Source organism: Pleurodeles waltl, chromosome 6 (genome assembly GCF_031143425.1).
Source record: "Pleurodeles waltl isolate 20211129_DDA chromosome 6, aPleWal1.hap1.20221129, whole genome shotgun sequence".
Classification (NCBI taxonomy): domain Eukaryota; kingdom Metazoa; phylum Chordata; class Amphibia; order Caudata; family Salamandridae; genus Pleurodeles; species Pleurodeles waltl.
The window spans coordinates 1,601,524,822-1,601,669,000 of record NC_090445.1 but is presented as its reverse complement, the minus strand read 5'-3'; the positions used below and the strand labels follow the sequence as shown (position 1 = coordinate 1,601,669,000).

At 44.6% G+C, this 144,179-nt stretch overlaps 1 protein-coding gene across 1 annotated transcript; it reads left to right on the top strand.

The window, feature by feature from the left end:
- Positions 1-26,448: 26,448 nt before the first annotated feature.
- Positions 26,449-96,537, top strand: SAPCD2 (suppressor APC domain containing 2). Its single transcript, XM_069241457.1, has 6 exons — positions 26,449-27,177; positions 45,258-45,391; positions 61,257-61,403; positions 67,362-67,463; positions 76,107-76,226; positions 92,063-96,537. The coding sequence occupies exons 1-6, from the start codon at positions 26,583-26,585 to the stop codon at positions 92,189-92,191; spliced, it is 1,227 nt and encodes a 408-aa protein (XP_069097558.1). The 5' UTR covers positions 26,449-26,582; the 3' UTR covers positions 92,192-96,537.
- Positions 96,538-144,179: the final 47,642 nt, after the last annotated feature.

Genomic DNA, 144,179 nt, shown 5'->3' with positions numbered 1-144,179 from the left:
CCTTCTGAGCTCTGTTTCCGCCATGCTTTTGATGTCATTGGTACCGCACAGGAAAAGGTGGCGGTTTCCTGTGTCTTAATACGGTGGGCGGAACATTGACTTCCTGCCTGACTGTAGGCGCTACCGCCGTGGTGGCTCTTGTTTCCACCCTGGCGGTCAGTGTGGTACATTGGCTGTCTATCAGAGATCTTTCCGCAATGGTCATAATTTGGTGCTAATTACCGCCGGCATGTTGGCGGGATTACCGCCACTTTAACACCAACCGCCAGGGTTGTAATGAGGCCCTCTGTGTCTTGGGCAGCTGCCTGTGGGGTAATGAAGGATGTTGAATTCCACCCTCAAAAGAATTACATGCAGACCCTAGGCGACTGCACCGCACAACTTGCTGAGATTAAGGCTCTAATCTTGGCACTGGAACACACGGATCCTGAATTTTCTACTTTGAATGTGTGTGGTTCGAATTATTGTTTCCAGTCCTTCAATGAACACTTAGACTATTGGTGCCTTAACGGGTTCAGAGATTCCAAGGGTAACACCATTAAACACTCATTCTTGTGGGGGAAGGTAGTTGATCTAAAAGAGAAGCTGCTATGGGACATGTGCTCCACACATTAGGTCACCAACGTGTAGGAATACAGGTTGTACAAAACACTTTGGCTGATGAAGCTGCCAAATCTGCAGTAACTACGGCCTCTGTTGGTGTGATTACCCGTTCTCAAACGAGAATGAATGATGAAACATAGGCTGCTGTGAAAGCTTCGGCTGACAGCAAGCCCATAACAAAAGCATCCCCTGCAAAATATTCCTACCACTTAAGTGCCCAAAACATTGCTTTCGCAAAAATACTGGAGGGGATTGGGGGGCTGGTGATTGTGTGATCCCCAACCAAGGCCAGAGACTAGATCTCATTAAAGCAGTGCATGAGGGTGTTGCTTCTGCCCATGTCAGTGTGGCGGCTACTATCTCACTGCTACAGAAACACTTTTGGTGGCCTGGTCTTTAAAAACAAACCAAGCAGTTTATCCTTAGTTGTGACATTTGCCAACAAATAAGAGGGTCCCCCATCAAACACCCACTGCAGACACCCCTCTTAATTTCCAACAAACCACTACAGTGTGTGTAACCGGACCACTGCAGACCCCTACAACTAGATGATGATGAAAATATATATTAGTTGCTGTTGATTCAGGCTCCAGATTTCTGTGGGTGTGGACACAACGATTGGCTGACGCTCTAACTTTTATTAAAGATATGCAAACCTTCATCAGGACATATGCAGCCATAGCATTCCACTGGACCAGGGCCCTACCTTTGTCTCCAGGGCATTCAGGGACACCATAGCAACGATGGGTGTTGTGGTGCATTACAGTTCAATATCATCCCAAGGGAAATCCGATTGTGGAGGGGAAAAAACAAAACTTAAAGCAATCCTTAACAGAGAGAGTATTAGATTCAGGTTGTAGTTGGCTTCATCACCAGTATTGGCTTCATCTCCAGAGAGCACGAAATAATCTGCCTAGAAGGTCTTTGGGAACATGTACTCTTTATGAAGTCCTGTTCACTATATCTATGTATGTCTCTGATCTTATTGGCCCTAGTGTGGTGGTGACTGAAACACCTTTTGACATAATTGAATGTGTCACTGTTTTACAGGAATCACAACAGCCATCCAATGAAAACTCATCTGCATATGCCACTACCTTGAGAATGAGGGATTTGCCATCATCCACAGACTGGATTCCTAAAGTTGGAGATCTGGTTTGTGAAAAGATCTCTGTGAAGAAGGAGTCTGGCCCCTCATATAGAGCACCAGATACAGTCCTGGGAATACACAGTACCAGAACTGTCATCTTACCACTGTTGCCTGGTTCTAAAGAAAACCTCGTTGTTTCAATTGACAATGTCAAATTGCACCATGTGGCCGATCCTACACAGTAGACCAAGAGGACGCCTGGATAGTTCCCATACCTCTCTCACTACCCCATTGGATATACCTCTTCAAACACCAAACAATGCTGTAATAATTTCCCCGAGCCTGGGGAGGCTGTCACCACTTCTGCAACAAGAAATGTCCAGAATGTAGATCTCTACTATTCGAAGGCAACACACATGGATGGAATTGTTTACTGTGAACCACCATTGGATACATCTACCAGTTCTGCACCAGCTCCAGTGGTGGTAGAGACTGCTTCTGCTTATTTTCCCAATATTGACAACTTTTCTTTAAACTCTTCAGCATCAGCTACTTCACCTGTATCATGAGCACGTAAACTTTTCAGCTGTCTCAAACAAAATTATTTAGTTCATCCATGGTACTATCTGTAGATAATATTAACACTACTTGCCTTTCTGCTTTTAATTGGCTTCATCATTGTTTTCCTTCTGCTGAAATATGGTCATTTTCTTCCTGAATGCTCTGCTGTTAAAATAGTGGATGAGGTTTTTAAGCCTTATTTGTCCTCACCTAAGGTCTGAAGAGACTTGCACCTTCTGAACATTTCAGCTGTTCAAGTTCCTGATGGGATTGTTTGGGATAAAGTACGGTTTGATATCTTTGGACCTACAGAAATGATTCTAATTCCATATGTTTTCAAAGTATCTATGCAAGATATTATTACACCATGGTTGTTTCTGATGACTGGGATGTAAAAACAGTTGATTCTATGCTTTCTGAGCTTGAATATTACACTGTATTTGAGGGTGAAGATGTGTACAAGTACACTGCAAATTATTGGGAAATGTTCTGTTGTCACCATTACGGATACCATTTTCTACACAGAGCTGGTATCCCAACAATAGTTTACAATTACACACAATGAGAACATTGTCCAACTCCTCCAGTAAGGAATTGTAAAATATATATACAGACAAATGTGCATATTTTACTGGGCATGATGCTAAAAATGCTGTTCATATTATTTCAAAGTACCTCCCGCGAAAGTGGAAAAATATTGCTAACCGATATCAAATTGATTTATTCAGATTCCTTTGTTTCCCAGCTGGCTATAGAAGGCTATGAGTCTTGGAAAACGTTGATTGACTTAAAGAGTATGTGGGGAACTAAAGTTTGGCAAATACAGGGCACCAAAGCTAGGTAAACCAGAGACATCTGGCCCTATCATTATAAATATCCTAACTTATTTTGGCAAAGCCTCTGGCTTGTGGTCAACTTGAGCAAGACAAATTAATCTCGCTGGGACAAATGGGACAGCCGTTGGCCTAGGCAAGTCGAGCAGGCTTAACTGTTATGTACTCTGGTTTCTGCGGTACAAATCACTTATAGTGAGACAGCTGCTAGATCAGTAAATGCTGTGCCCCTACCTGCAGCTATCCGACAAGTCACGTAGTGATGGTCCTCCCTGCCCCTGTCCTTATTGAGTTGTGTGGCAATGCTTAAGATGGTTACTTTTCCTAAATTTCTATCCCTACTCCAGTGTTACCCCTTTTATCTCCAGAGGAATGCCCTCAGCACCTTCAACAGACTACTTACCACATTTATTTAGGAGGCGGGCCCATAGGGTGGCTTTTGCAAAATGCTGTAAGTCAACTTACAATGGTGGGCTGGCATTGGAAAATGTGACCTCTTATTATGAGACTTCCCATCTTCTGGTTATTAGTGATTGTCTTTATGGCCCCACAGATAGTCCTGCTTATAGGCTGGAGCATATGCTACTAGGAGAGAAATCTCACCTACATTACTGATATGCAGGCAAACCGCCCCTAATGGTACCTCCAGCTGCCCTAACTGTTTTAAGAATCTGGCAGACTTCACTCCGGTGCATAGGAAGGGAGGGAGAGCTTACAGTAGAAACCTGTTTGAGGCACGGCACCTACCTTGGAGGGGTTCAATGGGTGGGAATCCATTGGCATCTCCTCACTCAGCCACATAGTTAACCCTACAAGGATGAAATTCTTTCTGTGCCTCGAGGCAGAGTTCGGGCTTGAGAACTCCCATTTTTTCCAGTAGCTGCAGCTTAGGCATGCACTGGGCCCCCACCTTCCAGAAATAACAGCACTTCCTGATCATAACCCACTATAGGCCAAGATCACGTCTTTTCTTCCTAGGCTGCACTAGGTATCCATTATATACAAGGCACCGATCATACACACTTCAGACTCCTTGGACCTCAAGCACAAGTGGAAGCAAGATTTAGACCCATTCAATGTCTTTGAATGGACACTGGCATGCGTGGCTCCCTCAGAAGCCACCATCTCAGAGTGCTACAGATGGATCGACTTTAAATATTTGCATCATATCTTCTTGACCCTGCACCAGCTTTGGCACATGGACAGAAGCACTACGCATGACTTCCTCAATTGGGTGGCAGCAGAAGGTGACCTCTTTAATGTGATTTGGAGTTGCAGTGCATTCCATTCATTCTAGGATTCTGTACAATGAGCGCTAAGCGCCGCACAGGGTAGACCCCTCAATCTTACTCCCATAATGGCTTTACTGAACATTCTGGATGATAAAGGGTTTATGTATGCAAAAAAAGGTTAATCAGACTGGGCCTGATAGAAAGGAAGAGAGACGTTACCCAAGAGCTGTGGCAATCTGTCTCACCTACAGGCTCTAGTTAGAGGATATGTATAGATGTATGTTGTATTTGAGAAATAAACAACTTACAAAGCCCAAGAATGCCCAGAGAAGCACACAATTATACATGGAGTACAGGGGTAGGATGTAAGATATGGTGGACTCTATCACTTTTACAATGTAAGTGCATCCAACATGTTTCTTAAGCACACTTGTTAGAAATTGGGTCTCTAGTTGGCCGGGGTATACACCACGTCCAAGTAGGGACCTCAGTATTAGTCAGGATAAGTCAAATACATGACTTAAATTAACCTGTGCTCACCCTCTGGTAGCTTTCCACAGAGCACCAGTCTTAACTTAGAAGGCAATATGTAAAGTATTTGTGCAACATATCTACAGTAATCAAAATGAAACACCACATAAAGGACTCCACGCAAGTATATTAAAATATAGAGATTATTTATCTGAATAGGTCAAGACCAAAATGACAAAAATCCAATGAGTATTCACTTATAAAAGGTATCACATTAAGCGCACTTATATGAGCGCACTCTGTAAAGATTTGTTTTAGAGTCTTTACCTAGATGTGTGAGAATACAGGTGTCCTTCTGCAAGGAGCGCAGTGCAGATTGATCGGGGCCTTTCGGGAGCTGTCTGGATAAAGGATACAAAGTATTTCATCCTCAGAAGGCAGAGAGCGCAGCGCAAGCTTTGAGGCAGCTCGGACCTATGTGGTCCGGGAATGCACTGTCACAGCCGCAGGTTGAGGGTGAAGTGATGTGAATGAGGCCAGCGCAAGGAGCAGGGTTACGCCCAAGCACGACTCACTGCTTGGGTGAGGCCAGCGCGTATCGCACTTCTCCGTCACTTGGTAGCATGGGCGGAGGACAACACTGAAGCTGCTCCGAAATCCTGATGAGACGGGTGGCAAGTTGACGCTATGCCGCTCTGAAGTCTTGATGAAAGGAGCAGCGGGCAGCAACCAAGCTGCGCTGAAGTCTTGGTGCAAGGAACGGCAGGTTGCAAAGATGATACCCTGAGGTCTTGTTGAAATGAGTAGCAGGCTGCAAGGAAGCCGCACTGAAATCTTGCTGAAATGAGCGGCATGCTGCCACAAAGCCACACTGAAGTTTTGTTGAGGGGAGCCGACAGCCCTTGGAGTCACTCTGGGGGTGATTGTTGATTCTTGGGTTGCAGGGCAGAGATCAGCAGGCATCAGGGCAGCTCAGCAAGACAGGGGCACCAGCTCCTTGAAACTGTCAGGCACAGCAACGTGGCGATCCTCCAACACAGCAGTCTTTACTCCAGCAAAGTTTCCTTGAGTCCAGAAGTCTTCTGATTTTAGTGGGTTGGAGGCTCAGTACTTATACTAAAAAGTGCCTTTGATATGGGGGATGACTTCAAAAGGTTTCTGTGAAGTGCAATGGTCTCCCTTTCAGCTCAGCCCCGGCTCCAGATTGGTAGTGGGGGGGGGGGGGAGGTGATCAGCCCCTTTATGAGGGCTCTGGCCACTACCCTTTGAGATGTAAGTGGGAGCCCTTCCCAACCTCCTCCCCAGGAAGACCCATCAGTCTGCAGATAAATGCTGATGCAGCTGAGAATCCTGTACTGTAGGTGTCTGAAGGGAATGCACAAGTGTAGCTGTCACCTAGTCCAGGCCAGACCTGTAATGGAGAGAGGCTGTAGGCACACAGGACAGTGAGGGCAGAGAAATACCCACTTTCTTAAAGTGGCATTTCTAAAATAGTAATAATAAATCTGACTTTACAAGTAAAAAGGATGTATTCTTACCATTCTAATTCCAATGAAACTAACTGTGATGCAGATACTCTACTCTGATCACAATTACAACTTAAAAGTATTATAAGGAATTCTCAATGCTGGCCTATGAGCAAAGTAATGAAAAACAACTTTGGGAGCTTTGCATTACCAGGACACGAAAGACTTAAAAGTACATGTTCTACCTTTTACCTGCATAGCACCCTGCCCTATGGGCTCCCTAGGGCCTACCGTAGGAATGACTTATATGCAAGAAAAGGGGAGTTTAAGGATTGGCAAAAGGTTTTGGATTCCAAGTTGGGGTGGGGGATAAGGGGTGATATCCCGAAATTAGTCCCAGGATGCTTGTTTCTGGTCCAGGGAGGACCTGGCCTGGCAGTTCATGTTGGACTGTTCCCAAAGGGAGCAGAGTCAAGATTGATTTGCATATGGCTGGCTCCAAACTGGAATGGTGAGCAAAAAACCCAGAAGTGTGACTGGGGTGAATGTTTGATTACTTCCGCATTTCGTCCACCAGCTGTTGTTTTTAGGGTCGAGCCTGCGTCGCATGCGCTAGCGCATGCGTATCGCTAGCGAGACACTTGAGGTATTAGAAAAGGGCTCGGAGCCTCGTCGACGTGACGTCAGTGTCTCTCATTGGCAAGTTGGCTTGCCTGTTAGAATCTTCTTCTTTTTATTAGTGGGAGGCACGTACACGCCATGCCTTTTCCGTGGTTAGCCCTCCTCGAGCACAGTAACCAAGTATGGAAAACATGCGAGGCTCGCTGGGGTTGTGGACTACTTTTTCTCTGTTTTCGGAGTGCGATCTTGCTGGGCAGAAGTCGAGCGCTTCGTTAATTGCACTTTTGCCGGTAAACTGTACAGCTCGATCGCGCTGTTTTTTTCTTTTAATGCAGGGAAAATCCAGTTGGGAGTTTACAACTGTGAACAGTTGTTACTCCGACAAATACGAGACCCTAGTGCATTGCAAATGCTTGTTTTATTTGTCGCCCTAAGTGGGAAGGGCATGCCCAGACATGGTTCCCGTGTTTGCTCTGCCACCAGATTCAAACGTTGCCTGGCTGATTAGGGGTGATACCCTGAAACCTGTCCCATAATGCTTGTTTTTGGTCCCGGGAGGACCCGGCCTGGCAGTTCAGGCGGGACTGTTCCACTGGGGAGCAGGTTCAAGACTGATTTACAAACACCTGGGTCCAAACTGTAATGGCATGGCAAGCAAGGAGACTGATTGATTAAACCCAGATCTGTGACTGGGGTAAATGTTTGATTTGTTCCTCATTCCGTCCATCATATATTGTTTTTACATTTTACTTATATGGCACCCTCCCTATGGGCTACCTAGGGCCTACCTTAGAGGCGACTTAAATGCAAGAAAGAGGGAGTTTAAGGCTTGGCAAAAGGTTTTGAATGTCAAGTCGGGGGTCAGTAAGACTGCACACAAAGGTGCTGCAGGGGCAGGTGTGACATATGTTTACAGAGCTACCCAAGTGGGTGGCACAATCAGGGCTGCAGGTCCACTAGTAGCATTTAATTTACAGGCCCTGGATATATGGGATACCTCTCTACATGTAACTTGTATGTAAATTAAATATGCCAGTTGTGGATACCCAAATGTTGCCATGTTTTAGGGGAGAAGCATGTGCACTTTAGCATTGATTTACAGTTTCAAAGTGGCCTAAGACCAACAAAAGATACAGAAATGAAACAGGGGATAAAAGGCAAAGAAATCAGGGAGAAGGCCACCCAAAGGCTGCCAGGTCTAACAACACTGTTCTTGGAATGAACGACCAGGATGGAGATAAATAGTATTATACACTTTGTCTGTACTGGTTATGTTTCTTTGGCACCTGTTGGGCGAATGCTGTTGTTTCTATCTGTACAATCTAATAAACAGATTTTCCTTAAAAAACAAAAATGGGTGGGAGTGACAGGTGTAATAAAGATACACTTTAGAAAGCCTGCTAAGAGAAGTGAGGAGATGAACAATTGAGAAAGTAACAACAGAAAGAAGGGAGAAATTTGAAAAAGTGCTCATAAAGTGACAGAGCTTAATGAGAGCCAGGACGGTCACAAGGTTTAGCAAGAGGTACAGAGACAGATTGCAAAAAAACAGCTGTGGAAGAGATGATGAGGAGGAAAGGCGAGTTACATGGAGGCGATATTGACACAGAGACAGGTGAGAAAGCGACAGAGAATGGTGTAAGAGAGGTGAGAGACAGGTAGGGTTGCCATGCTGGACCACATTATCCTGCAATGACCAGTATTTTAATATTGTATGTAGTACAACATTTTGGAAAATCACCATAAGCCAATATTTTTCTCCTTTTCATTACAAACGGTAAAACAGTAATTATCAGGAGAAAGTACTCTAAATGTGTTCTAGAACTGCCTTAATGATTCCTGACTGATAATTAAAGAAATAGCAATGAACACAGATAGTTATATTTGGATATTATGTCTGGGTCTTTCCAGAAACTTAAAACATGAACAAATTGCTGTTTTTTTCCTCTGGGAAAGGTGGCAGCCCTAGAGACAGGTGAAAGAATGACGAACAAGAGACAAAACAGGAGAGAAACTCAGACAGAAGGGGTCAGAAAAGGGCAACAAAATGTGAGAAAGACAGGTGAGCGAGAGGTAAATAGAAAAGGCCCTTGAGGAACACATAGCTCAGGAGAGGGTGACAGCTGGTTGAAGGTCGTATGACATCCCTTCCCGTGAAGTCTTTGGGATAAAGGACATGCGATGTTACCCCTGGCATTATGGTGAATCGGCGTCCATGCAAATGTCATCTCTGGTACTGACTGTTTCTGCTTCTCTCTGTAATCAGCACGGGTGGGTGCCTGTTAACCAGTGCTTTAAATGGGCCGGTACTCACAGGTACTGAGTACCGGCACTTCTTATTTCTCTCACTCTGAGTACCGGCACTTCTCTGTTGCCAAGGAGAGTACCGGTACTCATGAAAGATAGGCTCATTAGCTGCTAGTGCTGGTGAGCACTAGCCTCTCAGAGTTTAACCTGCCTCAGACAGCTCAAGTGCTTCTGTAGCCCTAAACTAACCCCCGCTGAGCTATTCAGCAGGGATCATGTTCCTAATGTCTGGGTATTCACCATCACGCTGTGTTTGACAGAACAGGGTCCATGTGCTGTCAATCACATTTACACTATCGTGTGCATTTGTGTAAACACAGGAATAGAGGCAGCCCTGCTGACAGTGGCAACTAAGAAAGCCATGGGAGGAAAGTTTAAAATGGCTTTGATCCCACCCGAGTCTTCTAAACGAGGGTCAGCTATGTATGCGTGTTTGCCTGCTTGTGCGTGTGTTTTTGTGTGAGAGAAAAGCGAATGAAAGGGGGAGAGAATTCGAACTTTTTAAGGAGGACTGTGTGGAATGCTTTGGGTGTGCGTGTCTGCTTGTTTCTTTCTGTGTGTGCACGTTAAAGAATATATAGTATCGTACAAAACGACAGTAAATAACAGTATGGCATTAAGACAAATATCATTGTGTTTCACTTTCATTTTATGTAACAAGTTAACGTGCTTTGTTTATTTAAACACATTTCTCATGGGCCTTGGTATGTGCTGCAACTGGTTTAAAAGTCAAACTATCCTCATGTCTTGCCCTTAGCTCCGCCCCTAGCCCCACCCACCACACTACTAGCTCGTGTTAATGAGTACCTGCACTTATGTTTTCCCATTTAAAGCCCGGCTGTTAACAAAAAAACAGGGAACTTGGGGAACACAACAGTGGACGGGTTCAGCAGTTTTTTTCGGGTTTCCAAACCACCAACTAACGTAATGATGGCGGGGAGATGAGATCCCTTGATCTTTAGCCCAATTATATCACAGGGCACACATCACATCACCTGGAACCAGTGCTTGAAATGGAAAAATAGAAGTGCAGGTACTCTGTGCCAGAGTACCTGCTTGTTTCTGAGAAGTGCCGGTACACTCAGGTTAAAAGTATTACGTTTTTCTTGAGAAGTGCAGGTACTCTCCCTCTCAAAATAAAAAAGTGCCGGTACTCAGTACCGGCCCATTTAAAGCACTGCCTGGAAACCAGATCTTAGAAAAATGTCAGTGACGTCTGCTTTAGATGACAAGAAATGAAATCTAGTACGTATCATAAGTTGATTACATTTGGGCACTTAACATCGGTGCCAAATCCCTTCACCAGCTGGCACACCCTGCAGTGCGGGATTGTTATTTGGTGACATCAGCGCAACCTCAAGGCACGCATTCAGAAAGGCTGCACCACTTTCAGAGGGGTGCCGGCACTTCGCTTCCTGCTAGGAAGACGACTTTGACCTCTCAAGAAGTTCCTAAAAAACACTTCGGATGACTGCGTAGACTGTACTAACGACACGTGCCTAATTCAGCATGATTTGAACTGTGCCAGTACTGCTTGCAGGCCGATCGTGCAGTCTAGTGTACGTGTCACGTGATCCACATCGTAAGGCCGCAACTAAGGTCAATTCAGTGCACTTAGCAGCAGCGTCGGCCGCGATACGTCTTAATTTGTATTTACCTTATGTACTCAACCCGCTGCAGTGTAGAATAACAGAGGAGCTGCAGGCGCGTGCGCCCACCCTCCACTGCACCAGGGTGAGATGCCATGTGTTTAGTGGCGAACTGCACAGCAGCACCAGCAGCACCTTGTTTCGAGCCATAGCCAGTTTACCAGTTTTGTTTTTTCAAACAAGGACCTAACTTCCTCGTTGACACTTCCTTCTCTGATGGCGCCGGCGCCACAAACCACCCTCCTGTGAACTGGTTTGCTCACCTCCCCCCTCTAAAACCCTGGGGTAGGCTCTGTTTGAACAGATGGGTCTGGATTTTACTATCTGGGCTTATAGATGCTGCACCAGAAGCGTCCTCCTCTTCCTCACTTGTCATTCCCACGATTCCCCCAAAAGCAGTGACTTTAACTGCCTCCTGTGGTACTCAAGGGGCGGAACTGTTACTTCACCGCAGCACAGTGGGGGCAATTCTAGTTGGCCTGTTACAGATGGTTTTGACTGGATCCAGTTATGGCTTTTGGACACATAGCTCCGTTGTCCGATTCTCAGACTGTTTTGGGTCTGGTGCCTCAGCGGGCTGATGCGGCCACCCGAGAGGTCATGTAATAACAATTGCCTGAACAACGAATGCTAAGGTAAGTTTTTCTCTTTTTTATGGTTTATTAGTTATATACATATATATATATATATATATATATATATATATATATATATATATATATATATATATAAATTCTAAACAACTTATATATATATATTATAATAATATAATATATATATATATATATATATATATATATATATATATATATATATATCAATTGTAAGTAACTAATAAACCATAAAAAAGAAACACTTACCTATAAGTTGTTTAGAATTTATATATATATATTATAAATTCTAAACAACTAATAAACCTTTAGAATTGATATACTAAACAACTAATAAACCATTAAAAGAAAAACTTACCTTCAAATTCATTGTTCAGGCAATTGTTATTCAGGCAAAATTGTTGTTTAGACAGTAGTTGTTCAGTACTTCGTTGTAGAGACTTTTTAGTTGTTTAGTAGTTGTGGTTTAGGCAAGTAGTTTTTCTTTAGGACCTAGTTGTTCAGGATGTTTCCCTGACCTGAGGCTTAAACTGCTGTCTTTGGGAGGTTCAGGCAGGACCTCAGCCAGAGGTAATGGCATAACAGGTGCCCTGCACCCCAATTAATGCTCCCTTCCACTACTCAGCCAAGTAGTGGGGGACCCATTTCCATTGCCTTGCCTCGTTTACGTCACTAATTGGCACACGGCCCGGAAAATAAATGGAAAATCAACGGCAGGGAAGAATTTACTTTGCCTTTTGATATACGGCTTTCCTGTCCTACAAAAGCAGATTAATTCAGAATCTGAAACAATCCATAAGCTACACAGTATTTAGCTGTTAATAGGTTTATATTTACACAGAGTCCCGTTTCATAGAACTTTGGTCCATAACCTTTATTCTAATTTTTTGCTTTCTTCGTTAAGAGTTACAAATCTGACATTTGAACAAGCTACGAGATATTGTCAAACCCTATGTGAAATGGCTGAACGGAGAAAAATGTGGGAACAAGCAGCAGCCGAGCTGTTTGACAACTCGAAAACCAGCAGTGGACCCATGGGGGTTCAGATACAAACTACCTCCAATATTATACATCAACTTGAAAAAACACGTATTTCTGAACTTAAAAAATGGTGGGAAATGACCTCATTAACTAAATACATTGAAAGTGGTAGAGTACCTAGAGGTCTACGTATTTTAATTTTACCCACCTTAGGAGACATGGACTCTGATTTACTGGAGGAATGGAGAATGCAAACAGCAGACTGCTCAACCAAACTTATGGGAACTTTAATCACTCAAGCCAAGAGACGCATGGAGGAACAAATTATTAAAATTGAACAACTTACAAAAGAATTAGAAAAGATGCCTAACCAACAAGAAATTTCTATTCAGTTAGCAAAAATGGAAGAACGGATTAAATACAAGGAAGAGGAAATTAAATCACGTAAAGCACATAAATTCAACAGAGATAAGATGGATTACGAGCATGGAAGAATCTACACATTTGCTCGAAAATATGACATTGTAAGAACCAAAGATATGTCCAAGAGTGGGGCTGATTGTGCTGTACAACAGATATCTGCAGATGACAGTTCAGAAATAGAGTCCTCTGCTGACGAGATACCGCGCAACAAGCTGGATTTTCAGGGAGAAATGCGCCTTATGCAAATGATCACGCCACCTCCTGGGCAAAATCGCAGGCGTGGCCGAGGAAGCGGAAGACGAGGAGGGGCAAGAAGAAGAAGCAACCAACTATCAAATTAGAACCAAATCCCGGATCAACTAATAAATTGAATGACTTGAGTACGGTGGTGAATATTTCCCATAGTACCTTGACAGACAATCAGCTTTGCATACTTGATTTAGGATTAAGCTTTTGCCCTAATACACAATGGGATTATGTTAACACCCGTATTGAACTGTACAAATTTGTTCGTAAACTACGTCTCATCAAGCATTTTTCAAACAAAGACATAAACCGAATGACCGACAACGTCAACCAGAGGGCTGGACTCTCGGGATTCAACATTGCTGATAGCTCAGAATTGATAGCCATCAATGAGCTGGATCATGACAGCGATGAAGCTAGATGTTCCATATATGATGATACAAACAAGAGCACAGATATGCTTAATCAGATGGGATTTACAACTAACCTTTATGATAAAAGCAATCTAAAACTGTTGAGTAGATTTAATCCCCGACTACCTAGTGGCAATTTGATAGATATATTTCATGAGTTAGTGATCAATGACATTGACAAATTTCGTAATAAGAGCTCTTTGAAGACATCGAGAAAGATGAGACCTAATTTTACGCAACAAGATTGGCAGGATCTAAACACACTGAGGTCGAATTCTTCTATCATCATTAAGCCCTCAGACAAGGGTGGCAACATTGTTGTCATGGATACAATTGATTACACTAAGGAAGCATATCGGCAATTGATGAACAGAGAGCATTATGAGAAATTGAAGATCAGCCCCTTATCCCAATACCAAGGGACATATCATGATATGTTAAATGAATGGTATACAAAGCAATTGATGGATTATGATGAGTTTATGTATTTGAAAATTGACCATCCTAAAATTCCTTGTATTTACTTCCTACCTAAAATTCATAAGAACAAAACCCATCCTCCAGGTAGACCAATAGTTAGTATGAATCAATCATTACTTGAGAACACTTCACGATATCTGGACCTGTTTTTATGCACCTTTGTCACAGAACTACCTTCATATCTGCGTGACACCAATGATTTTCTGGCCAAGATACATGACATCCCATGGCATAAAGACTACTTATTGGTTACCATGGATGTAGCATCACTATATACATCTATTAAACATTAATATGGATTACAGGCCTGTAGGTACTTTTTACAAACACGATCCATTGAATTTTTGGAGCATACTAATATGCTCTTATCGATGCTACAATTTTGCCTGACACATAATCTGTTCCTCTTTGATAATGTAAGTTTTTTACAAAAACAAGGGACAGCTATGGGGTCATCCTTTGCTCCCACCTATGCCAATCTATATATGGGCTGGTGGGAGAAGGAGGTGGCATGGTCAGAAAGCAATAACATCTATATGGATAGAGTGATACTGTGGGTGCGATATATCGATGATTTGTTTATTATCTGGGATGGCACAGAACAACTGTTGTTGGAATACATAAATATATTGAATAATAATCAATGTAACATTTATCTAGATGCTATCTATAGTAGAGATACTATCTCATTTTTGGATGTCCAACTAAAAGTAGAAAACAATCATCTAAAGACATCTATATATCGAAAGCCCACGGCCTGTAATTCCATATTACATGCCAATAGTGGGCATCCTCATGCACTTAAATGGAGCATACCATATAGCCAGCTACTGCGGGCTCGCAGAATATGCTCTGATGAGAACCAATATGATTTGGAATCTAAGACAATGGTGGACAGGTTTCTAAGTAGAGGTTATCCTCCAAAAATCTTAAATGATGCATTACACAGAGTACGGAATAAAAGCAGAGAAGAGTTACTTTTTAATAACATAGTGACCAGCAATGATTTCCAACATTCAGCACCTAGAATATTCCTGCAGTATAATCAACAACATGATTCACTAAGAACTATACTCCAAAAAAATTGGCATGTTTTACAGAACGATCCCATTATTAATGATCATATAGAAACCCATCCGTCCATAACATTTCGTAAAGCACGTTCTTTGGGAGACTATCTAACCAGAAGCTATTTTTCAGTAAAAACTAATACATCTTGGTTGAGCCAAAAAAGTTTGGGATTTTGGAAATGTGGCCATTGCAAGGCCTGTAAGTATGCTCGAAATACACATAAATACCAAACTTTTGATGGTCGTCAGTGCGAGATCAAAGACCGGATCACATGTGACACTGAATTTGTGATTTATGTCATCGAATGTGGATGTCAAAAAATATATATTGGAAGTACCATTCATAAGTTAAAAGTCAGGTTCTTACAACACTTTAGAGCCATAAAAAATCAAGGCAAAACCTATCCTCTGGCCAAACATTTTTGGGAAGCACACAAAGGAGAATGTGGTACTCTATCTTTTTATGGTATCAAACATATTAAAAACAATCCCAGAGGTGGCAATAGAACGCTTGAGCTCAGACAAATGGAATCCAAGATGATTTTACTATTGGGCTCTGAGTCCCCATTGGGGCACAATCTTGATGCTGAGCTCCATGTTCATCTTAGATGAAAATACATCGTTTATTGCTTTTAGTTATACCTTAGAAAGAGACTCCCTATGCTTTCTAACTTTAAAAACAGTAGTGCTAATTTAGCAGTATGTTACTTACATTCCCTTTTTGGGAAGATGGGTGAGAAGATCATAATTAACTTAGATGAACATGCCATGATGGAATCTGTAAAGTGGATATGACTGAATAACTTTCCTTATTTTGAGTTCATATTACAGTCTGATGAAATTTAGATGGAACAAGTTCGTATATAGATCTGTACTGTGCTATTGATAATGGCTGTTTGATTTTATTTCCCTGTAATTTGGCGAATGTAGAATACTAAATATCATACATAGAGATATATAAATATATATAGATTATAATATGGACCAAGAGATTAATAGAACTGGTTGTTTTAATTGGAGTTTTTGTAACACTTTGATGCACTTTATATGCTCTTTTGCACTTATTATTAGTTTAGATTTTCAGCACTTTGCACTTTTTGCTAAGGCCCTATTTGAATACAACTTATCTACATGAGTGTCTATGGAATCACCTATTATACAGATAAGGATAGTGAGGAATCAGATTTGATTACATAGGCATTAGATGTATACTATAGCACTACAATACAATCATTGTCATTGTCAAACATAATTTGAATACAGGATATTAATTAGTTATTAATAACTATATGTACATATAACGGATGATAATTTAAATATTTAAAAATTGAAAAATATGATATTATAGTTCCTTCGTTTATATTTATACTGCCATTTTTCCTGTTATTTGATTAATGTTTTTATATGATCAAACATTATGAATTATTGGAAGCTATTGTCTTTTTGCCTATTATATTTATTATTCAATATTTATTACTTAGGACTTTCTAATCTTAATTCTGATCTTATCTGTGAATATTGGCATTAATGTAGGTTTATCCTTTTATTAAGCGTTGTATCTAAATAATCATTATTACATACTTCAAAATGGCCGCCGCATTTTTAGTACACTATAGTGTTATGGAAACAAATGAAGGACCTAAAAGTTGTATGAAAATGATGTCGGCTGAGTAGCCAAACTGTCCAGTAGAAGGCGTTTTGCCGAAACGCGTTGACAGACATCTTACTCGGGACTCTGGATTACCTGTATAAGAAAATAAACTCATGAACTAAATACGAGCGCTCTGGAATTAATTGATTTCGAGATTTGGGAGATACGTGATGGGATCGGTGCAGCCGTCAGATGGCTATCAGTCCATCTGTTGAAGAAATAATATATATATATATATATATATATATATATATATAAATTCTAAACAACTTATATATATATATTATAATTATATATATATATATATATATATACATATATATATATATATATATATATATATATATATATATCAATTGTAAGTAACTAATAAACCATAAAAAAGAAACACTTACCTATAAGTTGTTTAGAATTTATATATATATATTATAAATTCTAAACAACTAATAAACCTTTAGAATTGATATACTAAACAACTAATAAACCATTAAAAGAAAAACTTGCCTTCAAATTCATTGTTCAGGCAATTGTTATTCAGGCAAAATTGTTGTTTAGACAGTAGTTGTTCAGTACTTTGTTGTAGAGACTTTTTAGTTGTTTAGTAGTTGTGGTTTAGGCAAGTAGTTTGTTTAGGACCTAGTTGTTCAGGATGTTTACCTGACCTGAGGCTTAAACTGCTGTCTTTGGGAGGTTCAGGCAGGACCTCAGCCAGAGGTAATGGCATAACAGGTGCCCTGCACCCCAATTAATGCTCCCTTCCACTACTCAGCCAAGTAGTGGGGGACCCATTTCCATTGCCTTGCTCCTTGTAGGACCCATGACACATATGCTATCACACTAGCTACCACACTAGCTAAGTGTATAATTACTTTAATTAAAGATTGCAAGCGGCATTCCACCCTACTTCCTCGCTAATTGCTACATTCAGGCAGCTGTTCGTTTTATGGGTGGGTGAGGATGGTTTCTGGGTGGGATCCAACTGGGGAGTTAGGCATTAAGCGCCAGAAATAGGGTAAGTACTATGTGTGCTCACTAGGTTTACTGAATGTTGCACACTGTAATAAAGGATTCAGGCGGTGCCAAGGCCATGCTTGCCCACATGGTTGAGAACAGTGGGCAGGCACTTGCTCTTCTGGTTCACATCCTGCTCTGGCACTGATTGCACGCACTGTTCTGCCTGGTAGCAGGATTAGAAAGCAACAAAACAAAGGACCCATTCACAGAATAGTAAATCTGTGCTCGTGAATTTACATCTCCAACAGAATGTAGGTTTAATACTTTCTGGAACTCACAAACATTTCCAGGAACATGAACACAAAACAATGCCAGCAGGATTCTTCCCACTCTGCGGAGTTCTCAACGATGGAGAACTCTGCGCAGTGGGGAACAGAATTCTATGTACAAATACACTCTTTTGGCCCCCTGTGGAGAAACCTCTTTTCATACATCCCCAACAAATTTGAGGGTGACCCATTCAACTACAAACCCTAGAAAGCGATTTACAAAGCCCTTGTCTGGAGTCAAAATCTAACCCTTTCCAGACTGAAGAGGGGAAGGACAGGAGCTGGGGAATGCTGACAAACAGCTCCTGTGCTTTTGCAAACTAGCAAGGCGACCCATGCCTTTGAAACCCTGCGTTCCTAGTTCCAGGGGTGGCTCCTCCGTTAGGGCAGAGGAGCGTCGCCCCCCGCCAGCAGCAGGAGCTGCAAAACCTTTGAAAATAAAACAATAATAAACCACGTTTATTATCGTTTTATTTTCAAAGAGTGCGAGGCCATCAGGGTGACGAGCGTAAGGGGAGTGCACAGGGCACTCCCCTCAGTGCGCATGTATGTTTGGCCGCCCGTCTCGGCCGGCCAAACACACATGCGCACAAAGGCTCTCTCCAGCTCGGCATTGTGTTGCCGAGTTGAAAAATGCCAGCCCAGGATCCCAGTCTGAGTTGGAGTGCTCAGCCAGGGCGCTCCAGCCAATCATAACGCTGCTTTGAGCAGCGTCGTGATTGGCCTCAGAGCAGGCTGGGAGCCTGCAGTGCAGTGGAAAGTGTCTGCGACGTCCGGGTAAGTTTTTCTTTTCTTAATTTATATTTTCTTTTTATTTTATCCTCCCCAGCCCCCGCACCCCCCACTTTTCAAAGTCGCTAGCCGCGACTGCCTAGTTCTAGATCACAGATTCACAGGTTCGGAGAACTACGCACTCATGAAGGAGATCTTTGCACGGGTAAAAGAGTGTACACCTGGCAGCAATCATTATATGAATCGCTGGCAGGCCTAAAAAACGTAAATTTACGTTTATGACTAAATTTACTTTGGTGAGTAGGGCCTTAATTGTTTCTGAACGAAAGATCCCCTTGCTGAACTTCTTCTGTGTGCGTGAGAAAGAAAGTGAGTTAGCTCTTTCCAGACAACTGTCCCAGACGGATGATCTTTATGGCAAACCAAAACTAGGAAATCCTAGTTCAATTAATGTATATAGGCCAGGACAGATTCCTGGGCCAATGGGATTCAGGAGCAAATGAGCAATATTTGCTACCAGTATTGTCTGTTGTCCAAAGAACCACAGAAATCAGGCTCTACGGCAAGCTTACCTTATTGCTGTGGTTCTTCTTTTTAGGTCTGGCTTGGATACAGTTTTAGCTGTTTACAAATCTTTTCAAACATACTACACTATTTCAAAAACTGCTATGAATAATACTTATGGAACAAAGTAGCTTCGGGCTAGCCTCCTTTAGCCATTGGTTTTCTGGAGTGTCATTTCTATTGTTGGTCAGCCCACAGAATATCTAACAAAGGCCCTCATTCTTCAAGGGACCCTAAGATGGAATGCTACTACCTGGCCGGCAGCACTGATTCTGGCTGGTATCACCAACACTTTTACCGCCCATCACAAATGTTTGATTCCGGAGGGGGGAATAACTTGCCAGGCCTGGAATTACCAGGCCCGTTACTACATGTAGTTTGCAAATTACAGGCCATTTTTCCATATACATTTTCCACCTGCTATTAGGTTTTGAAAGGTGTGTTTTCAACACCTGTTAAAATTCATATTTGTGCTGGGTAATAATTCAGTTAAAAAAAACCCATACAAAGTTACCAATCCGCATAGCTCAGTTTGAGGGAAAGTGGGTCGTAGAGTTTGGGAATCAGTCAGCCCCTTCCAGGCACTGGCTTTGATAGGAGTGTCAGCTTTTAGACCAGCCATTGGATATGTGACATGCCGCTAATGTTAAATTTCAGCAATTTGCCTGTGCATGGAAGCCTGTGTTTGAATAACAAGGACAACCCTATCTGCCCACATGGACCAAGGAGGGTATATATCAATATAACATCAGTCCGTGGGACTCATTCAAAAGAGGTATCTTATTAGAATTGCTAGGACGTATTCATCGGACTAAAATGAATCACAAAGAAGAACACAGGACTGGTGTAGTTTGCATCTTGTGATGTTTTGACTCTGTGTTCCATCTCAGACACATAAGAAGGTATCACTCTTGAATGATCCCATGGTACAGTTGTTATTAATACATGTACATGGCAGCCTGGCATTGGATTTGGCATGAATTGTGTGTGCTTGCCTTGGCAGTGCCAGACTATTTTGATCATTCTTTGTTTTACAGACTCACAAAGGAAGGTATTCTTAGAGCAGCTGGTTGCGTGTCAGGAGCGCTTTCCAGTTGCATGCACCGTGCTCCATTGACACTGTTGTCAAGGTTGGCTGTGTTGCTTCGTGTTACTGACCTGGTTTGCATGAATGTCAATTCGCCAAAATGCCAGATGTGGCTGAGGTGACCTCGCATGTCATTTAACCTTTATTTTCACTATCACACGCAAACTTACACATACACACACATTTACACATAAACACACTCGTCCTCACATAAAGACACTTTCATTCACAAGCGAGCATACAACATACATTTTAAATCATGTTTTACTTACCTCAGCTGCCAGAGAGGGTCCGATCCCAGCAAATTGTAATTCATTCTGTATCACACTTATTGTGAATAATAAAATATATATCACTCTCAGTGGGATAAAGAATTGTTAAAAAAAAAAAAAAAACAAGGAAAGTTTGGCTGTCCTTGGGTGCCTGGCACTGATTTTGCTACCTCTCAGGCCAGGGGTCGCCAAGGCGGTGCCAGGGGTCGCAGGGAGCAAGCCAGGGGACGCATTTGCGACTCCTGGGGACCCCTAAATGACATCCTTGCTGGTATGCCTTTAGTTTCCAGATCCGAAATGTTCATGTTTCTCATTTTATTCTTAGCTCTGTGTGAAAGAATTTTAACAGCGGTTCATCATAGATAGCAAAACACGCAGGACTGCAGGAATTTACGTTTTACAAGGATGCCTTTTGTCATGTTCACGCTTCTGAAGTCAAGGTCGAGGCCTTTTGTTTCCATCTGTAGGCATCTAAGTTTGCACAGAGCGTACTCATTAGGAAGGCTGCCTTCTTTGGCCCAGCAGTAAACAAGCATTGCATTCCAAGTTGTCATGCACTGGGGAGGAGGCAGTGCTGTGTTTACTCGTCTCCATGGCTTCTGGAATTGTGCTTCCACTAAGACATGTTTGCATGTTTAAGGTGAATGCCTTCTTTGGATCTTTCCACTGTCTCTGCTTCTTTTTAGTTCTCTTATCTATCTTTAGTTATCTTTCTCTAAGGTCTCAGTATCTCTAGTCCTCTGTCTCTCTAGCTCTAAATCTTTCTCTCTAGTTCCCTTTTTCTCTAGTTCTCTCATCCAGTTCATTGTTTCTCTGTAGCACTCTCTCTCTAGTTCTCTCTTCAGCTCTCTCTCTCTCTCTCGAAAATCAGCAGCCTGGACAGACACTGCAGTGCAACTATTTTATATTGATGTTATGTTTGCACCAACCTGACAAATCCGGATCGAACAGGAACAGTGCAGATTTCACTTTCCTGAACTGACTGACAACCACAGAAAGGATACTATGATAGTCAGCCACAGATGAGGGGAAAGAGGAATGGCACAAGGGAGAAAAAACGCATGGAAAAAAATGGTCTCTGCATGCAAATGTCAGGTGGTAGGATTTCTTTAGGACTACATTTCTCCTATAGCATTATATAGTGGCACCTGTCTCAACAGTAAATGGACGTTAAGCATTTGATTTTGCAAAATAGAGGCATAAGAATTAGGAAGTTAAGACTGCGTCAACTTCATTGGACTAGATAAAAGGTACTTCCTTTATGAAGTGGTTTGACTATCTCAGAAAACTGATGAATGGTCCTTCAGTCAAAAATGGCAGTCTGTAAGCCCGTGGATCATGGCAACTAAACACAGCACTGTTTAGCCATTTAAACCAAAATCGTGTGTGAAACACACCACTTGCGGATGTGGTTAAGAGAGTCATAATGCAATGCAGGTATCCCGCAAGTGCCCTCCCTATGTGCACCACTGTATTGCTGAAGGAATGTAAAAATGCGAAACTTCAGTGGATCACTGTACTGGCTACATAGATCTATGTGTAATCAGCATGACACAAGTTCCAATTCTAGTGAGATGGAGAGATTTCAATGTAGCCAGCAAGTCATAGGTTCTAACCCCGGAGAATGATCAGCGGGCCAATGCACGTCCTGGACCAGTCTCTGTGTAAACTGCAGGTCAGAGGTTCTAACTCCAGAAGAAATGCTAAGTGGTTTACGAGATCTACTGCAGGGATCTGCGTGTGAGCAATTGGTCAGAGGTTTCATTCCTGGTGAGGCAGTCTCTGGTAGGGTTGCCAAAACAGCTTGAATTCTATTGGCAAGACCACGATGTAAAAAATAAGAGAATGTAAAAAACAAACAGATTTACTTAACACTACTGCCAACCCATCGCTCTAAATCCAGTTAACCCCTAAAGTTGCCCCATTTTATGACATGTTTCCCTGCAACTGTGGCCCTTTCTAATTCTTGCCTAGGTACCTTTAGCTGGGGCACTGGAATTAAGCTATTTTGCAACTGTAGCTTTTTATGCATGATTGTTGATGTACAACACATAACCAAGTAACTTCACTTCTGATGCACAATTTGCATCCTTCAACTAAAACATTTTTTTTTAGTTCAAAGAATCACAAAGGACTAAAACAAACAAACATTGGCAAAGCCAGTAGGTCTTGTCTGTGTATATTATTGGCTTTGACAACGTTTTTCCCCCAAATGGCTACAGCAAAGGCATGCACATCCCCGCAGCCATATTTTACGACATTTTTATTAAAGTGTAAGAAAATGCATTTGAAGAGTATCACCGCAGATGTCCTGCCATAGAAGTATGAGTCTCTCCAGTGGTCATATTTTAATGTCTTTTCTTATGATTGAAGGAAATACATTTAGAGATGGCCACTGTGGTCGCATGCATCTAAGGCAGCCATCTAGGAATTTCTTTTCTTTAAGTATAAGAAAATGTCTTAGAAGACACCCTGTGTGTGTGTGCCCGTGCATGCACATGCATAAGTGGCCATCTTGGAATATGTTGAAAACCAATTTAAGATGGACACCCATGGATGCAGGCAGGGCAGCAGTCATAGCGAGATAGTTACCGGGTGGGCAAGCCGGTGCTGGGGCAAAGTAATTTTAACAAATAATGTGGAATGGGGTAGATTAGGATGGAGTAGGAAGAGATGTTGATGGATCGAAGATAGTCACTGTGACGCACTGCAGTGCAAGGTCTGACAGTAGGGTTAGGACGCATGACTTCCAATTAAAACACTGCAAATGCAAAGCACCTGGTGAGACAAATACTGGTGTTGGGAGGAAAGCCATTGAATTAGGAGCAGGTATGTGAGATAGACAAGAAAACCTTTCAGTCATGAGTAATGTAGGGACCTGCATCCCACCCAGTTCGGGGGGAGGGGCAGGCTTCCTCATCCAAGGGGGGCCCATCGGCACTTGTGATGGCTTGAAAAGCAACAGCTCAGGGAAGCTGTTTTTTCACAGAGCTAAAATAAAGAATATGAGCAACATTTTTGCTTTAATGTTGCTGATTGTTCTGCATCCCATGGGCATCACATACCCTCAACCAAGGGCTCGAAAGGGGTCACTGGCCCCTTTGACCATGTATCAGAGGCATAACACAGACCCCTGCAGCCCTTGCAGCGTGGGGAGATATCCATTCTTGGGGGCCCCCGTTCACCTAAAGGCCAGTGAATATTATTGTGATATTGGAGATTAATGTGCCCTTCATCATATACTGCAGGGAAACCCCATCATTTTGCGTTATGCAAGGTAAGGGGCTCACCCAGAGCCCCCTCTATGTATTGTATTATTAACAATAGTTCCTTGACAGGAGTTGGTTAATCCTTCTGTTTACTAGATCTATAAACGTGGCACACATGATGCCGTGTCCAGGCCACCTTTTGCAGATTCCATTCTCACCTTTTAGTTGCTGTATTTGAGGGTGGAACTGGTACTAACTAGTGAGATGAAAGTTCTGCACAGAATATGCTTCATACTTTGCCATTTCTTGCCTTGTAATTAAGTCAGCCTAGTAGCATAATTTGGTCCTCTATTCCGGCATAATAGCAGTTGCTGTACATTTTCCTTAAATCTGCCACTGCCTTGCTGGGTCACCTGCCTTTGTTTTTGTGCCTGTGAGTTAGAATGGAGAGCAGCCAGCCTCTTTTGTGCAGTCCTAGCATGGGCGCAGAGAGTGGTATGGGGGACTCACTAATACAGCGGTTGTTAACCCTTAGACTTCAGTGATCCACCACTGAATCACTACAGGAAGCCAGGAACCTCCACAATACCAATATTACCACTCTGAACCTGAAAATAAGATACATAAATACAGCACCAAGTATGCATCAAATAAAGACACAAATTCTGAAATCTTTTATTTAATTCAAAAACAAAAAAATTCAAAAATCAAACTTTTACATTTATTGTGGAGGCTCGAGCTTTTCAAAAAATGTTGTTTTAATTCTAAAATATGAAGCAATATGCTAGACTCTTCTGTCACTTTGTGCCTGATCATGAGTTGGGCAGTTAATTCCGAACCGTGTCTAAAACCCGGTTTACACACAGGTGGGAAGTACGAGTTGTTAGGTATTTAATGCATCTGATAATTATTGGATGCATTGAATAATTCAATCTTCTTTAAAATGTCGGCAGATGAAAACCTGCGGGAATTTATTGGGGGACCACCACACAATATTTACTGTATTATGCAGACTTTGGTGTTTTAAACACCAAAATCTGCATATTATTCTCCAACAACTCGTAGTAAGTGCTATTTATTGCACTTGTGGTATTGTTATTTGTAGGGTGACCGGGCATCACGGATTTTCTGAGAAAGTCCTCGTTTTTCACCAGCTGTCCCTGCAGATTTTGACAAATTTGGCTCATGCCCTGTTTTTAGAAAGGACCAACTTAAAACAGGAGGAGGCAAGTTTTTATGTGCTCAAAGGCAGGATGAGTTTGCAGGTCTTAATCAGAACACAGTTTAATTAATACCTATGATGCTGGGTTAAAAAAGTTGTTTTTAATTTAGTTCCTTAGTGCCTCTGCTATCTCGATTCTGCCTATCATTTCAGTCATTTTGTGCCTCTCAGCTGAGTCTCAAGTGCACTCTTTTTTTATGTTTGGCTAAATGCCCCTATTTTTAGGTCGAGCGCGCAAGCATTCTGACGTGTTGTAATCTATCTGTGGGCTTTCAACCACACCCACTGCACACCCAACATATCACTCGTTCGTGGGCTTGCCTTTAAAAAATCCTTTGTTATCATTGGTAAATGCCATACATTTGTCCCTCCTTAGGGCAGTTTTGTTACTGCCTTGTCCATCGACCCTGATACATGGATAATTGCACTTTTGTCGATATGTTTGACTGCAAGCAAACTTTTTCCTTTTGCGTCTCTCCTTCGCGATAATGGCGGCCGTGGCCCTTTGAATTGGCTTGCTTATTTCAACTGTTTTACTTTTAATTTTCAATTTATTTGGCAAGAAAAGTTCAGTTAGGAATTTACAGAGCTAATAGCTTTAACTCAAACAAACGTGAGACCCATTGCATTGCAAATACTTGTAAGTTTTCAAAGTCTGGTCACCCTAGTTAAACCACATAAACTCATTATCAGGGCCCCAATGTCTTTTTGTCCCAATGCATGCTCTTTTTGTCAGCACATATCAGTTCTTCAATTGACGCCACCAATTATGTACATATATAATTTACGAATCTGCTTCTACTATTTAGTTTGCTAACAGTCGCAAAATCTAGGTTAAGAACCACTGCCTAATGCACTCACAGGGAAGTGGTCTTAGCGCTCTTTATGAAGCGCTGCAGAGGTGAGTAATATTTTAGGCACACTTCATCCTATTGCTGACCTTTACTTACTGGCACCTTTTTATAGACATTTGTTTTGGGGCCTTTCTTAGGTTGAAAATATTCTAAAAATGGAATCAGAGACAAACGGATGGGAGGAGTAATATGAAAGCAAAAGTAAGGTAGGGGCTTGCGGTGCTAATGGGTAGAAAGTTAGATGACCACGTCTGGTGAAATCGCGTGTCTTTACTGTAAGTGTACCAAATTTTTGTAAACAGCGTATTTCCAACACAATATTAGTGAATATGCTGCCCTAACTTCTTTTTTGAGATGCAGGTATATTCTCGCTTCAGCATAGAAAATCAAATTTGTGAATGCAAGAGTTTAAGCCAATCACGGCTAACTGAGCTGGTGATTCGAACCAATCAGTGGGAGGGATGGGTCTAACCAGTGACGCAAAAATCTTGTAGGCTAATTCAAGAGTTTTGATGTGAAAGAAAGTTGCCCCGGTTGGAACGTTGTGTATCTTTGTCGGAACCTCGGGTACCTGCGCTCCTCTCTCGCTCTCCGAAGGCGTCGCCAGGGCTGGGAGGTCGGAAGGCGGCCGGTCCCCAGGCCCGGGGCTCCATGGCTGCCGCTCTGAGCACGGATCCTCGCTGGCCGGTGGCTCTGGAGCAGGCGGAGGGCACGGAGGGGCTTCCCCGCGCCTTCCTGCAGAGCCTGCGGACGCTCTTTGATATCCTGGATGACGGGCGGCGGGGCGCGGTGCACATCCAGGAGATCGAGTCCCGCTGGCAGGGGGCGGACACGCTGGAGCTGCCCCGTGGGGTCTTGGATTGCCTGCGCCGGGCGGCGCCCCCCAGCGGTCTGCTCACCTTCGAGCGCTTCGTGCGTGGACTTCGAAGCTCGCTTTCTAAGGCTGAACTGGGTCAAGTCCGCGCAACTAACCCCGGGGGCGGCGACGAGAATAACGGGAGGCCGGGCCCGGTGCGTGTTAAGCCGGGCAAGGAGAAGCACTGGGGGGTCATCCAGCAGCTGTCAGAGGAGCCCAAGGGGGGCGTGAGGAAACCCCCTCCCCTGGGGGTTCGCTATATGAACGGCGCCTCCGAGGTCGTGCACCGGGCAGCAGACAAGCCTCCTAGCCCTCAGGAGGGGGCGGCCCTGCAGCACCGACCAGTCCCTGACCGAAGGGGTCCGCTGTGGACCCAGAACGGAGCCACAGGTAATCACAGGGGCCCTTTATTGAGCCCATTGCGGTGTGGCTCTCCTCACCACCGTGCTTAAATTTATTACCCATGCAAGTAAGTGCCCATCGCTACCCTGCACACACATTCACACAGCTATATTGTTACTTTCTTGTTTTAGAAGGATGTTGCGATTTTGATATGTGAGACCGTCTTCACTTAAACACCCCGAGTGCTTATGGAAGACAAGTGCATGTTTCCTCATGAAATGAGTGGTTCTTCTGTGCAGTGCTTGCATGTGAAAGACCACCCATGCGGGGGGCTCTTGACTGCCCCTCTGGTTCTAGTGGACAGTGCCCTGCTCAAAGCAAGGAATTCGCCATACTGCTTGGAGGCCAAGCATCAAACACTATTAGGTTTACGAATGCATTTACTCTAGATCTTGTAACACATACATGATTGTAAAGGGACCGCAGCGCTTCATAGATAGAAAAACTAAAATCCAGCTTACCAGTACCAGAGTGGGGCACAACCTAGTCGAACACACAAGGACCAAGGAGTATCGGACTAGACATCCTAAGCGGTCTGAGGGTAATTTTATTAAGATATTTTCCTGTGGTTAGAGTCTGGCATGGAAACAGGCGAGTGACCGGTTTAGTGTTTATTCCTTTGCGTGCGTGGGATCACTGCCACTTGTGCACCTTGGATTTGTTGATGACGTACTCCCCTGCTGGTTCTGGTATTGTGATGAGAGATGGCAAGAGTGTGTGGCCACTAAACAATGCTAACCTGGGCTACCAGTAATTTAAATGGGCATATCATACATACCATTTGGATTCGGTATTAGGAAGGGACGCCCTTGACACCCCCCTTCGTAAAACCAAATTGCGAAACCCAAAGTTACTGAATCGCAGTTTGGGCTTTGTACATCCCCAAAAACATTTACCAAGTTGCAAACGGGCCGATTCTGCGAATCGGCCCGTTTGCGACTTGAAAAATGCTTCATACATCTGGCCCTTGACTCATATGCAGCCAGGCTGAGTGGAACAGAAGACGCAGTTCTGAGTTGGGGGGGAGGGGGGGAAATCCCACTGGCTCTTTATACTGGTCCTTGCTGGAAGTAAGGTCACCCTTCCAGCTCTGAGGCATCACCACTTTGTAGTTTTAATGCATCTGTTTACTATGATTTTTGTGCACTGAATTCAGGAAAGGGCAAAAAACTTGGCTTTTTCGAATGAGACCCATTTTAAGCGACTGGATACTTCCGCAGGTGACACGCCACACTCTACAGATGATTGATTGATTATCTGTGATTTGAGCTTTGGAAGAGTCTACGTCGGGGACCAGAGAGGATGTGGAAAATTGATCTGCGCACCCCTGACAAGCTTTCCCCTTAGTTTCTCTGAGGAGCTCCATCTTAGTTAGGCTGTGAAGGGTGCTTAAGGTCTTACTTGGCCTGTGTTTGTTCAAGATCTAAATGCTGCAAGCAGCTTTCCCAGCCTGCAACAGATTTACCTTTTATAGAGTCATTGAACATAATGTTTGTCCCTCTCTGAAGAGGGAAGAAGGCCTCTGCCTTTTCAGTAGTAGTCTGAGGGTGTGCTCAGTATGGGTTACATATGGAGTTGGGTTCCGTGGGTTTATAAAGCTGAAAGTTGCTGGAGAACTGAGAAGTTCCACCTGAAAGGGCTGGCAAGGCCAGGAGGCTTGTAGCAGGTGCTGTAATGGGTGTGGAGAGCCACCTCTGTGCGGGGGCCTGTGTTTTGGATTCCTGGCAAGGGTGTGTGCGGGTTGTAGGAGGGCTCTTTACCTTGCTATCCTCACCTATTCACTTTCGGTCAACACTTTTTAGTCCGTATTTATGGGATACTGTGTTTGTTGAACACAGGTCCGAGGCTTACAGCTCCTTGCTGTTGCTGTGCTTTTCATGGTCCCCTCGAGCTGTTCTCACCATCTGCCAAAGGAAGCTCTCTTGCTATGGTGACCTGTTTTGCATTGTTTGACCGGTGACGGGTGCTGTTCTGCAGGGGGCCTGGTCTTTATTCAACATTCTACGCAGCAGTTCTTAACCTTTTGACGTCTGAGGACCCTTGCTTATTCATTGCAGGAACCCGGGGACCCCCACTGAATCATTATTGGACCCCACTGCATCATTACTGGAAGTCAGGGAACAAGGCCTAACTGTTTTTGAAGATTTGAACCACATAACAAATTACAATACATAAACAAGCATTCATCCTACAAATGATGAAATAGATTGTTGTCACAAACAAATATAACAAAAGTCAATTTTATTAGGAGGGGTGGAGCATTTCTAAATTTAATTGAGGCCACTTATTGTTCATCTTCTAATCTGATGATGGACTTGCTCTGCCCGACGAATCAATCTAAGGACATTTTTAGCCTGAAATTCCTTCACCTTTACAGAACATTTTAAGATTTTCAAGTGTGCATTTAGCTTCTGTATTCATATATACTTTATGAATCTATTTAATATTATTTAAGCTGTCTCGAACCTCCTGGGTAGGGTTCGCGGACCACCAGGTGTTCCTGGACCACAGGTTAAGGACCACTGTTGTTGTTGTTGACACCTCATTTTTTTTTTCTTTTTTAGGATTTCAAAAAGATGTACTGAAGATGCCTCCTTTGTATTAGGCATATTAAAAAATATGTTCTCTCAGGAGTGAACCTATTGTTTGATGTGTTTATACTACCTGGTTCTAAGGGTTATAGGGTTAACCCTGTTTATTGTTACTCCTCTGCATGATGAGCATTGTATGTTGACACGTAATGCCAACATGCGCGTGTACTTGTAATTGTGTAGGGTGATTCGTTCTAGCTTCATTTCTTCTTTCTGTTGTTCAGTCCTCGTACCTTTCTGTTTCTTCTCCCATTTCATGCAGTCTAGTCTCTGATTGCTGACCTTTTTAAAAATTGTAAAAAAAAATCTTACCAGAAATGCAGGTCTAGTAACTTGAATAATCTTCTCTACCTAACTGTAACGCGCTTGGCACATAAACCGGTCTCAAATTGTCATCCTAGGCAAATAATTTATTTCACCAAGTATTCTTTTTCTTCATCATCATCACATGTGAGAGCACCTTCAAACATGTGAGTTTAGCATGTCTGCTGCACTGAAGCTCTTTTGTTTGATTCAATAGTCTCAACTTATGCTCCATGTGTAATACTAGATTTTCTGGTTAATGTCTTCCATTGCTGCTCTTCAGAAACATCTAATTCTATTAATCTTCCATTCCTGTCTTACTTTTCCCAGTGTGATCCCTCTCTTTAATAGGTTTATCCAGGTCTGGGCATCTGACTTTGGAGGTGATGGGATCCACCTGGTTGCAGCTCTTGTCGGGGACCCCAGTGTGAAGCTGGGTGTTTTGGTTTGTAAAAGTGTAAACTGGTTCTCACGGCTTTTGGGATGACGCTCTGGAGGATTGTGTAAGTGTGCAGAAGTGCCAATTCCATCCCACATAATGAGACCAAAGGCACCGCTATGGCATCCTGACAACATGGTATTTATCTTTCAAGCAAGTAGGATTTAAACGGACTGATTCAACAGATTACCGTGGCACTGATTACAGGTGGTGGAGTAGGATCAGTGGGGCTTAACACAGTAGGTGAATGGGAAAAGTTTGGGTTGTAATAGATTGATTTTGCCAGTATTCCGTTATATGTAGCAGATAATTTAGGAATCAAATGCACCAGGTTCTGCAGCCGACAATGGGCACGAGGTGCGAATGGGACCAATTTGGTTTATCTTGAGGATTATGCCATTCCTTACACCTGTGAGGGCTTTTTTGGCTCGGTTGATATTCTGTGTCTGTTTTGAAGGTCTTCTTAAAAAAGATTCCAGGTGTCCGAGGTTCCTCATTGTCCTTCTTGAGTGGGACAGTTGTGTCGGGTCTCGGGCGAGAAGTGTGCAATTCTAAACACTTTGGATTATGTCATAAAGGGGTGTTTCTATTTCAAATGCAGGCAAGAGTTTACTTTGAGGTGCACCAGTTTGGAAAGAGTCTAAGAACTTAGGCTGGGGCAGCTAACTGAGGTGACATAATCACGTCATGAAGGTGGCGAGCAAAGGTAAGGTTGAATAAAATGGTTTGCGGGGCGTGGGCCTCTCCGCCTCTCTGAAAACCCTGATGGAGTTGTGCAATAGATGGAGGCAGTAAAGTTGGCTTCCTTCATGTTGAAATTGGTAATGGTAATTTTCTAGCATTATCGTAAAATATAAAAATGTCGAGGAAATTGGGATTCCTACCAAGAGGATGGCAATCATGAAAAGGAGAGGTTTTAGAAAGCTAGCAGTTTTGGTGAAGGAGACACCAATGGAAAGGCTGGGAGAGTAAATTCTTTGTGATGGTGAAGTGATCACTGCTATAATATGATTTATTTTTTCATTAGTCTTATCAAAGTCAGTGTCTGACCATTCTAATTTAGGTATTTGAAATGTCCATGCTTAACAGACAGGTTCAGCTCAATCTTTGTTTTAATATTTTGTGTTTGGAAATGGTTTTGAAAGGAATGGTTTCTTGGGTCTGATTTTTTTTTTTTTTTTTAGAATGGCAGATAATTTGCGGGGTATTTACCAGCATTATCTTCTCAATATGTTTTTGAGACAGTCGATTCTCTTACCTTATGGCCTTTATGCTGAACATTGTGGCCCATTGGTGCGAAAAGGCAGATGTCGTAAGAATTTTTGCAGCATGGGGACAGACTGGCTCAAGCTGCTCTATGCTTATGATTTTTGGCAAGGCGGTGCCTCACACCCCCTGAAATACTATACCGTCTTGAATCAATGCCTTCTTCCGTAAAAATAAATAATAATACCAAGGATCTTTTAGGAGGATCAAACTTGTTCTATTCGTACCACAGACTCTGGTGTTAATTTAGAGCAGCGTTTGAGAGCGGGGGCTGTTTTTGGTCAGACAGATACCTGGGGCCTGTTTTGCAATTTCTGTGCAGACCGGTATCCATTTAGCCTCTTGAGTGTCCCATAGCCTGCCGTGGATCCCACCCAAGTGTGAGATCGTCCACCATCTCCTTCCTGATGTTTTCAGAATGTTTAAAAGCATTTGTGGCTTTGGGATAGCACAAGAGCCCAGGGCGGGGTCCTCTATAGTGTAAACTGGTTCTACTAGAGTGGAATGCACTTCTGTGGTATCCGCATAGTCTCGTGTACTCTGAAAATATAGTACTATGCCTACGCCTTGAAATGCTTGACCATGCTGTGCTTGAACACCTTTTACAAATAAATAAATATCAGTTACTGGGTTCTGTGATGGCTACTTTCCCCTTCATTGTGGATGTCAGTATGTCTCAGAAGGAACTGGCACCCAGGGGATGCTTCATGCACTCTAGAGATGCGCTCTTTATTTTATAGAGCTCTACACATTGCCTTGCTGCTGCTACAGAGCACTACACTTTGTGAAAGGAGATGTGAGTCCAGAGGGCAAGTGCCTTTCTAACATTCTTCATCACAGCTCCCTTAGGGGTCTAGTTCAAACATGGATAAGTGCGAACATTTGTTTTTTCAGATTCCTCTTGATGCACATCTATTTTGGTCCTCACCTCCACTTTGGATTAAGGGCTTTCCACAGCCTTGGACCCTGGAGTATTGTCTTCCTGTTACAGCATTTGAAGACTCTTTGAGTGACTGGGTGGACTTTACTGTGGTGGAAGAAGACCAATCTCAGCTGCGGTTTGGGGTAGGTGAAAGGTAATTGGCACAAATATAACTCTCCTGATTCCGTGACCTCGTTCTTTGGGCCCTTCTTGTTTAGAAGGCTTTCATACAGAGAAGTACACAGTTCAGGGCTATTGTAATGGATTCTTGGTTGCTGGGCAGTTTTCCAGTATGAAGTGGAATTTTGCATTGTGAAGGCTCACCTTATGTTGCACTAGGAGCTGAGCCTCAAGTCGCACGTAAACATTGAATGGTAGACAGGCAAGTTTAGATGCAGGTGACTCTGCATGGTCTGATTGACTTGTAGGCTGTGGGTGAAGAGGAAGGATCTGACCTCTTTCACGGTCACTGTACAGGTTCATCAAACATTTTCAATAGTATATTGTGATTCCCAGTATTATAGGGAATTTATAGTCCCAGGCTGCCTGTAGATTTTTTTTCTTGAAGAAAGATGCAGTGATGACAATCTTGGAACAGTTCCCACTAAAGGAGATGCTGAACATGATGCTTAGTCCGTTTCGTGTATAGGGAATAATTGCTTCTGAAATGTGGCTGGAAAGAACTCCACAGGACGGTTGCAAATGTTGATCTCATGGGCTAGGGTTGACAAACTCCTTTTTAATTGAGATATATAGATAAACTAATTAACAGAAACTGCTCACACAATGGCTCACAGCAGCCCTCAAGGGGTGGTGCGTCGAAACCGGCAGAGCACTCCGGTTAATTTCCATACAAAGTTCAAAACTTTCACAATAACGCACACTCGGTTAATGAAAAGACGGTAATATTTATTACTACACACAACGCGTTTCGGCTGTCAAGCAGCCTTGATCACGTGTATAATTCAACCAATACACATAACTTAAATATCCTCCAAACATAAACATAGAAACAGGACAGAGTATTTTTTCTCTTTCTCTAGTAAGTATACATAGGTAAAGAATACATTGTCTAATTAAATAGGAATAAATATATTTATATATATATATATATCTTTCTCTCTGCATAAACTGTTCTAATAAATTACAAAATTGTTAATAATCATGACAATATCAATATAAATATAATTATAAAATGAATGAATAAGAATACGGCTTGTATATACATATACCTAAAGTTTTTAAAATACAATATCAAAATTACATTCCCTCCCATTTATGCTAATAGACTTCACCTAGTAAATATATTATTTATATATAACACCTAATTTGCTAGATAATGTAAATATTATTATTTTACAGGAAAGCACATTCTCCATATAAAACTATTGCAAAACTACAGAAAAAGAGAAAGAAAAAACTTATCACTATTTCTAAATAATCAATACCCATAACACCTCGTGAAGAAAAAAGCAATAGTAATAATGTGTGTGTGTGTGTGTGTGTGTGTATATGTATATATGTATGTAGAGGAACAATTGGCAGAAAAGAAGAGCTCTTTTTTTAACACAAGCTTTTGGAGATTATCAGAGGGTGCTTGCAGTACTGTGGAACATGCCCTTTTTTGTCGTCTCTGTACTGATGAGCTCCTGTTAAATGTGGAAGTTCTTCTTGTGTTTAGTATGTGGCTTCTCCAATGTGTGTGTTGAGGTCTAGGCTGGCCAAATTGCACTGTCAGGCCTCCTGTCTTCATGGAATCCGGTCCAAAGAAGATTCTGTTCCATATTTGTGGGCTGTGCGGTTTCAGGGTACCTTGAGCCTGAAGCAAGGTGGACTTAGACACACACCTAAATCTTGACACAACTGAGTTCCAGTTTACTTATTCTGCACTAGCATAGGCCTGCTCCTCTTGAGTCATTGTGACAAGCCAAAAGTAATGTTGGCCTGCAGGGATGCTGGCCGTTCGTCCGCTTGTACCAGTAGTAGCAGCCTGAGGTTCTCTAGACACTAGCCTCATTATAGTTTAACCCCTTCGGTGCTGAGGATGGAATGGTTCGGTCCTCATCACACAACCACCAAATCCTTCTGGTGCTTACAGCAGAGGGATTTATTTGTTCTAAAAACAGCCTCAGGAGCTGAGAAAGAGCTTTCCCAGTTCCAAAGGTTGTTTTTTAGTTTTCACTGAATTGATGAGAAGTGCATATGGCGCACTGACATAATTTCAGTGAAAACGAAAGTGAAATGGGCTGATCGGCTCACTTTTACTTTTATTGCCTCCGTGCTCTGGGGCCTATATCAGGCAGATGGGAGAGGTATCATTGGAAAGGGGAGATTCTCCCCCCTTTCCAATGTTTCCCCTCCCTAGTAGATCCCTGTTTGGAGATAGCAGCAGGAGGGTCCTCTCCAAGCAGGGATCCACTCCACTAGGCACCAGGGAGATGGGAGATGCCCCTTGGGGAATGGCTTTTGCTCCCCATAATATTTTGGACAGTTCAGACTTTCTGCCCCCCGGGGGTGGGGTGGGTGTGTAATTGCACGCACAAAGCCCATTAGGCACCAGGGATTTTTTTATTAATTACAACCTAGGGGTGGGTGCTGCCCAAAATGGCCATGCCAATGCCCCTACACGCCAAAAACAAAAAAGTATTTCTCCCCCCGGGGGCAGAAAGCTCACTAGGCACCAGGGATTCATTTTTTTTTTTTGTAACTAGGGGTGCCCAAAATGTGCATGCTAATGCCCTCCCCTCCCCAGACATAAAGAACAGTGGTCTTTCTGCCCCGCTTGGGGACAAATGTGAGTCATAACCCCGATCTGTCCCCTGCTGAGGCAGAAAGCCCATTAGACACCAGGTTTTTTTTTAATTTTAAAGAGGGGTGGGGTCTGCCCACTTTATGCATGGCCATGCCCCCACCCTACATAAATAGGGACCAAAGTCTTTCTGCCCCCAAGCTACCCCCCTGGTGGATAGTAAGTGCTTTAAATAGAGGGGTGGGGCTGTCCACCATCGACATGGTTATGCCCCCACCCTAACTGGGCAATAGTCTTCCTGCCCTTCAACCGCCCCCCCACACTCATGGACTAAGGCATCTCATCCCAATGGCAAGCAAAAGGACATTTGACTCTTGGGTTTTTGATTTTACGTATGGGCCAAGAGTTAGCTTGGCCAATTTCCAGTATCATCCCACTTGCAATGGTAAGTGTCTGTACTGTTTGGACTTTGGTACAATGCCACCTGGAAAAATGTACCAGACCCAAACAAATCTGAAAGCTAAACATCTAGGAGAGTCCATGGTGGTGTGCTTCACGTGCAACCCACACCACTTTCTTACTCATAATCCCCTGCAAACCTCCAACTTTGCCAGAACTCACCCATTTCCCCTAGGTTTCTGTGATGGGGCCTTCTGGAATCTGCAGAAATCCTCAACATTCTTACCTCCCAGCATTTCCCTATCTGTGCTGATAAAAACCCTGCCCCACTTGTTTAGGTTCCCAAACCAGAGTCTGCCTAAAAACGTACGGGACATAACTGTCATTTTGGACCCGTGTTGGTTCCCCCTCAAATTCCATATGTTTTTGGCCCTTCCCTGTCGCAGACGCTTGGACCACCTTCTCAGGTGAGGTATCATTTTTATCAGGAGACCATCGGGAATGCTGAGTGGTAGGAAATTTGTGCCGGCACGATGATACCACCCAGAAATGTGAGGAAAATGTGTTTGATAAGAAAACGTTGGGAGATCCACCCAAGCCCCACCTCCCTGAGTGTCTAATTTTCAGAAATGTCTGGGTTTTGCAGGTTTCCCTAGATGGGACCAACAGTTAGTTTCTACAGGAAAACCTTGAAGGATCTACACAAATGACCCCTTGCTGAATTCTGAATTTTGTCTACTTTTTAGAAATGTTTAGCTTTCCAGGATCCACAGTGGTTTCACACCCATTTCCACCACTAACTGGAAGGCGACTGAAGGCACAAAAAATTGGAAAAATGGGCTATGTCTCTCAATAAAATGCCAAAACTGTGTTGGAAAAAAATAGTTTTGTGATTCAAGTTTGATGTTCCTGAAAGCTGTAAAGATGGTGGTTCTAGCACTGCAAACCCTTTGTTTGTGCCATTTGCAGGGGGAAAAAAGCAGACTTTTTTTCCCCCAAAAAACTCAAAATGTAGCTCTGCCTTGCCTATTTTCTCAGTTTCCGCCATTGGAATCTTTAAATCCTTGGTACTTTTAGAATCCACAGGATGTTGGGGAAAAAGGAGACTAATTTGGCGTGGATAGTGTATGTGCACAAAAAGTTATGGGGGCCCAAGAGTGAACCTCTGCAAAAGGAGCCGGAGGGCGTGGTAAAGACATGTTAGTGAGAGGGAGGCAGTGGTCTGTCTACCAGGATGTGCTTGGCAACTCAGAGTTGCAGTGGTAACCTCATGCTATTGATTACAATACTATGTGGTATCTGGCCCAGTGATTCTTTCTTTTTTTTCTTTGCATACTATAGTTTTACTTTTAGATTTAGAAATGTTTAAAGTGCTTCAAAATAATACTGAAAATAATGTGGTACAGTATTTGCTGCAAGATATTTGAGGTGATTATATCTTGCAACTGTCTAATTCCCCAAAAATGTAAAATGTAAGGCCCGGCTATAGTTCTTTATAGGAAAAGAGCAGTTCTTTAAACATTTATCTGTCTTCGTTTGCAAATCCTAGGTCCATGTTACAGGAGTTGGTCTTCACAATGGGTCAGAGTCTGCTTTCAGCACCAGAGCTAACAAGATGGTGAAACCATCATTGGAAACATAATTGATCTCACCACTGACAAGGGATAGAGGAGATGGTTCACTTGAAGAGATTTTTCCAGACTGGGGAAGAGGGCTTTGGTTCTATACAAAAATAGGATCCTGTCTCCAATATACTGACTATAATTCTATCCATGTGGCAGGAATCTTGGTACACTACCTAATGGAATTGCAGAAAAGGGTTAGGCATGGGTAAATGATATAAAATTCCATCACAAAATAAAGTCACTGACCAATTTCCCAAGAGAGCTAAGAAATTGTAAAATAAGCACAAAATATTTTAATTCCTGAAGCCTGTAGAAAGATAACTAAATCAGTTAAAAATTGGTGCTCTTTGTGTGCAAATGTTAGACATGAAATTTTATGCCAAATGCTCCATTTATAGAACCCATTATTTGTTTTAGATACACCACAGTCTGAAGCAAATTGGCTGCATTTAGTCTAGCTTCGTCTGAACTTTATTACATTTTGGGAAAAATGTTCTCAAATAGAATCCAAATTATGGGCTTTTAATTCCACATGATCCGATGTTACAACTTCATAGTTATTTTTATCACATGAGAAATATCCCCAGTGCATCAAGTGCCAAGTCTGTTTCAGTGCTACCGGCAATATCATAGATTACATTTCACTGCAAATAACCACACACCTCTTAGTTGTCAGAATAGCTTACTAAAATAACAAAAGTATGTAACATAGAAACAATTTTTGCAGCTAGAAGAGGTGCGAGTCAGAGCTTTGAATCATTATGAAGTGAATTAATAGATGAATTGATCTCTTCATGCCTAATTAATTTCTTTTTACTGTATTTATGATATGTATTTATAACATGAAGAATTTATATGTTGGTCGGATGAGAAATGTGGGTGTGACCCGGGCGCGGTGCAACTTTTATGATTCTTTGTTGCTGCAAGACCTTGGATCTGTTGTATACCATTACCTCCCGTCCCTCCCTCGCCTTCCTTTTAACCAATGAGGCCTCCCGCCTCCCCCCTAGACCCTCCCTTCCCCTTTCAAAACACCCCCCCCCCCCACCCTTATCCCCTCCTGTTCTTTTGTCTAGCCCACGCTAGACGAATCTCTTTCCCTTTTCTTACCTGCACGGCGGGGCCTGGAGGTCGTCGTAGGAGGCTCTCCTCGGAACGCGGAGCTCCGCGAGGAGTGCTACGGCTGGGTCGCGTCTTGAACGAGCAGCATGGCTGCTCGAGAGGCGTGTACTGGGGGCCGGCTGACGGGGTCAGCCGGCCCTCTGTGACTGGGGCATTGGTTTCCGGGTTTCCGCGCCGCGGACCCGTGAGGAACCGAGGAACTTCAATTTTGTGATGCTTTTCAGGTAGGACGGGCGTTCTGCCCGTGGTTTTTATGAAAATTTACAAGGATGTTGACCTTTTTAGGGATTGGTGGAGCCCTGTTGGGGGAGGACCAGGGACCTATATATAGGGTAGTTTTTTGGTATGTAAGTCAGTGTTATTTGGTGTTTTACCATGCCTAAAGCTCCAGCAAAGAGACGTAGGATTGTCTCTTCTTCCTCCTCGGAGGAGGGAGGTGAGGATAGCATTGCTCTTCCTGAGAACCCACAGGTACCTGACAGGGGTACTCCCCTCATGTCTAGAGAGGAAGTACAGGATATGATTGAGGTTGCTGTTACCAGGGCACTGCAAGCAGGCGTGGCCAGGTCTGGTCAGTCTAAGCGTGCGCACTCCTCGGTAGCGGCAAGGAAATCCTCATCAGAGAGTGAGGATGAGGCCCCATCAACGTCATCTGGGGGGAAATATGTTTCCAGAGAAGAAATGTGGGAAGTGATGGCACATGTTCGGGACAATTTGGGTTTCCCAGTGTTTCAACCTACAAACTCGGATTCTCATTTGTTTCCTCAATATCAGACACCTTCGAAGTTTGCCATGCCTTTCCAGGGTCCTGTGAAGGATATGGTGTTTCGTGAGTGGAAGGATGTGGAGAAGGCTCAGGTTCCACGATTCCTTCAGAAACTTTACTTACTTGAGGGTGAGGAGGTTTTGCCTCCTTCAATACGCCTGGACTCTATTTTGGCTACTCTAATTGGCAAAACGGCAGTCAATCCGGAGGATTGTGTGCCTACGGATGCCACAGACCGTAAAGTGGATTCGGGTCTTAAGAGGGCTTTTGCTGCGGAGAATCTGGCGCTGAAGGCAGGGATTTATTCTGCTTATGCGTCACAGTCATTGGTTCAAGACTTTGATAAACTGGCGGTAGCGGTACAGGAAGGGGCGGAATGTTCAGAGCTCCTGGCTGGTATGGAGCAGCAGGCCAGATTGTTGGCTGATGTGTCTTCAGATGTGGTCCGTACTTCGGCTCTGGCTTCCGGGTCTTTGATTGGGGCTCGTAGGTCCCTCTGGTTGCGTTCCTGGAAGGCTGATCCAGGGGAAAAGGCTGCCTTGTTGAGACTGCCGTTTGAAGGCCGTAACCTGTTTGGAGAACAATTGCCGTCCATGCTTTCCAAGGCATTTAAGGAGAGGAAGCATGCCTTACCTTATAAAGGGGGTTCTTCTTCGGGTAAAGGGTGGAAGAAGCATTCCAGATCTTCTCCTACTAGGGATGCTAAAACCTTTTCATTTAGGAAACTGCGTTTTCAGCTGCGTTTTTCGCCTAAGAAGTCTGCTCCTGCGACCCGGGGTGGTTTCAAGAAGGGGTCCTGACAATCACTGTGGGCCTGGCAGTGGGCCGGTTGGGGGAAGACTGAGTCACTTTCTTTCAGCTTGGGAGGACAGTGTAAACGATCATTGGGTACTAGACATTGTGACCAATGGTTATGTCATAGATTTTGTTGTGGTTCCTCCAGATTCAGGGGTGCGTCCCACACCTCTGCCTTCAGAGGGGTCACGGAGAAGAGCATTATTGGACGGAGTGCAAGACTTACTGGTCAAAGGGGCCATTTCCCGCGTTCCGCTAGACGAACGGGGTCAGGGCACTTATTCGGTCTTGTTTCTTGTACAGAAAGTTTCAGGGGGATTTCGACCTGTGCTCAATCTAAAGGAGGTGAATACCTGGATCAGGACAGTGCATTTCCGCATGCTGTCCATTCAGACTATTTTTCCATTGGTCAGGCAAGGGGACTTTCTGGTGTCACTGGATCTGCAGGATGCTTACCTACACGTGCCTGTGGCAAGATCCTCTCAAAAGTTCCTGAGGTTTGCTGTGGGTCAGGACCATTTTCAGTTTTGCGTTCTGCCTTTCGGTCTAAAATCTTCTCCTCGAATTTTCACAAAGGTGCTGGCTCCTCTAGTGGCTTTGCTTCATTCAGAAGGGGTGTTTCTGCATCCTTATCTAGACGACATTTTGATTCATGCCCAATCACGAGACCTTTTGCAGAGGCAGGTGGCCCAAGTTCTGGGGGTCCTGCAAAACCACAGGTTTTTAATCAATTGGGAGAAGTCAGACTTAGTGCCGTCCCAGGATCTGGTTTTTCTAGGGGCTCGGTTTCAGACTCTTCTAGGGTTGGTGACTGTGTCAGAAAAAAGGTTGGGTGTACTCCAGGCTTTGGTAAAGAAGGTATTGTTACTGTCTGCTCCCCGAGCTCTTCTATGGTTGCGTCTGCAGGGTCATTTGGCGTCGGTGATATTTCTGGTTCCTTGGGCACGTTTCCATCTCCTGTGCTTGATGACATGGTTCTTGAGAAGGTGGGCTCCAGGGTCCGGTTCTCTGAAGGACAGGGTTCGGATTGATTCGCAGAGAGTTGCAATGGTGGTTGGATGCAGACCACCTGAGGGTAGGGGTTTCTTTATCGCCTCTGAGACCCGTGGTGGTGACGACGGATGCCAGCCTCTCCGGTTGGGGGGCATGGATGGGGTCAGCTCAGATTCAGGGGTTTTGGTCCCCTCGAGAGGCGAGTCGGTCATCAAATTGGCGCGAATTGCGGGCAGTATTCCTGGCTCTGGTCCATTTCCAGGATTCCCTGAGGGGGTCGGCGGTTCTGGTTCGCACAGACAACTTGGTGGCCAAGGCTTATGTCAATCGACAAGGGGGGACCAGGTCGAGGGCTCTGTTCAATCTAGTCAGGGAGATTTTTGTGTGGGCTCAGGAGTGGGTTCCCTCTCTCAGGGCTACGTACATTCGGGGGGTGGTAAATGTTCGGGCGGATCTACTGAGCAGAGTGATTCCTTCCTCTCAACTTTTCTCTCTCCGGAAGTCTCTGTTTCAGCATCTGGTTCGGCTTTGGGGTCTTCCAGTGCTGGATGTGTTTGCGTCAGTAGGGAATGCGAAAGTGGAGCGCTTCTGCTCCCGGTTTCGGTGTCCCCAAGCATGGGAGGTGGACGGGATGTCATGTCCTTGGCCGCAGGGCCTTTTGTATGCGTTCCCTCCTTTTCAACTACTCAGGGCGTTTCTGTTACGAGTGAGGGATCTGGGGTCCAGGGTTATCCTAATTGCGCCACTTTGGCCGAGGGCGAATTGGTTCCCATTGTTGATGCTGATGGCGGAGGGGAGGATGTGGCCTCTGCCTCTTTGTCCGTCTCCCCTGGAGTTTCCCTGCCTCCCATTGGGGTCGTTGAGGAGGTTACACTTGACGGCTTGGAAGTTGAACGAAGGGGGTTGTCAGATCTAGGGGTGCCGGTGGCTTTGAGTTCTACCTTGCTGGCTTCAAGGAGACGTTCAACTTTGCTTTCTTATGGTAGACAGTGGAAGGTGTTTTCGTCTTGGTGCTTAAGTCGTGAGTTGGATCCTACCTGCGCTTCTATCTTTGCGGTGATGCAGTTCCTGCAGGACGGTGCTCATTTAGGGTTGTCAGTGGCATCTCTTCGGGTACAGTGGGCGGCTATTCAGGCATTCAGAGGACCATGGCGTAATCTTCAGGATGAAGGGCGATTGATGCCTAGATTTTTTCAAGGGCTTATTAATTTATTTCCTCGCCCGGTGCGGTCTTTTCCTTCATGGGATCTGTCCTTGGTTTTGGATGTGTTGACGAAGACCCCTTTTGAACCATTGGGGGACTGTGATTTGCGACATCTATCTTTGAAGACGTTCTTTTTGGTAGCCATTACTTCGGCTCGTCGGTTGGGGGAATTGGGGGCATTGGCGTGTTCCTTTCCTTTTTGTAAGATTTTTCCCGATAGGATGGTTCTGGTTCCGGTGCCTTCTTTTATTCCAAAAGTCAATTCTTTGTTCCATTCCAGGCAGGAGGTCATCCTTCCTTCATTTTGTCCGACTCCCTCATCAAGGGAGGAGGTCCGTTTGCATTCGTTGGATGTACGTAGGGTTTTGTTGGAGTATCTGCGGGTGGTGGCTCCTTTTCGTAAAGGGGATTCACTGTTTGTTAATTTTGGTCCGCCTCGCAAAGGTGAGAAACCTTCCACGGCTTCCTTGAGTCGGTGGGTTTGATCTTTAATTCTGTTGGCCTATTCCTTGAAAGAGGTGGTTCCTCCTCTAGGGATTCAGGGGAGATCTACCAGAGGCATGGCGGCTACGGTGGCAGAGCTTCAGGGGACTTCGGTGGTGGAAATTTGCAGGGCCGCCACTTGGGCTTCTCCTTCGACGTTTGTGTGTCATAGGCTGTCGGACTTGGGTAGTTTGGAGTCGGTGTTAGGTCACCGGGTCTTATCCTCTATGAGATAATGTTTGGGGATGTTCTTGGTGCAGGATATTAAATAAAGGTCTTGCAACTCGATGTCCGTCTCCTGTGTGTTTTCTTGCTATGTCTCATTGGTTAAAAGGAAGGCGAGGGAGGGACGGGAGGTAATGCTTCCATTTTCTTACGATAATGGCATTACTCCTAGTCCTACTCCCTCTCCTTCCTTTTCCGTTCCCTCCCACCCTCCCGGTACGGACTGTCCGAGTTGCAGCTTGGGCTTGGTTTTTGTACAGGAGGGGATAAGGGTGGGGGGGGTTTTGAAAGGGGAAGGGAGGGTCTAGGGGGGAGGCGGGAGGCCTCATTGGTTAAAAGGAAGGCGAGGGAGTAGGACTAGGAGTAATGCCATTATCGTAAGAAAATGGAAGCATTAGTATAGGTGGAGCAGCCATGATACAGAGCTGTTTCCTGGAAACCGATTTGTCTTGAGCTGATGATGCCCTTCAGTGTTGCGAGTATACATTGTTGTATTGTTGAAAGTAAAAACAAAAAAGAACCGGGCAAAAATGAAGAATTTCTAAGTATATCAATACCACGATGGGTAAAGATTAAGATGAACTTTGATTATTAATTGCCAATTTGACCCTCAAAATATAAACAGTACCTGTGACATAGTAAGCCTTCCTCCTGCCGTCATATAGTAAAAATACAAATGAGAGTGTCTGTGTACATTTTGAAATATAGAAAGTCATCACCTCTCTACTGTGGCTTGGTTATATAAAGGTAGGGATGGGAAGATGTGGAAGTCCTGAGCTTGACTTTCCCAAAACGCCTCCTTTTTGCAACATGCACCACAAAAAGAGCGCCTAAGGTGCTTTTAGTAGTCGGACTTTTTTAAAAATGTTATTTATTTTTATTTTTTATTTTTTTAGAACATTTAAATGCAACAGGCCAGAACGTATTTCATGAAGACCCTTTGTTGGGTGGATAATATTTATATATAATTTCATATAGTCTGCTGTGCTGGCCATATATCTCGTTTGCAGGGAGTTATTAAAGATCTTAAATACAAACTCTGGTGGCAAATACCCTTATAGGGACAGAGGTGATCATCGTTGCTTCCTTACGAAAAGTACATAGCCCCTACTGGAAGTCTCCCTTCATGTGGGAGTGGAGGAGAAACTAATCAGGTGAACCACCAACGTGGCTTAAAATCAGATGTTTTTGGGAAGGTTGGCCATGTATGCATGCGGTGTTCACTTGAGCTTCGTAGCTCTATCCCAAACTATCACTGGCCGGTTTGTCCATTTTTGTGCCGAGATCTGTAATGCATTGAAAGTATTTCTGGATTGCAGGAGCTCACCACTTCTGTGGAGGTTGGATTTGAAACTAGCACACCAGCATTTCTGAGATCACCCCTCTGGTGTTTATGTGAAATCCCAGAAATACGCGCTTCATATTCTTGAACCTGTTCAAATCTCACAGGATGACGTGTTGGAATCGCAACCTTTTTCTACAACATTTTAAGCACTGCTTCTGGTTTTGTGACTTTATAACCTGCTGGAGTGGCAGAGAGTTTGACTGTAAGGATTCTCAGCTAATTAATAGGTAACATCTAGCATTATTTTCTATTTTCAGCTATAGCATTCTGTGTTTCTTTCTGTTAAGCACCTTGTCTAGCAAGTAAATATTAGGGTCAACATGGACAAATTAGGCTTTGCGTTCTCCTTGTTGAACCTGGCTTACACCCTTGTGTAATTTGTTCAAGCATATAAACCGAATCGGCACGGGCACCCCAATATCCCAGTGCTTCAGCATCACTTATAAGAGCCATTTACAAAAATATTCTTTGCAATCTCGAGCTTTGCAAGATGGGGGGATGACCACAAATCTTCTAGATATGAGAAAGGAAATCCCGGTTCAGCTTGGAAACAATCCAAGAATACAGTGGGGAAAAAATAAGTTGAGTCTGGATATAGTGCCATCAAAAATTGATAGTGAAATCACAAATCAGTGGTCACATGGGTTGAAAGTTTTCTTAAAGAGCTCTTTGAAGATTTAAACGGAATATAACTAAGACCACATTTTTGACAATGTCATTTTACTGGGTTGCCTCTCAGTTTTTGTAGCTAATGTAGCATAGCTGCTTGCATACACCCCTTGTATTGGTTTTCCGATTCTTTGTCTGCCTGCTGTTAACTTTTTCTTTGCTCCTCCTGCAGTTGTGGATGGTAATGTCATGGTGCGGTCTCAGAGTGATAGCACAGCGGCGGGGGTGAGGGAATCTCAACGGCATCCGAGGGATCGTACAGATCACCGGCGTCACACAATCACCAATGGGGTGGACTATGGCATGGTAAGCAGACCCTTTTAACGGGAGTGGTTGCGACCTGAAATAGCGAATTTGTACTGTTAAGTGCCAGTCATCAGGTCTGCAGCTCGGGATGCTCATCCACGTGCCTGTACGTGGGTGTCATTTGATTTGCTGTCTAGTATGTTGTACTTTGTCTCTCAACCGTGTCTGCTTTTCACTTTGTTTTAAGGTGCCCTTAAGCTGTCCTCACCACTACATATGTCTTCCATGTTCCATTCTTGGCAGAGGATGTCATGTGATCCCCCATCCTGTTTAGTTCCGCTCTCTCACAGCTGCTAATGTTACCACATAAATAAATTTACAACAGATGTGCTTAATTCAACCAAATATGTAATTGGGATTAATCTTTGAATTAAAAATAATTGCTCAATTCTTTCAAGATCCCTGGCTTGATTTTGTCTTTTAAAACTGTTTCTTTTGGGACCACAACTTGTAGAAGGTATGGGTCGATCTTTCCATTTCTGCTCAGTTCTTTAAAGGCCAATCTGTGTTTGAGCTGTCCATCTATTCCCTGGACAGCCTGGAGGTAGTTATGCTGTGAAGCAGGTGGCAGGGAACAAAAAAAGTTGCATTTTATTAAAATATTTATTTGTAACTGCTTTGGTGTACAATGACCACTGCAAATGTAGAGCGAGGTTTTAAAGCAGGGGGTTTAAGCGTAGGTCTAGGCCAGCCAGATCATACCAGTTTTCCAGGAAATTTGGATAAGAAACTTGCATACATTGAATCTCATTGGAACCAATTTATGTTGTCCGTGATTATCCTGAAACCAGGAATGCATGAAGCAACCTTTCCATTCCCACGTGACCTCCACATCTGGTTAAATGTAAAGGGAGATCTTTATGGTTTTGTGGATGGCCAGGTGTTTACTTTTAACATCAGCCAGTTCCAGAAAGCCAGGAGAGCAGTATGGCTCCATTGCGCCCCGTCTTGGGAGAACATCCAGCAGTCTGCAGCTTCCTCTCCTAACTCGGTTTTCAAGCCGACTCATTTGTTCCAGGTAGATGGAAAGCTACCCAGTAGCTTGGCCATGTTGGGGGCGTTGAGCGAGTAAACGTTTCGGGCCTTTAACTAAGGTAGAGAGCACACACAGCTGCTTCTGGCCAGGCGGAGTATGTTTCAAGTTCTAGGACTGATAATGAGCAATTGAGATGCAGTGCAGAGGTTTCTATGTGAAGTAATTTAGGTCACATGAACAGGTTCGTGCTAAGGAAAGGCTTTATCGTGAAGTTTTACTGGCTGGAGGCGTGCTGACAAACCTAACACATGTTAAACCACCGTTCTGTACTCACTGGGTCTGCGTGTCTGTTGTATATTCTTTTCCTTATATGTGTGTGTGTCTTTTCAGTTAAGTGAAAATGTGTTTTATAATGAGTTGATGCTACTTTTTCGGCGGTGAAATAAATCTTCTACAGGGGCTTTACTTTCTCGACGTTTGTTTTCTCTGTGAAATGCCATGAGATTTTGCAGAGTTAACTGCACTTGATATGCCTCTGCCTAAAGATGAAGGGAACTGGGTTCAAGGTATATAATGTCAGGCTTAGGCTATCGCATCCATGTTAAAATCGGAATGAGAGTGAAGGAGACAGACCGTGTCCAATTGGGGGGTTCAGCTGTCCATTCAGCCAGTTTGTAGTGTCATAGGAAGGCTGATGTTCACGCATGGCACATATTGTGGGGGATCACTTCTACACTGCCTGGAACACAATATTGCCAAAGTCTCTTTTCCTGACTTCTCCTGCAGGCAGGCTTGAGATCGTGGCCGGCACGGTGGGTGTCCTAGCTGGCCTGATGGAGACGCTGGCTCTGCATGCACTGACAAAAGGGTCAGACCAACCTTGTTCTTTCTACCCAACATACCCTTCGTTGTGTTTTCTCTTTGTTCGTCAAAAGTTGCCTCCTAGCTTTTGGCGGCCTTAAGTGTTGGGGGAAGGGGTTGTCTACCTGCATCAGGACCAGCACTGCAGTGAGAAAAAAATAATACGCTTTTTTTGCCCTCTTAGCATTCATCCTTACTGTTTGGGACACCTCTGTGTGGTGACTTCTCCTGCAGTGATAAGTGCCTTTGTGTTTAACGTTGAGTCTCGAATGGTGATGGGAGATACCTGTTTGCAGGGAGTGAAGTGGCAGCCTGATTGCTTCAGTAGGACAGGAAAGCAAGAATCTGTATTTTAACCATTCAAGTGTGATTTGCAAGGTAGGGAGTGGGAATCGAGGAGGAGGGGGATGGGTTGAGGGGGCAGGGGGTTAGGGTTTCACATGGATTCTTGCTAATTTCCAGTGGCTCTTGGTTGAGAAATTGGTAGGGTGTTTTCTGAAAGTGAACTTAGTTTGACTTTGAAGCTCGGTGGTCAGCTTGCTTGTTTTGCTCAGATTGTCACTGCACCAGTGGAAACGTTTTTTTTTTTTTTTGTGGAGCAGTCTTCCTATGACGCAACTGTGCTGCAGAGATTGTGCTCCTTCAGAAATTCAATTAAAACCTGGCTGTAACAAGCCCTAATATCTGGTGACTGTCAACCTGTGGGCTCTGCCACTGAACTGAACCTCTCTAGTGTAACGTAAATTGATTCAATGAAGTAGCTTGCACTAATCCAGGCTTGTCCATAGAGTAGCTCGTGAGCTACTGGTAGCTCTCCAGGTAACCTATAAGAAGCTCTCCTGGGTGCAGCCCAGAATTTTGCTTGCTTAAATTAATATAAGTATTCTAAAATTGGGAGTTTGCATTCAAGACGAATATATGTGTTTTTTCACAACTTTTATATCTGGATCAAAATTGCTGAATTTCCAAAATATATTTAAAGCTGATATTTGAGTAAACATGTGGCGTTGGGGAGACTTGTTATTAACTTGCTTTCAGGGGCATTTTAGGTATGGCTGTTATGTATTAACCATATAGGCGCTTTCAAAATCAAACCAACAAATATTTTGTTAGCTTGCTGTGGCAACCCTGCCTGATGCATTAAGTTGACTACTGCTGCTAAGCTTTCACAGGGTGTCCAGTAATGCAATCTTTTCTGAGGTGGTCATGATTACAATACTAATAAAATTGGTGGCTCGAGATAATTTTCATTGGTTATAAGTAGCTCTTATTGCAGTAAGTATTGGAGACGGACCCCTGCACTAAACCAGTATCTTTATTGTGAAATATCAGAGTTTTAGGAATTTTGGCTTCAACTTCCCAGGTCTTCTGAAGAGATGCCACAGTAGTGGCCCAAAGGCCTTTGTTCTTAGCATGTGCTATCCTTACATTATGATGAAAACATTCCCATATTTCCAAGGTTTAGTACTTGTTTGCTCCATATTTCTTTTGCTTATGTCTAAAACTGTTGGAATTCCTCCTGCCTTGTTGTGTCTGGGCACACTGGCATAATCAGTACAGCTCAGCTTACTTACACCAACTAACTTTAGATTGTATGTCATTTAGCTGGGAAGCACTAAATATGCTGTAGGGAGGTAAGTCTGCCTACTTCAATAGTTTAGGTCGAAGCTGAAATGCAGACTGGCCCTTGCTCTCATGTTTGAGAAAGTCCACTGTGTCTACCCAAGGCATGTTTATGTATGTTTGTTTAAAAATGGTCTTTTGTAGAGAAGAGATTCAGTAGAATAAGGAGTTGGAAATACTTGGATGATGACTTACAGTGACCCTTTGCATCCTCTGTTTGTCTCCATTGAACCAGCAAACCATTCAAGTTGTCAGCCCCTGTAATTCAAGTGGCCAACCCCTGTAATTTGAAGCATTTGCTGGCAAAGAACATCATTACCTTTCTTCCTCTGATTATGGCAATAATGCTTTGAAGATTTAATTAGTTTAATTTCTTGTATATTGGGTGCCTATCATAGGTTATGTTAACGCCAGATAAGTGCAGCCAGGGTGAATTTTAAGATTTATTTTGCACTGGCCGTTTGACAATTAACGGAGAAGGAACCAGTTAATCTCGAAGACCTCCTGCCCAGTGATCAGTCCCGGTGGTGCCTTTGTTCTGAAGGAGTGCCCGCTAGTATGATACCCGGGTTCAGGAAATGCATATCTGTGGTAGATGCCTTGGGGCGCCCCTGAAGCAAGGCCTATGCATACACTGTTGCTCATCTTGTCCAACACAAGACCATGCAGATGCTTCAGAAGACTCTAAAGATGCAGTTTATTTTAAATTCAAAGACTGGCACTTGTAATAGTGGTGTTTCCTGATTGTGCCTGGTTTTTGTCTTATGAATTTTTGGTAGTTCAATGGGTCCATCACCCACTTGCTTTTAATACACCCGTGTGTAAGACGGTAGGAAGAAGTCCATGGAAAAAAGGATTTAAATAAAGGTTTGTGTTCACACTGTTATCTTCAGGGACATCGAAGATGTCCTCCCTTGCATCCCAGAGCCATGCCCCGGGTCTCTGGTGATTTTCCGTCCGTGGTTCCTGAGGCCACTAGTATGACTATCTGTTTTCAGTGCCTTTCCTGGTCCCTTTATTCCCACTGTTGGACCTGGAACATTCTTACAATCCAACCTGAGATCTTGTTTCAGAGGAATCTCAATTCTGCTTATCTGAAATCGTCTAAATGTGTCATTTTCTGTGCCAGTAGATATTGAGGAGCAGATTACTTTTTTATGAGAATTCCTCTTGAATTGTGCATATGATCGGATGTATGGTCCCAGGTTCTAATCAGTTTGCTGCCGTCAGTGATGAATCCAGATCCATGGAACCACTGTTCTTAGCCTCTTCTTTCTATTTTTAGGGCAAATTCAAGGGTATATTGTGGCCGCGCTCTGCTCTTTCAGTGCAGGACCTTGATCTACCGTCATCTGTTACATGTGAAGCTCACCCCCCACCCCATCTTTTCTTGACGGCCACCGCAAATCTCTTTTTTCTTTTCCACATTGTTATTAATAAAGCACAGTGTTATCTAAACTGTATTACCTTTTTCCCCACTTTCTCAGATGATGCACACTTTGTCTAATGTTGATCACCTGCTGGTCCAGGAGTGCACCCAATGTACAGCCACACTCTGTGTCCTGGTGCGTGCCCATTTTCCCAGCTCGGGACACACCTGAAACGTCCTTGGCTTGAATTGTAAATCTTCTGTTTAGAATGAGGTCAGAAGCTTTCATCAATCTAAGTGACTCCCCATCTCTCTTCCTAGATTGCAAGCCATTCATGTAGAAACTCAGTTGGGTTTAACTTCGCGTGACCTTGACTTCGGTAAAGCTGTCCTTTGGGGGAAGTGATGCTCTATACAAACCAGGCTAATATCCCTTTGAGGTGCAGGGGTTTTGTGCGGCCTCTGCATAGGCTGCCACTTGGCTGTGGTAGTGTTGAGACAGTGTAATCAGTCTGTTGGCTGACTTGTTCGCCTATCTATAATCCTCACACGCGCCCCCACACACTGTTTCTCCTTCCCTTTTAAATTCCCTGCTTCTTCTTACCCTTTATCTCTGTTTCCTTCCTCACTCGTCCCATTCACTCGTTCTGTTCCTCTCAAGACTCCTTAATCCAATGGGAATACAACAGTGAAATAACTAAAGTAAGTCCTTGTACTCAATAAGGTTTGCAGTTCTTATGGAACATGTTGTGAGATTGTATTGCACTCTCTGATACTCGCTGTCTTCTACTTTGACATAAATGAACTTATGAAGCGAAAAATACATTTTGCTTAGTGTGTAGGTCTTTATGATTTTGAAAAAACATTTTTCAAATGGCTTGAAACTCGTGCAGAGGTGAGACTTAGGGGTAGTGTGTTTGAGGCAATCCTGTGAATTCAGCCTCTTGATTCTGTGGTTTGTGAAGAATTGGATCAGATCTCCAATGATTTCCACATTATCATGCACCCGTATTTGGTGCTTCAAGTAGGACCACCCCACTAATGGTGCTGCCATCGTATGACGGACAAGTTCTTAAACATGAAGTCTGACTGATGTTATATCGTCGCAGAGACGGGGACGGGCTCCAGTCAGGAAAGGAATGTAGGCCATTGTAAGTGTGATAGGAGGTTTCCATTGTTGAATGTCTGCTTGGGTCCAAACAATGTAGTTCCCCCTCTCCACATTCCCCCCCCTCCCCCTTTTTACAACCCATTGCCCTGACATTGAATGACATTGTATCCCTTCGGCCGCCCCGTCTCTTCATAGGAGTACGGTTGAGAAGGACCAGCGCATTCATTGGGCGGCGGGGCTTGTCCATTCATGGCATATATTGAGGGTTTCCACGGTAACCATCAGAGCCCGGCTGGTAGGGTTGAGGCCAGCCTCTGCTTGTAATTCAACAGCCTCCATGGGTGTGCGTGCGGTCTATAGCATCCTCTTCGTGCCCCTGCATGCTGACGGGTACAGTCTTTCGGCCCTGCACTTCTTCGGATGGGTAGGTTGCCTGGCTTCAGTCCTTGGGTAGGTAGGGCAAGCAGGTGTTTTAATGGGAATGACGTAAGTGGATAATTAAGCAGGATTCTTTAAATCCGTAGTTGGCTACAGGGTATGAAACTACTGTTGGACCATCAATCAAAATACTAACGTAAGAAAGTAATGCACCAAAACACCATAACCCCGATTTTAGACTTCCAGACAAGTTTTTAAATTTCTCCACTTTTTTTGGTTGACTTGTTACTTTTACTGCGGGGGTCAATTAGTTCTTTTGTCACTGGTGTTTACAGTGCTCACCTGTCACTGGCATGGACTCCTAGAATTATTTCATTTGTTTGGTTTGTTATGTGAAAATCAAATATTTGCTCATTGGACCGATTAGTCGGGGGAAGAGTGTAACGTGTCCTGCAGTGATCAGACCTTCACAGTGTCCCTGTCTATTTGTTATTTCTGCAAGGTTTTTATGTTCAGCTGCATAAAAGCTATAATTGTTGCTGCTTTCAATAGCTCCAAAGTAAAAAAATGATAATGACCTTTTAATGTTTCCCGCAAAAAGCTATTATTTTGGAAAACTCGATGCTAAATTTGGCAGCGAGCTCGTGTTTTATAGTCTCACGTCCGAAGAAATACATCGACCATTTTTATATAGCCTACGTCCGAAACGGATTCGTTTGACGGGTAAATTTAGGTTTTCATCTCCAATTCAGTCGCAATGAAGCTCTGAGCCTGCATTGTATGTTTACCAGAGAAACTGGCACATTTTTGCCAAGTCTCTTCAGTCAGCGAAAAAGGGGGGGGAAGGGTAAAAGATGGACTAGTCCACTTTCCTTCTGTCCCTTTTTCAGAGGGTGGGAAATGGCCTTCCGTGGTCTTCACCCTACTTTAGACAAGGTACCATCGTAATCTGTATTCAGGTCCTGCCAGCGAGAGATGGAACACGCTTAGGGACTGTCCGTTCCTTTAAATGTACTTCACAAACAAGTTTGCTTATTTTTGTATGTTTTAACTTTAGAGACTCCTTTTTGAGTTGCATAATTATTTCTGCACCGGTTGTCGCTGTTGGGGCCAGTTGCCTTTTAGGGAAGATTACATTTGCTAGTTTTATCAATAGTTTGGTGATTTTATGTCTGAATGGACCAGGTGATTTCTGCTACTCTTGCTTTCTTATTTTCCAAGTGATTGGGAAGTTTGCTTTAGACGCCACAGCTGAGTAGTTTGTAAAACTTGTGCTATGTGAATGTCACTTACAGAGAGGCATTTTTTTTAGGTCTGGCTTGACAAAGTTGTAGTCTGGTGCCTATTGTTATCAATTCTTTAAAATGTACATAGTGGGATTTGGCTCCACCTAGAGGAGTATTTCTCTCACTTCATGCTGTTGGCTGTTTGGTGTATCATTCCTCCTTCTAGGAAGTGCTTTAGTTTATTTGCAGGATGGATATTTTGCTTTATCTGAAAAGTACAATCGGCCATCACACTGTTTGACACACTCAATCTGTCCCCTTGTATGCATCCTATACTGCAACCTGTCTTTTTTGCTGCCTTTTGTCTCAGCTTTAGCAAAGCCAAAAAATGGCACTTTTAATCTGCTAATTGCTATTCATGCATGCAAGCAGCCTTTGTGAATGCCTGTGTATAGGCATTAGCACAAATTAAAGCCAGATCTATTTGGCTGTGTTTGTTTAGTGTTTGTGTCTACTCAGTTTTCTTGCAGCAAGGTCTTCTTTTACCTCACAAGCAGATCTCCATGTTTGCACCTTTCGTGGACATGGACTTTGTTGATCCTTGCAAGACTGATTGACAACCCTTGTTGCTGGCTCCTAGTGACAGGCAAGCCTATGTCAGATTACATGAGGAGAGTGAACAGGGCATGTCCAAGATGGTGTTCTTGCACAATGCTATCCCTTTGCTCATTGGTTTTCATAGACACCACCCATATGTTGGCACCACCAATAGCCCTCTCTATGACCTTGATATTGCATTTAGCAGTCTTTGCTCCCCTACTTGGCGAGTTATACAGCCCTCAGTAGGTGAGGCAGCCGTGGCTAAACATACCTCTAGAACCACTGTGCATCCCAGAGCACTAACCACCAGGGACCTCTCGATGTCTTAACCGGTAGTGTTAGACTTGTCATCGGAAAGCGCGCTCACTCTAACAACCCCCTGAGATCCTATAGTTGATAACCGCTGGAGGCCATCTTCCATCCAGGACAGAATCTGCACTACGCACAGGATAGCACTACCTTCCTGCTAGCTTGTGGTATTTTGCTAGACCTATGCCAGCGATGAACAACACTTTAAGTTAGTTTGCTAGAGTTTCTGGAAGAAGCCGATATCTCATGGAAGTGATGTCTCACTGTCTTTTCCATCACAGTTGGCAATGGCCTGGGCTTCCAAGCTAAACTGGGAAAATACTGTCTGGACCATGATATAGCGAGGATCTCTCTTTCTGTCTCTTTTTCTCTCTCTCTTTCTCTGTCTCTCTTTTTCACACACTCTCTCTCTCTCTTCTGTCTCTTTCTCTCTCTCTTTCTCTCGCTCTTTCTTTCTCTCTCCTAGGTCCTTCTGGCAAGTGTCTCAAAGATTTAAATTCTCGTTGAGCAACGGCACGTGTCCTGATTCAAAGCGCTTGCGCAACACTTATCCACCTTTATTGAAAGCCTAGCGAAGACCATAGGGAGTTACTGGATGGTGAGACCAGGTGTTCTGCACTGGGACAAATGTCTTGTGACATTAACAGCTGCCAGAGGTTTGTTGCCTGCTGTCACCATGATCAGGCAGACATTGTTGTAGACTGAGGGACAGGAAGCAGAATACCAGCAAGTCAGCACCAGTTCTCCCATTGCCTTATGGTAGATGCAGCTCCTGGGGTTTTTGAATTACTCACAAGTAGAAAATGTTTGCCCAGGTGTGGGCACAGCCGGTGTTTGCATTTATGGACAGTGTTCTGGGTTTTTGCACATCTGTAGCAGGAAGGTTTGGGAGTGGTTTAACTTTGTGAGTGCAGACTTTATAAAAAAAAATAAGATACATATTGGTGATAAGACAAAGATAAACTGCTTCACATGACTCTGCCCTGACTGCACTCCCATTCTGCCCAACCAATCTTTGTCACAGTTGCGGGCGGTTCTATCTGGACTCTGGTTGGGGCACCCCTTGAGGTCACAGAATATCTCCCTATGGAGGTAGTGCACCAAAGCAGAAGAGCAGCTAAAAGCATACTCCCAGGATGAATGGTTACAGCAAGGCACAGACTAGTGAAGGCAGAGCAACCTTGGTGTGAACAAACTGGGAACGGATCAGTAATGGACAAACACACTGGGTTACCACTAAGGTTGTACACAGGGTAAGGCTCAGAACTTGCAACAAGGAACGTCAAGGCCTCTGTGCAGATTACTCTTACAGATAGTCTTCCAGCAAGCCCCATAGAAAGGATGCAGCAGAAGTGATTCTGTCTCTGGACCCTTAGAGCACAAACAAGGATTGTACTTGCATACATGAGACAAGCCCTTGTGGGTCCATCTGGAAACACAGTGGCAATTCCTAGAAAACAGCAATAGCACACTGTCACTGTTGGGCACTTAAGACTACATAAACACTAGACAAAGGATGGGGCAGGAATTGCCTCCTGGAAACCAATACCCCAAGAAGAAACAGAAACAGAAGCAACAAACAAGGAGGCAAAAGTAGGAACAGGGAACACAATCAGGCTGACGCAAAGCAGGAACAGTACTGGAAAACAGAGAGTAGGCTCTGACTGAAGCATGCAAAAACAGGACTGGAACACAGGGAGCTGGAACAAGCAGAAACAGGGCTGGGAATCGGAGTGCAGGTTCAGGCTGAAGCAAGGCCTAAAGAGGACTGGTACACAAAGGAAATGAACTCCAATGCATGATGAGGAGCTTCAGGAAATGGCAGCTTATAAGCAGTTCCAGGCAGCAGCAAGGCCAGGGCGGAGTCACATAGCTGGGCTGCACAAGAGTGATCACAGGTGTGTGCAGTCCCAGTCTCTCACAAGTCCTGGAGAAGAGAATCCAGTATAAAGGAACAACCAGACTTTTCCCATTGGAAACAATGGATAGCAGAATCCAGGTTTTCCTGACTACCAGGCAGTGCATTCTAGGATCTGAAGTCAATGGAAGCAAATGTAGTTTTACAATATCATACCATATCGACATGGGAAGCAAACAGGGATCCGAAAGGGACTCTGGACGAGTATTAATGGTGAATCCCAGGCTGTAGATAGTCTGTTTACAGTACCCCCTAGAGATGGGACGACCGAGTCGTAACACTTTAATTTTGGGGTAATGGATTGAATGTTTTCAGTTTACATTCCTTATGCAAATACCAACTGCTGTTGTTAACAAAAGTACTGAAAGGAGGCAGCGGGTCTCCTGCGGAGCCTTACTTCTTCCTTGGTGAACTCTTTCAGAAGTGTGATTGAAGAGAACTGTGGACTGTCGGGACAGGTAATAGCCGGTGTGGCTTTGGGTGTGCTGTGGTCTGTAGAGCACAAGATGAGCAGTGGATGCATGCTGACTGGTTGCTTCAATCACCGACCGCTCATGCGCACATCTCTGCTCTGACTTTACTTATGTCTTGGCTCTAGCACTGCCCAGACTGAACAATGAGTGCCCTCCAGTGCTGCTGGCTCTGTTCCTTCCCACTTGTTTTTGGCAGACTGAGGTGAGTATGTAAGACCTTAGTGTAGTGTTGGAAGTGGAGGCAGCGCCCGTCAACTGGAGTGTAAAGTAGAAGGGACAGGGTCTTGGGACTACTTCTCCAGGGGTAAGACGATCAGCCAGAGGATGGGTGGGCGCTGGAGGCACTAAAGGAGTGATGTAGGTTGCAGTGGCGGCACTGGCTCTTTCACTTATGTTCAGCCTTGCAGCATCATCCCCTTGAATGTGGAGAGAGTGAGTGGTGCATCCGCAAGCCTCCTACACCGCCTCTAATCTTGCAGTCCCTCGTGGAACTCCTGGTGCATGTTTGGCCATACCTGTGAGCTTAGTGTTCACAGCCAAAAAATGGTTGGTCTGTCAGTAACATGCCTGGTGTTTACCTGGAGGTGTGGGGGGGCGGAGCGGATAAATCGGCTGCATTAAGCTTCTCTTTGCTTAGATGGAGCAACCCTGGTCATTACTGGGAAAATATATATTTAAAAAAAAAAAAATTGTGGTCTGGCTTTAGCTAACTAGTAATCTCATGTCTTCAATTAATGCACAGTAAGAAATAGGACATAGAGAGACAGCTTCAGGTTGTTCCCTTCAGCCACTGGCATGCATGTTTTTGGGGTTGAGCCTGCGAGTGCATGCATCTCGCTTGCAAGACTCTGGTTTGTACTTTAAATGGCTTGGAGCCCGCCTGTTCCTTACCATTTGTTGGCTTGCCTGACACTTTTCTTTACAGCCTCATAATTTGTCACTGCAGGCCAAGCATAATTTCTGTTCCTATTTGTGGAGCAGGGACCAAGCACTGATTCATCCAACTTAATCAGTGCCTGTCCACTGCTCTCAATGTGATTGAGGTACTATTTTGTTCTTTTTAACTTCTAGTACCCTGGAAACAGTAGGCTTGTGACTGGCAAAAATATATCAAGCAGGACAAACAAAATTGCTAAGTTTTTTTTATTTTTGTATAGCTTACTTTCTCTTATTTTGCCAAGTAGTCTTTTCTCAGTATGCACTCATGTTGTCTTTTGTTTTTGCTCGTGTGACTGTTCTCAAAAGATGACTATTATCTTGTTCTAAATATTGCAAAGTGATATTTTCTTCATTATGTGTAATTTGTGAAACTAAGCTTTAACACTTAATCGTGCAGTACACCAAAATCCACCCCACTCCAATCCGTCCCACTCCAATCTACTCCACTCCAAACCGCTCACCCCAATCCATTCTAATCCACTCCAATCCTCCCAACCCACCCCAATATAATTTGCCCGCTCTAGTCTGCCCCACTCCAGTCCAAAACAATCTGCCCCACTCCAGTCTGCCCCACCCCAATCGAAAACAATCCGCCCCACATCAATACGCACCACTCCAATCCAATCTAATCCACTTTACCCCAAACCACTACATCCCAATCTACCTCCCTGCAGTCCACCTCACTCCATCCCCCAATCCATGCCACTCCCATCCAATCCACCCCACACCCATCCAGTCCACCACACCCCACTCCAATCCACCTCACTCCTGTCCATCCCAATACAATCTGCCCATGCCAAACTGCTCCAATCCAATCCAAAACAATCTGTCCCAATCCAATCCAAAATAATCTGTCCCACTGCAATCTACAGCAGTCTGACTCACTGCAATCTGCCCCACTTTAATCCAAAACAATCCACCCCACTTCAACCTGCCTCACTCCAATCCCAAATAACCCACTCCAATCCAAAACAATCTGTCCACCTCCAAATCGTCCCAGTCCAATCCACCTCACAACAAACCAATGCAGCCCGGTCCAGTCTAAACCAACTCCTATCCAGTACACCTCACGCCAATCAAATCCACTCAAGTCCAATCCACTCTACCTCAACCCTCAGCACCCGAGTCCGGTCCACCCCACCCCACTTTGATCCACCCACCAAACTCCAACTCAACCCATTCTAGTCCAGCCCACTTTAATCCAACCCACCGCACTGCAGTCCAGTGCAACCCAATCCACCCACTACAATCAATTACACCCTGCTTCAGTCCAATCCACCCCACTCCACTGCATCCCAGTCTGATCCACCCTACTCCAGTCTGATCCACTCCACTCCAACTCACTGCTGTCCAGCCCACTCCAATCCAATCCAGCCTAAACCACCCACTCAAATCAGTTCCATCCCACCCCTCTCCAGTCCAAACCACCTCATTCCAATCAAGTCCATTACCAAACAATCCACCTCACTCCAATCTACCCACATGATCCCACTCCAATACAATGTACTTTCATCTACCCCACTCCAGTCCACATTAATCGACCCTGCCCAGTCCAATCCCCCACCCAACTCTACTCCACAAACTCCAATCCACCACACTGTACTCCAATCTTCTCCACTCTATCCCGATCCAGTCCATCCCAGTTCAGTCCACCCCACTCCAATCCAGTGAATCCAATTTACCTCACTCCAGTCCAATCTAATCCACTCACTCCACCCCAATCCAGCCCAGCCTTATCACCTCATTTCAGTCCACCTCACCCCATTTCAGTCCACCTCACCCCAGTTCAGTCCACCCCACTCTACCCCAATCCGATCCACCCCACTCTGCACCAGTCCACCACACTCTACTCTAATCCAGTCCACACCACTACCTCCATCCACTCACACACTCCACCCTAATCCACCCCATGACACTCTGCCACTGAACCACTCAACTCTACTCACCTCTACGACACTCCAACAAATGCACTCTACAACACTGTACTCCCCCACTCCACTCTGACAGTCCATGCCACTAAATTTTAACCATGCTGAACATCAGCTACACCTGTGTACAACATGGCAGAAACACATTGCCAAAGTCAATAGCTCCTTTTCCAGTGCTTGTTAAAGCTTGAATCAGCTGTTCGTCAAGACTGGCATTTTGCCCATGGTTCCACTGAAGCCTTTATATTTCCATTAAGTTTAGGTGATGGCACGTGAGGTGCCCCTTTTGTTAGACTACAAATGGGATATGATCTCACTTTAAATTGAGAATCACTGCGCTGTACTGATCACGTATCGCCCCTGTGTTTTGATTCGATAGAAGCACACAGTGCTGCTACCTATGCCTTACAGAGATGTTACACAAACAGTGCTGTTAATTCATTTTTAGTAGGCTAACATGTATGGTAGCCAAAGCTTATATCTTCCACTAGTGTTCTGAAACACTGTAGAAAGGTAATTGAAAATCTGCTTAAATATTATAAATGTTGGAGCGGAAACATTTTTAGCAATGATTTTTTAAAATTAGATATACCATGTTTTAGTATGATACATGCACCAACCATGTCTTTTAAAATTGACCAAAAACTGGCATTTTGTTGAAGTTTTAACCATCATGTTGTACGTATGTGAAGCATATTAAATTAAGACGACAATGAAGTCTTCTGTTGTTAATTATTAGCGTTTCTGTTTGGGTCTCGTGTCAAAAGACATATTGCAGATAATACCAAAACTTGGAGTGCGCTGTAGGTGGGCCCGTTGTTTACCATTTGTTGGCTTTCCTGTCAATCTTGTTTGCTTCTTCATTGGTTTTCCTGCCTTTTCTTGTGTTTGTCCATACCCTGAAGCATAGTTCTGCATTCTGTTGATTTGACTTGTATCCTTCCCCTGCTTACATTCAGAAAATTATTTTTCTTTTTCTTCAGCGCTCCACGTGAGTGCATGTACCTTCTTGCTCTTGCCCTTGTGTTGTGGTTCCTGACTGAAATTCGACCTGTGCCCTTTGTGTTGCAAACCCTTCCCCTCCAGTCTTGATTGAGTTTTTTCTTTTTTTTTTTTACCTGTGTGGTGACGCATGTGTTAACATTACGTTCATTTAGTGTCACAACGCATATGTGTGCAGGCACCATTTTTTAATACTGTTTTTACCAATGTTGTTCTGAATGAGCAATAACGTTTTCAAGAGGTATTCGCAAAGCCATGAGGATCTTATGTTTGGCTTTGCCAGTGCTTGTTTGGTTATGGTAGAGCTTAGCCCTTTCAATTTACCTCTCTCTTTCTGTACCTTTCCCTACCTGTAACTTTTCCCTACATGTAGGTTTCCTTGCATGTACCTCTCTCTGCCTACATCTGTCAGCCTGCACCTATCTCACCTCTTCTTCACAACCTTCTCTGGCCGCAGCTCTCTGTGCGCGCACCTCACCATGAGCGCACCTCTCCCCGCACCTCTCCCCGCACCTCTCCCCGCACCTCTCTCCGCACCTCTCTGCACCCTTCTGCACCCTGCCCCTATTTCTCCCCACCGCCTCCTTAGTTTTATACCACAAAACCAGTCTTGCTCCCAGGCTTCACCCTTCTCAGCCTGCCAATAAAGTACGACTTCCGTTATTCTTACTGGTGCCTAGTATGAAATCCACAAACCTACTTTACTTTAGGGTTCGGATTGCTGGAAAATCACCATGTCTATCCATTCACTCAAGTTATAAAACAAATATTTGTTTACGCCATAACTTGAAGGTGTACCCAGTATGCCATCCGAAACGTGGATCTCCAAATTCACACTTGTGAATTCTTACAGCTTTGAGAGACTTTACTCTTGCCAGTGTCTGATTTCTGTCAATCTTGTTAGTCGTTTACTGTTGTTTCCGCTTAGTTATGTTTAAAAGGTTCAGCAAAAGTCCAGAATATTTATATATTCTCAAGGCTAACATTATAGGTTTATATACTTTGTTGATCATATGCAAGTGGTCCCTGCTCAGTCAAACACAAACCTTTGAGGGACTTTTATGAGCTACCTATCAACGTTAATGATCACCTATCAGCTCTAATGATCACATCTCTTGTTTTTTGTGCTGGTTTCTTTCGCTGTTTGTTTAGCTGAAGCGCATGAAAGAGCTGGAGCAAGAAAAGGACTTCTTGATCCAAGGACTCGAGGCACTGGAGCGCGCCCGGGAGTGGTACCACCAACAGATCCAGCTTGTGCAGGAGCGCCAAAAACAGCTGGGAAAGACCAAACCTCCAACCGTGAGTCTGGCAGTCCCCTGATACTCCCCGCTCTTCCTTGGAATGGTCCCTTCTCAGCCTCTCCCCTCCCTCTTTGTGAAGCCGCCTTCCAAGCACCGCCTTCATTCAATTCAGTTGACTTATTGAGCAATTACAAATGTAACAATCATAACAGCAGTAGTTCAACTGCACGTCCTACCATTTTATAGAAAACCATACAATATGATAAAACTGCAGATATTCCTTAAAGATATAAGTGCATGCAAGTTGACTTATGCTTGGAGCAAAAATGTAACTATTACATATATAGTAAAAGTCTTGAAGCTGGATGAATGCTGGCCTGTGTTGCCATGGACTACAGCTCTTCCGTAGCAGCCTGCTTTATTTAGGACACCGTACACAATAGTATTTGCACAAGAATACAGTGTTCTGCTGTCTTGAACCTCATGTTGTCGGATATGTGTAGCCATGAGGTAACCAAAGCGCTATTTCCTGTTGGACGGCATCCTGCGATGGCAAATGAAGGTGTCGGTGAGCTATTTATGCACGTTATCTACGATTAGCAGTTGGTTCTCTCAAATGATATTTGGAATGGCAAATAGAAGTGCATGGTATGATTTATTAATAAACAGTTGGTTAAATAACAATAACAACCTTCTAAGCAACCTGTTTTCCTCAAGCTGAATGGTGTTATGGGTAAACAACAGCATTACTCTCCTTGGGTAGCCGGAGGTATGGCCTTTCAGAGATTCAAAATAAAAAATACCCATTTTTTTGCTCAGTTGGGGCTTGCTTCCGGAAGTGAGGTATAGTGGTACCTGAAATCCCCAGGGCAAGGTCTTTGGGTAACTGCTTCCCAGGTTTCTGAGTCTAGGAAATACATTTTTCATGCAATCAATGTAGTTTAAACAGACTGCATCCCATTAACATTAAATTACATTTGTTGATAATTTGTGGTGAGTAATTGTTCAGCCATTTAGGTGGTAAGTGCTGTGGCAGCCTGTGGGCATTTGCCCCTTGAGAGGTGATAACGTCCTCTCCGGAGTGGCGTAGTAGTATATGTCTGGTACAAGCCCTGGATGCACAATGGATAGATTTTTGAACTCCCTCCAAATAATTTAGATGAATATTAAACAAGAAATGATGCCTTGACACATCCTTGTCTCTACCCTCTAAATACAATACAGCAATTTAGCATTCAATCGACAACACCCCTTTATTGAAGAGTTTGAGTGCAGTGCCAAGGCAATGTTGAGAATTCCCAGCTCAATGCCCACAGCTCTGGTCATGTGGCAGTTGAAGGCCAAGCTCAGATCCATGCATGCCAAAGGAGCCCCTCGCTGCCATTACATATTTGACCAAGCACAAATTTAAGATAAGGCTCTGCAGATCACCGCATTGCGTTTATAGTGAGGCTCATCCCTTTAGGCTAATCGCAAACGGTGCCAGAGAAGTTGCATGTTGAATTTTGAGTCCAAGAGGAACATGAGGCAATAACCTGAATCTGCCTTGTCTGCCAGTTCATATATCCGCATGCGTGCTGCCCTAGACCAGGTGGTGCTGGAACATGACACATTAAAAAAAAAAAAACACTAACAAGGTTTGGTAACAGTGGCATCTATAAGTAAGAAAGATATTTGAAGAAGTCCACATAGATGCCATCTGGGGCTGGTGGCCCTGACTGCATTGCTACTGATGCTCAGAGTAGACTTCCTTACAAGGGTTTGATTGTTGGGGACCCAAGTAGGAAAAGGAGATACATTGAGCTTGGACCTTGTATAAATTGCTGACATGGTTTTACAGTCCCTCAGATGATACATTGGCTACCAAGGGATTTGGAATTTTGCCGAGGTTATCCTTAATAGTGACAATTTGTTCAGAGTAGGTAAAGTCTCATATTTCACAGTAGCTGTCTAACTGTTCGATCAGGTGCCATTGAAATAGTCTGGTTCCGATAGAAACATTTACTAAAGTGCTCACGTTTAATACTGTAACAAGAGGATTTTGGCCACACTCTAGGCTACCGTAAAGACTTCAGGATTGTGGGAGCTTCTTTATGTGGAAAGGGAAATGTGTCACGAGGAAAACGGAGCAAAATATGAACTGAAAACTTTAGCGTGCAAAGGACCATATGGCAATTGGACCAGGGGTACATTATCAAGAAGGAACATGAACAGTTCGAGTCTGGGACATGTATGATGCATAGTACTCGATGAGCTGATGTGTGCGGCCGTCAGTCATAGAAGGCGATCCCTGGCTGCAGAAGGCAATCACTGGCCGTGGAAGGCAGTCCGTGGCCGCGTAAGGCAATCACTGGCCAAATATTACACTGGCAGCCTTTTTTGGACTACAGGCTCAGACGTGGATGGATTGCTGCACAGGCTTTGAAGCGAGTGGGTGGGCGCACAGGCATGAACGTGTGACTCAGAAGTTGTGCGCAGCTTCAGGAATTGGGTGGTCGGCATAGTGGCTCAAAAAGTTGGCATCTTATATGCAGGCTCAGGAAGGGTCAGTATTTGGTTATCAGGCTCTGCCATGGTCAGGCTAGCTCAGCCTCTCCAAGATCCTGGTGTTCTGTTCCAAGACCACAATTCCACCCTTCGATCAATTTCATTTGACTAATTCAAATGAAGCATTCATGGAAAATTGCCTCCATGCTAAATCTCCCAGAATGTATTATGCAAAGAATATGCAAATATGCTGTTCATTTCGCCCCTGAGAACTAACGCTGTCGAAACCATAAATACAAAATGATTCCATTTGTAGCAAAGTCCATCCCTGTATTTCTCCACTTCAATATCTTGGTGTTCATTCACACAACATGAAATTAATGGAGCAACCCTGTATTTGTATTTAAATTTTGATTGTTGTTTTTTTTTTCTCCCCTCCCCTCTTATGTACACTTTCACACGTGGGTATTTGAACAAACTGATTACTTGTTCGCTATGTTTATCTGTTATTACGTCTGTTATTGAATCCCTCCTTCATCATAGTGCTACACTGACTTTCATTTAAGACTAGGAATGTGTGTCTCTCTTTTTTTATTTTTTTATTTTTTAGCTCTTATAAGTATTTATTTCCAGATTTATAAAGCGAATGGCTACTCGAAACGGCTTCCCAGTGCTAAGAAAGCCAGTAAGAAATAAGCAGAGTCACTTGTGTGAGGGGGGGGGGAGATGTTTTTGATTGCTTACGAAAATACAAATAATTCTTTTCACTTCTCAAATACATCGGAAGAAAGTGTCCGAACTTGGGGTCAAATAGGTGAAAGACCGCCCTCCACCTCTGGATCTTTTTATCCTAGGTACGGCAAGGAGCTCCAAAGAACTTGATCTCAATGCCCTACTAGGGATGTATGCAGCAATCAAATCATGGAGAATTTCAGGGCCCTGTTTATATTTGGCACGATGGGCCAGACAGAGCCCTTTAAACTGGATTCTACAACGTATGGGTAGCCAGTCCAGAGATCTAAGGGCATCCCTAGCCGATTGACATTATGAAATTTGTAAGAGAATACCAGCTGCCACATTTTGAAGTATTTGCAACTTCCGGAGAACCATTTTAGGACAGCCCAGGTAAACTGCATTCCCATAGTCTAGTCAAGGTAATATCAGACCTTAGACCACAGTTCTTCTTGCTTCGGACAGAAGCCATTTCAAAATTGTACGGAGGGATCTTGTGTGGCCATAGAATAGTATCCAGACGTTTCACTTCATTTTTTGATGCAGGGCGCACCCCCAGTGCCAACGGCCAGTTTATTTGTTGCCAGAGGGATGGCTTATGGCCTACCTACTATCATTACCTCAGTTTTATTCTCCATTCAACTTGAGGCAGCTATCTTCTATCCATTTTGGGACTTTAGACAAGCAACTATTAAGTATAATAGAGGTAGCCACAGTATCCTGGGATAAAGTAAAAAAAAGCTGCGTGCCATCACCATAAGATACCATTGAAAGCCCACACGCTTCCATGATATCTGCCAGTGGCCGTACATAAATATTAAACAACGTGGGCCTCAACGAGGAGCCTTGTGGAACTGAGTAGTAGCAGGATTCCTCACAGGCTTGAAAGCTCCTCCCACTTAGGAAAGAAGCTAACTAGCTTAGGGCCACGTCTGCGATTTTCTTTGCCCCCCCCCCTGCTCCATATGCTGCAAAAGTACCTCATGTGAAACTGTGTCCAAGGCTGCACTCAAATCAAGAAGAATGAGAGTTGCTGAGCCCCCTGCATCCAGGGTTAGTTTCACATCCTCTGTTGCCCTCAAGAGTGTGGTTTCTGTAATGTGATTTGAGCGAAAACCTGTCTGGGTCGAGTTAAAGCACTGATTGGATTCCAAAAAGTCTGTCAGTTTACTGTTAATAATCTTTTCCAAGTCCTAACTTGGACCTCGGAGAAGAGATATTGGTCTGTAGCTCTCAATCGCCAGAGGGTCTAACAAAGGTTTCTTTAGTAAAGGGCAAACAATGGCATGTTTCCAGTCATTCTGAACACAGCCGCTCGCGAATGATAGATTGAATAAATCTGTCAGAGCTGTCACCATAGCATCACCACCCTTGATTTAAAAAAAGAGAAGAAAAAAAAAGAATCTACTGGAGCTGGATTTAAAGGGGACCCTGATTTAAAATATTTAGCTATAATGGCTACTTCCGCTTTCTTTATTAGAGGGACTCTGTTGAGGGTTGCTCCAGGGGGATTCAAATGTAATCCCTCAGCATGGTGCACCTCCGTCCCTACTGCCAGTAAATATATTGTTCACTTTCTCCAAAAAGTACTTTGCTGATGACTGTCAACATTTATCTGAAGATCGCACCAATCCCCAGACGCACTGCCTTTAAAAAAATGTTGTACGATGCAAAAGATTTCTGTAGTGGCATTGGGAGCAGTGCTAACCCTATGCGCAAGGTCGTTTATGCGACGTTCAGAATAACATTTTTATTCTAATTATTTTTCTTACTTTGACGTGGTATACTTCTGAAGCACCATTCTGCGTGATCCTCTCCCAACATCAATATGGCTAACTAGTTGTTTAAGCTTCAGGGTGCTAACCATGGTCCGAGAGCTAGTCCCTTATCAAGCTTCTCCCTTTGCTATAATAAACTAACATAAGTGGGACTCTCTCCGGATGACCATGGGTAAGAGTCGAATTGAGCTTTGAGTATCTAATTGTACGAAGAAGTTCTGCATAATGAGGAATATCAGCAGACGTATGAATTCCTAGTTCTTCACTTCTGAAAATAATGTTGAGGCAGATAATTATCACCTGCTCCTTTTGTAATATGCAAATAACAAAGTTCCTTTGTATGAAACAAAATGTGTCCTATTCCAAATTGGGTAATCCTCGTTGCTCTTGTGCATGCCTGAAATACCAAAACACGTGCACTGCAAAAGAAACTTGCATGAGCTGCGCTGAAAGTGTGCCACCAAGGAGATGGCACTCCATCAGTGCTCCCTCCCGAGGTGCCCTTTTAGAGGAACAGTGCATCCCCCAGGATTCCACTGAAGTACAAACTTTCCCTTGAGTGGACGGCAGGGAGCGTATTTGTCCTCTTTGAATATATATAGTGGTCTACCTTTATGCAGATATTGATGATACTATAGTGCCTTCGCTGTCAGACCACCTCGATTTCTGTGTGGGCTGATGCAATTTGGGTCTGAGGTGACCCTCGTTGGTGCCTCTTGGACCACCACCACCACCTGCCCTTAGTGTAGGTTTACTAGCTTTGTCGTCTCTATCAAAAATTGACTTAAGAAGTCATTTGATCCTTTTCTGTGCAAACAGGGACCCTGAGCATCTTTACTAATACATTTCTGTGTATCTAGTACTAGAACTTAAATGCTCTTTCAGGCGCATTGTAGGAACACAATCACAAAGTTGTACTCTTATCTTTGCTTGTCTTCCCCTCTTCTACCCTCTCTGATCCAGAAGCAAGCTTTCTTTTCGTCCAATACAAATGTTTTTTTCATTCTTTTCTTTTGCAGGATTCTTTAGATGAAAATCAGGGTTATCTGAGTAATCTCCTACTCCCCAAGTTACAGGAAGTGAATCGCTGCCTGCGTGATCTGATTTCCAGTCCTGGCAAGGTGAGTGTGGCTTTGATCTAGAAAGTTCTTGTTTGACATTTCTATATTTGAAAAGGCACATTTTCATCAGTGAATTGAAGATAAACTTCAGCTAGTGTGCTCTGGTGATCTAGTAAATAACTGTGGTCTTCAGCCTTGATTGCCTCCTATACTTCTAGTTTCCTCTTGACCTGAGGTGCCAGCCTCTCCTTCTGCTTCTACGTCACCTTCTGGAGTATGGCCTCAGTTTGGATCCTAAGGCAAAAGATTGGCATCAGTATTTCTCCACCTCTTTGTGATGCAGTTAACACACATTGTTCTGAGCAAAGCTGAACTTTTTTTTAAATTACATTTTTCAGAACTATTTCTTTCTCAGATTTTAGCATCTTAGGCAATTTGTCGCTTTAGTGGGCATTTACCAATGCTGAGCCCCTTCCTCTTCCAAAACAAAGGGTTTTCCACACAGACATTCAAACTTTTCCATAATTCGTAACAAAGTCTTCAATCTTTTGCAGCTTCCAGCATATTGGCTACCCAATGGTTTGGTTGTATGACGTTACAGTGCATGCAATTACCACCCATTATTGTATTGTAAGGGTGTTTTAGGGTTTAGGAGTGAGTAGTGGGATAGGGTGGTATGGGTAATTAATAAAGGGAGGTTTGGGGTGGTTATCCCAATAAATTAATGTATTTAATTTATTTTTATTGGGGGAATCACCCCAAACCTCCCTTTATTAATTACCCTTACCACCCTATGCCCCTACTCACTCATAAACCCTAAAACACCCTTACCACCCAATACCCTCACCACTTCTAAACCATAAAAATACCCTTACCACCAAATAATCTCACCCAACTCTAAAAACACCCTTACCACTCTATACCCTTATCCACCCCTAAACCCTATAATACCCTTACCACCAATATCCTCGCCCACCCCAAAATCCCAAAAATATCCTTACCACCCAATACCCTTACCTACCCCTAAACCTTAAAAAAAACCTTACCACCCAATACCCTTACTTATCTCTAAACTGTAAAAATACTCATACCCTATTCCCCCTGCCCACCCCTAAACCCTAAAAATAATCTTCCTCCATTACCCCTACCCACCCTAAACCCTACAAATACCCTTAAGACCCCATACCCCTACCCACCTCTCTAAACTCTAAAATATCCGTTTCTACCCTATGCCCTTACCTACCCCTTAACACTAAAATACCTTTACCTCCATGTACCCCTACCAATACCTTAACCCTAAAAACACCCTTACAAACCAATACCTTTACCCACTGCTAAACCCTAAAACAACCCTTATCACCCTATACTCAGACCAACTCCTGGACCCATATATATGTGCATATATCTATGTATGTATATCTGTATGTCTATATTTACTGAAAAAACAAAAGTTATGGTTGGGTGAATTTGTCAGTGACAACATTAATGTTTTCAACTAAAAAACACAGAAATTCACAAGTTCTAGTTAGCAGCACTAATTGTAGCTTGCTTACCGCCATGCACTGCTTGTGATCTCACATATGCAAAAACAAGAAGGTGATGGATGGAATGCTTGAATTAATCTCAGCCACTGGCAATCCCTTATGGTAGCGCCCCAACCCATTGTTCTTTTGCTCTTCATGCCATCCCAGTTTGAACCCAGCCATATGCAAATCATTCTTGACTGTGCTCCCCATGGGAACAGTCCAACCCAAACTGCCTGGCCAGGTCCTCCTTGGACCAGAGACAAGCATCCTGGGGCTGGTTTCGAGGTACCGCCCCTCATCAGTCAAGCTAGTTTGAATCCAGTGGCACAGTGGGCCCGGGACCCACATCTAAGCATATCCTGTGCACTTAGGGCAGCAAATGTGAAAACAACAAGGTGATGGATGGAATGCTTGAATTAATATCGGCCACTGGTAATCACTCAGGCCTGCAACGCAATCCATTGTTTTTTTTTGCCCACCATGCCACTTCAGTTTGGACCCAGCCATAGACAAATCAGTCTTGACCCTGCTCCCCATGCGAACTGACCAGCCTGTACTGTCAGGCCAGTGGATTAGCAGTTGGATTTAGGTCCAGATCTGTGAATGGGATGAGTGTTTGATTTGTTCAGGATTCCGTCCATCATCTCTTTTTGCATTTGTGACCTCGCAATTGACATCACTCATGACATGTTTTATGAAATCATTTATGACATCACTGATATCTCAAATTATATCATCGTGGCCATGCTCTGCGGCGAATATCACCTCCCCCTGAACCCCGCCTCCCCCCAATACAGTCAACCCCAAGCTACACATGGCCTTTGGCTGTGTTCTGTGGGGGGCTTGACCACAAGGCCTAACCCTGGGGACCCTGCCCCACATAGGTCTTTTTTTTATTTTTTATTATTAAATAATTAAAGAGGAGGGGGACTGTGTAGCATCTCTGCTCAAGACTTGGTAGGTCCTGCGGACCCCATCCCCCAGGACCATTCTTTCATCCCCATCCTCAGGGATCAGGCGTGCTTGTTTGGGGAAGGGGGGCATGCTGCCCACCTCCCCAGACCCATTTTAACTCCAGGGACCACATCCTCTGGGGCCTAGAGCAGTTTTGAAGAGGGCATGTGGCCCCCTCCCCAAGCCGGTTTTCACCCTGGGGACCCCATCTTCTGGGGCATGGAGCAATTTTGAAGGGTGAAGGTAGCACACAGCCTCCATCCTGGCGTGATTTTGGCCCCAGGCACCCCATCTCATGGGGCCTAGAACAATACTGTTGTGGGGGCAGGTGACACCCTGCACTGGGCTGGGTTCGACCACTGGGACCCCACCCCCGGGTCCTGGCTTAACAAAAGGTGGGTGCCCACCCAGGACACCCACCACACTGTCATTGGGGCCATAGAGCGAGCCCCAAGGTCCTTTTGACCCCAGGTGGATCCCCACATCCAGCTGCAGCCAGCATTGCTCCTGCTCACAGGGAGTAGCTATTAATGCTGCTCCCTGCAGGTGGAAGCGATATTTAGATCTGTTTCCATGACCGCATCACTGCGGGCAGGGAAACAGATCTAAAGTCTGTGCCCAATGAGTAGGAGCATTTTTGAAGCTCCCGCCAGCTGGTAGGTTTAAAAATGCTCCTGATAACTGAGAGCCAACACAAGTTGGTGCAGCGGGCAGGAAAACAGCTTTGTTCTGGGGTGGGCACCACAGGACATAGCTGCTGAGCCGGGCCCTGGGGGGTGTGCTCCCTGAGACCATTATTGGCTCAGGAAAGGGGACCTTGCGGTCCCGCTTCCTTAAAGGAATAAGCTCTGGGGTGGGCTCCCCAGAGCCTTTTTTTTTTTAGGCATGTGGCGGGGGCGCATGGCTCCCTCTTCCCATTTTCTGCATTTTTGGCCTCAGGGGTGGGCTCCCCAGGGCCTCTAATGGCTTGGGGTGGGGAGCCATTTGTGTTTCCCCCTTCCCACATAAAAACTGTTTTCGGCTCCGGGGTTAGTCTCCCCATGGCTTATAATGAATAAATGATGCTCCGCTGTCTTTTTTCTTTTTTTTTTTCGGCCTACGAGAGTCTTACAGAATCGCACCATTTTTTGGTGTCTTTTTGTTTTTTGGCCCCAGTGTGGTTTCTCTCCCCCTGCAATGGGGCCCAGGAGGGTCACAGCATCTCTACCCTGCCCCAGTATTTCTTTTTTTTAACAACTTCAGGACAGGGGACTAAGTCCCAGAGTCCTGTACTGGCTTCAGCAACATTTTTCTCATGTTGCTGGCATCCAATTGGTGTGTTCGGTCTCGCAGGAGTGTCTAACTCCTGTGGGAGCAAGATGACCAAAGGGAAATAAACTTCTCTGGGACAATAAGAGCGATCTATTTTTTAAACTGGTGCCCAGAGAGAGTCTCCGAGACTCTTCCAGCCCAACTGCCAAAATATCCAATTATTTTTTTACCCTTAATTTTTTTTAAACTGCTGAATGGATTTACACCAAATCACAAAAAGCACAATCTGTGGACCAAAATCTCGTTTCCTGCCGAATTTGGTGTAATTCCATTCAGCAGTTTTTGCTGTAACCTGGCTAAAAGGAGTCTAAGGAAAATGTATGGGGGGATTGCATTTTGGGGCCTCTCTCCATATTTTCTTTTTATGTATAAAAAGATACACATGCGTAGTAATGCCTATGTTGTAAAGGCTGTTTCCCCACTCAATACACAAATTAACTGCTTTCATGTAAGGTGGTTTACAACTACCTCTAATAGAGAAGAAGGCACTTTGAAACCCTGGATTCTTTCCTCCATGGTTTAATCTTTTCCCTCAGTGCCTAGGATGACTCTTGGTGAAAAAACATGTCTTGCCCTCTGTCTCCTCCTGAGTGAAAGGACTTCCCTCCTGCGCATCGAGTATCCAAGGATACAAGGTCATTGACATGGGATACCAAAAGCGTCAATTTCTAATTATTCCTTTCCATTGGCCTCTGAGGCTCATAGTTCTTAAACTTTTTCTTCTTCCCTCAAATCCTGGTGACTTCAATCTTACCAGCCAGCAGCATGGGTTTCATGGACCCCTGATCTGACCGCTCCCTTCTAATTAGGATAACCACCTTCTTCCAGGTCATTACAGACACAGTTGCCAGTCCTATGCTTAAGTGCAATAGCCTAATGTCTTCTTTGTGTTGTGTTTTTGTTTTGTTTCCACTGAACTAACTAGACTACCACAGCTGAAATCGGTGATATGTAGGTGAAGAGTTCAAGGCTGAAGGCTGTGTCCATAATGACCTGGAGCATCCTGGGTCTTTTCTTCCCAGGTGCAGAGTGTGACTTGAAAATTGTGGTGACTCTTAGAGTCCTTATTTGCTGGCACCTGACAAAGAGACAAAAACTAGTATCAAAAGGTCAGTCCATAACAAAGTCGGAGCCAAGACTTCAATCGACATCAGAAGATGTTCTGCTTCAAATAACGAGAGCTGTTCACCTCATTGTTGTGTGATTATAACTGCATATTAACCTGAAGGAGGGGCCTTATCAAGGCCTGTGATTACCAAAGAGCACACATCTTTACAAGAGGAGTTGTCACCGCCCTTTAAATTATTACATTCTCTGGCTCACCTCGTGGAGACCTGGCTAGCCATCTGGTCTTGAATTACTCTAGAACTGAAACAGCCTCTACAGGAGGCTCCTCCTGGTTTCTGTCAGAATCTAGATTTTAGCTTCTTGGCAGGATATAACTAATGCTTCTCCTAATTGTTTATATTTTGTCAAAGACCACCACGCCCCACAATTTATGAACACTGCCAATTGCAGACCACCCAGTCCTTCACTTCAGTGATCTCTACTTGACCTTAACAGTTTTTGGATAGTTAATACATGAAGATCTATTCTTCTAGATCAGTAGTGCCAAAAACTGTAACTGCTCCTAGGCATGTTGCCACTTAGAGCACAGTGCTAGGATACAAGACTGCTGGGCTATTTGAGGTTGTGCCTGACGTCCAGCAACAGAAATCTTTCGTTTATTTAAATGTAAGTAAACTAGTGTCTTATCCGATTTAGAGAAGCAGTGTAAGAAAGCTGATCCAGCTCTAGAGAAAATGACTACAGACGTGCATTCATAGAGCAATTTCCCACTCTGATCTCATGATTCAGTCTTGAAGCACAGGGGAGTGTACTTAGGACTTTCATCAGTTCCATAGTTTTTAGCAGCATGGTTAATTCTACCACGAGTGCATCATTAAAACGTTTTGTATAGCATGCATGCTAAGGCCCTTCATCCGGAAGCAGCTTTCATGCAACCAACCAGTTATGATTAGTTGGTTTGCTAATCAAACAAGCATTTCCCCTCCTTAAATCACTTATCCAATTAGTGGAATAACTAAGAAAAAAGCTGAGAGGTTTTGTCGGGAGCAGCTGAGGTTTTTTTTTTTTTTTTTTTTTTTAATGGGATCTGGGAAGTTCTCTCCTATCCAGCTCTTATTAGCCACGCCCACTGCATCGCTAGTTATACACTTTATACTAAAGCAGATCATCACTCCCATGGAAAATAGATACTTGGGGAATAAAATCCAATCACACTTTACAGTGTAGTAGGGGAAACTGCCATCAGTTGCTCCACAAGAGCTTGAACATCAGGGAACCACACTTTAAACATATTCCAATAGGAAGTGGAAAAACATGTTTGTCAATGGAATAAAAAGGTCCGTTCCCCTCACATCCCTTTTTAGGAGGTTTAGTGCTACTTTCTTGTACGAAAGCTCACATCCAGTCTTGATCTGCTTGGAATCAACAATAAACGGGTAGTTGATAATGCAGAACAGTGACCCCGGCTTGGAGAGAAAAAATCTTGCCATGATGCTTCCTTTCATTTTTTTAGAGTCCTCTTAGGAGGACAGCATTATTTCTTTCAAGTGTCTCCATCCATCTTCATGTTAACTTCTCAAATATTAACCAAATGCATTAAGGTAGCTCAGATCTTAAGTCAAAGACGAATGTTTATCTTTACGTCCTCGGCTGGCTAACTTGGCTTCTATAAAAGCATTAGCTTTGAGGAGTTTCATCAGAGTATGTAGGTCTACACTTGTAGTACACTTCTTACGAACTATCCTTTTCTATCACATTAAGCTTCCTTCCATCATGGCCTTTAGAACATGTGTGACTGAGACGATTGAAGACCCCGAAGGGGCTCTGCCCCTTTCATGGTTCTAGGTATATTTACAAACCCAGCAGTGGTCTCCCCAGGTCTTGAAGATGTCAAGACTCTCTTCAGCATATGTTGTTGTTTTATTATTATTATTATTATTACTATCTCAGTTTTTGAAGCCACTCAATTTTGATTATTTGAAGTCGGTACAATTGGAATTGTTATTGTTATTCAGTATTTAGTTATTGAAAACACTAAACCTACTTTTTTAGGGCAAATGTCTAGATTCACAGAATTTTTTTTATATTAATAGTATTAATAATAATTATAATTATATTAGTAATTATAATAAAACTGGGTCTAAAACCACCTGGTGCTGCACTATGCATTTGAGTTCCAGGTTCAATCACTGCCTCGAGCTGGAGTATGGAGGTTCTTTGTGGATGCACACTGGAGCCAAGCTAGAAGTTACTTGGAGGATTTACTCGCTTCCTCCTCAAGATACTTCTTTCCACATGTGGTTCCTTTCAGAGATTTCTTTGAAGGAGCTAGCGAGCAGGGTCTAACCCATCTTGCACAAAAAATCAACTTTTACATATGCCATTCAAGAAGTAAATATTATTTTTGCAAAAGTCTTTGCAGTTCCCAGTGCATCTTTTTTCAAATCCTATTTTAAGGTGACTTGTTCTGGTGCACGTGCCTATAAACTGCATTACTACACTGATACAAAGTATTACATAGTGTTTGAGAAAGCAGTACTTTACAAATTCATGATAATGTAACTCCCATCTCCATCCCCAATCCTTATTAGAGAAAAGGTGCGTCTTTGAGGTTTGTCCAGAGTATGTGAATCTGTAACTGACCCTATTTGTCAAGAAAGAAGTTACTATTTAACTGAGAGGTGGGAGAACATAAAAACGTATACCAGCGTTGAGTCATAAGTGAGTTACTTTCACACATACATGCTTTAAAAATCCAGTTATTGATTAGGTGGACATAACATTGACCCCAAGATTGTGGTGAAGGAGAACTGCTGTCAACGTTTAGTCCGTTTCATCACAGGCTCTGCTGTCCGACGCCGTCACGGTCAGTGGCCACTATGTAAAACTTTGTGTGGAACTCGTGTTTCCAGATCCCACCACTAGATTGGAAGATATTGCAAAAAGTCTGCTGCACTTAGAAAAGTTTTCTTTAATTGCGCTCTTATTAAATCTTTCATGTAGCTTTTGTGCTTGTTCTCTGTAACACTTTACTGTCCTTTAGTCTTGTTCAAGATATTTGTAAATAATAGTTCTACAAGTGCTGGGATAGTTTAGGGCTTGTTTCACAAACTGCACAGCCGCATCTTCTATTGCTAAAATGTACAATATAGCAAGATTTGATCTATTTTTTTTGTGATAAGGAAGAGTTTTTTTCTGCTTTGCTTAGGAAAGCAGTGCAAATGTGGCAAAGAAGTATTAAAGCATTAGCAGTATTTGACTATGTACTCATTGTTATAACTGGCCTAGGGACAGCTTCAGCTCATCATTCCCAAAAAATCATAATTAAAATACATATGTATATACATGCAAGAGCTTTCAGTCTGCACTCTTCATCCATTGGTCTGTACAAGTGTCATTCACGTTTTGCTTCCACTCACATTATAACATTTTGCTATTGAAAGTGTGGACATCCACCTAAAGAACTTCAGCAACCTTTAGAAGGCATCGTTTCGTCTCATTACTTTTAATGCTTGTTAAACGTTTCCGTTTTTTAAAACATTGTAAGTTCCCAATGCCAGTCCTACTGGTTTTGCCATTGCTTCTTTGTTTGGTGTTCGTTGTCTCATAGATGACATCATATATTTGAAGCGCTATACCAGAGCTTAGATGAAAGATCTTAATTATTGCTTAATATGACCATTTTGATAAAACTAAAGTAAAAAGAGAGATTAATCATGTTCAGAGGTTGCTGCAATTATTTCATTAAGTTGAGCTGATCTACGTGCTAGACCTCGTTTTTTGTTTTTTTTTACAAAATTCAATATTTTTATCTTTTAACGGTCTCCTCTTCTGCCGTTATCAGCACCAAAGTGTGTCATCCTCTGCCATCAATGGAATTGCAGCCGCATCGCCAACTTTCACCGCTGGAGGACAGCAACAGTCCATCAACATGCTGAAGGAACAGAACCGACTCCTGACGAAGGTGATGTCATAGGCTGAATGGCATGTAGGGTAGACTTTACTGAGAGGCCAGGTGTCTGGATGATCCTAGAAGTAAATGTTTAAAAGTAGTGTGTGCTTTCTGATGGTGGGGAGGGTGTGCTGAGCGCATAGATCATACAACCTCAAGGCATGAACCTATGTGAGACAGAATAAAGCATTGTGATGCTGAGACCCATCCTTAGATTCTTCTGAGTACCCATTCTTTGGGAAATAAACCAGTCAGCAAAATATTCCCCACCACCGACTTACTTACGTGTAATGTCACAGAAAAAAAGGCAATAACAGGTTATCAAAGATCATTCTTCAGTGATCTAGAGCATCTCATAACTTTTCTTTAATAAGAGCTACTTCTGCTCAGTGAAAATCATCATTAGCTACTAATATTATTAGAGTTTTAATAGTGACCACATCGTACAAGTGACAGTGACCATATGCAAGATTGCCAAATATGATCACCTCTATGCATCACGCAGAGTTGCTAACAGTAATGTAAAAAAAATATGTTTTGTCAGTTGGAAATGACTCTACATGGGTAATGTGTAACATCCATAGCTGCAATGCCTCTGGCGCCAAATTAATAGTATTTAATAATACATCTTCTAAACCCTGCATTGTTGCCACTAAAATATCAGCTTCAAATATATTTTGAAATTCAACCAATCTTTGTCCAAACACCAGATGATGAGTTTTGAAAATACACGTTTTAATCTTGAATACATACTTTTCCCCGAATTTGGTATAGAAATTTGAATTCAACCAAGCACGTTTCTGATTTAGTAGGCTGGGCTGCACATAGCTACTTGCTGGTAGCTGGAGAGCTATTAGTTCACATGCTACTCGTTGGCGAAGCCAGATCTAGAGTGTAGACATCAATATATTCCACAAAATGTGCTATTAACTGATAGTGTACGGACAACTTAAGAGGGGGAACAATTATCTCCACAGCCTAGGGAACCCATCTTCTAGAACAATGGAGTTCACTAGATTTATTTTCTAAGAGTGGTACTGTGCACCTCAATATGGGGCATACATTTTGTCCCAGCTAGTGGAAAATTAAATGAAATTTTCTGCATACTTTCGGATTACTTTGAAGTTGTGGTAAGTCAAGTAAAAGAGGTCCCAGTCCTAAAAAAAATATGCCAAATCGGCACTGAAAGGGCATTTTCAAATAAGGTTCAGATGAGATAATGAAATAGACTGAGCAGAGAAATATTTCTTCTTAAGTTTCTCAAAAACGAAATTAATCATTAAACCAAGTTTCCTCCTTTTATACTTTCCTTAATTCCATAACAAAGCTAAAAAAAATAGTTAAGCCAAAGATTGATTAATCTGATAAAGGATTCCGCTATCTCTAGCCAAATTAAAGATTTTAAGGTAGAAATGTATGATTCTGATGTATATTTCTAACTGCAGATTCCTTGCCTTTACAATATTACAAATTGGATCCACAGAATTTTAACAGCGATGTTCCTGTGTGCTGGCAGGTGGTTTGAGCAGCTCTGTGTAGGATTTGTGCATCCCTTAACATGACTGAATGGAGCCTTATGTGCCATATCTTCTCGTTGACATATCCTTTCTGAGCATTCTGATCTGGATCAAGAGCTCTGCCCCCGACTTTTGTCATTCTTATGACCACTCCAAAATTTGCTGGCAGTGGGGTAGGAAATTGCCTCTTCTGAAAACCAGAGGCTTCAAACTTTCAAACTACGCAGAGAGTTCCATAAGCGGATGCTGTTCACTGACCGACATGTGTTGTGTCTTTGGTCCTTGGGCTCCGGTCACAACTGTAGGTCAGGCAATGTGCACCCTTAAATACCTGAAGTTGTTCTGTGGCTGGGTGAGGAAGCTTTACATCTCAGAACACAAGAAGAGGTTGCGGTCGAAGCTCATGTCTTGCGCTTGTTCTAAGTTGAGGGCTTAGTCCCAGTAATGAGGCTGTTCCCTGTGAACAAACCTCTTCTTGCCCAAAGTCTTTGGGTAAGACAAGTCCAAACGAAAACATAAGAGGAGGTGCGACTTGATCCTATCGAACCACTGTATCTCCAAAGAAAAGTTGTGAGGGTAGAAATATAAATATTGCCCTAACTTAGAGACCTTGTTTTTGGAATAGAATCCTTAGTGGTCCATACATGCCCAGAGTTCCCAGGCCATCATCTACTCCACAGCAGATAGCTCCATCATGTAGACCATGCTGCATATCTTTGGTGCGATTCTGGTCCTCTTTTGCGAGCCTTCTAGCCCCACAAATCTTCAGGGGGTCTTGAGCTGGATTACTGTTGGTAGGCCCTCCCCATATACCATCTATCCTCTTGAGACACCTTACTGGACTGCTTCTGTCTCCGATACAGACTTTGATGCCAGCCTGAAGATGCACATAGCATGCTGCATTACTAGCACAGATGGATGATCTGGTGCCATGAGTCCCTAAACCAAACTCTGCCTACAAGATCACCAAATAGATTTGCTCATTGTGCAATATGACTGTAACCCTGTGCCTCTGCTGTAGCGCAACAGTCAGCAGAGGCTCAATTATCTTTTTGACTCTGACCCTATACAAGAGAAACGTAGTTCCCCGGGGGGGGTGGTGAATGGTGGTGGTGGTTTCCTCTTTCGCTATACTGATGATTTATTATACTTAAATGTACAAAATGTTAGTGGGCTAGACACCTTCCACTGAAATGGAACTTGACTCACCACATGGGCCACCAATGGAGAAAAGTGTTTGGTTTGCAGCTGTGGTCCAGAGAGCTGCTGAGGTGCTAGATCTATGGTTGTCCTCTTCTAAGGCAACTAAATGTACTGAAAGAAATCCTTCAACCAGAGCTTTCACTGTAAGGGCTCTTGCTGCCATTTACTAATGCCCTTACTTATACCTTGATGACTATGTGGTATAAGTCTTGTTTCTTTCAGTTGGCCTGTGCACAGCGACACAGGCCTACCCACATGGATCCAGACTCCCTAACTAAGCACTCTACGTCAGTGATTCAAACTTGTAGACCTCAACTACTAGTGTGAATCCCAATTCCTTTCAGGCAACTCCTCCAGATGTGGAATCCTAAAGGATTGACACTTTTGGTAAGAGGGTGTTTTCATCCGTAAGCCTGCCGCCTAGGTTCATAAGTGCTGTTTGTTTACTGGGTCTGTACATGCATGCCCTGTGGGACATGACCAGCGAGATCTTGCTGCAGTCCTGGAGGACCTCAGCGCTTCTTTGGCTCAGAAAATACCTAATCCATTTGGGCCTACACACTACCAACTGCCTTGGTACCACTTCTAGGCTTAGGAGGCACACCTGTTGAGGTGGCCCAGATTTTCTGGTGATGTGCTTGAACCCTAATGGACATGCCCTTCAATGGGTCCTGACTCTGTGGGGGAAAAGGCAGACTTGGCACTAGAGAGATTTGAAGGCAGCCGAGCAATGCACTTTCTTTAGACCCATTGACGCAGGTGAATGTTTTCTCAGTTTAGGAAATTCAGGTTATTCCAGGGGGCTGTCGTATAGGCAGCATCAGCCTTTCCAATGAGTGGTGCAGCAGAGACTGCTCAGTGCTTTCGTGGCTGTGGATGCTGCACTGGCAGTCACTGCATACGGCAGCTGGGCTGCCAACCTCGATCGCTGTCTCCCCTGCTCCAACGGCTATCAAGCCAATTTAGTTTGTCCTTGCACAATTCGTGTCGGGTCAGTGGGGATCTGGAAACAGCAGTTAGGGCCAGATGTGGCAACCGTTTTGCATGTCGCAAACTGCGAAAAACACAGTTTGCGACATGCAAAACGGCCATCGCGATGCAGAGTCGGTACCGACTCGCAAAATGTTATCCGACTCGCAAATAGGAAGGGGTGTTCCCTTCCTATTTGCGACCGCATCGCGATGCAGAGTTGCTTTGGGACCGCGAAAGCGGTCGCAAACCAACTCGCAGTTACCATCCACTTGAAGTGGATGGTAACTCATTCGCAAAAGGGAAGGGGTCCCCATGGGACCCCTTCCCCTTTGTGAATGCCCAAAAAAATATTTTTTCAGAGCAGGCACGAAACTAAATGGTTTCGGTATTTTTTCTTTTTGCAGCCCGTTTTCCTTTAAGGAAAACGGGCTGCAAACAGAAAAAAAAACCTGCTTTATTAAAAAAGCAGTCACGGACATGGGGGTCTGCTGTCTCCAGCAGGCCACCATCCCTGTGAGTGCCTAGACTCGCTATGGGGTCGCAAACTGCGACCCACCTCCTAAATATTCATGAGGTGGGTCTTTGCGACCCCATAGCGAGTCGCAGAAGGTGTCTGAGACACCTTTCTGCATCTCGTATTGCGAGTTGCAATTTGCGAGTCGCTATGACTTGCAAATTGCAAGTCGCAATTTTCTACTTACCTACATCTGGCCCTTAATCCCTGGCTGGAGATCCATCACATTGGATCGGTGTCCATGCTTCCTCCCAGCCTCCCCTTCCGCTGACACCATAATTCATTTCAATGAGCATTTGACCATCCTGTTGCAGTAGTTATACCTTTTTCTCTCCAAGGGTACCTTTGATCGAGTACTGACTCTGAGAAAGGCAAAGGATGCCATGTCATTGCTTCCTCATCCCTAATAAGGACGGCGGTTTGGGGGAGGGTAGGAAATCACTTCTGAGAGGTAGAGGTCAGATGCTACTGGTCTCCAGCAGCAGAGAGCCTGCTCCCACGTCAACCTGCTGTAAATTAGAGAGATCAGTTTGGCCCAGAAAGACTTCCCTCCATCCATCAGAAGGAGGCAACTGCACGTTCTCACAAAGAACACTACTGCCATGCAGTATCGCAACAGGCAGAGCAGGGTTGGATCCTGAGCCTGGTGCCAGGAGGCTCTGTGCCTCTGCTGGTGGCAGGAACAACAGAAACCTCTACCTGGTCACCAGTCACCTGAAAGGATCCCTGAAATTCAGAGTGGACAAACCGAGCAGGTGCCATCTGGCAACTCACAGTTGGCGTCTCTATTCCAAGGTGATGCTGGTCCTCTGTGGACACTGGAGGAATCCCTGGATATACCTTTTCGCCACCGTAGACAATGTGCAGTGTTAACAATTGTGCATGCTGCCGTTTCCTCCAAGGCTTTTTGTTTCACATTCTGGCTGAAGTGGAACGGACTCCTGTATACCTTCTCTCCATTACCTCTCCTGCCTTGGAATCTGAAGATCAAGCAAGATGAACTAGTCTCATCTCGATTGTCCCACTCTGGGACATGCGAATATAGCATTCAGAGCTTCTGAGTCAGAGCGCTTGCCCTCTAATGAGGCTTCTACTTTAGCAAAGCATAGTCTTACAATCTGAATCACCACAATGTGCACCTCCATGCATGGAGATTGAACTGTGGCATTTAAATGTTTGAGTTGCCGACTGAGGTGGTAGTTTTTATCTTGCTGTCAAAAGCTGTTCCACAGAGTTAGTCTATGCTGGGACAAATTTGTTGCCTGGTGTACTGCCTGGGACACCAACTGTCTTAGAAGCCAAACTTTCAGATGGTCTATTTGTTCCCTCCATAGCCCAATAAGGCCTTGCAGATAACATAGTGAAAGGTTATTTTTCATCACTTTTAACATTTCTGTTTGCTGGACCAAACAGCTGTGTTTACGTCGCCAGCTGTGATACTTTTCATTAAAGGCCTGATACATATGTTTCCTCTTAAACTGCGGTGCCCCTTGGGATGTTTAACATGGTCTTGACATTAGTGCATGACCTTTGAGCATATGCACTGTTGCTTCCTAAGGCTATTCATGATAAAAGCAGTCTTCTGTGTTGTCATCACTCCATGTGAGTGAGTTGCAGGTGCTGTCTGTACAATCTTTCTGGACAAGTTGGTGTTGAGGACCCGGGCAGCTTTCCTCCCCAATGTTGTGATGCCATTCCATGTTGGTCAATCTGTCTCTTTGGCAGTGTTCTTCACTCCACCTCCTCCCTTGAAAGAGGAAGAGAGGTTCCATCACCTTGTTCCAAAGAAGGTATTGAGCTATTACATAGACCAGACAAAAGATCTTCAGGTAGATGATCAGCTCTGAGGTGCCTTCTCGGGTGTTAAGAAGTGCAGGGCAGTGTATAAGAGGACTATGTCCTGGTGGGTAGATCTCTCTATCAAGATCTGTTACCCCCTGGCAAAAAAGCAACCCCTCTAAGGCCCGAGAACCCATCCCACCACAGCCAAAGACACTACTAGGGCAATGGCACGAGGGGTGACTGTTCTTGATATCCACTCTATTCTTCCCTATGACTCTCATCTCTCCACTGAGCCTCCCTACTCTACTGTAATCTGAGCCACTCAACTCTCCGCCACTCTCCGTCACTCTCTTCTTTACCACTCCACTTCGTAGAAAACCTTTCTGTGTCAATCCATTCTACTCTACTCTCTGCCACTCCACTCTCACCAGTCCACTCTCCTCCGCTACCCTCTTCAACACTCCACTCTGTAAAAAACAAAAAAAAATACATTCTATACCACTCCGTTCTACCCCACTCTACCAATCCACTTCACTCCTCCACTTTACTCTCTGTCACTCCACTTCACACAGCCACTCTTCGCTGCTTTACTCTTCGCCGCTCTACTGCGCTTCACACAAAGCCACTCTCTGCCGCTCCACTCTGCTCTCTGCCGCTCCACTCTGCTCTCTGCCGCTCCACTCTGCTCTCTGCCACTCCACACTATGCTATGCCGCACCACCCTGCTCTCTGCTGCTCCACTCTGCTCTTTGCCACTCCCCTCTCTGCCACTCCACTCTGCCACTCCACACTATGCTATGCCAAGCCACTCCACTCTGCTCTCTGCTACTCCACACTATGCTATGCCAAGCCACTCCTCTGCTCTCTGCCACTCCTCTCTGGTGCTCCACACTCCACTCTGCTCTCTGCCACTCCACACTGTGCTATACAAAGCCACTCCACTCCGCTTTCTGCCACTCCACTCCACTCTCTGCCACTCCACACTATGCTATGCCAAGCCACTCCTCTGCTGCTCCACAGTATGCTATGCCACTCCACTTTACTCCACTCTCCGCCACTCCACTCTGCTATACCACTCCACTCTGCTATACCACTCCACTCTGCTATACCACTCCACTCCGCTCTCTGCCACTCCACTCCGCTCTCTGCCACTCCACTCCGCTCTCTGCCACTCCACTCTCTGCCACTCCACTCCTCTCTCTGCTACGCCACTCCACTCTACGCTAATCCACTCTGCTCTCTGCCACTCCACTCCACTCTACTCTCCGCCACTCTACTCTATGCTATGCCACTCCGCTCTCTGCCACTCCACTCTCCGCCACTCTACTCTATGCTATGCCACTCTACTCTATGCTATGCCACTCTACTCTATGCTATGCCACTCTACTCTATGCTATGCCACTCCACTCTGCTCTCTGCCACTCCACTCTGCTCTCTGCCACTCCGCTCTCTGCCACTCCACTCTGCTCTCTGCCACTCCTCTACTCTCCGCCACTCCACTCCGCTCTCCGCCACTCCACTCCGCTGCCACTCCACTCAACTCCACTCTCCGCCACTCCACTCCCCGCCACTCCACTCCGCTCTCCGCCACTCTACTCTACTCTACTCTACTCTACTCCACGCCACTCCACACTCTGCTATGCCAAGCCACTCCACTCTGCTCTACCAAGCCACTCCACACTCTGCTATGCCAAGCCACTCCACTCTGCTCTACCAAGCCACTCTGCTCTGCCAAGCCACTCCACTCTGCCACTCTCCTCCACTTCACTCCATTCTACGCCACTCCACTCTATGCTATTCCAAGCCTCTACGCTACTCCGCTCTACGCTACTCCGCTCTACGCTACTCCGCTCTACGCTACTCCGCTCTACGTTACTCCGCTCTGCTCCACTCTGCTCTGCTCCACTCTGCTCTGCTCCACTCTGCTCTGCTCCACTCTGCTCTGCTCCACTCTGCTCTGCTCCACTCTGCTCCACTCTACTCTCTGCCACGCCACTCTCCCCACTCCACTCTATGCTACGCCAAGCCACTCCGCTCTACTCTACGCCACTCTACTCTATGCTCAGCCACACTACGCCACTCCACTCTCCGCCACTCACTCTCCCTCACTCCACTGTCCGCCACTCCGCTCTGTCACTCCATTCCGCTCTGCCACGTCACTCTACACTTCGTCAATCCACACTTCACCACTCTACTTCACACAGTCATTGTACGCCACTCCACCCCACATAAAGCCATTCTAGGCTACTCCACACGAAGACATTCTATGCTGCTCCAATCTTTGACATGCTCCACACCACTCTCTGCCATTCCACTCTACTCTCTGCCATGCCACGCCACTCTATGCCAACCTACTCTATGCCACTCCCCTCCATGCCACGCCCCTCCACTCTGCGCTACTCCACTCTACGCCACTCTTTTCTACACTATTCTGCGCCACTCCATTCTGCATATGCCACTCCACACCACTCCATTCTGAGCCACTCTACACCACTCAACTCTACGCCCCTCCCCTCCGCGCCCCTCCCCTCCTTTCTACTCCCCCCTCGTGTCTACGCCCCTCCTCACCACTCCAAGCCCCTCCTCTCCACTTCCTCTGCTCTGCACCCCTCCACTCTGCTCTACGCACCTCCCCACTGCTCTATGCCCCTCTGCTCTCTGCTGCTGCACTCTGTGCCACTCTCCACCACTCCACTTCATACAAAGCTACTCTCTGCCACTCCACTCTACTGTCTGCCTGTAGGAGGCTGGACTGGCTTGTAGTGAGTACCAAGGGGTACTTGCACCTTGCACCAGGCCCAGTTATCCCTTATTAGTGTATAGGGTGTCTAGCAGCTTAGGCTGATAGATAATGGTAGCTTAGCAGAGCAGCTTAGGCTGAACTAGGAGACGTGTGAAGCTACTACAGTACCACTTAGTGTCATATGCACAATATCATAAGAAAACACAATACACAGTTATACTAAAAATAAAGGTACTTTATTTTTATGACAATATGCCAAAGTATCTTAGAGTGTACCCTCAGTGAGAGGATAGGAAATATACACAAGATATATATACACAATAGCAAAAAATATGCAGTATAGTCTTAGAAAACAGTGCAAACAATGTATAGTTACAATAGGATGCAATGGGGACACATAGGGATAGGGGCAACACAAACCATATACTCCAAAAGTGGAATGCGAACCACGAATGGACCCCAAACCTATGTGACCTTGTAGAGGGTCGCTGGGACTATTAGAAAATAGTGAGAGTTAGAAAAATAACCCTCCCCAAGACCCTGAAAAGTGAGTGCAAAGTGCACTAAAGTTCCCCTAAGGACAAAGAAGTCGTGTTAGAGGAATAATGCAGGAAAGACACAAACCAACAATGCAACAACGATGGATTTCCAATCTAGGGTACCTGTGGAACAAGGGGACCAAGTCCAAAAGTCACAAGCAAGTCGGAGATGGGCAGATGCCCAGGAAATGCCAGCTGCTGGTGCAAAGAAGCTTCTACTGGACAGAAGAAGCTGAGGTTTCTGCAGGAACGAAAAGGGCTAGAGACTTCCCCTTTGGTGGACGGATCCCTCTCGCCGTGGAGAGTCGTGCAGAAGTGTTTTCCCGCTGAAAGAAACGCCAACAAGCCTTGCTAGCTGCAAATCGTGCGGTTAGCGTTTTTGGACGCTGCTGTGGCCCAGGAGGGACTAGGAGGTCGCAAATTGGACCAGGGGGTAGAGGGGACGTCGAGCAAGACAAGGAGCCCTCTTTGCAGCAGGTAGCACCTGGAGAAGTGCCAGAAACAGGCACTACGAGGATGCGTGAAACGGTGCTCACCCGAAGTCGCACAAAGAAGTCCCACGTCGCCGGAGACCAACTTAGAAAGTCGTGCAATGCAGGTTAGAGTGCTGTGGACCCAGGCTTGGCTGTGCACAAAGGTTTTCCGCCGGAAGTGCACAGGGGCCGGAGTAGCTGCAAAAGTCGCGGTTCCCAGCAATGCAGTCTAGCGAGGTGAGGCAAGGACTTGCCTCCACCAAACTTGGACTGAAGAGTCACTGGACTGTGGGAGTCACTTGGACAGAGTTGCTGGATTCGAGGGACCTCGCTCGTCGTGCTGAGAGGAGACCCAAGGGACCGGTAATGCAGCTTTTTGGTGCCTGCGGTTGCAGGGGGAAGATTCCGTCGACCCACTGGAGATTTCTTCGGAGCTTCTAGTGCAGAGAGGAGGCAGACTACCCCCACAGCATGCACCACCAGGAAAACAGTCGAGAAGGCGGCAGGATCAGCGTTACAGAGTTGCAGTAGTCGTCTTTGCTACTATGTTGCAGTTTTGCAGGCTTCCAGCGCGGTCAGCAGTCGATTCCTTGGCAGAAGGTGAAGAGAGAGATGCAGAGGAACTCGGATGAGCTCTTGCATTCGTTATCTAAAGTTTCCCCAGAGACAGAGACCCTAAATAGCCAGAAAAGAGGGTTTGGCTACCTAGGAGAGAGGATAGGCTACTAACACCTGAAGGAGCCTATCAGAAGGAGTCTCTGACGTCACCTGGTGGCACTGGCCACTCAGAGCAGTCCAGTGTGCCAGCAGCACCTCTGTTTCCAAGATGGCAGAGGTCTGGAGCACACTGGAGGAGCTCTGGACACCTCCCAGGGGAGGTGCAGGTCAGGGGAGTGGTCACTCCCCTTTCCTTTGTCCAGTTTCGCGCCAGAGCAGGGCTAAGGGGTCCCCTGAACCGGTGTAGACTGGCTTATGCAGAATTGGGCACATCTGTGCCCAAGAAAGCATTTCCAGAGGCTGGGGGAGGCTACTCCTCCCCTGCCTTCACACCATTTTCCAAAGGGAGAGGGTGTAACACCCTCTCTCAGAGGAAGTTCTTTGTTCTGCCATCCTGGGCCAGGCCTGGCTGGACCCCAGGAGGGCAGATGCCTGTCTGAGGGGTTGGCAGCAGCAGCAGCTGCAGTGAAACCCCAGGAAAGGCAGTTTGGCAGTACCAGGGTCTGTGCTACAGACCACTGGGATCATGGGATTGTGCCAACTATGCCAGGATGGTATAGAGGGGGCAATTCCATGATCATAGACATGTTACATGGCCATATTCGGAGTTACCATTGTGAAGCTACATATAGGTAGTGACCTATATGTAGTGCACGCGTGTAATGGTGTCCCCGCACTCACAAAGTCCGGGGAATTGGCCCTGAACAATGTGGGGGCACCTTGGCTAGTGCCAGGGTGCCCTCACGCTAAGTAACTTTGCACCTAACCTTTACCAGGTAAAGGTTAGACATATAGGTGACTTATAAGTTACTTAAGTGCAGTGTAAAATGGCTGTGAAATAACGTGGACGTTATTTCACTCAGGCTGCAGTGGCAGGCCTGTGTAAGAATTGTCAGAGCTCCCTATGGGTGGCAAAAGAAATGCTGCAGCCCATAGGGATCTCCTGGAACCCCAATACCCTGGGTACCTCAGTACCATATACTAGGGAATTATAAGGGTGTTCCAGTAAGCCAATGTAAATTGGTAAAATTGGTCACTAGCCTGTTAGTGACAATTTGGAATGAAATGAGAGAGCATAACCACTGAGGTTCTGGTTAGCAGAGCCTCAGTGAGACAGTTAGGCATCACACAGGGAACACATACCTTTAGGTCACAAACTTATGAGCACTGGGGTCCTGACTAGCAGGGTCCCAGTGACACATAACAAACATACTGAAAACATAGGGTTTTCACTATGAGCACTGGGCACTGGCAAGCAGGATACCAGTGAGACAGTGAAAACACCCTGACATACACTCACAAACAGGCCCAAAGTGGGGGTAACAAGGCTAGAAAGAGGCTACTTTCTCACACAGCCACGCCACTCTTCTCTCTGCCTTGCGACTCTATGCCCCTCTACTCTGTGCCACTCTGCTCTCTTCCATCCCACCCCGCTCTTCCACCCCACCCCGCTCTGCTACCCCACTCTATGCCACTCTAATCCACACAACTCCACTCTACTCTCTGCCACTCCACTCTATGCGACTCTACTGTCTGCCACTCCACTCTTCTCCACGCCACTTCACTCTTCTCCACGCCACTTCACTCCACACTTTGCCACTCCACTCTGACGCTTTGCCACTCCTCTCTCCACTGCTGCCACTCCACTCCCACCAGTCCACTCCACGCCTCACCACTCAATGCTTCGCCACTCCACACAAAGCCATTCTATGCCGCTCCACTCTTTGCTGCGCCCCACTCTGCTCTGCGCCACTCTGTGCCATTCCACTCTCCACCAATCCACTTCACACAAAGCCACTATTATTCGCTCCACTCTACTCTCTGCCATGCCACTACATCAGTCCACTCCACTCTTTGCACTCCACTCTATGCCACTCCACTCCAAACTACTCCACTCTCCGCCACTCCACTCTGTTCTCCGGCACTCCACTCCTCTCTATGCCACTCCACGCCACTCTACTCTGCCACTCCACTGATCTGTATTCCACGCCACTCCAATGATCTGTACCCCAAGCCACTCCACTTCACACATAGCCATTGTATGCCACTCCACTCCACACAAAGCCATTCTAAGCCACTCCACTCCGTCGCTGCACTTCACACAAAGCCGCTCTGCTGTCTGCCACAGTACCCTCCTCTGCCACTCTCCCTCCTCTCTGCCACTCTCCCTCCTCTCTGCCACTCTATACCACACCACTTTTGCCTACAACGCTCTCCTCAATGCCACACCACTAAATTTTAGCCATGCTGCTGTACAAAATGGCTAAAAGACATTGGCAAAGCAAATAACTCTCACATAAGCAAGACCTAGTGACTTTGCCAATGCTTGTTTCTTTTCCTTTTGTTTAACACTATTCAATCTTTTTTCATTTTCGTGTGCTTTTGTCCATTTTTCCTTATTTTCATACCTTTCTATTCTTCTGCATCTTTCTTTCCATGTTTCCATATTTTTTCTCATTCCTTTCATTCATCATCTTTCATTCTTTCTTTTTGTCACATTTACATTTGATGCTTTGTTAACCTTATGTCAACCACTTTTCTTTTTCTTTTTCTGCCTTTTATCTTTTTTCTTCTTTTCTTTTGTTTCGTGCTTTTTAACACTTCTTTTATTCTTTATTTCTTTACTACTTCCTTTTCTTGACTTCATCCTGCTATTCAACTTTTTTACCCTTCCTTGTTTTTCTTGTTTAAAATTCCGTTTCTTTCACCCAGTGTTCCTTTTGTCATTTCTTTCATCCTTTCTTATTTCATCAATCCTACCCTTTCTCATTTAATTACTCACCTACTGCCTTTGCCTCGTATTTCTTCCTTTTTTCATTCTGATTATCTTAGCTTCTCTCTTTCTATTTTGCTCCTGAGGCTCTGGCACCGCCGTCCTTCAGTTCCTGGATGATATTCTCTGGCAGTGTTTATTTAGAGATCTGCTTCCCTGATCAAAGGTGACAGTGGTGTAGACCCGGGCATGCGACAGCGGACCCAGCTGTAACCCCTGCTGGGCGGGGCCTCATAGCGGAGGGCCTGAGCCTTGCTTTTCTGGTGTCTGAGGGAGGATTGGGCCACTATGTCCTGTGCCAGCTCTGTGTGAGGTCGAAGCTAGCGCTGCTGTCACAGACTGGCTGAGTTGATGCTGGTTATAGAGATGGAATGATTACAAGTCAGTGGAATATCATTCATTTCCTGTGTGACGGGATCTGGGCCGGCCTTAGCGCTGGCGGCACCCTGTAAGACAATGCTTATTGGCGCGCAACCCCTCCGGCAACCCCCCCCCCCACTCCCACTGACCACATCCGACACGGATTCCCTCACTACCACCCTTTAACAGTACTCTTCAAGTCTCAATAACCACTCGCTCTCAGATGCATTTAATTAGTTTTATAGCACCAGTGTATGGTGCCAGAGCACTTTGTGTCACACACACATTATACAAAGAAAATGAATCATAGGTGTGTAATCAGTGTATATGAAATGTTACATAAGACAGGACGACGAGGTGTAGGACTCACATGTCATCTATACTGGTGGGCTGTGTAGTTTAAAAGTGCTCGGTCCGGTGATGCAGAAACTCGGAATTTAAAATGTAACACCATGGTTGGGGGTTCTCTTTAATAGAACTGAGTTCTACCCAAGCTATCCTTTTCTGCAACATTAGGATAATGAAAGTGTGGGGAAAAAAATCATAATGTTCTCATCTATACCTTGCAGTATGCATGCAGCTCTTTGAAAACAGTTGAGAGTTTACTGTTCTGTATCAGGATTTTAACTTATAAGGTGCACGTAACAAAAAAGACACCTCTGACAAAAGCAGTAACCCACTAACCCATTACATTATATGCACTGTGAGCTGAATGGTACACACTCTTTGCAGCAGGCATATTAACCCTCTGCACTACCCTGAAACTTCCACTAGAGAACACTCCAATCTCTCTCCAGGCAGAACATGAATCCCCAGCGTCGTCTTGACATTTTTATTGTTGCCTGAAAATTGCTGGAGGCAAGGGGCTGCAGCAGTTGCTTTTAAAACCATAATGTACTTGCACACACAGCGCCTCCACCCGAAGTCAGCGCCCGGTGCGGTGGCACCGGTCGCACTGATCTAAAGCCAGCCCTGGACAGGGTATTGATCGTGCACACAGCCTCGACCATACACAACTCAATCAGCAAATACTTGAACCTCCAATTATTCAACCTCCATAGTGTACCCTACACTGGATCCATTATCGTTACTACATTTTGTAAGATGCGTGCACACTTGATATCACATCACGACACAGCATCTCTGTAATAACCATAACCCATGGGTTTACCTGTCCGGCTATTATGAAGCACAAATGAATGACTGAAGAGATGGCTTGAAGAAGCTGGGCGCTCCCAGGGTTGTCCTCGTGTATTAACTGAAACGCGTCCAGTTGGGGCACAGACACGTACACTAGATCTGTGAGTTCTGTGTACATTTTACGTTTTTATTTGCACGCTGAAGTAGCCTCCTGAGTGCTCGAGCCCTGGATGCAAGCTGCACAGTTACTAAGCACTGTCATGCACTAAAAAGCTGGGAGGATCCTGCAGCTGAGTTTTCACCTATTGTAACTCACAGGTGTGTCATTTACACCCAGAGGCAGTTTGAGGTATGAACATGTATTTCCTTATTAAACAGTCTTACTAAACAGTTTGTCAACGGAATCGCCACGTAAGCACTTCATAGACAATTATGACTGTTAAAAAAAATGTTTAGAGCAGCTTTTAAAAATAAGTCAGGAGCCACGTTTACTTACGTAAATGTAAGGTAGTCAGGGGTTCAAACACGCCACCCTAGAGCGATGTAAAACATTTACTTTCTTACGCATAACATCACTTAAAGGTATAATTAAACTCAGAACTCAAAGTGAATATATTTTGACCAAATTGCAAATTCCCTTGCCTAGGACGTTCAGGGGGTGAACATTTCGCAGTTACTGAAGAGCTAAAATCTGCTTGTGTGTACTTTTAAAGGAAGTGGTTTTGTGTTCAGAGTGAAAGCTGCTGATGATGGCAGCCATATGTGTCCCTGAGTGATAGCCTTTCACTTCTACGTCATCTTTGCAAAAAATAAAACAACCTTAGGCAGCTTTCAGGAGTTGGGCTGGCGCGGTCCAGGCTAGCTTGCCATAGCTGAGTGAACACAGTCCGTTGTAGTGCAAACGGCGGGTTTACGGGCTGCACGATGTGACCCAGACCGAAGGTAGGGTCTCCCCGCTGTGGCACCTCCGCGGACAGGCGCCTAGAAGTGGAGCTCGGCCCTGCTTCGAGTAGCACACCTAGCCGAATGTGTAGATTCGTGGCCCTGTTTGCGGAGTGTTTTCTGGCCCGCTCTGTTTCTCTGACCTCACGCGGACTCCCCTTCTTTTCCTGCAGGAAGTGACGAACAAGAGCGACCGAATCACTCAGCTGGAGCAAGAGAAATCCGCGCTGATCAAGCAGCTGTTTGAGGCGCGGGCCCGGAGCGCCAACGATTCGAGCCAGCTGGATTCCACGTTCATCTGACTGGGCCGGACCCAGGCTGCCCTGCTGGGGATCGTGGGGCAGCGGGGCTGGTTTTCTCACAAACCCTGGAATGTGTCCGGGTGTAGCTTCACACAGACTCACAGAAGTGACTTGACTTTTCTCTGTTGGACATGCAGAGGCCTCGCTCTTGGAACTGTGACTGAGCCACGTGCCGCTCTTTCAGTAGCTCCAGTGCTTAGGATGGCTCGGGGGGCTCTTTTAATGTTCGAGAGACCTCTGAGTCATTCCACCAAACTTAGGTGCTAAAGAATTCCTAGCCATTGTGGGGATATGCACACTCCAGAACTGTCCGGTAAAACCGGTTTTATTTTATTTTCCAGATGGCACTGCTTTGTGGAAAGCACACTCCAGTTTTCGCTGCATGCACTACGGTACACTCCTGTCAAGAAATTCGGTTTATTTTTCTTTGTGGCGTTACATGGTTAGGGGGCTAGTGTTCCCCTTTAGTTTACGCTGACGGGTTTTTACACGGAGATCTGCAAAAGAGATGCATGTGTTAACCTTTTTTATTTTTACACGATTTGTACGTATGCACCACATTCCTGCAGAATAGTTGTGTGTGGCAGAAGGCAGTCATTGGGCGGGAAAGGAGAGCTCTAGGGAAGGGAGTGATATTTCTCGTGACCAACCTCATGGCAGTTTTTTTGGCTTACAAGTGATTAGCTTGAATCGGCATGAAAATGTTTTTATCCCAACTATTTCCACTTGCTCGGCAAACATCAGTGCGCTGGAAACCATCTCGGACCCAGGGTATTTCCAAGAGCAGCCAACAGATGGCGCCATACTTCTGTTTATAAAATACTAATAAGTGGGAGAACTTGTGAAGGCTTTTAGGCATTTTATGAACATTTCCGGTATTTTGCTGTCCCCGAATGCTAGTTGACTGTTTTCTGTGAGAGGCCACACCGAGAGAGAAGCTACGATTAAGGAAAGTTCGCCTGGCAGGACGCGGCCACACCCGTGTTTACTTGACTTGGAAGAGTTATGAGAGGTCGAAATTAGATCCAGCCTCTATCTGGCGCCCCCTCCATCAATGAGTCGGCAGCTGGTATGGGTTGTTAGTCTTGCACCAAAGTCTAGCAGTGTTTTCTTTTTTTAACATTAAATTAGAGTCAATAACCCAGGCTTAATTCAAATAATTGAAAACTTTGCACTTTTCTGTAAAGACGCGATCACCTCGTGGTGCTGTGATGCGTTGGTGCTCCGAGGGGTAAATCTGTTTTTATTTTTATTTATTTTTGTAAATTAAGCCTTTGGAGTCTGTTGAGAAACCGCACCTAGAAAGTTGGTTTGTGGGAGCCTCTCTACGATTCGACTCGTCAGCCGGCTGCCCTTCTATTTTTATTATTGGGGCATTCATGAAGATTGTATTCGTTATATTTGAAAAACAATGTTGGCAGAAAAGAACCATGGCCATTACTAGACCTCGGGAATGGAAAGTGAAGTAATGCTTTGGAAGTTTTCTCACCTGGCTGGGGAGTGGGTTGCTCTCATCTCCTTTAGGGGGGGCTTACTATGGACTGGGCGCCGCTATTGTTAACTCTTTAAAGTGGAAGGCTGCTGAGAGCGAGTTACAGAAGAGAGGACTCCAGCACAAAAGATTTCCCTCTATCGAAAGGTAGACATAGGCAGAAAACTTGTCCCAGTGAGGAAGGTAAACTTGTACGGAAGAGAGGTTTCCAGCGCCGAAGAGATGTCTGTAAGCGAAAGTAGATGGGAACCGGAGAATGGTTTCCAGCACAGAGATGACCCTCAGCTTCAAAGGTAGAATTGTATAGAAGAGATGGCACTAAGGGAGCGCAGATTGTAGAGTGGTTACCACCAAGGAAGAAATTGCCTGAGGCACAGGTTGACTGGTATGGAAGAGAGGTTTGCAGCACAATAGAGATGGCCCCAAGAGAAAAGTAAATCCCTGTGGGAGATAGTTTTTTTGCTTCAGGGAGATGGAGTCAAAGGGAATATTGTCAATTTATTGAAGAGGGGTTTTAAGCGCAGGTTTAGTGTTTGCTCAAGGGACGGATGTCGGGGACAAGCCGTGGCAGAGATGTATCACGGAGGAGAATTAGACCATAAGGTAATGCAGTGGAGGATGAGGGTCTACGAGTCCTTCTACTGCAGAAGGATTGCATTTGTTCTGGCCACAGTGCACCATGGTCAACAAGGCGTAGTTCTGTATGATGACCTATTTTGTTACGGGGTAGATGAATGTTTACATCTGCTTGAAGTTTGTGGAGAGTCTCGTTACTTGAGCACCGTTGAGCTGGCCAGTGGCAGCACTGGTCATTGCTGCACCTAAAACAGGATCATTGTCCTGCAAGCCATGCTAAATACCAGTAATACAAGAGATTAATGAAACAAGTGCTGACATTTTCAGGGCCACTTCTTTTGTCTATGAAGACTGCTGTTTTCCCCAAATCACACATTCTATCCATCATTGAAAGGTATTTGCCCCTTGGTGAGTTGATCACACTTGATCTCCTCTGCACTGTATTTTACCTGCCAGGTCTGGCTTTAGTGTTCTGCACCATGTAGTTCAGATGCACCTTTCATGACCTGGTAACCTTCACGCCGCTTTACTGTCGCGTACTCCACTTCACCAACCCAAAACATATACCTTGTGTCTGGATGCACAATTATATCCATCTCTTTCAGAACATTCAGAGAAACTACAAAACCGGAGGGCTGACACTGTGATGAGTAATGGGATTTGTAAAGTAAATTCCACAATTTCAATGTGTTTTTATGCAGCATCAACCAGGGTTGTTGTGAGCCCTCTGGCTGTTTGGCAGAAGCAGAGTGTGGTCAGCAAGTTTTCCAATTATTATGCTGCATTTGTTCAGGGAACAGATGGAGTTTCAGCTTGCTTTCGTATTCATTTTGGGCTTTTTAATAGTTGAATGTGGAGGTAAAACAGGATTTTGTTGCAGTGTGAGGTATTTCAATACTACACATCCATGCACGTTCAGCCATTGTGTTTTACTAGCCTACTTCATTTTTAACACCCTTTTATAAAATTGAAATTTATTGGCTTAAATGCAGTTCCAGGCAGCCGGAGGAGATATTTTGGTTTATTTCTCTTCCTGGGAGACTGAATGTACACATTTGTTTCAACATCGCGTTTCGGACTGTACAGCTGCATGCTGGTTTGAAACCCTTTTTGGAGTTCTCCAACTTAGACCCTCTTTTAAAAGTCTGTGTTAAAGAAGCAAAGTGGGGTTTAGTACAGACGGATTTGCAGATTAAATGAAGAACTAAAACAGGGCCTCAAAAACAGACTGCATTTCTAGAAGTGCTGTCACTTTAAGCTGATGACCACAATTCGGCCCACGTGGACATGGCACTGATGCACTCCTGTTAATCCGTGCCACGCCTTCCTTGGCCATCCTTTTTGTGACCACGTTGCGTTGCCAACATCCTGGAAAAAATGCCCATTGACTGACCGATAATGGTTAACTTTGGGTGCCATGTTTATATGACTAATTACATGCCACCATCAATTCCTGTAGGTGATGTTATGAAATTGCTCTTTCTTCTAGTAACAGACGTGCCCCTCATAGGCTTAGAAGTGAGTTGTTAGGCCGGCTTGAACCCCACAAAGGCAGGTTCCAGCCGGAGGTGGTCAGGTAGTAGGCTGACCTACAAATCAAAAGGGTGAAAAATCACTGCCCATTATGTTGGCATGACTGAGTTAAAAAGGCCTTCTTAAGTGGTCTTCGAGTTCTTGTTGAGGTGGTACAACAGATTGTCATTTGGGTAGGAAGGGGCCAGTTTACATACACGTTTAAACACCTACCAGGTTCACAAAATAGATGAGACACTCCACTGTGGACCAAAGAGAGCCTGGCCAGTGGGACATAGTTCCATCACTCCCCACACCATGTTGATGCAAGGTTAGCCGCACAACTGCTTTATAGATTGTGGTGTGGTTATAATGTCACCATAAGAAGTGACTTCAGAAACAGCAATGAAGTGCAACTGAATTTAAGTTCTTTCTTTTAGCTTGTGATGAGATTTTTATTTTCTTAAACAAAAGTACATGCATTCTAAAAATGAGATTGGTTGGTTTTTGTGTGTTTTCCCTGCATTCCTTGGTTGTGCCTGTTCTCTTACTTTACTCACTGCTGCTATATATGTGGGGCTTTTGCTCCAGAACTGTTTACACGTTCTTGTTCTCCCTTGTGCTGGGTCTTTTCTTTCCAGCTGTTTTGGTACTTTGATTTTTGTTACTTTGTTTTTTGTTACTTTTGGTTCAGTGATTGTTTGACTGGAGCAGTCAATGTTTTCTTTCACAGGGCTTTGTAAATAAAACTTGATCATACAACGAAGTAGTGTGTACTTGTGATTTGATTTTTGGGTTTCTGTTATTTAATAGCTTTAAGTGTTACTCTGCGGATATAGGTGACCTGCTACCAGGAAAAATATATTCAGTTCAGAAAAGAATACTTTTAGAAACAATTTTTACTATCATGAAAATCTGCTATGAGCATCGGCTGTATTTTTTGTATGATGCTGGTAATGCAATGCACTCCATTGTTAATGCACACCTCCTTTGCTTTGATGCAGTAGAGGCTGCCAGTAAAGTTGACTGGTTAATTTGCTTTGCAGTACCTTTATTTAAACTTAACTTAGTGCTGGGGCTGGCTTAACACTAATATTTAACAAACCTAACCACAACACGATTGTAGGTGTAGTTCACAATTCTCAAATTACCTCTTGTTACTAAATGCTCTAAAACAAGTTGGTGTAAACAGGCAACGACCTCTTACTCAATGGGATAAGTTTGGAGGTAAGCTTATCCTTTTGTGGTATTTTGTGTTAGAAAAATCTAACTACGTCTTTAGGAGCCACCTTCTTTTTATATAGTTTCGATATAAATGGAGCGACTTGCCCAAAGCCGGTCTGTTCTGGAGGCGGTGCTGTGACACTCTTTATTGAGTATTTGGCTATTCTGGTGCCGGAGCAAAGCTACTCCGCTCCATGTTGTTGCTCTCTTGACTGGGACCATCCACCGTGCATTATGTGCTACAACCTCGTTTTAGGAATGTTCTCTAACCTCCGCACCACTAATTTCTTGGTTTGTTTTCTATTCCTTTGCAGTGGTTATAGCCAAATTGACACCTACCCGTGTGGTTGTGTTGTGCGGTCTACAGCGCATTGACCATGCCCCTTTGTCCTGATGAAGGCCCCGGCTCATTACGAATAAGGGTTCAAAACATATATCAGCTACTACTGTGGTGTACCTTAGTGTTTTGCTCATAATTAGCCCTGCAGACCATCAGATTGTTTGCATGTGATGCTGTCTGACTACCCGATGACCTCAACCAGAGACCTACTCATACATTGACCTGTGACATGGGTTTTTTGTTTTTCCCACAGTATCTGGTTATTTACTCTCTTCACAAGCACTCCGCTGTCACTGTTGCTCACCATAGGACCTTGTGGTTCAGAAAAAATGATCAGTTTATTGTGTTTGATCATTGTGCTATTTGTATAAATAGTGTTAAGTGTTTACCCATTGCTGATGGTTTATTTAAGACCTGTAATTGATTCTAGACACTTTTAGGATGCACAATGATGATCCCATAACAGTGAGTTTTTCTGTGTGAATTCCAAAGCAACCACTGTTATTAATGATGCATCATTCCTTGTCCGCAAAGTCCTTAAGTATTACTTTTCTGTGAGTTAGTTGCTCATCTCTTCCAACCTTTTCCTTTGTGTTCTTTAAAGTTAGTTTTTATATTTGTTTTATTGCAAATTAAGTACTAAAGGTATAAGAAGGGAAAGAGCGAACGTTAGTGCAAACTAACTATGCCAAGTAAAAGGGCCATGGACCTTTGTCTATCTTCCACAGGGACCTTTGTCTATCTTCCACAGGGACCTTTGTCTATCTTCCACAGAGACCTTTGTCTATCTTCCACAGGGACCTTTGTCTATCTTCCACAGGGACCTTTGTCTATCTTCCACATGGACCTTTGTCTATCTTCCACATGGATCTTTGGCTATCTTTCCACATGGACCTTTGGCTACCTTCCACATGGACCTTTGTTATGTTCCACATGGACGTTTGGCTATCAACCTTTGGCTATCTTCCCCATTAGTGGCACAAAGCCTCAACCTAACCCGCCCGCCCGATGCAAAGCCTTCTTCTACAGAGATTGCCAGTGGAGGAAAGCCCAGCGTTTCATACTCCATGCTGTTCATCTGTTTCTTTTTCAATAAAATTATTTGGCTGCCATGGTAGGGCTACTTGTAACTCCGGGGCTTAGCTACTGCTGTAGATACCTATGCAAAGGTTCTTGGGTGCCATAAGTGAAAAGTTCACGGCAGTGTTCCCACATCTGGTAAAACGTGTAATCCTGCAGGGGATAGTGCTCCGGTTAGCTAACAATGGCCCCCTAAGTGGCCGTGGAGTGGATTCTGGGGCTCAAAAACAGTACCCTAATCACTAGGTGTCTTCTGCGGTGCTGGCACCACGCTTGCCTGCTAGCAGTCCTCTGTAACCTTCCCACATCTGGTGATGGATTGAAAAGGCCATCAGCTCTTATCGGTAATGATCGTTTGTATAGCGCCCAGTCCCCACTAGTATGTGCCGCAGTCAGTGCCTAACCTTCCCTTGTTTCACAGGATGCAGCTGAAGGCGAAGCACGGCTGGCAGAGAGCCCCTGCCACGGGCAGGACACAATAGAGAAGGGATTTAGGGTAATCTGAGTTTGGTGGACTAAGGTATAACATTTTGTGTGTAAATGTTTCAATGTCTTTGTGTTCTAACTTTGTGATTATTACCCATTGGACTTTGCTGATAAAAACACGAATCTGTGGCCTGCAGCAGGCGTGTTAATTCACAGTTGGAATAACCAAGAACAGCACCTACGACCTGCTGGCTGAAAATAGATTTCTGTGGTCAGTATATTAACCCACCTGATGATCTCGTGTATTGTAACTGGTATCCTGCTCATTACATATAGAGCCGTGCAGAAGTTAGTGAACCCACGTGTAATCTCACTCTTATTGTTTTATCTAATATGTAGAATAGGATCATTGTTCTGCTGTTTTCTTTTTAGTTTCCATTTTCTCAACCTGTCCCTCTTTTAAAGCTGCAGTTCTTTCCTGTCTGCAGTCTCTCCTTTCATGTCTTCCCACTTACTTTGCCTTCACTACTTTAACTCTGCTGTTTTTAGTGGTGCTTGTGTGGCCCTGTCTGATTTGTTTTGCTTTCTCTTCCCCTCTCATCTCCTACCTTCAGCATGTTTTTGGAAGCTTTTTTCTTTTCATGTTTCGCTCCTCTTTCATTTTCTGTCATGGATAGTTCTACGTCCTCATTACATGCAGTCTATCCTTTATCCTTGCACTTATGTACCAATTCATCCACCCACTGACCTATTCTTGCATTCATCCACTTACACAACCGCAATAACACACACAGTCACAACATATGCAATACAATTGAAAAGAATAAAAATATAAAAAGGAGTACAGGCTTCTGTCTAAACTTGGTGGGCATATGCTCGCAATAACAAACACAGCTCCAGCATAACAGCAGGCGGCCATCTTTAAAATGTCATTGTGCATACGGTATCAGCGTGCTTCCACGTTTAGACGTGACGTCGTGGCGCTCTTGGAATTGTAATACGCTGACGCACCATTCCATGATTACATGGTTCAAAGAGTGAGTGTATGGGATGAGGCAGGGTGCAGATGAAATGAGTGGCCAGCAGGCAGCCCGCTTTGCACTGTCTGGGGAGCTGCGGCATACTCTAAAAATAAGAAGGAAAGAAAGGGGCCTTATAAAGGAGAACATCGAAAACAAAGAGCTGGCACTGACGCACACTCGTTTTCAGGCGAATGTGCATATATGAGCCAGTAGCTTAAGTGGCTGACCCATTGCACCAAGCTGTATGCTGTCAGGAGCAGAGCAATGGCCCCCACTTCCTTGCTCTAGTAGCTTAAGCAGGAGCTGCCAGTGGGCCTGATTGGTTGATGAACTGAATCCCACCTAATTAGTTGTTTATGGACTTCTTGTGTCTGGGGCTCACAAATCACGCTGTTGAGGAATAGTATGTAAAAAGGTTGTAAACTGAGGCTGGCGTGCACAGCGAAGCAAACTGAACGGGAAATACTGTAGTTTAAATAGGAGGAGAACACAGAGGAATAAATAGAGAAAATGGGCACGCGTGAGAGAAATGTAAGGAACAAATAGTAAGGATGAGAGAACAATGATGGGTAGGTAAAGGAATCAAACAGCGGGCGCAGGAACAAAGAGTGAATGTAAGGTGGGACGTGAAAGGAAAGAAGGGAAAAAGGTAAGTTGGGATTAAAGGATGAATGGGTGGAAGGGTGAAAAGTTTGAAGGGAAAAGTAGATGGATCAACAGATGAAAAGGTGTGTGAAATGACAGAAGAATTGGCAGATGGAGAACACTGGATGGGTGAATGGATGGATGTAAAAGTATAAGTGGATTGGAGATGGATGGGTGAATGAAAAGGTGGAGGGATGGACAGGAAAGATGAATAGGTGGAAGGGTGAATGGATAAATGGATCAAATGAAGATGAAAGTGTGGACATAACTCTTCTCTGCAGCGCCTGGTTTGCTTGCTTTGCATTTTTGGTGACTAGGTGTTGGTTCAAGTGTGGGGTATTTAATTTCCTGGCTACTCCCTTGAAGCAGAGTGCAAGTGACACTCATAGAGGCCAATTACAGAAATGGGCTGACCATGTATGCATGCTAAAAATAGATTACAAAGTGGCAGTTTTCACAGTGTATTCTATTGCAGCACTTATATAGCGCTTACTACCCTTAAACGTGGCATTGAAGCATTTGCCTACATGGGTAGCCTGCAACACCACAGTAGGGTGTGTGGTTGTAAGTGTGTTGTCCTATCACACAAGATAACCACCTAGGTACAGTTATCATGTTATAGGGCTCAGTGCTTAGCTTTGTGATGACTGAAGAGGTGTGAGAGTCACACAGTTTGAGTTTGAATAAGCTGGACACTTTTTTAGCAGCTCTGTAGGTCCCTTAATGGTGTTTTTTATGATCATAGTCCACTTAGCTGATTACTTCACTAATTTGTCCAGCCGGTGATATTTTGTTTAAAGTTTTAGTACTTTATTTCAGTTAACTAAAACAATTACATGTTTACTTAATTGATAAAATATATAAAGCTTTGAAAATAAAAAAATTGTTCTTGAAAATAATTTGGTCTCAGAAATAAAGTGCACTGCGGAGAAGGAAAATTTACATGGAAACGCAAAATTACTTGGTGAGCTATATGAAGTGTAACGTTTTAGCGGCAAGAACGATTGGATAACATTGGACTGCATATATAAGACTTGGTGCTAGCGGCCAGACTTCGATTGTTACAGAATTATAAAACCTCTGCTCGTTGCTAAATAAAACAAGCATTGGTAAAGCCAATAGGTTGCGCCTGTATAAGAGCTATTGGCTTTGGCAATGTGTTTGGCCATGTTGTACACCTGTATGGCTGCTGTCCAGCCTGGCTAAAGGGTAGTGGCAAGGAGTGTCAGAATGGAGTTGGGGGAGCAGAGGGTCGGAAAAGTGGATTTGTTGGAGGAGAAGTGTCGTAGAGGGGAGTAGAGTTCAGTGTAGAGAGTGTTTTAAAGTGGGGTAGAATAGGGTGGAGTGGGTTGGAGTGGACTGAGGAAGAGGGGTGGATTGGAGTAGTGTGGGTTGGAGTGGGCTGTGGTGGTGGGGTGGATTGGAGTGGGGTGGATTGGTGAGGGGTGGATTGGAACAGGGTGGATCTGAGTGCGGTGAATTCAACTGGATTAGGGTGAGTGGTTTGGATTGGAATGATGAGGCTGAAGTGGGGTGGATTAGATTGGACTGAAGTGGGGTGGATTGGATTGGACTGGAGTGGATTGGATTGTTTTTAGCATTGATTGATTGGATGCGTTGGATCGGAGTGTGGTGGATTGAGGTGCGTAGGGTGGATTGGGATGGATTGGATGGGAGTGTGAAGGGTTGAAATGGGTGGATTGGATTGAGGTGTGGTGGGCTGCAGTGGTTTGGACTGGAGTAGGGTGTATTGGATTGGGGTGGATTAGAGTGGGGTGGATTGCACTGAGGTCGGGTGGATGGATTAGTGGGATGGATTGGAGTGTATTGGACTAGAGTGCTGTGGACTGAAGTGGGATGGGATGGGGTGGACTGGATTGGGATAGAATATGGTGGACTGGAGTAGAGTGGGAAGGGTTGCAGCGGGGTGGACTGGGTCAGAGTGGATTGAATTTGGGTAGGGTGAACTGGAGGGGGTAGGGTGAATTGGACTGGTGAGAGGTGGGCTTGAATAGGGTAGGCTGGGGTGGATTGATTGGGGTGGATCGGACTGAGGGGTGGATTAGGGTGAGGTGGATTGAAGTAGAGTAGGGTAGATTTGATTGGAGTGGTTTTGATGGTGTTGGATTAGGTTGGGGTAAAATGGAGTGGGGTGCATTAAGGTTGTTTGAAGTGGGGTGAATTGGACTGGAGTAGGGTGGATTGAAGGGGATTGTATTGGAATGGGATGGATTGGAGTGAGGTGGATTGGGTAGCAGTGGACTTGATTGGAGTGGGTGGATTGGTTGGACTGGATTGGAGTAGGGTGGGTTGTAGTGGAGTATGGTGGGTTGGACTGGAGCGGGTGGATTGGATTGGAGGGGACTGAATTGGGGTGAGGTGGATTGGAAAGAGTGGGTAAATTGGACTGGGGTGGATTGGATTGGTGTGAAGTGGACTGGATTGTAGTGGGGTTGGTTAGATTGGGATGGAGAGGGGTGAATTGGAGTGGGGTAGACTGTTTTGGATTGGAATGGGTTTGGGACTGGAGTGGGACAGGTTGGAGTGGGACACATTGTTTTGGATTGGAGTAGGGCAAATTGTATTAAGGTAGCTTTGATTGAAGTGGGATGGCTTGGGTTGGTGTGGGGTGGACTGGGTTAGTGTGGGGTGTTTTGGATTGGAGTGGATCGAATTGGAGTGGGGCGTATTATTTTGGATTAGAGTGAGATTGTTTTGGATTGGAGTGGGGCACACTTGAGTGGGGTTGATTGGAGTGGGGCAGATTGTTTTGGAATGGAGTTTGGATTTGAGTGGGGCAGATTGTTTTGGAGTGGTGTAGATTGTTTTTTCTATCGGAGGGGGGTCAGCTGGAGTGAAGCAGATTAGGTTGGAAGGATTGGAGTGGGATGGAGAGGACTGGGGTGGGGTGGATTGTAGTTGGGTGGTTGCGTTGGGGTGTACTGCACAATTGTGTTAAAGCATAATCTCAGAAATTGCACATAATAAAGAAACCATGTCTCATTGCAATATTTAGAACAAGATATTCATCACCTTTTGGGAACAGCACCCACAAGCGAAGACAAAAGAAAACATGAGGCCAAATTGAGAAAAGACGACTTGGCAAAATAAAAGAATGTTAGCTATAAAAAATAAATCTTTGCAATTTGGTTTGTCCTGCTGGGCATGTTTTTGCCAGTCAAAAGCCTTTGTTTGCAGGGCACTAGAAATTAAAAAGAACAAAATAGTACCTCAATTACATCGGAAGCAGGGGACGGGTACTGATTAAGTTGAATAAATCAGTGCTTGGACCCTGCTCCGCACAGAGGAATGGAAATGATGCCAGGCCTGCAGTGACGAATTACAAGGCTGTAAATAGGAGTGCCATGCAAGCCAATAAATGGTAAGTGACAGGCGGGCTCCAAGCCCTTTACTGTACGCAACAGAGTATTGGAAGCGAGATGCATGTACTAACTTCTGTTACTTGAATTTAGAAAATTAGTGATTTAGTTTCCCTTAATTGGGCTAATCCTCCAATTGTTTCCTCAGCTCTTCAACAACCTGTCTGCTTTGTCCATAATTTTAGTGTTCTTAGCCACAACAATTTTCACCCCACATACAAAAAATGATAGCATGACGACTTGTGCAGATTTAATGTTGATTAAAAGCACTGAGGAGTCTGGGTCTATGTACATTTGTATATGTTGTACACGTACAGAGCATATGAGCCAACTTTTCTTTGTATTGTGTGCAGTCTGTAGGTTTTAGTAGATGGATGAGCTGATCCCTTCGATAGTAAATCACACAATAGGTAACAGTCCAAAGCAAAGTTGCATCAGCCTGATTTTATAATATGCTTTAGATGTTTCCATTAGATATCTCTGATGAATAAGAATTTTGTTGGATTTGTTAGCTAAGTATCTTTTTTTAAAGTTTTGATCGCCCATGATGAAAGAACTCCTTTTTACTAGTTTGATCAATCATGTTTTATAGGCTCTATATGGCAGCTCCTCTTCCCACAAAGATTCCGCAATAAAAAATGGAAAGGGTTGTACTAATAAATATTGACCATGAGTAGTTCTTTGTGATCAGGCCTGATTGGATTTCTTCCCAGAGGCAGGATTTTATGGTGGTCTCCTCTGCTTGCTTTTGTATAACATGCATTTGAACAAGCATTGGTGAAGCCAATAGGTCTAGCCTGTGCAAGAGCTATTGGCTTTTCCAATGTGTTTGTTATATTGTATACCAGCGTGGCTGTTGTTAATGATGGATAACAGTGGCATAGACGAGAGTGGCATGGTGTTTCTTAGAGGGGAATGGCGAAGAGTGGAGTAAAGTGTTGTGTATTGTAGTGGCATAGTGTGAAGTTGTGTAGAGTAGAATACACTGAGGTGGCATAAAGTAGAGTTGGACTGGTGTAGAGTGGATTGGCGTAGAGTATTGCACAGTACAGCAGAGTAGATTGCAGTGACATTGAATTCGGCTGCTTACAATGCAGTGTCACAGGATGCAGTAGCATAGATTAGGGTGGTGCAAAGTGGAGTGGCGTAGAGTAGGGTGGCGCAGAGTAGAGTGCAGTAGCCTAGAGTTGAGTGACGCAGAAGGCAGTGGGGTAGAGTTGAGTGGCATAGAGTGCAGAATAGAGTGGTGTAGAGTAGCATAGAGTAGTTCAGAGTAGAGTATAGTGCCAGACACTGCAGTGGCACAGAGTGCAGTAATGTAGAGTGGTCTAGTGCAGAGCAGAGTGGCGTAGAGTACAGTGATGCAGAGTAGAGTGCAGTGGTTAAGAGTAGAGTGCAGTGGCACAGAGTGGAGTGGTGCAGAGTGGCATAGATTGCAGTAGCATGGAGTAGATTGTTTCAAGGTAGAGTGAAGTGGCATACAGTAGAATATGCAGGGTAGAGTGTAGTTGCCTAGAGTGAAAGAGTGTTAAGGCATAGAGTAAAGTGGTGTAGAGTGCAGTGGTGCAGAGTAAATTAGAGTGACGCACAGTAGATTGGCATTGAGTGTAGGGGAATAGAGTTGAGTGTTACAGATTAAAGTGCATTGGCATACTGTGTATTGACATAGAGTACAGTGGCATAGAGTGCAGTGTTGCAGAGGGTCGTAGAGCACAGCTTTGTAGAGTGGAGTTGTTCAGAATAAATTGGTGTGCCTAGACTGGAGTGGTGTAGAGTGCAGTGGTGGAGAGTAGAGTGACCGAGTGCATTGGCACAGAGTAGAGTGGTACAGGGTAGAGTGAAGTGGTGTACAGTTGAGTGGTGCAGAGGCATGGAGTGGTGTAAAGTGAAGTGGTGCAGAATAGAGTGCAATGGTGTTGAGTGGAGTGGCACAGAGTGGAGAACTCATGGTGTGGTAGCACACTGCCATTACAGACAACACATTTTCAACTGAAATGGCCATTACATTTGCTCAGACATACAGTTTTACTAATCTATACAGTACACAGATGAAAATGTGTGGAAATTGCATCACATAGGGGCATGATATATTTTGATCATATTAAAGTATTTGTTTCCAACACACTTCATAAATAACAAAAATGCGCCTTGTTTGTGTTCCCAATTCTGATGTATTCTGAAATACTTACGGTTCATTTAAATGTTGTGGTGTGTTATTAAAAAACTCTTTCCTACTCCCCGTATCCAGCAAGATTGTCACATACATTTTTTCACTTTGAAGTATGAGAAAGAAACGTAAACATGTGCTCTCGAAAGACAGGGCCTGCCATTTGACTGAGGTCTTTGAATGTACAGCAAATGTGACAAGATAAGAGCAAGATTTAAAGGCCTGTTTACAGAAAGGGAGAACTCCGAAGAATACTGTAAGTAACGTTTTGGCAAGAGAAGGACCGAACTCAAGCGAGACAGCCAACAACAAATAAAGCCAGCAAATGGAAAGCTAGTAAATGTGAGTTACAAATCACAAAGCCAATGGTATGTAATGGGCAGGATGCATTCCTAGGTCAGCTTCCAAGATGCCTTTAGCAAACAAGACAGCTGCGCTGTCTGGTAGAGTACGACCTAAAAAGGCTGCTTTTTGTGCCTGTTGCTGCTCTGTGAAGCCAAACTCCAGTCTTATCTGAGCGTGCAAGGCATTCTACAGCAGCCTGAAAAGCAAGTGATACACCATGCATCTAGGAATGTTGTGCATACCTTTGTCAAAGTATTCAAAACTTGGCAAAAACCTTGCACCTCAGTAGTTTCCTCATCCACTCACTGTAACCTTGTTCCCTTGCCCAACCTTCCAACAACCTTGTCCCCAACTCTCCGGCTGAGGGTTTGCAACCCCACACCTTACCTAGGAATGACACACCCAAAAACTTTCCAGCAATTGTCACCCTAGACCATACTCCTTCAATGAAATGTACCACATCCTGTCTTCTAACCCACTCCTCTTCTGTACAGTTTTTCCTTTTCGTCCGTGATGCTAAAAACTCTTCTCATGCATGCCTGTATGACCTGCCTGATGACTGAGTCTGTGACCCTGCTGCCCTATGGTAACCCACGCCATGCAGTTTTCACATCATTGATTTTATTGCAAGTGTTGCAGTGTTATCGATGATGCCATAGATTATGTCATAGAAGATGTCATGACTGATGTAATATGTCGGTTAGTTAGCAGTGCATGGTGAGGGTGCGAGTTGTATTTACCTTAGGCACAAGTTATAGTTTCTTAAGGTAAGTAGAACTGCTGAATTTCTATGGTTTTGTGCGTGTAAAATTTGAACCTAACTATACCGTCCCAGTTAGCTTTGTTTTTTTTTTTTCAGTGAATTTCAAAGTAAAAAAAAAAAAATTCTGTTTCCCAACTATGTCATTGTAACCTTTGTTTCTTTTCAGTGAATTTCAAGGTTTTTTTTTTGTAACGTTAAGTAGTATTAAATTACCTTATGTTACTGCAGCCCCCACCATGCATGGCCTGCGACTAACCCTCCGTAGGCACCCAACCTCACAACGCACTGCCTTTGGCTGTACGCAAAGGGGGTTGGCCAACCTCCTGTAGGCACCCTCCCCCAAACCTTGGCTGTGCTCGGTGGGGAGCCAACCACCCATATTTAGGCAACCCAGGAGGGAAGCAACCAGCCCCCCTTCCTCAGCCAGTTAAGACCCAATCCCGCGGAGCCCAGCCTATTAGTAAAAGGGGAGGGAGACCTGTGTGGCCTTCCCTGGGCTGATTTTTGGCCCCATTCCCCATGGCCTGGCCAATTAGTGAAAGAGGGAGTGGGTCGCGTAGCCCAGTCCCTTGGATGATTTTGGCCCTGGGGACCCCATGCCCTGGGGCCTAGCAAATTGTTGAAAGAGAATGAGGGCAAGTGCAAGCCTCCCCGGGCCAGTTTTGGCCCTGGGGCCCCATTCCCCAGGGTCAGGCCATTTGTTGCTTGGTACCCTGGCACCACCAACTTTTGGGGACCATGGGGGAGCGTCAATCCCTGGCGGTCCCTGTCTGCTCCCCACCTTCAGCGGGAGCTGGTATTGCTCCCGCATCTAGGGAGAAATACTGGTCCCTGCGTGTGGAAGCAATTCTTTAATCTGTTTTCCTGTGAAAACAGATGAAAAGTCCGCTCCCAGCAAGCGAGAGCAGTTTTCCCTCTCCCGCCCCTGAAAGCGTACTTACCGTTTGCTCATGCTTGGTGGGAGGTGTAAAAGCTCCCGATGAGGATACAACTATGTCCAGATGGGTGGGCACTTCGGTACATGGGGAGTCTACCCTGGTGGGTGTCGGTCCCCAGGGCCATTAATGGCTCCAGGCAGGGGGCCACGTGGCCCCCACCTTAGTTTTTTGAGGGCCACTCCCAGGGAGGTGGTGGTCACCCCCGGAGCAGAAAACAGACTGAAAACATCTTAATATCTTGGCCAAGCCCCGGAGAAGGAGTCGTCCCCAGGGCCAAATAGGGCCAGGAAGGGGCCCCTCTTCCACTTTCATCATATAATTGTGGCCCTGGGGAGGTGGTGGTAACTGGAGCCTTTTGGGCTAAGGGGGAAGGGTCCACACAGCCACCCTCTTATTTTATGGCTGGGAGACCACACTTGTTTTTATTTTTTAAAATTATTTTCCAAGATCCGCAGATCATCATCAATTTCCTTGAAAAATAAAAGAAAATGTGCCTTTTGGCCCTTGTGGGATCCCTGGGTGACCCCACCACCAGACCTAGGGGGTCAGGATATACCTACCCTGCCCTTCTCTTTTTTTAGAAACTTTTTTTTATTGGGGACCCTGCTGAGTCCGAGTCCCAAAATGGCTGCCAACACTTCGTGGTTGAAGTGCTGGCAGCCAATCAGATCTCAGCAGAAGATCTGTTGGATCCGCGGATATACAATTATTGTTTTCTTTAATTACTCAAACTTCAGAACAGATTTACACCAAATCCCCAAAAAGGGCTCCTTCTGAACTAAGAGCTAGCTCTCTGTCAAATTTAGTCTAATTCCATCCAGTGGTTTGGGTTGTAGTAGTGTCTGAAATCCCTATGGAAAATTGCATGGGTAAAAATGTGTTTTGGGACCCCACCTTTTTCTCAGCTCCCGCTTGACAACTCACCCCAAAACTTTTGAAACCGCAGCAGAAGTGAGTGGAAAACTAGTTTGGGAAATTTCGCGAAGATTCATCAAGCAGCGCTAATGGTATTGGCCAAACAAAAAATGCTTTTCCTATGGTAACTAGCTCCTAACTATAACTACCTGTTGGTGACCACCTATAGGTAATATATATCTTCACTTAAAAAACAAAGGTTACAGGGATGTTATAGTTAGGGTCAGATTTTACATACACAAAACCATAGAAATTCAGCTGTTGGTTATAATAACTCGTGCCCTAAGGTAACTGTAACTCGTTCCCTCGCCAAGCAGTTTTCTCATCAATAATTTTACTGCAAATGTTAGTAATATTATCAATGAGGTCATAGAAAATGTCATGAGTGATGTCATATCTGGGGTAATTATCAGTGCATGGTGAGGGCACAAGTTATTTACCTTTGAGCACAAGTTATAGTTAATTGAAATAAATCTAACTATAATAGCTGAATTTCTATGGGTTTGTGTCAAATCTGAACCTAACTATAATGTCACTGTAACCTTTGGGTTTTTTAGTGAATTTTTAAGATTTTTTTTTTTTTTTTGTAGAATTATATTTCCTAACTATAAAGTATGTTCCTGTAACCTTTGTTTTCCATGAATTTCTCTGTTTTTTTGTTTTTAACGTTAAGTAAGATGCCCATCGCAATGCACTGTGGTGGGATGTTGGACACGGAGTCTGACCAGGCATTGTGCTGCCCCCACCCAAGCTTGCTGCTTCTGCCCCCCGCCATCCATTATCCAAGTCCATGCCCCTCTTCCCTCATTACAGCCCTGTGTGACCGTTCTTCTACCACTACCCTTCCAGCCTGACCTGAGTAGTTATCTTGCTGCCCTAACCTCTGTTGTCGAAGCCCATGCACCAGCCCCCTCCTTCCTGCCCTGCATGGTCTGATGTGCTGCCACTGCCTTCCATTTAGCTTAATGTCCCTGCCCATCCCTGCCTTTGTTGCCTAGTTCTATGACCCATCATTGCATTCCTTCTTAGCCTCTGTGCTTAGCTAGCTACCCCTGCCCTCCAATGTCTGTGTATATGTCCCTGCTCCATCCTTTTTGTCCGCCATGTTCCTCGGACCTGCCACTGCCCCTCCTATCTACTCTACATGTTCTGTTGAGCTGCCACTGCCCCTCCCACCTGCCTAGTTTGGTCAGATGGCTGCTGCCTGTGCCTGCCAACTCCACTTTGCCTGTTTGAGTTCCATGACCCTCCCTCATGTCCTCCTTGGTCCATTTTGCTACCACTCCTTTCTGCCGTCCATACTCTGTTGTGCTGCAGCTGCTCCTCCTGTCTGCTCTGTGTGGTCTGTTGTGAAGCCCCTTCCCCGTGCCTTCTCTTGTCTGTGTCCAGCCCCAATCCCTCCCTTCTGTCCTCCATGGTCCACTGTGCATGCTTTTGCCCCCCTCTCTCTTGCCCACGATGGCCTTTGTACTGCTCTCCATGGTGCCCACCCTGCCTGCCCTCCATGGTCAGCTTGCGGCTACTGCCCTGCCCCTTTGCCTTCTGCCCTCTGTTTTCCGTCTTCAGACCCCTACCCTCACCCTCCTGCTTTTTCTGGTCTGTTGTCGTGCCCCTGGCCCCTCCCTCTTGCACTTCATAGTCCGTTATGCTGATAATGTCCCTCCTGTCTGTCCAGTATGGTCAGCCTGCTGCCCTTGCCTCTTTTCCCTCTGCTCTCTGTTGCCCATGTGCATGGCTCTGTCCCCTCCCTACTGCTTTCCATGGTCCTTTGTGCTGCACTGCCATCCTGCGGGCCCTTTGTGGTGTATTATGCTGCTGTAACCCCTGAATCCTGTCCTGTAAAGTCAGTTTGGTGCCCTTGCCCATCTCCCTCCTGCTCTCTGTTATCCGAGTCTATGTCCCTACCCCATTCCTTCTGCTCTCCGTGATCCAATGTATTATACCTGCCAACATTCTGAACTTGGTAAGAGGGAGATTTTGAAGGAAAAATACCTGGGGGATTGATTTCTCCCATTGACTTACATTGAAAAAGAGCAGATTTTAGGCAGGTGACAGATTAAAATGAAGTCCTTTTAGGTTTTAAAACATCAGGAGTCTCGTGCCTGAATGGGTATGTTGGTATGTATGGTTGCACTGCCACTGCCTCTTTCTTCTGCCCTCAGTGGTGTGTTGTATTGCTACAGCCTCTCTTGCCTGTCCTGCATGGTTGGATTGTTGCCCCTGCCCCTCTTTCCCCTGCCCTCCATGGTCCATTGTACTGCCACTGCCCCTCCCGCCTGCCTACTGAGGTCAACTTGTTGCCTTTGCACCCTCCTCCCTGTCTTCAATTATCTAAGTCCATGACCCTGACCTCTGCCTCCGTACAGTAATCTAATGAACAACTAGATTGCTAACATTCTATATTTATTACAAATTTGTGACATGCCTGACGTTATCTTGATGTAATCAAAACTGTAATACCTAAAGCATTTCCTTTAGAAATTATAAAAACAAGAGGGCCTTATTCCCATAGAAATTATGGTTAGCGCTCTAAAAAAACTAAAATGAGGGCATATTTTCTGAGTTACCAAATAGCGACAAAGCACTTTTATGTTATTTGCTATCTTTATGTTTTTTTTAATCCAGTTTATTACTTGATTATATGCTACAGTTAGGGGAGAGGATGTGGCGCTACCCCCAGTGCTGCAGACTTTGCGATTGGAAAACCAGGTTCGAGTTGCGGCATCAGCTCAACATTCTGTGATTCTGGGCAAATAATTTAATTTCTCTCTGCCTAAAACCAAAATTAATGTGTCCTTGTGCAATGTACTGATGCTCATTTAAAGCACTCCAATACCTTTGGGACAAGTCTGCGCTATATACAACTGGGGGAAAAAACACAATTAAGTATTTTGCACACTGTTGTCATTGGGCTATACGTGGGCTACATTTGGGTGATATTTATGCTACATCTGGGCTCTTTTTTCTCTCTTGTTGCCATCTTGGGAAATGTATTTGTTATGAAGCTCCCTAATTACCTCGTTGACTTCAGTATCCTCAGTAGAAAAAGCTTTCAGTTCTCCACTTCGATTCCATCAAGATTGCGTTCAGATGTGTCACACTTTTGACATAAATTCAGAATGTTAGAGCTTTAGGTGCTCATTAAAACACTGTAGTCAGGCTGCTGATCACCAGTGAGTTAACTGGCAGTCTGCTGCTGGTGTTGAAACTGAATGTTTCAGTCTGCATGTCAGGACATTTTAATGAAATAGAAGAAGACGAGGTTTGAGAACTCTCTTAATTTTTCTTTCTTCAGGACTAACCATAAATTCTATGACAAATAAACCCCCTAAATTTGTTCCTTTCTAAATTAAATGTTTTATGTTTTTCTGGTTTGACTAAATCAAGGTGGCTACAGGTGTGCCACACTTTTGTCATGAGTGAGAGTGTTAGTGTTTTAGTTCTTTAGAACACTCAAGAAGGCTGCAGTAGAACACAAGGGAATCAACTGACATGCTGCTTATATTGGACGTACATGCTACTGATAGTGTCAGACTTCATTCTCTTATGGCTGAGAATGATAGTCTGAATTTACAGAAAATATGCTCTCATTTTAGCTTCTGGAGCACGTTCCATAACCTCTATGCAGAAAATCATGAGAAAACAGTTTCCTTTCAAACATGGTTCATGAAATCCCAGCAGAAGGGTTTTTCACAGGGTAAAGTTTCTTTAGAACACACCACAATTCCTAAAATTAGTATGGTACCATCATCAAATGATTTCTATTGTAACTAAAATCTGTTATCACCCTTTATACATACATTCTACTTTTTGTGACCTCAAAACGTGCCATTCACTACAAAGCATTTCAGTGGGGTCCATTTCCCAGTTATATGTATATACTGAAAAAAACGAAGGTTAAAGGATGTTATAGTTAGGTTCTGAATTTATTCATAAAAAACCCATAGAAATTCAGCAGTTCGAGTTCTTTCAAGTATCTATAACTCACGCCCTAAGGTTATTTGTAACTTGCACCCTTGCCATTCACAGTTTTCTTAGCAATAATTTTATTGCATATATTGCAGTGATAATATCAAAGATGCCATACTAGATCTCATCAATAATATATGTGGAGTAATTAGCTGTGCACTGCAAAGGCACAAGTTAGTTACCTTAGGGCGCGCGTTGTAGTTGCTTGAAAGAACTCAAACTATAACTGCTGTTTTTCTACAGTTTTATGGTTTTAACAGTATATTCAGAACCTAACTATAACGTCCCTGTGAACTTTGTTTTTTTTTCAGTAAATTTCTGTGTTTTTTTTTTTTTTTAATGTAAGGTAATTTTAATCACTATACGTTACTCCAACTCCCGCCGCACATGGCTGAAGGGAGTTGGTCGCAAGGCGTGGCCTGCAGCCAGACTTTGCGGCCAAGCCCTTATAACCACCCAACCCCGTGCCACACACGGCCTTTGGCCAACAGGGCCTTTCTCTCTCATTGGACCTGTGAGTAGGTGTGTGAGGGTCTGAAAGTGGGTGTGTGAGTGGACGCACGAGTCTGAGTGCATGTATGAGTGAATTAAATAGTGTATGAATGAGTCTGTGGTTTTTCTTTCAATTTTTTTCACATATGCGAATACTTTGTGAATAATTCATGAAAATTTGCAAAAATGTGTGAATTTTCACAAGTATTGTGTGTGGCGAGGCAAAATTATTTTAAACCATAATGTGCCTCTAAATCACAACCGTATCACACCCCTGGGGTCAGGGTATCTTCACCCTGACCCCTTATGCCTCTTTCAATGCAGAATTTCACTCCTGTGACCAGGTCCCGTGGAATAAAATGATGGCCACAATTTTCTAGTTAGGTTCCTGTCAGCCAATTACTGCGCTTCTTTTCGCATGCACATTCACAAAAGTTCGTGAATTTCTGTGAAATTATGGCAAAGTTTCCGCAGCCAGAGATATACAAATTTGTATTTCCTTAAATTTCTCAAAAACTACTTAACGGATTTACACCAAATAAGTGAAAGCAAAATCTGCGTACCAAAAGCTAGCTTTCTGCCATGTTTGGTGCAATTCCATGCAGTGGTTTCAGCTATAGTCCTGTCTAAAGGTCCTATGGGAATTAACATGGGAAAAGGAACTGTTTTGACACCCCCTTTTTTCTCGGCCCCTGCTTGACAGTCCTAACTATAACTACCAGCCAATCGGATCTCACCATGAGATCTGTGCTTAGGCTGCACACAGATATACACATTTCTTTTTCCTTTAATATCTGAAAAATCTACTAAACAGGCTAATACCAAATAACAAAAAAAGCGCGCATTCTGGACTAACAGCTGCCTTTCTGCAAAATTTGGTGTAATTCCGTCCAGCGGTTTGGACTTTTGTCATGTCTAAAAATCCCTATGGAAATTGCTTGGGTAAAATTGTTTTGTGGCTCCCCCATTTTCTTAGTCCCTGCTATACCAATCACCCCAAAAGTTTCAGGACAATAGCTTTAGTGAGCAGCATACTAGGTTTGAAAATGTCATGAATTTTGTCAAATGGCGACCTACTGGCAATCACCAGTTTTTATATTTATATATATATATATATATATATATACACACACATATACAATTAGAGCTTGGCGGAGGATGGGGGGTTACTCCATCACAAACATGATGGATATCCCATCTGCCATATTATGAGTCCATTATATCCTATGGAGATCATAATACGGCGGAAGGGATATCCGTCACGTTTGTGACAGAGTAACCCATCTGCCAAACTCTAAGTCAGGCCCTAAGTCTATTCGGTCTTTCGAATTTATTCTAGCAAGAAATACTATATTGCAGTTCATCTCCCTCCAGTGTTATGCCAAAGTGTTAATCAATACCAAAATCTTTGCCTGCCATATGTTAGTCTTTTCTGGCTTTGTGGTAACTTTTCACAATGAGCAGTTCAGATCTATGGCAGCAAATAACATTTTGCAATGAATTAACCAGGCCTACTGTATTGAGTATAAACATTTCTGCAAGGCAACCATCAGCTATACAGTCCTAAAATTACAAATATGTGCAAGATTACAGTTGTCCAAAACTAAAGTTGTGTAAAATCCCTCCTAAGGGGGCCTAATAAGGATTAACTTCCATCATCCATCTCCACCTCTTGTTTGAGTAGGACACCAGCACAAAAATTCTTGCCTACTAAATAATTTTGTGAGATTCTGTATAACAAAATAGCCTACAGACATTAGCACACTGTGATAACTGACAACTCATAAAGGCATATTGCCTTCATATGTGCTTTTTAGCATATGTAGATCTGATCTACTGGCATTGTAGTGCATTTTCATAATAAATAGATTAATCCTATGGAATGCAACTTTACATTTCCCAATAACCTAATACAGCATATTGCCTTTTTCATTGGCTTGTCATCTTAACCAACAAAACTCTTACATACAATGGTAATGTGTGAATTTTTGTGTAAGAAAATACCTATCTATATGTATCACAGTGCAATAACAATTCACAGTTAAAGCCTGTTGGCTTTAACAAATGCTATTCACAATAAAAATGACAGGTCTACTCCCCTTTGTAATAACTTTTAAAAAGAAACAGACCAGACCTATGGCATTAGCCAGAATGTTTCCCAGTCAACAACTCAGGCCAAAAGCCCTTATTGTTGGCATGTCACCATAATCAACTCAGGCCTACTGTATTGCGCTTAAGTTTTTGCAAAAGGTCATCACCAGGATTACAGGCATAAAATGAAGAATATGTACACAATTACAATTGGCAAAACAAAATACTATTGTTCCAAAGAAGGCCTAACAAGTATTATCACAGAGCAAATTGTCTATCCCCACAGTTTGTCCAAAGGAGTAGCCAGAACCCTGCCTACTCCACGGATTTGTGATATTCCCCGTAACAAAAAACATCTTTGCAGGCTTTATTGCACAGCGATGACAATCCAATCTTAAACACCAATTGGCGTTAACATATCCTTTTCACAATGATTGTGTCGGGCCTACTGAATTTATGTAACATTCCATAATCAATAGATCAAGCCTATAGCTTTCCCCCACATGGCAAATAGCTCAATGCAAGCACTCTTTTTCAGTGGACGTAGTCAATTTCTATCCAGTAACATGCTGCACTCAAGAATAAAACATGTGAGCGGAGCCAAAACTGCTCTTGTTCTGTCCATCACTTAAAACGACAGATGCACGACCTAAAAAAACGCAATAAGAAGCAGCATCAGGAGAGACTGGCCTTTGGTTCAGCCCCCTTCAGCCATTGGCTTTCATGCCTTTTCATGGTTTGCTATTGAATGGATGTGCTGCCCGCAATGGCCATGGCCAAATGTCAACCATTTTGTCCACAATTGATTTTGTTGACCGATTGCAGTTGTGATATCAGGGTAACTTGCCACTGAGTCACTGTGTTCTATGATTAATTAACTTTTCTGACATAACATTGTATTTGCTGAATCATTCTCTGTTCAGCAAAGGGATCCCCCTCCCAACTTCCATACTGTTGTAGCCCATAATGTCGCTTCATTATATAGTTTTCTTTCTAGGTCAGTAAAATGTAACACATGCACAGTGCCCCAGCTATTACTATACGCTTCCCTAAAAAGCCATACATATTGCCTCTGACAATGTTTATTGGATTTCTCCCCTCTTTAAGGGACTTGCTATTCCTCTTTTGACATGTTTTCCCCCTCAGTTTTTCTTTTTTGCCCCGTGTGTGTTCTTGAAGCAAAAAATTGAGTACTGCGAACTTCATGATGAAGCTGATGGTTAGCACTTCAAGGTAAATAAACATACTAACCTCGTGAGAGGCACTGGGGGAGGCATAAAGGGATTCGGACATAGGCCAGAGAAGCAGGCTGTGCCATGAGGCACCATTGCCATTTGATGATCTTGTTCAATTATGCATATGCCAGCCTACTGTTTCAACCAACATTTGGCCATATTCGAGAAATTTTGCATTGGTGTATAAAAGGCAAATCCATGCTCAATTTGTGATAATTTTGTAATAGTGAAAGGAGAAAACAGTGTCAGCACCTGAGCAAATACAGTACAATTTGGTTTGCTTCAAAGGGGGATAGTAACTAATTTGTAGCTCAATACACTGTATCGCCCAAAGTTGTTACATTGTGCTAGGTGAGTGCAGCTGCACTGCTGCGCTCTTACCCAGCGCTGTCTGCCTAGCGCCCCATGCACACACCTTTGCACCATAGCGCAAAGGTGCATAAGCACGTGATGTCTAGAATAGGTTTCATAGCGGAAGGGTATCCTTCTGTACAAAATTAGATGCTTAGACATACTTATCCCACATTGTATGTACTTATAGGGCTATTTTTAAGTGCAAAAAGAAAATAATTTATCAACACTTTGTGCTGGTTTGTGCCACTTTTTGTGACTTTGCCCCTGTGCAAAGTGTCAAAAAACCTACCCCAAAGGTTGCTAGTTTACAAAATAAAAAATTGAAAAAAAAATATCGCCACGTTAACCCTTTCGCTACTAAGCACACCCCCATGCCCCCTGAACAGGAAATGCCCCAAAACTCAACTTGGACACATCACATTTTTCCACTGAAAATGGATTCATTTTCTGCAATGTGCCTAGCTGCTTATTTTGGGCTCTAGGTCAGCTGGCACCTAGGGAAACCTAGCAAATGTGTACATTTGTTAAAACTAGACATTTAGGGGAATCCAGGACGGGTTGACTTGTGTGGCTCTTACCGCATTTTTTTTTTTACCCTGCATCGCTTGCAATCCTCAAAATTTGTCTGAAAAACAAATTTCCCCCATATTCCTGTGAAGGAAAGTCCTGGAATCTGAGGGGTGCCACACATTTCCTACCACTCCGTGTTCCCCACAGTCTCCCGATAAAAATGATACCACACTTGTGGGGGTGAGGTCCAAAAATGTCTAAAGATTGAGAGGGCACCAAAGAGTGGTCATAAACACAGTTTTATTTTTTATAAGCATTTAGGCTGACTCTGCTTCGGGCTTCCACACAAGGAAAGTATTCTTTTTATTGGGAGACCAAGGGGGTACACTGGGTGGTAGGAAATTTGTTGTCTGTTTCAGTTTCTGGAAGAATATGACACAGAACACATTTGAGATTTGCAGGGCATTGTGGGTTCAAACAATAATTGGGAACCACGAGAGGCACACCACCCTGTACCCCTAGGTGTCTAGTTTTCAAACATATCTAGAGTTGGTAGATTTTCCCTAGACAAGAAGCGAGCACACTACCAAGTCTCTTACTTCTGTGAAATCCCAAACACTAAAATTGTGAAAAAACACCTTAATTTTGTGGAATGCTTCTTCATTGGTGTCTCTTCCAAGACACCTAGGTGGTTATTATGAGTTTGGTTGTGTTAGACCGCCCTGTCTGGCGACATGGTGGTGGTCTGGACCTTTGTATTATGAGTCAGGTGGGAAAATGTGAGCAGATCACCCACTTCACTGCTGCTACCGCCAGAGTGGGAGAGCCACCGATGACGGCGGGGGCCATCTTCAGGCTGGCGGAAAGGCCCTTCCTAGCCACCATATTATGACACACCACACCGCCAAGATTTATGGGGTGGAACCACCACCAAACAAAGCCTGGCGGAAGTGAGCTGTACATAAGGAAACACTCACCGTAGGGACACAGATGACGCTGAGGGAGACATGGAGCGTTAACTGGAAATGTTCCAAGTGCTGATCCTTGCGACATTCCTCCAGGACTGTGACTGCCGATGAAGACGACAAAGGTGAGTACAGGGGACATTACATACCCACATGCATCCCACACACACGCCACCATGCCCACACACAGGCACACCGACACCTTTACACATACACACCATCACCACCAACACCCCAATGCCACCCTCCCCCCCCCCAAAGTAGGGACCCACAATCTATACAGGTAGACACTTACCTGACACATGCATAGAAAGAAAATATGAAGCACATACCTGTGTACACGACACTCCCACATTAAAACGCAGGGCTACGGAAGAACATTGCACCAACATATCTGTTGGCCAGATATATTGGAGGCAGAAAAATAGGTACAGACAAGGCCGTGGGCCAGTCCACTCAAATAGTCCAGTTGGGCCCACAAAACCCCCACTTGACACCTACCACGACCATACCTTTCACAGGGAAGGAGCATCAATAGGGCAGGCAGGCACCTCAGGGAGGAGGGGTAGGGGATGGGTTACTCAGGCTTGGGAGGGGGTTTCCCTGGCTTAGTGGGTGGGGTGTTGGGCTTTCCCTGGGAAGGAGTGGGAGTGGACTTGAACCAGGGGGGTGGGAGTGGCATCAGGCCTCCTACATGTTCTTATTCTCCCTGGGGAAGGGGCACGGGGCTGTGAAGGGAGGACTGGGGAGGATTTTGACGAGGAAAGAGTGGATTTGGGGAGGCAAAGGGAGCGTTTAGGGACAAGACGGAGTGGACCAGTGGGTTCAAAAAGGTCAACACAGGAAAGGAAAAGCTTCATAGGTGTAAATGGAGGGGTTTTGGAGACAGGTTTGGGAGTGGAGGTTGAGGGAGTGGAAGTATGTGGTGTAGGCATGCTGTCAGTGGATGCAGGCGCGTGCATCTGCTCATGTTTGGTGGATGGCTGTTGCGTGGGTGTGTGGGTACGTTTGCATGTACTGGGAGGAGGGTCAGAAACAGTGGGAGTAGACAGGCAGCTAGTGTAAATGGATGTTTTGTGGGTGTCTGTAGGTCTGGTGAGTGTGCAGCAAGTGTCTGTGAAAGTTGTGAGTGCGGGTCTGGTGTCTGGGGTGTATAAGTGTATCTCAGCAGCTGTGGTGACTGTGAGAATGGTGATTGGAGCAGTGACTGAGGGTGCAGAGCATGTGGGTGTGCATTGTGAGGTGACATACAGGGAGGAATGGGTGGGCAACACAGTGGGGGAAGTGGATGTTGTGGTGTGTGTGTACTTGGATGTTGGGTTTGTGCCTGCTTGTGGTGGGACGTGTGGTGCCTGTGTTCCTCTTTGAGTTGTGTTGTTTTGGGTGCCTGCTTGTCTGTATGTGTGCTTGGGATGGATGAAGGGAGTGGGGTGCTGTAAGGGGTGGAAGGATGGACAGAAGAACCAGGGTCACTGGCTGCCGTCAAAGAGGAGGCCAGTGCCTGAAAAGATCTCTGTAGGCCAGACATGGCACCGTGAATGCCTTCCAGTTAGGCATTGCATTGCTGTATCTGGTATGCCAGCCCCCAGATGGCATTCAGGATGGTTGTGTGCCCTACAGAGATGGTTCTCAGGAGGTCAATAGACTCCTCAATGAGGACAGCAGGACTGACTGGGACAGGGGCAGAGGTGCCTGCAGCGAAGGAGATGCCCACCCTTCTGGGTGAGCGGGCACGGGCAACTCGAGGGCGGGGGGGCTAGCTACTGGGAGGGTGGTGCTGGTACGGGGGGTGGCAGAAGATGTTGTAGATCCGGTGGTCCCAGAAGCGTCCATCACCACCAAGACGCTGCCATCAGAGGAGCTGTCAGAGTTGCTACCTGCAGTGGTAGTTGCCTCCCTGTGGTGCTCCCCTCGCCCTCCATCCCACTGGTCCCTTGGCGTCATGTTCTCAGCCTCCTGGGTACCGTGGTCATCAGCATCCCCACTCGCCGGTGCCTCTGCTCCTTTGCCAGATGGTGATAATGCACACAAGGACAAAAGAACACAGAGGTGGGGTTGGAATAAAGAAGGAATTAGGCTGTCAATACCTGATTTAATGGCATGTTGGCACAAATGCACTCCCACCTGTCCCAGCCACTATCCCTCAACATCACCCACTAAATCAAGGTATGTTTCTCTGGTTGATGTTCTAGCTCCCACACTACACTGACCTACCTACACTTTACTGGCCAACTACATCACCATCCATTTACTACATTTCCAAATAGGTTGAGTTGGACCAACGGCGAGGAATGATGTCCCACCTTAATGTGTCTAGTCTCAGGGGATATACATCAGACCCACTAGCCCACCCATGAGACCTGTTACATGGCAAACTACCCACCCCTTCTAAGCAGAAATCACAATCCCACTGAAGGAAAGGGAGACGACTGCATGGACACACCTGTGTACCACACAGCCACTACTTGCCAACCACCCTTTTGCACCCAACTATACTTCACAAAAAGCAATCTGAACAGTAGTGGTACTCACCCCCTTGTGGCTGCTGTGCTGCCTTCAAGCGCCCATCCAACACAGGATTGGCCACCACCAGAATGCAGGCCATTAGGGGGTCATGGTCTGACGGGCACCCCTTCCTCATTGGGAGGCCGTCCCCAGCTGGGCCTCTGCTGTCTTCCGTGCCCAGTGTCTCAGGTCCTCCCACCGCCTCCTGCAGTGGGTGCTCCACTGGCTGTATACCTCCAGCGTCTGCACTTCTTTGGCGATGGCTTGCCAGTATCCCTTCTTCTGATGGGTGCTAACCAGCATGTAACACACAGAAGAAAATGTATCTGTGAGTGGAGGTGACCCAATAACACATGGGATACAACAGCACCTGCAAACTTACCATGCAAACTTACTGTCATCCATGAGCCAACACACCTACGCCCTGGCACACTACACCTATTCATGCCCACATTCTCCAGTCATACGCACAACCCTCCGATACATTGGCACACATTCCTAGGACGCATGAATACCACTCACCAGTTACTCTGGTTGCCCATACAGCTTTGCGTACAGAGGTAGGACCCCGTCCACCGGCTTCTCCACCTCCAACGATGTGGAGGCCGGGGCCCGTTCTCCTGTAGCCTGCGCCATTTCCAGGACCAGAGTCAGGACACAGCAGCACATGCAGTGGAGTAGTGTTCATCTTGAGGTGCAGGAGTCAAGTGGCATAAGCAACCCAAAATGAGGGTGTAGACCACAGAGGTGTGCACCGTCACCACTGACGGTGATCTTGATTGGCCCCTGTTTCCCATGAACAACAATGTTAACCAATGAGTAGTTGCACGGCGGTGAACACCGTCTACCGCCATGACGACATACGCCAGCGGTTTGATGTCACTTCCTACTCTCCACAATCTGTATGACTGGAGGCTGCCATTTTATGAACAAAACCTGTACCCAAACAGGACAGGGGCAGTGTGTATGGCGCCATTTCGTCTACCATCAAGGAGCTAGAGGTGACATGAAAAATGCCTATACCCGTATCATGTATGCAGTATGCCTACACTGTTGAATGTCCCTTCCACAGCAATCCAGACACATTGCACATTCAGGGTTTGATCCTGCTTTGGAACTGATACTGTGTAGTGTGTGGAATACACATGCAATGGATGTGAGAGGTGAATAGAGAGTAATTAGTCCTACACAACATCTATCTACCTTTTATTCCCCATAGGCTCTGACCCGTGTGGAGAGGGAGGACTCCATCTGTCTACAGACCCTGGTTGATCTGGCTACCATGGAGGAGTACCACACAATCATCACTTATCACCTGAACGGTAACACAATCTGTGAGCTTTGTACCCAACTGAAGCCTGAACTCATGCCTGCAATAAGAAACCCATATGCCATCCCTCCAACATTGCAGGCACTATTAGTCCTACATTTCTTTGCAACTGGGTCATTTCAGGTGACGGCGGGCATGGCATCCGGTGTGTCACAGCCAATGTTCAGCAACACCCTTATCCTTACTAATTTTCTGCGTGTCTCCTTACGACACATGCAGAGCTACTTCCAGTTTCCCAAAAGCCCTGATCTCACTACAGTAAAAATCTAATTTTTATGCCATTGCCAACATACCACGTCACTGAATGTGCAGTTGGTCTGTCTTGCAGATCAGTATATCTCACAGGTGACTGTATGATTCCCTGGATCTGTCCATGATGCATACATACTGAGGAACAGCAGTGTGCCACACATGATGGCATTACTACAGGGGGAGGGAGCCTGGCTAATAGGTGGGTGTGTATGACACAGATTTCCAGTCATACATGACTGTCAGCTTGTTTACATTGCAGCAAAATGTGTTTTGAACTAACTTTTAGCCCTCTTCCCAGGTGACTCAGGATATCCAAACATGCAGTTGTCAGAAATCCCAGGACAGATGCAGAAAACCAGTACAATGATGCCCATGGTCTCACAAGAAGGGTGATTGAGCAGATAAATGGGTTCCTGAAGGCTAGATTCCGCTGCCTGCACATGTCCAGTGGATCAGTGTGCTGATGCTGCACTGCCACCCGTGGGATCTAAGGGGATGCATGACCGTGATGGAGAAGATGAGGGGGATGAAGTTGCCACCAGGACACATCTAATACAGCTCTACTTCCAGTGACTCTCAGGTACATGTTGTATTGTGATGTTAGCTAGACTGGGCTGGATGTCAGTGTCAGATGGTGACTGTACCTTCACGGTGCTGTGTGGATAGGAATATGTGTATGTGTGGATGTTTGGGGATCCACTTTTAGCCATCTGCTGAGTGTTGAACAGAGTGGCCACAGTCGTTTTACACATCATCATTACCTGCATGACACTGTGATGGCTTTTTCTCCACATACCTCTAAAAGGTCTGCTGTCTGGAGCTCATCTGGATATTTTTCATGGATGGATATGACACTTGTGGTGGGGCAAGGGCTGACAGTTGTCCTGGCGTTCCTAGACACTATGGTGGGTGAAGTAATGTTCAGTTTTCATCTGCCACTCTACATACAAATCCATGTAAAATGTGTTTTTACACATGTCTGAGTAGTGATTAGCTCACATTAGTTATATGTGCTACCTTTAAACTAGTTCCCTATGCTGAAATGGGGTGTGTGTGTGTGTGTTTGTCTGGCAGCAAATGTGGCTATAGTTGTATTGGTACACTGCAGTTAAAATTGTGTTACATTTCTCTTTCTGACAGATGCTGCTATGGTGTCTTACCCCTGACACATGGCTACATCATGGGTGTTGAAGGGATGTATTTAACAGTCCTAGAGTGTACAGTGTCATGTACTTGCCATCCACCTCTCTGTACAATGTGTTCCTTCAAGATATGTGTACTTAGGGTCATGTTTGATGATGTCGGATACATTAAAATCTAAAACATTGTTATGAAATAATAAATATTTTGGTGTGATCAGGTACTGCTTATTGATGTTGTGCATGACAACCGTGTTGGGAATGTGGAAGGGATTGGGCGCACAGTGAACGGAATACTCTGTTTCATTTCCACAGATGTTGGTAGGACAGAGGCAGAATCGATGGGGCAAATGTGAAATGGACAAATGGCAATGGATAGTCAACAAGATGGTTCAGGGGCACACAAGGGAGACAGTTCAGGGCAGAATCACTTCTTGGAGTTGGGCTTGGTCTTGGCTACAGAGTCACTGGGTTGTCTGACTCTCCGTCCACATTTGCGAGAGACTTCTGCTACAGGGGAAGTGGTGCTGGTGTCCTATGAGTCCTCTGGCAGGGCCATCATTCCACTAGCTGCTGCAGATGTTGATGGCTGGGCTGTCTCCTGGCTAGTAGAAGGGGCCTGCTGGTGGGTGGTGGACTCTGGCACGATGTAAGGCATCCTCTGCAGCACCCCTGCAATGGAGGCCATGGTAGCATTTAGTTGTTTCCATTGCCCCATGGCCTCCTGGTGGTGTGACACATGCAGCCTCTGGTTGTCCTACAACGTGGCCAGGATCTGACCCATCCTGTCCTGGGAATGGTGGTATGCCCACAGGACCTCTGATATGGATTCAAGGGTTTCCGCATCCCTCCTTGGCCCACCCCCCTGGGCCACTGACAGCCTCCTACTGGGGCTAGACCCCTGTGCCTGTGTCCCTGCCACAGGTGGGCAACTACCACTTGTACTGAGGCCTTCATCGTCCTGCCTGGTGGTGGGTGGTGACTCCAATCCCTGTACAGGTGGGCAGACAGTCCGTGGCCTGGAGACACTGGTGTGGGGACGTAGGGCCACTGGTGATGGTGGTGGCTGAGTGGTGGGGGTGTGAGTGGTGTCCTGGGTGGCGCTTCTGGAGGCTGACTGCCCAGGGCCATGGGACGGGCCAGGGAATTCCTCTTGGTCCAGACATGCAGTTGAACTCTCCTCACTGAGGCCTTCTTCTTCTGGTGGGGGACTTGCACTTCATGCCATCTCAGGCCGGGTGGCATGGGCTGTGGTACCTGTGTGTCACATCAATGAGTATTTGGTTTCCTGCAATGTGTTGTGAATTGTGGCTAGTGGCTGATGGTGCTGTGGCAGTGCTGGAGGAGATTTGGCATTGACAGTAGTGTCCCTGAGTATTTTTGTCATTTTCTATGTGTTTGTTTTGTAGTTTTTGCCATTGTCGTATTTCTCTTCTGTTTTCTGCACCCTATGCTGTCATTGACATTTTGTTGTGGGCATGCAAGGATTCTGGGCACTGTTGAATTTAGGATGTTGGATGTGCATGGGATAGGGTGTTTAATGGTAATGAGAAGGGTAGGGTGAGACATGGATTACAGATGGGATACATGGTAGGGGAGTGTGACAGAGCGAACAGTATAAAGGCAACTGAGAGGTCTGGAATTGATTATATAAGTGGTTTATTCTGAGTAATTGGTAGCAATAAAGGGTTATGATAGAGGTGGCTGTTCTCCCCGCATTTGTGGACTTCTTCGTCTGCTTTTCACCCGGATTGGTGCTGTCTTCTAATGGTTTTCTCGTCTCTTTCAGGTTGCGTGGTGGCTTGACCTCTCAGGGAAATCCAGGATGGTACCGGAAACAGAAGGACAATACGCTCGGGTAAGTATGAGGGCTTATAACAGGGTTTCTTTTCTCTCTCTAGCATGGACTGGGGAAAAAAACACAAGGAGGGGGTTGGTGTCTGTGAGGAGGTGGGGAAATGAATGTGACCATAAACTAATAGTGGTGGGGTAAAGGTGCCACACAGGTGCTGGTCGAGGTGCCCCTTAGTAATCCTCCCTTTCCACCCCTCCTCTATATCCCCTCCCCAGTCCCTTTTTTAGTTGTGCCCCTTTTCTGTGTCCACAAGGACCGTACCTTGGTTAGCCACGACCCTCCAGGGTCCTGGCTGGCGTTGTCACGGTCCTCCTGCTGCACTCTCCTTCCAGTGCCTTCCCGCTCGATCTCCTCTGGGTTTTCAGGACTTCCTCTTCCCTCCGTCCAGGTAAGTATTCCGCTCTGGTGCTCCTGCTCGCCAGTGGTCTCTTCGCGTCTCCTGTTCTCTTTTCACCCGCCGGCCTCCTCCTCTCGTTGCGGCGCGTCCTCCTTTTTATGATTGCCGTGCCGGGAAACCATAACGGTTTCCCCGGCAACGGCAGTCTGCCAGCCTCGCTCTCGTTGCGTTTCCCCGGCAACGGGGAAACGCGGAAATGACGTATTGGCTCCGTCCGATACATCATTGGGAGCGTTTTGCGCCGGGGACACCCGGTCACACACCCCCCCCACGAAAGGTCCTGTTCGAGGACCGTAGTAGAGTCCGGGAACCTAGACAAAAAATCAGCCGGGCCTGTTGGGGTCCTGGTATGTGGCGGACCTGAAAGGAAAATGGTTGGAGTTCAAGGAACCATCTCAAAATCCGGGAATTCGTATCTTTATGAGCAGATAACCAAGTAAGGGGAGCATGGTCCGTAAACAGAATAAAAGGCCGACCTAAAAGGTAATATTGTAAAGTCTCCACGGCCCATTTGATGGCCAAACATTCTTTTTCGATGGTAGGATAGTGGCGTTCCCGGGGAAATAGCTTCCTACTGACATACACTACGGGGTGGTCCCTACCTTCCCCATCTGGTTGGGCCAGTACTCCCCCCAACCCCGCATCAGAGGCATCCGTATATAGATGGAAGGGTTTTGAGAAATCTGGGCACCGTAGTATTGGATCCCTAGTCAGACAGGACTTTAGTTGCTCAAAGCTAGCCTTCTGTTGCTCCGAAAAAGGGGCTAACCGATTAGGATGGGATTTAGACAGAAGATCAGTGAGGGGAGCGGCTAGGGTGGAATAGTCAGGTATGAACCGTCGATAGTAGCCTACCAACCCTAGGAATGAGCGCAATTCTTTTTTTGTTGTAGGGTTAGGTGCATTCAGAATGGCATCTACTTTCTTAGTTTGAGGTTGTAGGTTCCCCTGACTGATTTTGTATCCTAAGTATGATATGGCGGATTGTCCTATAACGCACTTTTTTGGGTTGGCGGTTAAGCCAGCGTTTGCAAGAGTGTGAAATATCTGTTGTAAATGTATTAGATGATCATCCCAGGTTTCACTAAAGATAACAACTTCATCCAAGTAAGCTGCTGTAAATGTTTGAAATGGATTTAAGAGTCTATCCATCAACCGTTGGAACGTGGCTGGTGCTCCATGCAGTCCGAACGGTAACACGGTGAAATGATAAAGACCGGACTGGGTAGCAAAAGCCGTTTTCTCCTTATCCTCTGGGGCTAATGGAATCTGCCAATATCCTTTAGTCAAATCTAGTGTGGACATATACTGTGCCTTTCCCAGTTTTTCTAGTACGTCATCCACTCTAGGTATGGGATATGTGTCGAACATGGAATTTTCGTTAAGCTTCCGGAAATCAATACAGAATCGAATAGTACCGTCAGGTTTCGGTACTAGAACAACTGGGGAGCACCAGGGACTAGTTGAAGGCTCTATCACTCCTAGTTCTAACATTTTCTGGATTTCGTTCTCCATAATCTGTCTCCTTGCCTCGGGGATACGATATGGCCTTAACCTAACAATTTTACCCGGGGTAGTCCTTATTTTATGGGTTATCATGGTGGTTTTACCTGGCACTTCTGAAAAAAACTTTCTGAAAGATTTTAGTAGGCTATATACCTGTTCCTTTTCTGATTTCGTTAAGGTTTCGTTTACTACGGGTAGCCCCTCCCCATTATGGCGTTCGGTTGGGCAAAACTCGATATGCCAGTTTTTTCTAGGACATACGAATCGGCCCATTGCTTCGACAGTGTTGGAATTGGTTGGTTCTTCCCATTTTTTCAAGAGATTTATATGATAAATTTGGGTTTTCTGAGGAGTGTTCGAGATTTCAACTAGGTAAGTGACCGGAGAAACGGATCGTAACACCTTATAGGGACCCTGCCATTTTGCCACCAGTTTTTGTTCAGACGTGGGACGCATAATTAATACTTGATCCCCAGGTTGTAAAACCCTTAACTTACTTCCTCGGTCATAATATTGTTTTTGGTTTTGTTGAGCTTGTTCCATATTTACTCTGACTGTTTCCCATAAATCGTGTAGTTGAGAACGTAAATTGTGGGCATACTCTAATAAGGGTTTTCCCCCTTCCTCCGCCTCTTCTTCCCAGGTTTCAATGGCCATGTCCAAGAGGGACCGTGGCTGTCTCCCGAACACAAGCTCAAATGGGCTATGGCCTGTGGAGGCCTGTTCATGAGTTCGTATTGCGTATAACACTAATGGTAACTTCTGATCCCAATCTCTTCCTGTGTCCTCTACTACTTTCCTCAGTAGGGTTTTGATTGTTCGGTTGTACCTTTCCACCAGTCCATCCGTCTGTGGATGGTACACCGAAGTTCGAATTTGGGAAATACCTAATGTCTTACACACCTGCTTCATAAGTGTAGACATAAAAGGGGTTCCCTGGTCGGTGAGTATTTCATGGGGGAATCCAACTCGAGAAAAGACATTTATCATAGCCTGGGCTACGGTTTTGGTTGTCATACTCTTAAGAGGAACGGCCTCGGGGTATCGAGTGGCATAGTCAACCATAACTAAGATATACGTGTGACCTTTAGTTGAGGGTACCACGGGACCAATCAGGTCCATTCCCATCCTACTAAAAGGTATGTCTATGATGGGTAGGGGCATTAGAGGTGCTTTTTTAAGTCTACCCGGTTCAGTAAGTTGGCACCTGGGACATTGGGAACAATATTTGCGTATGTGGGCGAAAACCCCCGGCCAATAAAACCGCCGAAGAAGGTACTCTTAGTTTTTTTCCCTCCCATAATGAACCCCACCCGGTTGACAATGAGCCAAAGTGAGGACCTGTTCTCTATAATGCTCGGGCACTAACAATTGTAGTTTATGGTCCCCCGTACGAGTAGTGGTTACCCTGTATAAAAGGTTTTTCTTCGTTAAAAAGTAAGGACCCACCTCCTCGGTTTCCTCTGATTTAGCAGATTTCCAGGCTTGGGTAAGAGAAGGGTCTTCTCTCTGTCGTTGGTGAAAACTGACAGGTACCTCATGTGTTTCGGCAACAAGACCTAGATTCTGTCCTGATCCCTCTCTTCCCTGATGATTTGCTTTTTCTGCCCCCTTCTCTCTACGTGACAATTTCCTACGGGTTATGGGACATTCAATAGCGCTGTCAGAAAAAGGAGCTTCCCCCCACCATTCCTGTGACCATTTAGGTTTTCTGACGTGGTCCAGGAGTTCTTGGAAATGTTCATAATCTGTCCCAATGATACACTCCTCGATCAGATCGGTCATTAGCCCCATAGGTAGGACATCCCGGTAATTTCTCCACTCTACTGTTAGATCATGTAAGGGGTATTGCTCTTTGTCCCCGTGAATACAGCAAATATTCACCCATCGCTCTATTTCCTTGTCTGCTATGTTTACAATATCGTTCCTCACTACGGACTGGCTACACCCGGAATCAATAAGGGCCCATACCGCTCGTCCATTGATGTTCAGGGTATGTTTATACTTCAGGTTACCTCGGCCTGTACACAGTACCCGTCGTCTAGTTACTCCGATTTCCATTGGCTCACTACTATCCTGTTTCCTCGGACACATGCGAGTGATGTGACCCCATTCCCCACAGTTGTAACATTGTGGTCCAGTCACTGGTGGATGGTCGATTAGCCTGCGAGGAACGGGTTCGTCGGGGAGGGCTCTGGGAGTGCTTCTAGGGTTGGATATCCCTGGTTTTATGCTGGGTCGGGTTGGTACATTCCTTACATCCACCGAGCGATGATAGGCACATGCTAGATCAATTGCCATTTACGTATTCACTTTTGGGTGTTGACGAATCCAATGTTTTGTAGCCGTAGGCAAAGCATCTAGATATTGTTCGAGAACGATTGTTTGGATCTCTTCTTCTCTACTATTACCGGAGGGTCCCAACCACTTCAAAGCCAAATCCTTTACACAATAGTAAAAAGTTCGGGGGTCTTCATTTGGTCCCCATTTGATTTTCCGGAATTTGACCCTATAATATTCAGTGTCATGTCCCACCCGTTCTAGGGTACAAGTCTTTATTTCTTGGTATGGCGTGGTTCCACCCGGGTTTGCTGCTTGATATGCTGCTTGTAATATCCCTGTAAGCAGGGGCGCGACATACTGACCCCATCTATCCTCAGGCCATTGGGCAGATGAAGCTACCCTCTCGAAATTAGTAAAAAAGGCTTCGGGGTCTTCACCTTCTTGATACTTCTGTAACACAGAACTTGGGACATTGGGGTGAACCTTACTAACAGCAATAGTTTCAGTTAATTTCTTCATGGCCGTCTCGTGGACCAGTTGATTATTTGCAAGGATTGTTGCCTGACTTTTCAACGCCGATTGCAAGGCTTCCCTGTCCTCTTTTGCTTCTCGCTGGTGGGCCTCCCACACCAGCTGCAGGTGTCGCTGGCCTTCGGCCAATTGTTTAATCATATCCTCCAACGAGGGGGTGTCGCTCATGATGTATACTGTTCGGTTGTCTGGGAAGGCGTCCTAAACAAGAATCCCACTTCTGACACCACTGTGACAGAGCGAACAGTATAAAGGCAACTGAGAGGTCTGGAATTGATTATATAAGTGGTTTATTCTGAGTAATTGGTAGCAATAAAGGGTTATGATAGAGGTGGCTGTTCTCCCCGCATTTGTGGACTTCTTCGTCTGCTTTTCACCCGGATTGGTGCTGTCTTCTAATGGTTTTCTCGTCTCTTTCAGGTTGCGTGGTGGCTTGACCTCTCAGGGAAATCCAGGATGGTACCGGAAACAGAAGGACAATACGCTCGGGTAAGTATGAGGGCTTATAACAGGGTTTCTTTTCTCTCTCTAGCATGGACTGGGGAAAAAACCACAAGGAGGGGGTTGGTGTCTGTGAGGAGGTGGGGAAATGAATGTGACCATAAACTAATAGTGGTGGGGTAAAGGTGCCACACAGGTGCTGGTCGAGGTGCCCCTTAGTAATCCTCCCTTTCCACCCCTCCTCTATATCCCCTCCCCAGTCCCTTTTTTAGTTGTGCCCCTTTTCTATGTCCTCAAGGACCGTACCAGGGTCGTGGCTGGCGTTGTCACGGTCCTCCTGCTGCACTCTCCTTCCAGTGCCTTCCCGCTCGATCTCCTCGGGGTTTTCAGGACTTCCTCTTCCCTCGTCCAGGTAAGTATTCCGCTCTGGTGCTCCTGCTCACCAGTGGTCTCTTCGCGTCTCCTGTTCTCTTTTCGCCCGCCGGCCTCCTCCTCTCGTTGCGGCGCGTCCTCCTTTTTACGATCGCCGTGCCGGGAAACCATAACGGTTTCCCCGGCAATGGCAGTCTGCTCATAATGAGGGCCTTAGAGTGTCATGGTGTGTGCTTTGATGCCTGATTACAATGGAACATTTTTTTCGTGTGTTGAATTCCCAACTGAGAGGAGAAGTACGATTAATATGTATTGTGGCTAACCACCACACACACAATGGTTGGATTTGGCACAAGGGTGAGTGATGGTTAAATATATAAAATGTTATCAACAAGAAATTTCACAACAATGAAATGCACTGTTAATAACTGAAAGGTCAAAAAATTGAACCAATGATTCATAACTTGTGAGCTGTAGAGCCACAACAAGGCACCAACTATCTTACAGGCCATTAAAGCTCTTTTCATATGTGACACACACAAGACTGTTCACGCCACCAGCCACGGGCCTAGCCAATTACAACATTCACAACAAGGGACACTGTACACCCTGGCAGAGAAAGACAGGAAAGGCAATTATTAATACACAACCATATATTCATTAAGTACACATACATACTGGTTGGAGTTGGTACGAGGGTGAGTGATGGTTCAATGTATAAAATTTTAGTAACAAGAGATTTCACGAAAATGAAATGCACTGTTAATAATTGAAGAGTCAAAAAACTGAACCAATTACTCCCAGCTCGTGAACTGTAACAGCAATCACACAGATTTATGGAGTGTGTGGCCTGGCATTTGACTAGCAGTGTGTGTACTGTAGTGACTAGCAGCAAGTCACTACTCACACCACCAACCAAGCACTAGCTCATACACACCCCAAAGTGCCAACTCACTTACACCACCAGCCCAGGGACAGTGCCTGTCAATTGCCAGCCCACGCACACAACCAGCCAAGCGCCAACCCACACATACTGGCATCACATTTTGCAAACCAACTGTAAGTAAATACAAAACTACAGACCCAACCGCTCTAACTAAATATATCACACTAATGCCAACCGTGCAACTGAACAAAAAATATAAACCAATACAGACCAGGCAACCCTCATGGGTGCTCTCAAACGTTCTTTTTTTTGTGATACAGACTAAAACAAGTGGGAGCACACAGCCCAGGTTTAGAAGAACAATCAGGGCAGTGCCCATGACTCTCCTTCCACATGCCTCTTTGCATACAGACTCTAAATTGCTTACAAGGATTTTTTTTTTTTTGTGCGTTGGAAGAATGTGATCAGGAAAGTGGCGATCTTTCAATCTAGTCACATCCGCCACCACTTTAACTCTAGGAACACTTGCCTATTCCACTGCAACTAGGCTGTCTATCACAGATTACTGAAACTGAACAAAAAGTCATCTTTGTCTCTGGAGAACGATCCTTGAACACAACAAAAGCATTAAAGGTTGCTAAATGGAAGAGATGGATAGTCAACTTCTTAAACCAAGTGTGAGCCTTACAAACAGCAGTGTAAGGGTCCAACCTCTGATCTACTCTATCTACACATTCCATGTGCTTACTGTAGTCTTGAATGCACACAGGGTTGTGCACTTCAGCAACCTGATCACAAATAGTCACAGGTGAAGTACTTTCAGCATGGATTGTAGTCCGCATGTAGCCATCCCTCTTGTCTGCAAATTTCACAGCTAGCAGTTCAACACTTAGCAAGGCACTGCACTGTCCCTTCTCAAGTTTTTATTTTTATTTTTTAACAAACAAGCTTCTTTGGATAACCTTAAGGGTTAGAGCGGACTGTGTCCCAAGCAACAGTGTCCAATTCTCTGAACAATTTCACTAGTGTAGAAGTTATCTAGGTACAAATGGTGACCTTTGTTAAAAAAAAGTCCTCTACCAAGTTCCCATACAATTTTCTCACTAATTCCAAAAGTAGACGGACAACCAGGGGGGTCAATAGTGGAATCCCTACCAATGTACACATGGAAATTATAGACAAATCTGGTACTACTTAGACAGCATATACATATTATTTCCATAATGTGCACTCTTGCTTGGAATGTACTGCCTAAAAACCAAATGGCCCTTGAGCAGGGCCAGAGACTCATTCACTGTTATTTCTTTCCCTGGAACATAGATCTCTGAAAATCTATCTACAAAGTAATCAAGGTGAGGCCAAATCTTAAAAAGATGGTCACAATCAGGGTGATCTTGTGGCAATGCTAAATCATTATCAACAAAATGCAGCATACGAAGCAGAAGCGAATACTGATCACGACTCATGATTGCAGGTCAATATGGCTGCTGCTGTCAAGGTACTGGTAGACTGATATGAAGACAGTGACAGCTTTCTTATCAGGCCCATCATAGAAGTTAAACCCAAGAGCTTCTTCAACTCTTCCAGATTTGTGGGAGTCCACTGGGTAGCTCTAGAGCGGGGCTTACATCTGGCACTGTTGTCCCTCAAATGCTGTTCAGCATAGAAATTAGTCTGCTCAACAATCTCCTTCAAAAATAAATTGTCCATAAACAACTGAAAGAAATTTATAGGAAAAAGCTTCCACACCCTGCAACACCAGTAAAGGCAGGCAATGCCATTGGCACCATATATGGGGTATCTCAGAGTTCAGCTCTTCCAGTGGGAAGCCTATCAGCCCCAGGTTGTAATCCAGATGTCTCTTGCTGCACTATTGGCACATCAGTATCCTCCTTTAAAACAGACACTTCATCCCCACTGAGAGTAGCTTTATCATCAGATGATTCCTCTTGGACAGAAAATTCACTGTCAGAATCTTGCACTTCCTCCTCTGCCTTAGATGCAGAGTCAGTCTCTTAATCATGGTCAGGGGAAGATTAAAAAAGCATACAAACAACCTACTGAGCAGTCATCTTTCCTAATAAAAGTAACTTGACAAACAAGTCAGCAACAACCAACGCTGTGTAAAATAAGTAATAAACAAAGTGTGGCTTTCTTGTATACTCAAAAACTATACCAATCACTTGCCAGAGACAGCTAGACTTCCCAACACCTATGCTGCACAGGCACAGCAAGCACCAACGATATCCTACTAAAAAGGAAAAACGAAATAAAATTACACAGAAGACAACACAATACACAAAGTGCACAAATCCAAGGAGAATTTCACATGCAATAAAACAAAAGCTAATTATGCTATTACAATATTCACAAAAAACGAATTCATGCATGGCAATGATACTCATTTGGAGAAAACAGTACAAAAAAGGTTTTCTTACCAAACACTTGCAACTCCGCAAACTGCAGATCTACCTCTGCCGAAACCGCACGCAGGAGTTACAGTAAAGAAATCAAAAGCTTTGCACTAGACCAAAAAGGAGAAATAAAACCATCAGAAATGCAAACCATGTGCCCGTCCACACACACCGCCAGCCAAGCTGGGGGCTGGGGGTGGCAGATGGGCCTATAAATATGGCCAAAGCATTAACTCCCAAAAGGGGAGCGACTCTTGCCCTAGGGTCCGCTTCCCACAGCAACAATATTGCCCTAAAATAAAATCCCTGGTGTCCCGTGGCCTCTGCCCCCTTGGGAGCAGACGGGCATGAAAGCATAAGGCTGGTCTGCCCCCAAAAGTGGCAGAAATGGCCAAAATAATCACCCCCACCAAAGGGGAGTGACCTTTCCCCAAGGGACCGCTCCCCAACATTGCCAACCAGACATTTTTGTTTTATTAATCCCTGGTGTCTAGTGGGAATCATGTACATGATTGTAGCCCCAAACATGATTGTGCAGCAGGAATGCACACCAAAGAGACATTGGGAAAAAAGAAAACCATTTCCTTTTCCCCAATGCTTCTTTCTTCAGAAAAGCCTCCCCCGAGGAGAAATGTATCTTTCTCTTCCGACATGCTGGAAAAAAAATGGCTACCAGTGCATCCCTGGCAACTTCTAATTACGTCAGCATGCGGTGCGCACAGACATCATTAGATGACGTGGGGTGGAAAAAGATTAGCAGGGGAAGTGCTTCTGCTCCCATTCTTGTTGGGGGTGGTTAAATGGGAGACCCACAGGAGAGCGCCAGTGCTTCCCCCGTGGATGGGTGCCAGGACAGCCAGGAGACGTCCGACGTACACACCCACCATGCCCTCGTACGGCTCCCAGCTGGCTGACACACGGAAGGGGTTAAAACCTAAAATGCTATCTGTAGGAGGAAAATCAGTTTGCTCCATTCATTTACTGTCTTTCTAACAAATTAGTTACTCGTAGAAAAGGCTGTCTTTTTAACATATCTATAGTCCACTGCTGGAGTCATGGAGGACCCAACCAGATACAGCAGCTCTTACAGGATGTGAGCTGGCCTAGTGAAATCTGTTGAATTTGTCCCGGCGCTATTGTCTGACGATATGATATATCATGCAGGGCCTGCTGTTTCTGTGGTTTTAGCTTTCAGAGCTCGGTTATTTGTGGTTCCAACTGAGTTCAACACAAATGCTTCATTTACAGGACCATCAACATTGCTTTTGTTCGAGGCAAGTTCATCCTGGTTGTGGCTTAACACTCTGATGGCAATGTCCTGAGATCGTGTGCATTTCACGAGTGTCTTGGAGCTCACCTATGATCTGGAGGAAACTATAGAACGACGAAAAATTTAGAAAACAACAGTAAGGTTCGTAACTTATGAGCTGTAGATTATGCAGCTCCTTCATGCCAGTTCATAATTCTCTAAAATATGTTACACACCGTTTTGACTTGTTACCTCCAGGAAATACTCGGATCTCTCTGACAAAATCCGTATTCTACTGAGCTCTCTACATAAAGACCAATCTGTTACACGATTTCCTTTGCAGCAGGCACAGACTGGTTGTAAGTTATTTCATGGTAAATCAAACATGTGACCATACTGAACAAGATCTTTCCAGCAAGTACATCAACCACTTCAGTTCAGCTTTCTAAGCAATAGATGTGGCCTGTGGTTTCACTCCATGTTTGACTCTTGTTAGGCGAAAAAAAAAGCTTTCTGGAATCCTGAGTGGAACTAAATCCGTTTGCACAACTCCATGTTACTAATGCAGGAAAACTGGCGAATGCAAGTTTTCTTTGATTTTTGCACTAACGCGGTATCTCTCTAATAGTCCCTGGTCTCAACGCTCAATGCATTAATCGCCTCAGATTCTACAATGGGTAGTAGGATCCGGGCTGTGGAGACACGCCCTGTGTGTGCGAATTCTCTCTTAGAGCAGCAGAGGGCGCTCTTGCTCCTTGTTTTTTAATAGCGCGACCTCGGCCTGTGGGCATTTGAGCGCATTACATGAGCACCACATTACTTTACCCAAGGTGAGATTCTTTTTGTTTTAACTGCACCGAGAGATTCATTTATTAGTCCAGTAACATGGGATGTTGAACTTAAGTCGGACCGAGCATGGGTCATCAGCTCCAAAATCGGCAGCTTTGGCCATTAAGACACACCTCCATAAAGAGGGAGATTCCAATTGGAGATAGGCTGAATCAGTTATGCTTCCATTGTTGAACTGATTAACTTGGCAGAGATGCTTGCCCAACAGGCCCTGTGCTGACAGTCCCTGGTTATAGGTACCTGGCACCCTGTGAACATCTTGCTGCTGGAACACAGTTAAGTTCATTTCTGCTCCACCTTCCTGTTTGTGACTGTGAGCATTGTAGAGTCCAGCTGGACTCGTTCTAGTGTTTCTGCCAGTCACTCTGCTGAGCGTTGGTCTTACATGTGCACCCCACACCCACCCAACACAGGCGTCACCAGTCAGGTGACCCTGCCAATAAAAGGGGCGGGGTCCACGTGCCTAAGGCCAGTTTATAATACCACAATACTGTGTCTGCGTCTATGATTTCCGTAGCATGAGGGCCTAGGGCCCCCAACACTACAAGCATGAGTTATGTTTACAGGGTGGGCACTCAGTGCTTAGTTTGTAAAAGAATAAGTGCCAGGACCCAAGCGTTTGTTCAGAAGCCGGAGGCTGGTGCTATCAAACTTGGGATGCAGAAGGCCAAGTTTGCCTAGTCTTCATTCCACCTCGTGCCTCTTTAGTCCACCGCTGGTGCTCCCCTGCCCCTTTATCACACTCTTGAAGGTTGTTTTTCTTACCTGCTTTTCTCCCTTACTCACTGTTTTCCTGTCTCTCTCTTCCTCCTTCTATCATTCTTTTTGTGCTTTTGTGGTCTTCTCACGCTAGCGACGTGGAATTATTCATTTTCTACGTGTCCCACTTTTAAATACCATGCACCCTCCCTTGAGGCTGAAAGACCTGCAGAGGGGAGACTTAGTAATATTTGGAAGGGAAGCCTTTACCAGTCAAAAAGAGTTATTTTGACAGGTCGCATTGCTGGTTTGACACTGCAGCAATCAGGTTAAACAGGGTAAGCATGGAGCCATGTTTTCAGTGCCACTGCAGTGGGTGGCATAATAGGTGTACTGCATTCTACAAGTGGCATTTACCTTTCCATGCCATGGGTATAGCTCTGTACCACATACTATGGCCTTATAGAAAGGTTAAATGCACCACGCCTCAAAACAAACGAAAAACGAAGGGTGCCAAACTAAAAAGGGTCACTTTGCAACAGTTTGGTATTGCCCTTATTCCACAATTTTGGGAGCGATTTTTTTTGTTTATGTTCGAGACAGTAGCTGTAACAAATCCACATGGATCCTAAGGTATCTCTGCTGGCGAGTAATATTGAAGGAGTGTCCAGCAAAGAAACCAAACTGATTTTTATGTCCATGTTAGGAGTATAATCCATAATTACTAACCACTGTAAATTCTCAATACATTCCCTTTTTTTGTAGCGCAGGTAAATAAGCAAGCTATTTCACGGTGTAAAACATTATATCTATGCTACAAGGCTAGAAGTCAGTCGTAAATTTGATGAACGATGGAGGAAACTTTGACTTTTTAGTTAACTTTTTACAGTCATTTTTAATGTATATTAAGAAATGTTTTCCTATATGTAAAAAAACTAATGGTTATTATAACATTTGTAATTCCTTTACTATATTTCATGGTTAATAAATAAAAATATTTGTAAAAAGTAAATGCAGCGGTTTTCTGAGCCATGGCCTCGTTCCCAGATGCAGATGCGTACCACCTACCACTGGAGCCCAGAAAGGGACAGCTTGATGCTCTGCACTTAAGTGCTTTGTAAAAAACTCATTTGAAGTAATTAAACATATGTGGCAGGACTGTCTAGGGTTAAAAAGTGTATTACACACTTTCAGCCTGAAGTCCTTTTGTGCACACAATAAACTCTGCATCATATTTTGACCTTTACAAACAAATACAAAATATTTAAATACACATTGCGCTAAAATCTGTACATATACATATTTACAGAGCACAATAATCAAATATCGAAAGTGATTCAAATATTGCAATCAAAGCAATAAAGAGATACAATTGAACTTCCCATATTAGATAATTGGGCTCCCCTGTGCCCTCATAAAAGGAAAAGATTTACTGAGAGTTGCGGGTCTTGGTTGAAGTTTGAACTACGCCCACAGGCCTTTTAAAGGGAAGTGATTTGATGCAAATGTTCGCGCAAAACATTATCAATGACCCCCTAAATGTTGGGCCTCTTCCATTATCATTATGGATCTTTCAGTCTCCGATCCAACAGGCTTTACGGTAAACTAACAATGCATTAGGCAGTAATTAAAATAAAAGCTTTAAAATGGCAAAGAACCTCTCCTGCCAGTAAAAGCTAAACATATATCCCATGAAAAAAGAAAAAGTCAGCATTTAGCCATACCAAGCCTCTTTCCTTCCAACTTTCTAATAAATAATGAGCTGTTCTTTGAATAATTTGAAAAACTAGGCCACTCAGGTCATTTTCTGTAAAGTAGAAATATCACCCACAGTCCTTGGACAAAGCATTGTCACTAGGCAGAGTTGGTCTTTGAGAGCGCCCTCTATGAAACAAAATTTGGCACCTACTTCCGTTTGTACTCTTGTTTTTTTTAGGCTACTATGAAGATTTTTTAGAATTTTATGAAGAAAGCAACATTCAGGAGCACATAGCTTTGCTGCATTATTGTAAAGCGATGAGTCTTACATTCTTGCATCAATTACCACATCTGCAGCATTATAGAGAGGTAACAAATGGATCCCCCCCCCCCCCCAACAGAACTCCCAGCGCTCTCCCCTCCCTCCAACTCATGTATCCATGGAATCTGGCGGGACTGGAAGAGGAAACGAAATGTAGGGGGGAAGTATTTCATCTACGTGCGTGGGTAGGTTAAGTTGTGGAAATGTCAGTCTTGCGGTGTAGTTCGTCTGGGTCCCAACCTACCAAGTTCTCCCCAGGACGGGGATTGAGATTGTTAAGCATAGCTGCCCATGCCTTCTTTAATTGTCTACATATTTATAATTAAATTGTATTTATATAGCGCTTACTACCCCAGTGTTGAATTTATAGTTTGGGAGGAAGGTGAGTAAGAACAGCATGAAAAGAAAAAAAAATAGACAATCTTGCCAACAGCCTTCAGAAAAATGTTAAGACCACTTTTCTTTGAGCCCAAGATGTAGGGAGACTGGTGCACCGAGCTCCAGTGCCCCACTTGAGGTTAGCACCCTGGGCGTGGGTCCACCTCATGCATGCCAAAGGCCAGCTTGTTACTAGTTAGGGTATGCAGATTTCACTCTTCAAAACAAAGACTGGAAAGTATATGCCATGTAGACATTTGGCGACCCAGCTACCCTTGGCACGTATGACAGCGCCTTGAGACCCTCACGGGTGGGTAGCGCGCTCTATACATTTTTTGATTGATTAGGTTCTGCCCCAGTTTACCAACGCTGCTAAGGCCGGACTTCTCACTGTATTGCAGTTGAATTTAATACCGCTTGCTAACTCTGGCGATGCATGGAATTCTCCCATATTCCTGTGCATTATTTTAATGAAGGCCAAGGGTGGCCTTTGAGAATCAAACCTGTATCTATCTGCTGGAATAAACCAGGCAGCCAAGTGGGACCCTAGAGAATCAAGCCTGCCTGCATCTATCTACTGGAATAAACCTGGCCGCCAAGGGAGGGGTCCTTTGAGAATCAAGCCTGTATCTATCTGCTGGAATAAACCAGGCCGCCAAGGGAGGGGTCTTTTGAGAATGAAGCCTGCATCTATCTGCTGGAATAAAGCAGGCCCTGCGGCAGGCTTCAGGCAGTCTGTGAGCCTCGCCGCCAGTTAGTTTAGACTCAGACCCGCCATCCCTCGCAGTGGAAAGAGGTCCAGGCCGCAGCACAACAATGCCCCTTCTCTCTCTCATGGTGCGGCTGACTGAATTAGCAATGGCCTTTTTTCCCTCCAATCTCAGCTGGGGTTTCTCTCACTGGTTTTAAATGTGCCAGTATATCCTGACTAATTCTGCTTGGAAGTCGCCGGGGCTTTCAGAGAATGCCCGCGGGCACAGGGCGATCGGAAAGATGCTGGGAGTAAGGTCCGGGGGCTGTCCTCGGAATCCGGAATCCACGACTCTATGGCCGCTTTGTTCTTAACAGAATCAGTGGAAGAAGCGGCCCTTTGTTGAGAGCTGTTGCTGACAGCTCCCAGAGTGCCAGTGGTCAAAGCAGAGCGCAGATCCATGCCAGCAGCGTGTTGCCAAGAGATGACATCTGGTTGGTCACCGTCTTACGCCATGGACGACAGATAAGCAGTGGAAGCGTGCAACACTGGCTTCTTCAGACAGGCGCTGGAGGAGTTAATCTTCTGGCTCTTATGAGGCGTGTGATGTGGTGCTGTGTGCCCCTTCAGTGCTTGGCCTCTCTCGTCACGCAGGAGCGTCAACATCAAGTATAGAAGATGGGGGAATACCCACCCTCGCGCAACTGAATAATATTGTACTTTATTCCAATATGGATAACACACAACTCCTGATTCAGAAATGCTTGAAAAAGTTTGGAGACTAAGGGGCATATTCGTAAGCCCCTAGCGCCAGCTTGTGCCACATTAGCATAACTTTTTTTACTCTAATGTGGCCCAACGAGGTCAAAATCCTAGCGCCACATTTAGAAAATGGCGCAATGCACGCATTGCGCCACTTTGTAACCCTTTGCGCTACATTATACCTCACTGCTTGTTGGCTAACTTGGCACTATAGAAATGACATATGCATGCATCCAAGAGTTTGCAACCAAGTATCACCATCGAATATGTAAACCAATTAGAGATTGGAAAGGTAATATATTTTGTTTTCAGAAGCCATATTGCAGTTCTAGTTGACATTGCAAGACAGAGCGGGAAGGGGTAGTGGTAGAAAATGGCATCAGGAAGAGGCAGGAGGGTGTGATATGATGAGGGAGCTGTCAGCTTCTGGATGGATTTCTGCCACTGCAGTGCTTTCTGCATAATTATAGATTTATCGCACCGGCCACGTAATCCATCAGCTGCATAATTTGCTGGCTTTAACAAACAATATCTATCTTAAATGGATCAAAAGTTAGTAAAAAAGGGCTATATTTTGTCTTGCACAAGTGGCAACTCTTTGAAAAGGTTAACTGGCTACCTTTCAGTTTCTGATTGTTGTATCCAGATGTTAGAATGGTGGTAACACAGATGGTATTAATTAGTGACAAATTAACGAAACAGCAAAAATGACACTGCCACGTTTACCTCATTATGTAGCGTAATTTGCCTTTTTAGTGCATGCTTTAGTCAGCCCTGTCTCATTATTCAGTCCTCCATTGCCACATAATTTCAGTGTCCCCGCTATAATTCAAGGAAATGCAGGATCGTAATTATTGGTTGTTTTATTTTTGTAAGTGAAGTGCATTGATTGGGACCAAGAGAGAGAACTTGTTTGAAGGTGAAGAGATTCATGGGCAGCCATGGAGCCTGCAGGGTGAGTAAATGAGCAATGATCCTAGCTCAATACCCAGGGACTTACATAGGTCACCAAAGCACTCAACATGCAAGCCATCCCAAGCAGAGATTGAGACAGACACCCCACCCATTGTCAGCTACTACCTCATTCAGGAAAGGTATCCCTTGACTTCCATAATTGTGAAAATACTTCCTGGCACTAACCTAAAGAAAGAGATCAGGGCTGGCATGTTTAGGTGTGTTTTACCAAAGCCTTGCAAAAAAGTGAATGTGTATCATAATACCCGAGAACAGCAGGGCAGGTATGTCTAAACCCAATCTTCTGAGAGGGACTGAAGACTGTGAGGTTGTCTCACACCAGACTGCTCATTAGAATGGTTTGCGTCTGGAATGTTTTAGAAGGTTGTGAAAGATTTTTAATAAGTGCATTAGTGAGTCCTGAGTGAGGAATTGTGATGTGATGTGTGCTTGAAGCTGAGATGTGTCTGTTATGACTATGTCATTGTTAATGAAGTCTGTTGGTGGTTGCTGAACCTTGAGACAAGTGGGGGCATAAACCTGAATCGAATGGCACTGAGTGAGCCTGAGCATCAATTGAGTCTGTCAGCCCTCACCAAGACTGATGCTGTTCTTTCACCAAAAAGAAACAAGCATTTACAATGCAAGGGGTCTCACATTTGCTCGAGCTAGAGCTATTAGCGTGGTAAATTCATAACTGGACTTTTCTTGCCACACAAACTGAAAATAAAAAGTAAATCAGTTCCCATAAGCAAGCCAATTCAAAGCGCCGCTGTGAGCGCGAAGAGAGAGACAAAAGGAAAAAGAAGTTCGCTTGCAGCCAATTATCTGTGTAACAGGGTCGATGGCCAAGGCGGTAACAAAATTGCCCTAAGGAGAGACAAACGTAAAGCAGTTACCAATGGAAAAAAACAAAGGTTATTTTGAAAGGCAAGCCCATGAATGAGTGATAGTGATGGGCGTGCAGTGGGCGTGGTTAAAAGCCCATATACATACCGACATGTTGGAAAAGCAGCGGTAAAGCAGCGCTTGTGCGCTTCTATGCTTGACTTAAAAATAGGGCCAAATTGTAGTGTTTTTCACACCACAGTTTTCCAAACAAATTGGCTATTGATTTTTACAGAGAACTGTGAAGTGGAAATATTCCAGTTGTGCATGATTACCACGTGCTAAGAGAGACTATTTATCTACAGCAGCAAATCATGTTTGTTCCTTTCAAATAATTGCTCTCCAGGTGGAATCACTGCATTGACAGCAGATAAATATTCGTGTCCCAGGAGAACATGTTCCTCTCTGGCACAGAATATACATCTTTTTCAACCAATTGTTGTTTACTTATCAAAATGAACATGTCTGAAATGACAAAGCCCTCTTTGCAGCTCCGGTGCTGTCATGACTTGCAAAGGTAGTTCTAAATATGTAACTCTTACCCGAGTACTCCAGAAGGGTGCCAATAAAATCATGGGGGTGCACAGATATTCCAAGGCACTGTTAGTAAAATGGTGATCAACATGTCCGTCTTCCTTGGGGGTGTTGATCAATATGCCAGCCTGTCTAGGGGTGGCGCTCAGATTATCCAGGGATACAGAATGTGTTGTGGTCACTGATCGTGTATGTCCGGGCTGCTCATCAGCATTGTGCTCAGATTGCCAGTAGTAACACTCTTAACAGACAAGAGTGGCTGCTTATGCTGTAATCGTTAATCAGGGCCCGTGAAAATTGCAGATTGCATTTAGGTTAAAGTCTGACAAGCTCAGACAGCAAAGTTACGCCTCTTGCAGTGATGGCACTTTCGACATCAGTAACACAGCAGTGCAAAATGTGTGAGCACACAGCATACATTGGCGTTGCAGCTTTCACAATGCCCCAGTTAAGCACAGATTGGCATGCCAATTGCTGTTCCAGTTTCCACAGTCCCTCAGTAAATTATCATGCTAGTAAATCACCATGCCAGTTTCCACTTGGTTTCAGTACGCACATTACCAGGCCAGTATCTTTATCGCCCCAGGAATCAACCACGCCAATTTAAGTCCT

Bases quoted from the DNA above. Each gene is read 5' to 3' on its own strand.
- SAPCD2 (XM_069241457.1), top strand. From the start codon at position 26,583: ATGGCTGCCGCTCTGAGCACGGATCCTCGCTGGCCGGTGGCTCTGGAG. The intron at 27,178-45,257 runs GTAATCACAGGG...CTCCTCCTGCAG, and splicing joins GACCCAGAACGGAGCCACAG to TTGTGGATGGTAATGTCATG. The intron at 45,392-61,256 runs GTAAGCAGACCC...CTGTTTGTTTAG, and splicing joins ATGGGGTGGACTATGGCATG to CTGAAGCGCATGAAAGAGCT.